Source organism: Electrona antarctica, assembly GCF_951216825.1.
Source record: "Electrona antarctica genome assembly, chromosome: 5".
In the NCBI taxonomy this organism is placed as follows: Eukaryota; Metazoa; Chordata; class Actinopteri; order Myctophiformes; family Myctophidae; genus Electrona; species Electrona antarctica.
Genome location: NC_136810.1, coordinates 14,808,903 through 14,953,081, shown reverse-complemented (window position 1 = coordinate 14,953,081; position 144,179 = coordinate 14,808,903). Strand labels below are relative to the sequence as shown.

The following is a 144,179-nucleotide window of genomic DNA, read 5'->3' as shown; positions in this document are numbered from 1 at the left end:
GAGTTGCGACCCGACAGGCAGAGAATAGAAAATCCTACAATGAACACAGCGGAGAGCTCCATTACCACACCAATGGCCCTCACCCAATAACAAGCTGTGGTGCTCGTTCCAGCCCCTCCCTTTGTGGTGAAAGTCCATCCCTTCGTGGGGCGGAAGACAGGGTCACGTCCATGACAGGCTTCAGTCCAGGTCACGTCCATGACAGGCTTCAGTCCAGGTCACGTCCATGACAGGCTTCAGTCCAGACGTGCCTCCAGACTTGCCGCAGATCTGAATCCATTCGATTTGGCATTGGGAACCCGTTGCCTTGCCTTTGCTGATGTCAACCCCAGGCAGGGTCGGCACCCACAACTTTCCACATGAATGGCTCTAGTCTAACCGCTACACCCACTCACTCTGACACTCTGACTACACTCATATCTATTGAAATGCTCCTGCACCACACCATCTCCCAGGCAGTCCAAATGCTGAAGGCCAGGTGAGCTTTTCTGTAGTATACCAGGTTTCTGGCACTCTTTTCCTAATCCCTGTGCTACTAGTACCTGCTGACTCTCTCTTATTTCTAGAATTTGTGCTACCATTTTTAGCTGCATTTCCCTTTTCTGTATCTGTCCATTACTGCTGTACTGCCATTGCCTGAATTTCTCCTGTGGGATAACTAAATGTTTATCTGTCTATCTTTTAACCAAATTAACCCTATTGCGTCCCTATACTGGGGGCGAATTATGTAGTGTACAAGCTCACAACATGCCAACATGTTGCAAGCTTGTAGATCGGATTTTCGCAAGAATTGTGTATAGGGAGTAGGGACAAAATAAGATGGTGACTAGTACAGATCCCTGGGGGACTCCGGCTGCAATGAGTTTAAAAGTTCAGTACCAGACTCATGTCAACTGTCTGAACACAGTATGAGATCCAGGAAGCCACATGGCGCTTCTATTCTTAGCCAAATTAAATAATCATCACATCTGACAGGCAACGCTGAATAGCGTTCATGGTTTGGACATGAGCTCAGTGGGGATGCTGTTCTGGTGCCGGGGCAGCTTTGACTTCCATTTTACTGGCGACAGAACCAAGCGTAACATTGCTTTTACTCCAGGTCCCCAGAGTGAGGGCAAAGTCTATATTCCAATTCCAGACAGGCCTGAGCATGCATAGGGCCGGAGATAGACTGACCTGACTGTCAGACAGGCCTGAGCATGCATAGGGTCGGAGATAGACTGACCCAGACAGGCCTGAGCATGCATAGGGTCGGTCCAGACAGGCCTGAGCATGCATAGGGTCGGTCCAGACAGGCCTGAGCATGCATAGGGTCGGTCCAGACAGGCCTGAGCATGCATAGGGTCGGTCCAGACAGGCCTGAGCATGCATAGGGTCATAGGGTCATAGGGTCGGAGATAGACTGACCTGACTGTCGTATATCTTCAGTGCAGCTTCATACTCTCCCTGTGGAGATAAATTTAATCAGATCAACATTGAAATTATAGCGACAAGATATGAAGACAATCTTGTGATCAGTGTTTCCCAACATGTGAGGATATTGCAAGTGTCAGTGACAACACACACACACACACACACACACCTCTGAGAAAGCTTACAATCATTACCTTCTCGATGTAGTACAGTGCCCAGTGCCAATAGTTATGACAAGCCAGCATGTCACACCCCTGGATGGAAAAACGACATGTTAATGTTTTATTAAGTTGCTTTTCACACATTTAGTCACCCAGCGCCAAAAAGGAGGGGGATGAGATATTTACCCAGGCTCCACGCCAGCCGAGGCTGATGAACAGAACACTTCAAAAACAGATCAGGCGTGGACACTTTTACCCACCAAAGCAAAACTGCTGCCGTTTTGGCACACCCAGATAAACCCCTATAAATCCAAAACGGAAGAGCCTAGATTTGACAAGCAGATAACGAGTCCCAGCGTTGACTGTACCTCGGGGGGGAAAGAGGAATCGTTGACAGAAGAAGGTGTCGTTTGCCATGAAATGTACTCCGATCTGCCAGTGTAAAGTGTATTGGCTGTAAACATAACTAAGTGTACTTGCTGCTGTACAAGAATTTCCTGTAAATGATGACATAAAATCCGATCAATCATAATAAATCGCACCGTTAAAGATACTGAGGGAGCACAAAACTCATTTGAGGGAGCATCGGCGAGTCTGAATGAATCATCTATGCGCTGCCTCTGATGGTGCGGAGGACGGAGGAAAATGAAAAAGAAAAACAAATTGCCTGCCAATCTTTCTCTGTTCTCTCCATGAACGCCAGGCCCTTGTCTGCTTCCCCTTTCATCTCATGGACGTGAGCCACTGTGTGGACAGACCAGGCGTCATCGGGGGTCATTTCAAGGCCCTGCAGAGGGACAGTGGATTGGAACAAGAGCAGGATAAAGGCAATGGGGTAAAAGTATGTGGGGTAAAAATGTGAGATTTTGCCCCCAAAAAAAGATCAATTTTAACACAGTGGTTCTCAGACCCTTCCATGTCAAGGACCCCGGCCGCGGAATCCCATCTGAAAAGATTTTATGGCAGTTTGTATGTGTTAAAATGCTTCTTTTTGTATATATACGATTTTTCTAAAATAGCCATTATGGTTAAAGTGGTTCAAATTATTGTGATGCTACAGCATATTCAAAATGTCTTCAAAATCCTGACAGTTTTCTGGAAAACCATATGTTTCTGTATCAGTGGTGCTCAATATTTCATGTCAAGGACCCCAAAAATTATATGTAATATGCCTCCGCCCCCCATCTGAAAATATGTTGTTCCAGGGACCTCACCAGAAGCAAAGATTTGAATTAAAATGTTCTCTCTGTAATAATATATATTTAACGATTTGAGGCACATTTTCACGATTTTTCAAAAATAGCAGACCTACAAGTTCATAGCGCGGCACTCGGTGCCGCGCTATGAGCTTGTAGATCTGCTATTTTTCAACAGCTAAAGTATAACATAATGCTTTAATACACCAAAAGGGGTTCCCGCCCAAAATGGGTTAAAGAGATAGTTCACGCCAAAATTACTTTTTTCTCTATCGATTACCCCATGGAGACTTGAATTCTGAGTTTTTTGGTCACATTCCTAAGCCAATAATTTGAGGAGACTCTTTGTGTCTCCATAGGGAACAAAGTAGGCTCTTTGTATGTCCATAGGGAACCACTGCCGGTCATTAAATTATTCGCTTAGGAATGCGACAAACAACAACAAAAGAATCCATGAATTCAGGTCTCCATGGGGTGAACTGTAAGGCAAGGCAAATGCATCTAGAGTACATTTAAACAAGGCAATTAAAATAAAACATTAAGCATTGAGTAAACAAGAGAGAGAGCGTTAAAAAAGTGTAAAAGAAACACATAATGAAAGGACAAATCAAATGATATAGTGCAGGTGAAATAATTAAGAAAACCTCAGTAAAAGGCAGCCGTAAACTGAAAGGTCTTTAAAACCAAAGTTATTTTAAATCATTGATTTAAAAGTACCAAGAGTTGTAGCAGACTTGCAGTTTTCTGTGAGTATTTTATGGTATAAAAACTAAATGTTTAGTTTCTGACTCTGGGTTCAGAAAGCAGGCCTGCCGCCTGGCCCGCCGGCAGGCAATTTTGTTTTTGCCAACGGCTGATTCGGTCTGGCTTATTAGCCAGGCTAGGCCTGGCTGGCTGACTGTCCCAGATGAACTGACAGGTCTGGATGGTTCATGATAATGTACTGCACAGTTTCAGAAATCTATTTTGGCCCAAACCCGCCCAATGCTATTTTTCCCAGCCCAATGAGCTTTAAAATATCCCAATTGGGCGGAAAACTGGCAACACTGAGCACAGGTTCAGACATGTATTTTTGGCCCTAATCTATTCAAGCAACAGCAGTATTTTGAAATGAATTATTTGACAGACGGGGAGCTAGTGTAAACATGTTGGAACTGGAGTGATATGTTCAACTTTTTTGGCATTAGTAAGGAATCGAGCAGCAGCGTTCGGATTCACTGCAGTTGATCCAGGGAATGAATGCATGGACAAGTTTTTCCAAATAACTTTTGCGTCAATATAATATAGTGTTTTTGTATAGTGTATAATATAGTTGGGCCCGAAGATGGCGCCCGTTTATTAACAATTATTTTTCCAGATTTAAATGCAATTCATCATGAGGTCCAGGACCAGCACTGGTCCATACTCTTCTTCAACAAAGATGGCGATAGCAAACATTCTTTGTTCTGTACTACATACAATTGTAGGGTTGTAGGGTCCTTAAAACCGCAAGCACGGGAGCAGCACATGTTCGACCGCATGTCCGCGTGTTTCTAATCGGCGTGTGCATCCCTCTCTCTAGGTTTGCAATGAGGACTCTTCAAGGGTTAAACAGTCAAACTTAAATGTTCACAATAATTAACTTAAATGTTCTTCCTTTTCAGGGCATCGGGTTAAAGGTAAGTAAGCATAGGATCCATCCGGGGACTCACAGGTATAGTTTAATATTACTTTAAAGCCACTTTTCACTCTGTGGGGGATTTAGGGGAAAAGATTTGCTGAATGAAAGAATGTTTGGCGAGGGTGAAAAGGTTTTATACCGCCTCAGAACTCGACTGCTGTAGCAACACTGCAGCTCGCTGAAGCCTTGACCTACCGTAGACGCACTACACTATTGTGTTGGGTTGGAGTACGCTGCAGTATTTAACACGTGACTGCCGTGGTTCCCAATCTTTTGTGGATCAGGGCCTACTTGGAAATCTTGAATTCTGAACCACCTGCAGTCGTCTGATGGATTATTTTAGGGAGAGCGGTAAAGACACTTAGGGCTCCATTTTCGTCACCGCTAAACCCTTTATCCCTAAACTTTACCTTTTTTTACTATTTTGAAAAACATTTTTGAATAGTTCAACTAGCCAATCTACATTGACACATTGTGAGCTTGTAGACTGGCCATTTTAACTATTCAAAAATGTTTTGCAAAATAGTAAAAAAAGGCAAAGAGGTTTAAGGATAAGGGGTTTAGCGGTGACAAAAATGGAGCCCTTACTCTACTGAAGATAAATGCATGGACACGTTTTTTTTCTCCAAATCTTTTAGCATTGATTATTCAAAAACACACTTCTCAATTATTCATGGCAGCCGAATCAAGTCTTGGAATTGCTTGGAATGGCTGCCCTAGACAAAGTTACAGTAACACGCCACTGTGTTACCTGACTTTCTAGTCACTACTTCTTGCACAGTAAACATTTAGCAGGGAACAGTCAGACCACAGAGATCTGAGTGAATGGTTTATGGTTGGACTTTGACCACAAATTGTTTATTGCGCTCTGGCCATCGATTCAGACGGAGACAAATTGCACTATCTAGTCCCAATATGAGAAACAATGTTCAACACAGTGTGATGGAAAAGAGAAAAGCTCACCTCTTTGGCAATCTTTTCAGCCTGGTCATAGAAGTGAGTCTCCATAAGCCCGAAGGAATACAGTCCTTTCAGGTAGCTGACAAGCAAACACAATAAATCTGGTCAAGATATATGGGGCCGTAATTTCGTTATTCGTGATAACATTTGAGATCTCTTGACAATGACAATAAGCAAGCATGCATTGATTTTGTGGGGAGGCACACTCTTCCAGCAATCACAAAGACAGAGACTTCAATTGTGTTTTGTTTCTAAAGTCGATACGAACGTTACACTAAATCATGCTTCATGTTCAATGCCAACACCACTGACCTTTGATCACACTGATCATGAGTCTCCAGAGGTGATTACTGTCAAGGGAAAATCAATGTACTGTACAACATGGGCCTTTGTTTATGCAATGGATAAAGTCACGATGATGACACAGACAGCTGAAGTTATCGAAGTGGAAGATCATAAAATCCTAATGTCCATTCGGTATGACCACATCATCCGTAGGGGCATAACATTTTTTTTTAAATCTATTTTTGGGTGGCACTGTTGAAGAAAAAATAAATGTAGTTGAATATTTTCATTTACAAATGTGCTTCTTGATTATTTGATTAATACAAATCGATAGAATAATTCAGTGTAGTTGCAGCCCTACTCATCAGTCAACTCAATGTATATGGCACCAATTCCTGTACTTCACCAGCAACCCTCACACAACATTGAAAACGTCTTCAACACCGTCCTTCTTAACCATTCACCACGTTCAACCTCCTCAATTTTGGGCATGTCATTTATCATTTTGGGCATGTCATTTATCATTCTGGGCATGACATTTATAGGCGGGTTGCAGAGAGGCAGCAGGGGACCCCCGAGTTCCATTTTCCTGGGCACATCAGCCAGCTCTGACTGGGAGATCCTGACACTTCATGTGGAGATATGACAAAAGGTGACCCTACGATTAATATGAGCCAAATAACCACTTGTAGTGCCATTGAGAACCATCAGTATGTTCACACACCACATTCCTGTTTGATTACTTCTGTTCTTCTCACTTGATTTATTCTCAGAATATCAGAATATTCTCAGTGAGACTTATAAGGATACTGGCTTTAGTTTCCACCATTGTAAACAAAGGAACTGTGCACAAGCTGAACCTCTACAAGCCTGTCAATCATGTGAGCACTGGCATGATTGACAGGCAGGTCCCTCACAGTTCATACCGTAGGTGAGTGGGTTTTTTATTATTTTATATTTCAATTTAAATACAAGTTTGTAGAACTGCTATTTTCACAACTTCTTCTTTGACACATATACGAGGTTTAATCCTGCCTAACAGCAATGATATATTCCATTTCATAACACCTTTTAAAAACATCAAAAGACATGAAACGACTAGCACACAAACTCCAAGGATAACGGGGCAAAATACCCACATCACGCACAAAAACAAACTTAGCTTACATGTTTCAGCAAAAAGCCTTTCTCAGAGTGTTGACGATAATCAACCAGACGATGAGAGGAATTACCTGATGTACCCTTTTCAGATGTTTTCCGAATTATGTTTACTGATTTCTTTTTTTGCACTCCACTGAGAATCCCACCGTTGAAGCGATAACCTCCCTTTTCTAATCATTAAGATCTTCGTTCCTCCTTTTATGTGGAATGGGGCCAGTTAAGGTGGTTCAGGCATCTAGTATGGATGTTTCCTGGACAGTTAAGGTGGTTCAGGCATCTAGTATGGATGTTTCCTGGACAGGGCCAGTTAAGGTGGTTCAGGCATCTAGTATGGATGTTTCCTGGACATGGGTTATATATCCACGCCTGCCTTGGAACGCCTCAGGATCTCCCAGTTAGAACAACATTAGAGCTTATATTATGTGGCACGGAAAAGAGAAGTCTGGGATTCGCTGCTGAAACTGTAACCTCCACGACCCAATTCAGTAGAATCGGTAGAGGATGGATGGATGTTTGGATGGATGGATGGATGGATGGATGGATGGATGGAAGGAAGGCCAGACGGATTGCTCTTGATCACAAAACTCTTATCTCCCGTTTAGAGCGTTGTGTTGGTGTCAGAGATACCGCTTTAGCTTGCTTCTCGTCCTACTTATCGGAGAGATCATGTTTCTCTGTTAAATTCTGAGACTTTGTATCATCCTCCACCCTCCTGTCCTCTGGAGTCCCCCAGGGCTCGATCCTTGGGCCAATACTTTTCTCCTTCCCTTGGCCTAATTTTTGAGAAGCATGGTATTTCTTATCACCTTTATGCAGACGATTTGCAAATCTATATGCCCCTCCCTGACACCTCTGCATGACTGTCTAAGTGGCATCAAGGCGAGGATGGCCCTAAACTTTCTAAGTGTCAATGAAAGCAAAACAGAGGTCATAGTGTTTGGGCCTAGTGGTCCTGGTATCGTCCCAACTGACCTAGGTTCCCTGAATCCTTACGGTCAGTTCAAGCTTTTATCACCTGAGGCTGCTTGCAAAAATCAAGTCTGTGCTATCCTTTAGGGATTTTGAGCGGGTCATCCATGCCTTTATTTTTACGTGGTTGGACTATTGTAATGCACTTTGTTGGTTTAAACCAAAGCTCCCTTACTCGACTCGAGATAGTCCAAAACTCTGCCGTCAAATTGGCTCCCTTTTTTATAATTTTTATCCCACGATTTTGTAACCCATTTTTCACCCCTGTGTCAATTATCTAATGTGATCCTGGGCTCTACACACCCTCCGCCAACCTAGTCCCCATATATGGGGGACATGGGGAGAGCAACGGACTTGAACTCATGCTTCCTTCATGCCTGAGTGTCCAAGTTGCTCCTTTACACCTGACAGGGAGGAGTTTCCCTGGTTGGACATAGCGCGCGGAAGGAATACGTTATTCCAACCAGTTCCTTTCCACTCCATCAGGCGCCCCGGCTGGCCAGGGGGAGGCAGTTTAGAGACCAGAACTGCATGTTTTTTGTGAGGGTACCTACCCTAGGGGACACGGGGAGAACATGCAAACTCCACACAGAGAGGCCCTTTCGCCAACCCCACCTCGGGTATGGGCACTGATGACGCGGAGGAGGAAACACGCAGCCAGCACCCACAGCGTCCCCAGCGGGAATCAAACCCAGGACCTTCTAGCTGTGAGGCGACAGCACTACCAACTGTGCCACCGTGCCCCCAAATTGGCCCCTTCTAGCGAGACTTTTAAATCTCGCCTAAAGACCCACCTTTATACCTTGGCTTTTAACCCCACTTGAGTTCCTTTGGTCCATGTTGTGTTTTGGATCACTGTCTGATGATGCTGCGTCTTGTACTTTTCACTGATGCGTCTCAGTTGTTTCACTGTTTTGTACTTTGTGTTCTTGCTGTTGTTTTTTTCTGTATTTTAGCTATAGTGAAATTTGGTTTCAATAGTGAAGTTTGGTTTTTGAGTGGTGCAACCACTCCATCACTCCAAGGAACAGCAATGTCTGTGACTCCGTGTTCACCTATGTGTTCACCTAACTATAGGAATTGCACCAATTCCTGTACAGCACTTTGTAAACCTTGAGTTTTGAAACGTGCTATATAAATAAAGTGGATTGGAAACCAGCCTCAATGAAGTGCCATGTGTCCTCCTGGCAACAGTTGAAACACAGCAGTGCATGTCAGGATATTCAGTACCTGAACAGAGGCATGTGGGGCTTCCAGTGAGGCAGAACCCGGGCCACAGAGTCCCTCATCTGAGTCTGGGCTCCCATGTAGAAGAACCCGTCGTGAGCCAACTTCAGCGCTAGCAGATCCGTAGGGTGCTCCACCAGTATCTCCTCCCATGTGTCACAGGCTTTGGGGAAACTCCTGCGACAAACAACGCCGTTAAAGCTGTTACTATTTTTGTTGAAAATAGCAGACGATGGATACGTTTTGATCTGCTTTAATCGATCAATAATTAATTTTGATCGATAAAATTCAATTTACATAAGCCCATGTATGCTTCTGTACCATTTCATCGAGTCTTTTTCATAGATCCGATTATATTTTACAAGGTTTAAGGAAATGTAAAGTTTTTTAACTTGGTTAGTTTTAACTGCTACCAAAACCATCTAATGACCATTCACCGCATTTATCCGACACATGGATATTCCCCAAGATACCCATCAGCAGATCTACAAGCTCACAACAATGCAGTGCATTGTGATCTTGTAGATCTGCTATTTTTGCCTTTGTATAATAAAGTAAAGTATAACATATATATTTCTTTGGTTAAAACATGAATTACATTTTTTGTTATAAAGTTAAAGCTCTAAATTCTGATAGTAATTATTGCAACAGAGTGTTTGTTCAGTTAGAGGGGTCTCCCCACCCTCTCCAGCTCTTTAGTAAACGTGTAAATGTGTTTCAGTTCCATTTTTCTCGGGTCACTTCATCATTACTTCCAACTTCGTTTATCCTACAATTTGTAGTAGTTATCTCTCCTGACTGGATGAAATTGGTGAACCAAAAAGAAGAAGAGTACTGCTTAATAGTTTGACTGCTGGATAAAAATATCGCAATCCCCATTTGACTGCCTCGTTTTTCACTAACCTTTGAAGAACCACCGCGCCGACATCATCGTTCCATTTCATGAAAATCCGCCCATGTGTGATCCTTTGTCGTCGTGTTGAAAAATAATCCAAACTGCCGATCAATAACAAAGAGCGTAGGACAGAGCCACTCATAGCGCGCCGCCATTGGAATACATTGGGCTTCAATTTCCCAGAAGCCTCAGCAAGCCAGTGCGACTGAAAATGTTCCGGACGTCACCTATCCCACCCTGTCCGATGGAAACCCCGTAAGTCTTAAAACATATTAAAAATGCGAATTAAACAATGAAAACATAACTCGGGAAACTCGTTAATGGGAGGGAAAGTGTTAACTCCCAAATGTTGTGGACTGCAGACCTGTAAAGAAAATAAATCCAGTCTTTGATGACAAAATAAATTAAGGATTTATTCTGAATTTCTGACCAACGCATATCGACCGGTATCCCGACCTGGAAATACATTGTCTGTGTGAATGAACTGGAGTGACACAGAGACCCTTTTACTGAACAAACACTGTATATCAGAATATATGGCTATTTAACAGAAAAAAACATATATCACGTAGTGCACCTTTAAGTGCTTAACTGCAGAGCAATAACGTCCAACACCAACGTATCAGAATGTTGATCTCTCTAGATGGAGAGATGCGGGAGCTGAAATATTGCCTTTCTTTTCCCATGGACAATACTGTGAAATCAAATGTCTTCTCCATATAATATCAGAGTACTGCTGGGAAATAAAGATGTGGGGAGGTAAAACGCTAATATTACCTGCCAGTCGGTGGCAGGTAATATCTGCCACCGACTCTCTCTCTATTTTTCACCGATCAAAAGCGCAAATACTTCGGCGTATGCTGCAAAGGTAATAAAACAATCTAGGCAGCGTAGAATATTTGATTAAATAGCGGGGAACGCGGGTTAATAATATAGTTAATAATATAGCATCCTATTTTCTGAACATTTTTACAAGTGCAACGCCTCCGCCACCACCAGCTATGGGATCCTTACAACTCCTCTCCATTGACCTCGGTTACAAGCAGGATTTTCAAAGCTCCATAACTTGGAAACTACGAGTGCTGTCCTTGGTGATCGTCATCCATCCAAAGCTCGGATGTCATTTGTGACTTTGTCTTGCATCGCTCCCGAGTCCCGAGTCCCGACATGTAAACGTTTATGGCGAGATTTAAAAGTGTGCACTAATGCTAATGATAGCCAATGGTTACAGTGAGAGTGTGCAGGGGGATACAGTGGGGATGAAAATGATCCTCTTAAAGTGAACGCAGGCGCTGGCACAGCTTAACTACACTAATGCTACCCCCTGGCACCTAGCGGCACAGAAAGAATTAACATGCAGTCTCTCTCTGTGTGTCGTACCTTTTAGAGCAGTGGTTCCCAAACCTTTAAGCCCACGACCCAAGCGGGAAATTAGATGTTTGCCCGGGACGCAAACTAGTGAAAATAGCAGATCTACAAGCTCACAATGCAACCCATTGCTTGGGAACCAGTGCTTTAGAGAAGTGTTCCATGGCTCTAACATGCAGTCTGTCTCTATGTGTCCTTTAACTTGTCTTAGACAGCATTTTATGTAGACTTAGATGGCAGTTTATGTAGACTAGATTTTATGTAAACATAGCACTGATATATATATATATATATATATATATTTTATATATATATATATATTTTATGTAAACATAGCACTAATATATATATATATATATGCATTTCATTTTATAGATACTCCACTCTTACATTCTTAGCTTACGTATGATTCATGATAACTACTTGGTATGTATATGATGTATTGACATGCTTTTTGTTCTTGCTTAATGTAAATCGCTCTGGATTAAGAGTGTCTGCTAAATGCCTAAATTGTAAATTGTCATACCCATTAGAGAAGTGCTCCATGGCTCTAACATGCAGTCTCTCTCGGGGGGTGAGGTGGTCCTGGGCAGAGGCCATCTCCACTGTAGTCTTCACAGCGCTGGCCAGACGCTCGTTGAGACGCACAGAGCTGCCTGTCCCCACAAGCTCCAGTCCGGTGCTGATCACATGTCCCATCACTGCAGGCAGGACAGGAACACACAACACAACGCCTTGCATTTACACTGCAGTAAACATTATGGTACTGTAATAGAACCTCAGTCAAAACAAATAACCCAATTCAAATTCGGAAAACGTTATAAAGGACACCCTGAAGGCCTGCAGTGTCAAAAGTTGTGGTCGAGGTCCAGTGACTTGGGAGGCCGATGACGCCCAACACCGCTCCAACTATCGCTCTGCAGTCAAGTATGGGTGTAGCAGAGTCTGAAAAGTGCCCAAGTCCATGAAGCCAAACTGAAGCGACAGCTCCGCAACACCAGAGCTACCGGTCATTCCGTGCAAGGATCGGCCTCATCAGCCATCTTCACACCCACAAGACATTTTGAAGACACATGGTCATCTTCGCAAGCGAGGGACGAAGATAATTCATCTGTCTGTCCCTTTCTATCCATAATGATAAAATTATACTTAGGCTTCATTTTACAAATAATAAAGAGAAACAATTGTGCACAACAATAATTAATCAGAAAAGATTAATACATGGCAATAGGAAAACATATCTATCTAACTTTCTTTTTACAGTGCATCAGTTATTAGCATTTAGGAGGTGGATGGAAGACAGGTAAGTGTACATTCTATAACAGGAAACAGCAGGTGCAAGTGCTGCACCCCACAGCACATAAAGTAGGTTATGTTAGCTAAATGATGGCACCATTAGCATGAGGTGAGAATGCTCGCCTATGGTATGTATGTCACTGCACAGCAGTACAGCTTACTCACATCCAGTCAGTGGTGGCTCCTTTAGCAATAGGTCTGGTCTAGATACCCTGTTACAAGTAACAGTCCTGCATTCTAAATCGTACTGAAGTCAAAGTGCAAAAGTATTTGCATCATATGTAACAAAAGTTTAAAAAAAAAGAAAGAAAAGAATATATATATATATATATATATATATTTTTTTTTTTTCTTTAAGTGAATTACCATTTCAGAAACATTATATAGGCCATCATGTTATTGGACTATTGATCATTAACCAAGCTATTCTAAAATAGCCGATGTACAAGCTCTGCTATTTTCAATAAAATAAGTAACTTAACAAATAGAGCTGTCAAATAATTGTAGTGGGAGTAAAAAGTACAAGATTTGTCTCTGAGATGTAGTGGAGCAGATGTATAAAGCACTGGAAGACAGACATACTGAAGTCAAATGAAAGTGCCACGAAATTGCATCCTGAGTACAGTAGACTTGAGCGAACATACTTAGTTACTTGACACCACCGCATGCAGTCTATAGTGTTCTCTCCTGTCTTATTGGCATGGACGGAGTCGACACGAGACAGAAATAATAAGGACTTCAGCTCAGACTCCTGTCTGAGCTGAAGTCCTTATTATTTCTGTCTCGTGTCGACTCCGTCATCATGAATAATGTGAAGGTGAGGAGACCGGCAGTCATAATGATCCCACTGCATGAAAAGGGAATTCATTCTCTGGTCCTAGTATAACTGCTGCTGACAAGAATGGTCTTTGTTAGCACAAGCACTTAACCAGCAGTCTTATGCACTGTCTATCACTGCTTATTACCCCGTCAGTTTGTCATTATACTTGTGGTTAGTATAGTGCTGGGAAATATATAGATATTATATTCATATCAGGACATGAGACTAGATATCACCTGGTACTTTGGTTTTCACAATATCGGGATAAGATGACATAAGTTTAGTCTTTGCCTGGTTTTAATCACTTAAATTTGAATTATATATTTGAACATGAAATAACCAAATCTGCACACCAGTGAGCAGAATGCTGCTCCCATCGTGGGTATAATTTATTGGTAATGTCAGACCTTGATATATCATCACAATATATCTATCTTTTGGTAAAAACATATGTTGTCCCCATCAGTCAGGAGAACCTATTTATAGTTCGGTACAGACACTGTAGTCTACTTGATTTGATAGGTTAGGGTTAGTCTAATAATGACCTCCCTCTTACCAAAGTGGGGATCAGCTGCCTTGACTTGTAGAGTATATACTTGATAATGATTTCATAGGAGTCTAATTGCATTCCCTCAGGCTCTTACCAAAGTGTGGATCAGCTGCCTTGACTGTAGAGTATATACTTGATTTGATAGGAGTCTAATGGGATTCCCTCTTACCAAAGTGTGGATCAGCTGCCTTGATTGCAGACATGCATCCTTCAACCCCTCCCATGGTCTCGTCATTACGCCAGGTCACATACTGCATGTGGAACAGAACTCAATCAAAGCCTATTCATTGCCACCTTTATGTAATAGTATTATTATAATACTAATAATAATAATAATAATACATTTTATTTATAAGGCACCTTTCAGGGCACTCAAGGTCGCCGTACAACAAGTTAAAAACAGTTGACATAAAACACAGTTCAAAGCAAAAAGCAGACAGTAATGTATAGCTTGCAACTTGGTTGTTATTGTATTGACTATTGTATTGTTTGTATGAGAGAGATAGAAAGAGCCTGTATACTCGTATTAGTGTATTCTGTGACCCCAATCTACACTGTCAAACAATCATCAGTGTTTATTTAACTATACGTGTACAAATGGAACCATATGGACCCGTTTGTACACTCTTGGAGTTACAGACACATACTGTGTAGGGGTTTCTAACAAGCAACATTAATTTAGCTGATGAGGACCCCCAGGAACCTAATCAAGGAGGACCCCTGGGGGCCCCAGACCCCACGTTGAGGGAGAGAGAGTCAGAGAACACTAGTGTTGTACAGTGTACAGTAGTGTTGTTAGGGGGAATAAACACAGAAGTACCCGGTAGAAAGTGGACTAAGAAAGGGGAGGAACGAAACAGAGTTCCTGTTTTGTTATGGTTTTTTTTTTTTCAGATTGGAGAATGAGAGACAGAGACAGAGACAGACAGACGTGTTAAAGGGTAAGACCACTTTTGTAGAGGTTTGGGTTGTGTAGTTACCTTGCCATGATGTAACTCCAAATGTGGACAACAAATAATAAAGAAAAAACACTCCAGTGATTAGAAATTGATAATTAAAAATATGCTCCTCATTGACTTACGTTGTACACTGAAACAGCTCTCAAAGTCACTCTTTTAGTGCGTAAAAAAACAAAGTTGATTCAGACAATATAGAGCATCACCAAAACTCATGCTGTTTTATTTATTTATTTATATAAAAATGTTAACAACTTCCTGTTGATTTTACCATTTTATTAGGAAGAAACCCCGGACTGGATCCGGATCTTTAAATAATAGTAAAAACAGGAAGTTAACATTTTTATAAAAAATAAATAAAACAGCATGAGTTTTGGTGGTGCTCTATATTGTCTGAATGAACAATGTTTGTGTTTGTTCACATACTAAAAGAGTGACTTTGAGAGCTGTTTCAGCGTACAATGTCAATGAGTAGCATATTTTGAATTATACATTTCTAAACACTGGAGCAATTATTTTTGATTTGTTGTCCACATTTGGAGTTACATCATGGCAAGGTAACTACACAACCCAAACCTCTACAAAAGTGGTCTTACCCTTACCCTTTAAGGTCCTAAACACACAGTACATCAGGCTGCCTGCAGGTGTTTGAGGAGGACCTTTAGTACTCTACCTGGGTGAGAATGGCATCATAGATTTTGCAAGCCTCATTACTGCTGGTGGACAAGGGAAGACCTTCTGACCTCCAAGCCTGTTAGCAGACAACACATTGACTTCACTGTACACCCACCAACAGCAGACAACACATTGACTTCCTATCTACAATCTCACAACATGTGAGTTTGTAGGTCAGGCAATTGAGAGATTTGGTGCAAAGAGGCGGGGCAGAGGTAGCCATGATCATATCATATATATAATTTATTGGAACTGACTTATAAAACATTGTAATGCAGAAGAATGTCACATAAATGCAAAAAGTTGCATATATAAAAAATAGGCCACATTGTATTGATTTTCGTTTTTTTGAAGGTCACAAAATTTGCTATATTTTCCAAAATATTAAACATAGAGACTTGCAATTAGCAATGTTGTGAATAACCACTATTAAACAGAAGAGTTTGAGCGTAGGTAATTATCATCGAAAGACCATGCCACATCCCCATTACATTATTATCTTCCCTTTTTAAATATATCGTATTGATGTTTTTTTTTAATCAAACAAACGAGACGAAGACATACTTTTAAAACCTGACATAACCAATCAGAACAGGAAAACAAAACAATACAATACAATAGGAGCTCATCTTCACCATAGACAATAAACTCACCTTTCAGACCAATGCAGATAACATCTACAAAAAGGCAAGGCAGCGGCTTTATCTTCTCAGGAAACTGAGAAGTTTTAATGCCAGCAAACAAACCCTGACCATGGTCTATAGATCACTCACTGAGAGTGTTCTCACTTTTAACATCGTGTCCTGGTTTGGGAATCTCTCAGTTAGAGATAAAAACAAGCTCACCCAGATAGTCAACCAGGCAAGTAAGATCATTGGAGACAAACAATTGCAACTTCAGGACATATACGTACAACCGCTCCATAACCTAAAAAGCAATTCAGATTTACAATGATTCTACCCATCCTCTTCACTCTGAATTTGACTTGTTGCCATCGGGCAGGAGGCTTAGGGCAAACTTAGCTAAAAAGAAGGGTTACAAAACTTTGTTTGTGCCTACTGCTGTGGACATTTTAAATAAGAAAATGTTGAAATAGTCTAATCGCCACTGCTCATGATCACTGTTGTTGTGTGTGAATGCATTTTTATATAGTATTTTAATGCACCTGTGTATTTTTTGTAATGTTTTATTGTTGTAACTGACTGCCGGTGTGCCAAAGACGAATTTCCATTTTATGTCAATTTAATGGACAATAAAGTTTTCTTTATCTTTATCATCCATAGTTCAATACAAAGTCACATCCAGTCACATAATGAGGCAAATGCCACCATCTAGTTCAAACGACCTGATCCCTAAGCCTAATCACACTTTCAAGGGTATGTCTTCCTGAAAACCAATTTAGTGGATGGTGTCATATTCAGAGATCATTAATCATAGATATAGTAATCATCACTTGCATGGTCTCCTAGACCTAGATCATCAGGGGTATTCTGGTAGTCCTTCAATCGACACATTTGGGTGCACTTCAGTCCATTCACAAATCACAATGCAAGCACAGTTTGGAGCACTGCATGACTTGCGGCAGTCTCAACTGAGCAGATTTAGCACAGATTCTGGAGCAGGTAATCCTGACCTCCTTACTGTCATTGCCAACAGTCCACCCATGTCCAGTTGGTTCAGAGGCTTCCATTTTAATAATAATAATAATAATAATAATAATAATAATAATAATAAAGCAAGCTTTATTTATATAGCACCTTTCAAGAACAAGGTCACAAAGTGCTGAACAACAAGAGCCTAGAACATATCCTACATCCAAAGGCAACAACAAAAACACAGAATAATGGCACATCGGTGAAAAACAAGGTGAAAAAATACATCAGAAAATCACAAGAAATCACAACGATAAAGGATTAAAAGCAGCTTTGTAGAAATGGGTCTTCAGGAGTGAGCTATAAGAGCTATATGGGGGCTTGAAAGCCATATAGCTGCCTGGTAGTTGCCCCCAAGTGTGTGCTTCCATAAGCTGTTACTGCATGGTGGAAACTGTGAGGAATCTGTTTCTCCTTTTTTCCCCCACAGAATATTAGGTATCGACATTCACGTGATGTCTGTGCAATTTGTCTTCTCTGAATGGTAGAGGTGACATGTGAATGCCTCCATCTCTTTGTGTTGCTCCAACTGTTGCTCAGTCATATCAAAGTTCCCCAAACACTGCTGTAAATTTGGCATCTTCTTGTTTAGGATGTTCATGGGTTTCACTTTCCCTTTCCCAACAAAGGAACAGAGTCACAGCCTGTGAATGCCAATGCATAAATCAATCTCATGTTGACTTTCAACTGCCTTGATGTCTATATTGACAGCGTGCTGATACCTGTACCGCTTTGTTGAAAAATGGGGCACTGTAATATGTGACCAAGACTTAATGCCGTGATAAGAATATCTGCAGCTATGATTACTGCCTCATAGCATTTGTCTGCTGCATGCTTGGAATGAAGCAGAACCGATGATCCGATGCCAATTCTGGTACTTTTCAGTGATATTCTTCGTTACGCAAAAACATTTTGAGCCACTGCTCCACCTCGCCCGGCTGATTACAGGCTTCAGAGCAGCTTCAGACCTGCAGACGCAGATAAACACACACCACAGACATGGAGGCCAGTGTGGATCACAGTAAACATGTAGAGAAGGATCTAGCAGAGACTCACAGCCGCTACCCGAGTCTGCTCAGAGAACATCAGGAGCTGCAGGAGGAGATGAACCTCAGCAAGGTGCTCATGGAGCAGTGAGAGAAGCAGGACAAGAAGCTTTACAAACAAATGAATATTTATCACAGGAAAATAGATGAGCTGGAAGTTCGTCCCCAGACGTCCAGCTCGGCCATCAGTTTGGTCAACATCACCCCGAAGGAGAAGGACTTCAAAGCCATGTTGGAGTTCCAAGTGGGAGAGGAGAAACGCCTGGTCAAACATCTTTTCAATAACCTGCGGCATCGTGGCGTGGTGGTCAACGGGATCCCCGGCCTCCCGGTGTACGTTCTGTACATGCGTCTTCGCTACATGGACCACACGGATGATCGACGGTGAGTCAGCGCTCTGCTCAACGCCACCATCAGCAGAATCAAACAAGTCATGAAGAAAAAAAGACTTTGAGACCATGTCGTTCTGGCTGGCCAACACATAGGTTCCTCCAGTGTATACAACAGCACAGCGGAAAAGAGGTCTTCAGCAGGGAGAACACGGCGCAGTAGAATAAGCATACTGTAGCAGAATATCAGGCATGTTGAAGCACACTGCAGTCCAGGGCCTGACGGGATTTAAGCTTCACCTCCACTCTGCTGCCCAGAGAAGAGCAGGAGAGCCTTCTGGGTCAGCTCAACGTGTTCCTCAACACCCTGCAGAACGACAGGCTCCAGGCCGACCTGATCCAACAGCTCACTAGGCATGTAACGGTACACTCAACTCACGATACGATACGTATCACGATATGAGGTTCACGATACGATTTTTCACGATATGTTCAACACAATTTTTTTTTATTTATGATTTATCTTCCCCCCAAGCTTTTCTCACAATTTTTATTTAACTACATTGCAAAAGTAGCATTACTTTTCATGTAAAATTACTTAATTTCTGTGCAACAACTGTAAACATGCTTTCATGTTTAAACCTAGCTCGAGTTAACATTTCTTCTTTTCTTTGATGGCATCTTAGGATAGATGTAGACCTATTTGACAGTGCAGAAACATATTGCCTTCCTTGATGTATTAATGAGCATCAATAACGACCATCACCTGTGTCACAGACAGCTCCCCTCTGCAGGCCTCTACTACTGAAAGTGACTGCATGGAGTCTGTCTCATTTCTCTCCAAAAGCACGTGAATTTGATGGAATATGATTACAGCTCACATTTCATATCACACACTAGCCCCCCCTAAAAAAAAAAAATCAATACATATCGTCGGGATATAATATCGATATATCGTTACATGCCTACAGCTCACCCAACAGATTTTCTACCTCATCGGTCCGTCAGCCTCAACCACCTGCTGCTGAGGAAGGATATGTGCTGCTGGAACGCTGGTTTGCAGATCAAGTACAAGTTGTGACAGTTGGAGAAGTGGCTAGAAGAGAGGCAGCTTTCATACTGCGGAGCCAAGCAAACTGTGTGTGCTTTGTGCTCACCACTGCACAGATCGTGCACATGTCACTCCAGTCATGGAGTTTGAGGAGTTTCTCCTTCATTCATCAGAAACATTCAGGTGATCTTGAAGGACAGAGTAGGATCTCCTAAGTTCCTGATGGATGAGAAGGTGTTTCTTGTCTCCTGGACCTACACCTGGTCTCCTTTGGTCCTGGACTCCATCCACATCTCGACCACCCATGGCGACCCTCCTCAACCAGATCAGACGGAGTATCGAGCTAAAGACGATGCCAGTGTGTTATCCTGCAGTACACCGGCCCATCATCTGACATCCAGAGGAATCTCATGGAGTCAATGCAGAAGAGGACCATGGCCACTCCCCAGACGAAGACGAGGATGATGAGGAAGAATTAATTGTTATATTTCAACATCAGGGAGTCTTATTGTCTCCAAGTGTAATATTGTGGAAAATATAGCCCATTTTGTGTCCAAAGAAAAAAACGAAAATACAAATATGACCTATTTTTGGAATAATTACTCCTGTATGCCTTCATTTTATATTCCCAGTACCATATGTAGCGAGCTACAGAATGAGCGTTCATTCATACAGAATGAGCGCTCATTCTGTAGCGAGCTGCAGAATGAGCGTAGGGAGAGGGCACATATGGGGCTACATATTATGCAGTTTGTCGTTGTACTTTCAAGGAAGCCGTGTGTCGTAGGCTACTATTATTTAATCACGTGCATTCACGTCACGTGTATACTCTCGTGTTGTTGTTTACAGGGAGTATCTAAAGTGGTGTTTGAGCGGTAACTTTGTTTTAGAATGAGCACGAGCTCACATTTGAATAAGTAAGAAGGCTATCATACTGTAGGCTAGCATGTTATTATTATCCTCCTGCATGTTCTTCCCTTCTAGGCTTCTATTATGCTACTGTGCTGCTATAGTGTTTGTTACTGTAACATCAGTAGCCCGCCTTCAGTTGAATACAAAGTTGCAAACTATTTTAAATGCTCTATTATGCACTTACCTCGCAGTCTCTAAAACTGTTGGCAATCATGTTGAAGAGCTGCAGACAGTGTGCAGACTTATGACTATGAGCTTCTGTTCTGATTGTTAACTTTCCAAAGTCCAACCCATATACTGTCAGATTCAAGAGTGAAGTGGAGTGGGGAAAACCTGCTGCCCCATCTGGCGGAGTCAGGTTAGGGAAAACCCGGACAGGGGATCATTTATATATAGGAACTGGATTGTATATTAAATAAGGTTATGAACTTCAACTTATATCAGTTCAGTGGTTCTCAAACTTTTTCGAACTGGGAGCCCCACCCTATTAAACTAGTAATGTTTGACCAGTTTTTAAACGTCTAAAAAGTCCTTAAATTGTCACTACACTAGTACACTGTCACCTGGGGACCCCCGACCTCCCCTGGGGTCCAGCCGACCACAGGTTGAGATGAGAACCACTGACAGTGACTGCATAGGTCGCCATAACTAATCTGAGAACCCATCGTCAAAAAAAAGGAAAAACAGCGCCCTCTTGTCTTAGGCAGGAACGAAGGGTTCGGTCTGAGCGTGTCATTCCCAGTCAACAGTCAAAACTCTGACAGGGTGTACTGGACCCTTATGGGTCCATTTGGTTTCCATGGACTCCAACTATCAATTACTTTGCTGGGGCCCTTCAAGGACCTTAGGTTTCTACAGAAACCTAGGTGTTTGTAAAGACGATTTAAAACTGGTAATGGTAACAACTGATGAGGTACTTAAACTGAGTGCCATTCAACCCAACAAGGCCACTGGCCATGACGATATTCCCTCCAAATTTCTGGCAAATACTGCGGCATGGTCATGCTGGACCTCCAAAAGGCTTTTGACACCGTGAACCAATCCATACTGGTTAACAAGCTAAAAGCAGTCAATTTGTTTTAGAATGAGCAAGCTCACATTTTATTAAGTAAGGCTATCATACTGTAGGCTAGCATGTTATTTAACGATATCCTCCTGCATGTTCTTGTTCCCTTCTAGGCTTCTATTATGCTACTGTACTGCTAGTGTTGTTACTGTAACATCAGTAGCCCGCCTTCAGTTGAATACAAAGTTGCAAACTATTTTAAATGCTCTATTATGCACTTACCTTGCAGTCTCTAAAACTGTTGGCAATCATGTTGAAGAGCTGCAGACAGTGTGCAGACTTTATGAGCTTCTGTTCTGAGAGCTTCTGTTCTTTCCAAAGTCCAGCCCATATACCATATACTTCAAAACCGCTCTCAAAGGGCACCTATGGATGGCTGCAATTCGAAACTGGCCCCCGTGAAATCTGAATCCCCACCCACCCACCCTTTTTCCCCTCACTGTATGTTTTTTTTTTCTCCCCTTTTTACCTCCTCTATGATGATTTCCTGTTTATGGCTATAGAAGTGTTTATTTGTACGTCTCTAAATGTTATGATGAATTGAACATGGTGGACCCTAAAGTGTAATGCTTTATGATGTCGTCCACAGTTAACAGTTTTGTATCGAGTTGTGCTTGAAATGTACTGTGATTCTCCAATCTGTTAATAAATTCTTCAATCAATCAAAACTGGGGTTCCTGGACACCAAGCTACTTTTATAGGTATTAATGATAACTTGGAACTAATCAAAATAACAAAAAAAATAGAAGTGAAATAACAGTTAACCTAACTGAAATAAAAGTAAAATTACGATTAATTTAAAATGACAAATACATTGAACCAGCAAATATGTTTTAAAAACAAATAAAATCTGAACTGAAATTCAAAACGAAAAGCCAAAACTAAAAAGAAAATAATTAAATATGTAAAAGAATAGGCGTCCTGCATAGCCTATATCACCTTGGACAATTTGCATAAGAAACAAATTGCCTTGGTCAAGTCGAGATCCATTTTCAGGAAATGGGAGACAGTGAAAAGAACAACTTTTGTTTATTGCCATTGCAGCATACATCCAACACCCTATGCAGTTTAGCTACATGAAGCATGTACATTACAGGTCATGTGTTTTTTAAAAATTAGGATTCATTTTTCTTTACATATAATACAGTTTTTCACATGTTAATAAATATCAATACAATCTGTCAAACGCACCACACCACCTAAAATCACAAGTCTTGAAGTTGTGTAACATTTTATTCACAGCGCATATCAAGTCATAAATATAATCTTTCTTGCCATAATGCTTCTATGCAGAAAAAGCAGCGACCATACAGAGTTTTTGCCGTTTGTCAGGAAGGCTGTCGGATTCAAACATAGAGAAGCACAACTATTGAGTTTTTATAGATCAAACGCAAGCTGTTCATAGAGCACCTTGCATGTCTTCAATCTCTACACCGTAATCCTGTTTTGAAAAAACTGTTGTATAAAAGTATCCGATTAAAAAAGGACAAATAAAAATCTCAGCGTTCAGCGGGGTGTGAATTCTTCAAGAGTGATACGGTCAGAGATAAAGTATTGAGAGTGAAATGAAAAGGCATCTTGTTCAGAACCCAACACTGCCATAGAGAACCTGTAAAGCTTCATTTGTACTTGCTCGCCGAAACTAGCCCATCTTCGTCATAAAAAACAGATATGTTTTAAACTGTAATTTATTGTAACTAGTTTAAAATCCAGGAGTAAAAAAATTGCACACAGGACCTTTAAGCATCCTAGAACGCTAAGAAAACTGTCAAATGTTTCTCCTTCTTGATTATCCCTTTTGTTGTTGTTTTTCTTGTTGTGTACATGATTACTATTATTATTTCTAATATTGATGCTGCTACAGTACATTGTTGCTAGGAACCACAACAGAATAATTTGTGCTCTTATGTACCAGTACACAAGACATGAAGGTCAATTTATGCTTTGCGCACAGGTGTCCAATGGCACGTCACACAACTTCAAAATGTTGAAAATGACCTCAAAACGTGAAACGATAAATGTGTTGCAGAGGATCTTTGCGATGGGTGACATTTTCAAAGGGTGTTAGTACCATACCTCTGGTTACGGACACAGTCATGAAATGTTTCATACTCTGATTGGTTTGGAAGACGAATTAACCTCTGCAGTGTCAGCACGGATATGCACCATGAGACTACTGTAATTCGCTTCCTTGTTTACATTTTGTGGTGCCGCCGTCGGTGAGTCTAAGACAAACTCAGAAAATCTTGATACAGTGCGACGTGGCCTTGGACACTCGCCACGCAAAGCATACATTGACCATACCAATACAGTACAACTTGAACGTTGATAAGTGTAATGCTTAATTGGGTCGTCCACTCACAGTTAACAGCCTTTGTATTGAGTTTGTGCTTGAAATGTACTGTAATTCTGCAAACTGTTAATCAATATTTCAATCAATCAATGATGTAGATTGGCTATTTTCGGCGAGCGACAATGTTGTACGATATAAAATAAGCATTAAGTCCTTGTGGTTTATTCCTTTGATATTGCAGCATATGTATATCCACCTGCTCCTAAAGTCCGTGGCACTAAATGAGATGTGTTACACAACGGACAAGAGAAACCGGTTTCATTATTGATGACAGACATCACAATGTTAACACAATCACACAGAAACGGTTATCCAAACCTGAAGACACCTCCCACACAGCGTAACCACTTGAACCCTATGCGTGGTTGACTGGAATACCCACAGGGCTCTATACTAGCCCCCCCTTGTGTTTTGGCTCTATACATTTGCTGAAAATAGGAAATCTACAAGCCGCATTACGACACGTTGTGAGTTGTAGATTTGCTATTGTCTGCGATTGTTCACCCCCCAGAATAGGGATAGGGTACAAGTGGCTAATTATCTCAACAGTTTATCTTGCCATCATGTACTAGAAATATTGAAGACGTTACACATCTAATATCTCACATGGACTGATTGTAAACGTAGCAGTCAGTATGTTAAACAGTGACTGGTGTCTCAGGAGGAACCCATCTCCCATACGTGTAAATTGAGATGCTCAAGTCTCCATACGCAATATGTTCATATGCTATTCTATTCTATTCTATTCCCTAGCTGTGCTCCTAAGTAATAATCTTCAGAATTGTAAGACAGCGTAGATGCACTATTTCTTTTTTCTTTTTTACGAGCCTGCAATCTTCATTCTTGACATGCAATGGCTTGTGGGTGATAGAGTATGCAGTCAGAGTGGACACAAGTGCAAATTGATTCTGGGCACTCTCCTGTGAATGCAGAGAATAAAGAAACAACTACAAAAAATATATACAGTGTTGTTTTATCTGTTAAAACGCAAACAAAGCTAATAAATACAAAATGAAAACATGGCCAGATTCAATACAGCCTTTTAGTATTGACTTTGTGAATCTCTTTGAGAAGCAAAAAACAAAACAGAAACAAAACAATAAAAGGTGAATGTCAGTTTTTGTGACTGGACAGAAAGGCAGCTAAAGCGGGGGAGGTCTCCGTCACAGAGGACACTGAGGGCTATTGTTCTATACTGAACAATGTGACCAGTCCAACACATCTATACAGAAATACACCCATCTGAACTATTCCTTTACATCAGCAGGACCTAGAACCGCACTCTTCCCTTTACACGAACCCCATCAAAGTCATGAGAACATTCTCTCCCCGAGGTTCACCGGCTTCAAAGCGGAACAACCTAAAAGTTGCAGTAATACATTTGCGGCTGTGTACCGCTCTCTCTCTCTCTCTCTCCAGTTTCCACTCGACAGCAAGACAAGTGATGTGAGTCAGACTGCAGAGTGACAAGGTGGCCCACCTTTCTGGGGGCGGTGGGCGCGCTAAACGTTACAGACGGCTTCAGAACCTAACCGGCTGTGTCGGGCCTTGTGTGAGAGCGCTGTGTGTGTGCACGTTGACAGCGCGGCCGAGCCCCTGTCGCCCCCCACATCGCGGAGAGCGACAGGGAACCGCTGACCACTCCATTCCTTAAAAGAGGGTTACAATATATACCCAGGTGTCCACCGAGTAAGTTTAGAAGAGTGCCTTTTTCTGCATCCAATTTCCTACTCCTGAAATGCCTTCTAGGAGAGGAAACAAAAATAAATCATTAGTGGCTCTATTTGGGTTCCTCCCAGGAGCCGACAGCGGCCAATTCCCTTCCACCTTTTTCTCCCTTTAGGCCCAATTGAGGTTGAAGCCCTTGGAGAGCATGACGGACTCCAGATCTTTGTCCTCCTCCTTCTCCCGGAGTCTCTGCTCCTCCAGGAGTGCCACCAGGGAGTCCCGTTGCTCCACCACCTCCAGCATCTCATTCAGAATCTGCTTCTCCTGGGCGAGCTCCTTCTCCGTTTTTAGGTGGTCTGAAAGAGAAGAGATGGTGTGTGTGTGTGTGTGTGGGGGGTAAAAAGTGTGTTTGTGAGAGGTTCATACTTCCGATTCATACTTTGTCATACGGCAGTGGCGGATCAACAAGCTTAGGTCGGCTATTTTCAGCATGTGATCGGCATATGACAGAGTATAAATTAGGCAATACTGAGGGGAGCCATGTAGACAAGAAATACAGCTACATATATGGTGGTTTTCAGTGCATACCTTCCACTGCCATGCGCTCCCTGAGGTCCTGCTGGAGTCGGCTCTGACGATCCTCCAGTTCCAGCTCTCTGGCACTTGGGTACAGGAAAACAGCAGATAAACCACAATCCATAGGACTCACTGATAAATTATACATCTCAACATTTACTAGTGCAGTGTGCCATTGGGACCCCAGCATTTGGCATGTTGTCGGACTGCTGTTTGGAAAGCATTGCCGTTCGGAAAGCATGACCGTTCAGAAGACATGCCCGTTCGGAGCAGTCAACACTGCTCTTATTTGTGTAGTCAGCAATACACCCGCTGTGAAGTCAGTCATGTGTGAAGTCAGTCATGTGTGAAGTCAGTCGGATGAACAATTCTCAAAATATGTGAAGGAAGTCATTTTGATAAGATCAGCAATTTATTTCATTATAAATTCAACCTAAGTTAAGATTTACCGCACATAACTGAGATGGTGTGTTTTTTTTGTGCCTATGACATGCCCAAAATAGGGATTACAGGCAGAAAGTGCTTAATTGATACATTTTATATCATGTAAAATCTACATTAAAATAGTTAATATAAAATCGACATTGCTTATCCGGTATTATACTATACTATTATACTTACAATATCATGAGTTCAGACTCATAGCGAACCAGGGCATTCTTCTCCTGCACCAGTTTGAACCACTCCTGCATCAACTTAGGGTCGTCTTTCTTGCCCATGCCTGGGGGGTGTGGGGGGGAGGGGGGGGGGGAGACGTAAGGACAGAGGAGTCAGACACCTCGGGACGATGCGGAGGTGACAACAAGGCATGGGCTGACATGGACGATGCAATGAGAGCCAAGCCAGGATGGTGGGGTGAAAAACACCAACATGGTCAGTTTACCGGAGATGACAACACAGAAGATGGCGTGGAGGTACAGGGATCAACTTTGGTAAAAAAGTATACACACTATTTGTACATGCGCGCACGCAAACGCACACGCACACACACACACACACAGACACACACACACACACACACACACACACACACACACACACACACACACACACACCTCATTGTTGCAAAGTTGAGTTTGTGTTTACCCATCCATTCAGCTGCCATTACCTCCTTTTATCATCGCAATTACCTTTCAGCGTGGCTCGTAGCTAAAAGGGGCAATAGGCAGCCGAGACATACAGAACTATATACCCGAGCAACTATGGAGATGTCTGCATCCTCCCCAGGCTGCATAGTGACCCAGCAGCAGAAATAAATCCAGTCGGATCCTATTTATGCTGAGTGGTTTTGGAGGAGGAGCTCAGACAAAATCCATGAATTATCCTAACGCTCCTCACAGATTACATTAGTAAGGTCGAATGGCCATGGGATGGGTTATCATTGAGACCAATAGTGAAGTTCACACTCGCACTATTAAGGTCTGCCGTCGGGGGAAAAGCATGTTCAGTACCACTGGCATCATGCAGAACAAACAGTACTGCACACAGTCATCACAGTCAGAGCAATTAGTCAGAGGTCAGCACAGCCTTAAAGGATCATTTTTACTTTGTCAAACGGCCGTGTCAGCCGACAAAAATGTATCATCCATTGTTGGCTGGCACGAACATTCAACTAAGTATAAATTAGCCTTTAGACTTAACCCCATAGTATACCACTGTATAGAGAGGAGGCCGGCCCACACGGCATGCTTAAGAAAGGTCTGTGGTGACGTCCTTGTTTTTGCTATAATCTGACTGCAGCGGGTGGGAGCCAAGCTGCTTCGATGGAGACACAGGAGGGGCAGAACCTCAAGATGCTGCATGACATACTTAGCTGCTGGGGTTCGGGATGAGGCGGCTCTGGCAAAACGAAAAGGTAAAACATCGCACACACATAAATCGCATGGTGGCTGGGGTCTCTGGGGCTGGCGCTCGCTAATTTAACAGAAAGAAAGAAAAGAGCAAAGCTTGAGCCCTGAACATGAGGAGAAGAAGAGGTGCAACAAGTGGAGATAGTAGATTTCTGACAAAGGCTGGATTTCTAAGCTATTTCAGCTGTGAGGCTATTTTCTCCCCCTCTCCTTTTATTTTCAATATATTCTATCGTCTTCCCTCAGCCCCAGACTCCCAGCGAGGAGGACACAGGAAGAAGACAGCAACACACACACACACACACACACACAAAAAGCCAGCCTAGATACCAAACTGCAAACAAAATAAATACAAGCATGGTCCTCTGGACAAATCAAATGCTCAATCAGAACTGTCTGAATGACACCTTCTAAAAGACACATGAAAACGCCAGATGAACCATTTAAACTTGAATGCTTGTTTTGTTTTGTTTGGGTTGGCAGAGTCTAGAATATTTGTCGGCTCCTCACGACATGCAAATCTCCTACACTCTTTGAATCACAAACGTGCCCGTTAGCTAGAATCTAGAGCTAGAAAGTGTTCAACGTTACTCACATCAAACATTTTATCCTTAGCAGATCTCCTCAAACTTTTGAGAAACTAGGATGCGACCGGGGGTGTGAATAATACTGAAGCGTTTGTTTGTTTTCCATTCGTTGAACAGCAAACAGAGAGCATGCTGTTGGTTAAACACACAATAGCAAAGTAGTTTCCCCGTTCTATATCAAAGCTACTTCAAACAATGAAGAAAACAGTCTAGGGCTGTCCTCCACAAAATATATTCTTAGTAGACTAATAGTCATAGGAATTTGTCCACAAGATCATTTAATCTACAAATCTGTAAAATTGTATTTGCCACAAAAGGATACAGCTACGAGCAGCCATTTCAGATTGGTGAGGTAGAGAAGTGAGCATTCTATAACGCCGATTTCACAAATGCCTGTCACAATTATTATTATACATTACATACTGTAATAGTCTAATCACACGTCTCCATGTTGAAATATGTTCCTAGGTTCAAAATATAGAGAAAATATAGACACTTTGTGAGGTTGTAGATCGGTTATTTCCACTATTTCGGAAGCATACAATGATTAAATATAGCCTATTTTGGCCATAGTACATTTATTTTGATTATTGGTACCAGTCATTGTCATTCTTTGCATGCCCAATGAGAAAAACACAATTAATCGTTAATCGCAATCATTTTGTAATTTGTATGACAATTAATCATCAAGTAAACTGTCATGATTATGACAGCACTAATTTAAGGACTACTGGCAATAATATCAATTATGTTATAGACTGGCAGAACTAAAGGGTTATATCTAGAGTTTAAAAAGAGATTTATTACGGATTATCCTCTCACCACTTTTGCTGCTCCCACAGCATAATTTAGTGCAGTGCCAGCGTATAAACATTTGAAACTGTTTATTTGGTCTTTCTCAGGTGTATTATGTAATGTACCTGACCAGACCCAACGGGTCAAAAATATTGTACGCTTCAATAAATTACATGTTGGAGTAGCAAAAATGCTGTGCGGATAATACTTACTTTTCTCTTATTTTTTTTACACTATATACCGTATATTTTTATCCTGCACATACATATCCTTGAAATAGTTTTTTTTTCTCCCTATAGAATAGGGACATTAGGACAATCTATCCACAGACAGCACGGTTTAGTGTCTAAGGTTTAAGCTGTAAGATATTGGATAATGTGATTGTGTAATGAGATGTATCACCTCAAAACATGTTCATCTGTTGCGCAAATTGTCGGTCTAAGAATGGCACGTAAATATTAGATTTCTGAATAAAGCTAATAAGACAAAATAACATAAGCACTACTAACTCCAAATCAATGTTTATAACCACTTAAGCCCTCAATCTCTCAATGTGATGCCTGTTGAGCACCTATCTTGATTATTTTTTTAAAGCTTTAAGAATATTCGCCCGCAACGACTCCTTCCTACATCTCGTCAATGAAAGGGTGCCAACTTTAATCTGGGACGTAATTGAACCGAGAGTTCAGCGCACCCATTCCATTCCTAAACACTGCAGTCTGTCAATCGGGTTGATTTCCCCCGATAAAACTGTCTGTCTGGGTCAACTGCAGTGAGACGACTGCCTGGGGAAATCTACTGAGCCTGATCACACACAGACGGTCCAGGACAAGGAAGGAGGAGGCGAGGGAAGGGAGGGAGGAAGGAAAGAAGGAAGGGAAGGAAGTTATCGACGGGAAGGGTGGGGGAAGGAGAGGGAAGGCGGCCCAGTTCTGTTGGTCCTTTGTTTACCACGGTGTAACCCGCCACAACCGTCAGCAGAGGGCATCAGCGAGGCTACGTTACCTTCATGGGCACAGCAGGGGCAGAAGGAGCGAGGTCGTCGGCGATCAGGAGGCGTCCCCACATAGGGCTCAACTTCCACAAGATCACAAAAAACGGGAGGGAAAGACAGAGATTGTGACAGAGGAGGCGGGCGCGGTGGGTTTGAGGAAGAGAGTGAGAAGTTGACAGATAGGAGAAGAGTTTTAGAGGACACGGGGGAGGAAGCGAGAGAGGGAGGGCGGGATGAAGGGAGGAATGGAGGACGGGGGTAAAGAAGAGAAAACATTGAGGAAGAAAATCAAAAAAAGGCCAAAGCGCACCATGACAGGAAGACAAATCACCTGGAGAAGGAAGAGGAGGCGGCGCACTACTGTACGCGAGCCAAAAAAAAAGGGCGAGTGAAAATACAAAAGGGAAGATATCCGGAGGACAGAAAGAGAAAATAATCCTCTTCTTCTTTCATCTATTTTTTCTTTGTATGGTTGTATTCGTACACCGTGCACATCATACCGTGCGAAAAAGAACATGCCCCAATCTCGCCTGTCAGGTCTGTTCACTGAGAGGAGATAACACGGCACAGAGCCAGAGCGGAATGGATGCAACAACTCTGCAACAATCAAAAAAAAATGTTTTCGAGCCAGTAAGCCACTATGAAAATCTATTGTCTCCCACTACACCTCTAAAGATGCGTACCCATAGATCTGCCTCACAAAAGATAATTGCTTCATCTATGAGGATGTTTCTTCTCCTCCAGGTAAACGCATCATCAGCTCCATTTAAGATCAGCCTGCCATGTGTGCGTTGCATTGACGCTGCGGCTACTTTTGAAGTGCAAATTGTGAGGAAGGAGGCTATTGTTTTGTCGTACACGTGCTGAACGCCTGAAACTCAAGAAGCGTTTACAAGCTCAATTGAAATTGAGGTCACGTACAAGGAAGATTGTATACCATCAATTCATAAACAACCCTCCACCTACCGTATAAAGGAAGTCAGGAAAAGACTAAACAATTTAGTTGAGGGCTACCCAGGAGCGGGAGGTCCTTGAGGGGGTTACAGGGGGTCCCCAGCAAAATGTGGAACAGTTTTAAACAATTAAGCCCTATTTTATAGTTTGGGTTCTATGTAGCGAGAAGGCCTTGTGCACACCTACAAGGACAGGTGCGTCGGAGCCAGCAACCAAATGCGAATCATGAGAAGAAAAGGGTCCCGCACACCGTCTTCACTTATAGAGCAGTAGTTCCATTCAGATGACAACGTTTCGGTCTAAACGACCTTCATCAGTAGTGTGCGGGACCCTTTTCTTCTCATAGTTCGGGTTCTAGAAAGATCTTGACAAAATCTTCTCTTATGGGGGTGTCTGGCAGAAAATCCTTTCAAATGGGGGCCTGTATCACGTATCAATTTGTGGGTGCGGGTGAAAATGTTTGAGAAGCACTAAAGGATCGGTACCAGAGATCTGAGCAGTAGTACATACAGCAGGTTACACAAGTAGGCCATACAGAGAGACTTGAGAGCGTGGCAAATCAATGGATGACACAAACGGGGAACGCAACATTCTCAGCAGGAGACGAGATCTATGAGAATTTAAAAGGTTGCCAAACAACTAAAAGGGGCCACGTGAAAAAACCTGGAGTGGAACGGAGTGAAATCGGATTTTAAGGTCGGCTAGAACCTAGAACACCTGCCATTATTTGCCCTTAGAATTTTAAGGCATGTTTATTCCACCAAATGTGTTCACAGTATAGTAAGTGCAGTAATTCAAGTGCAGCACTGAGGTTCACCAAGTTGTGAGAATGTCGCAATTCATTGAATATTATTTATCAAAATAATCAGTCAGCCACTTTGGACAGACAGCCACTACCTTACCTCCTAAAACATACCAAGCCCTGGCTTTAGATGTTGGCGCCCTCTGCATGACTTGCACGGAGAAATACTGAGCATTCATTGAACTCTGAAGGTGTAAAAAACGGACTGGAAAAGTATTTCTTTTTTTCTTTACACTTTTACAGAGTTGTATTTTACCGTGTAGGCGCACACAGCCATGTGGGTCAAACACGCCTTGTTAGGATTCTTTGTCGATGGGGGTTCGGTCAAAAATGCCACCATTCCGTTACCCCTCCATCATACATAATAAAACAAAGACAAGTCACACAGGCACACACAGAATTCCTCCTCTATAATGCAAGTCCTCGAGACAACACTACCGTACATCCAGTTATTATATTCAAAAGCAAGAGATGAGAGATTGCTTCTAGCAGCGTTATACATACATACTTAAGTCGAATTCACACTGGCGGTGCAAGTAAATTGGACATTTGCTCGCCGCTGCCGGTGTGAATTCGCGATTAGCGCTTGCATACGGCATGCAATGCATTGTGGACATGTTTGCAGACTTAAGTCTTTGCTTTGCAAAGTGTTGAGCCAGAGGGAATATGAGCCTCATGCAACGTGTTGAGCCAGAGGGAATATGAGCCTCATGCAGCAATGTCTCAACCAGTCAGCTCAGTGGGCAGACAATTGGCCTAATAATAAATCCCTGTTTTTGTGTCTGCATATTGTAGCACAATTGTGTGTTCCCTGACAAAAACTCCACGCAATCTCCTGTCTTATGAGTGGTGACGACAGACAGACAATCAGAACCACAGAAAAGCAACATGCCTTGGCTGAAAAGCGTAGGAAAAAAATGCACCTTTTTCACGTTTGTCTTATTCGATTAATACATTTTGAAGCTTTCTACTGATGCAGTTTATTTTTTTATTTTTATTTATTTGCTGTGAAGTCTTCATTCGCCTCGGCTGGAGGTTAGACCTGCGACTTCACTGCTGGAAATGGATGCATTTTAGACGTGGCGTTCAAACAAGGCTGCGTTACACCACAGAACCCACCCAACACACCACCATGTTTCACCCACAGCAGACACAACGACACAACACTGGGGTTAACTGCTGGACGCACAATTTAGACAGGAAGGCTAGTGACCGCAATACTGCCGCTCCGGAGCACACACATACACGCACGCACACAGGCACACAGACGTGGACACGTGCGCACACACATATACACACTCGCAAACACTAGGCAGAGTTATGCAAACTGAGCCGGTATGGGAGAGTGAGAGGGGCCACACTGACACAGCTGGGACTATACAGCACACTGCAAAATCCTAGGTGTTGGTTTAACTCTGTGTTAAATGACACTCTCTCAGAGATAAACTTAACACTGAGGATTTTTCTGTGCACGACTGTGCTACTGTACAGCAGCACACAGCGCAGATGAGTGAAGGAGCTATAGTTACTAAGCCACACCAGTAGTTTTAGTACAGGTCAGTTAAAGGGGAAATCTAAATAGCTTGTGTGCGTGTGTGTGTGCTCTCTCATGGGCGGCGGTGGTTCAGGGGTAGAGTGGCCGGATGGTAACCGCAAGGTTCCCAGTTCAAACCCGGGCTTCCCCAGAGTTAGTGTCGAAGTGTCCTTGAGCAAGACACTGAACCCCTAATTGTGCTGGTTGGTGCCTTGCATGGTTTCCTTCGCCATCGGTGTGTGAATGGGTGAATGTAATGCACTATCTATGTAAAGTGTCTTGGATAAAGGCGCTATAAAAGGCACCATTTAAGAACCCTAATGTCCCTATTCTGGGGCAAACATCTGGCAAAAATAGCTGATCAGTTATTTACGGCAAAAGGATTTGGTGTAGAGGGGAAAAAGCAGCAGCCTTAAAGTGCGAGTGTATAGCCCTCAACTACTGTAGGGTTCAAATGTCTAGAAATGTAAGTAATAACTTCATCTGTGCAGTTTGAGTAAATATCACGATTGTGCTCACAATTTTACAGTAACCAATACGCACAGAGTGAAAGATCTCGTCTTGAATGTTATTGACGTGGTCAAAGATAGTCATAATCCGTGTCGTCTAATCTGTGTTTGCACTGGAAAGGAGTGGGGGGCAGGGGAGGGGCTAAAGGCAGCCAGCTAGCCAGCCAATCAGGGTACACGTACAGGGGACAACGGTGACAGTTGACTTACAGTACAAAGGGGAGGGAAGGACAGTAGTGGGTTAGCCATTAGGTTAGTGAGTTTACAAGCGACAGGTTTGAAATACATACCGCCCAGATGCAAGTCCAGGATTTCACTGTAATTAGAATCTCCCCAATAGTCTACAACAACAGGGATATATTAGAGAATGAATGAGTTATTTTCATACACAACCCCCGATATACATATGGGGCAAATGCACAGCATTCTGCACCAACCGCAAAACATGCAGGTCCTTGCAAACACACGTATAATATGCACACATACGCACGCACACGCAAAGACTCCAACATTACTCAGTATAATTTGTGCAGTACAACATGGCATTTCCCAATGCTATGATAATGACTTTAGACTGCTACTGAACATAGATTTGCTGCATTCCGGTTGACCGACTCATTGCATAATATGAAAGGTGACATTTTACATAAAGTCACTCATCACGGATCATGTCAATATATCGTAAATAAAAATGTTTGTTTTATTTTTGGCAGATTGTTAGATTGTGGAACATCTGTGTAGCATTCACTACTCCAGTTGTGTAATATCAAATACCACATGTTCCAGTTGTCTACAGTATGTTGTCTACTGTAGTTGTAGTTTCTGTATTTGAACACAGACATGGACAACTAAATGTAAAATGTGCACCATTGAGTCATACACAGTAGATGAAGTCAGCAACAACTCTCTGAATTGCCTGTTTGTAGTTCAAAAACTACAATTACTACAATATAAAATAAATAAATCAAAAAAAACTTTTTTGCCACAGCAAATGATGGCAGAAAGGGTTTTAATCAGCTTTCAAAAGGGTTGTGACTGCAAACCAATTAAACCGGTTTCTTTCAATACACAGTAAAACCCTCAGTGTCAATGTTTCTCCATCTGTAACTTCGAGGGAGCGTATACAAATGGACTCTCGGGAGCTGGATTGACGCAAATGATTTTACCGTGTACCATCGAGAGATATTATTTTCCCGATGAATGCAACCTCATCCAAGGCTGGATTAGAGAGACAGAAACCCCATGCCACTCGCCACGTTAAGACAACAAACCAACATCCAGGATGAGTACACACAAATCTATGTCGGTGACACACATCATTCCGCTGAGGGCATGCAATTGGGACACACACACCGAGACGGACAACATGTTGGACAGATGGGGGCGCTGTTGCAGTGTGTCACCACAGATGGCACCGAACGGTGTTATAATGGCATTATATAAAACAAGTATAGCTATGGTAAATCTAATACCTGATCTTCTTTTGTGCTGTTTGGGTAATGTATAAGTACCTTTGTACAACAACCCTTAGAGAGAGTAGAGTAAGTAGACAGGTTAAAACAACATCCTTTTCATTGTTGTGAGACATTTTGATAAAGAGAGAAAAAGGAAAATAGTAATTGAATTACAGGTGTGTGTGTGGGGGGGCAGACGGACGGACACTTTCTTTCAGCGATGGTTTTCAAAATCTTTGTGCCCCAAGGCACGAGAGACTGCGAGATCAAACTGCCGTGTCGGTCGGCCGGTAGATCGGTAGGTTGGTCGGTAGGGCAGAGATTTTTTTTTTTTTTACATGCTAGTACAGCAGACTGAAAACAACCAAAACCCCGAACCCCTAACCCCTTAACCCTAATTGCAGTTAAGCCTTTTCCACAATGAAGCTTTCTCCACAAAATTGAGAAATGGTTTTTTTTTTACCCTTCTGCCACCTTCATCTCTCGAGTCTAATGAATGGTTACACACCTATTCCATCGCCCCAGAGTAAGGACTTATTGATTTTCAAACCTTTTCAAACTTTAAGCCTCCCCCACCCCAAAAAAAAACAAAAAGCGTTTGAACACTTATTCTTCATACCGACAGACCTACCGACATAGGGCGGGAACAGACATTGTCGACATGTCGATCGGCAATTGGATCTCGGCCCTCCTGCAAGGCACACCGATGAGCAAGCCAAAGTGTCAAGGCACACCTGCATTCATAGCTATTATAACAGATCTACAACCTGCTACTAAGAAAGTTGTAAGCTTGTAGGTCTGCTATTTTTTAAGTAAATTAAATGAATTAATTATTAATTAATTTACACAACCAAAATAGGGACACAAAGTTTAAAGTGGTTAAAATATGTTTCATAACTTGTGAAACTGAAAATCTTTAATAAAATGCAAAATAAAAATGTTATGGTATAATCAAATGTTTACCTCTGTATTGGAAATATATTACATTAAAATGTACACGTTCTAACTTTACAGTAGTATATGTTGCAGTAATAATGTGCGATTGTCTGGACTTGTCTCACGGCACACCGGCGTGCCTTGGCAGGCACACAGTTTTGGAACCATTGCTCTACAGAACATCCAAACAAAAGTTTTTTTTATGGGCATGCATTTTGCATTGTAAATGTTGTGCTTTCAGAGTGCAGCCAGCCTCACCGCACAACTATATTAGAATGGAATGCGTTGTCAATTCTAAAAACAAGACCAGAGCGCAGCCTGATTACTTTCAATGACAAACGCGTCACACAGCTCAATTGTTATTGCTCCTCTCCACAGCGTGCATGCTCCACGGCCTGGCATAATGTAGGAAATAATGAAGTGTCCTCTCCGGTGAGTCGTTGTTAACGCCGTTGACAGGGCGTCATCGCTCAGCGCTTTGATTCAGTTGTTTTGGAGAAACAAATAAATGGGCCTTTCCATCATCGATACTACACGCCGAAAACCTGGGGTGTTAATTTAACTATGAGAGTGCATAGACGGACCCCGAAAGGGTCCGTTTATGCACTTTCATAGTTGAATCTAACCCTCTGGATTTTACGGTGTACATTACGGGACGTAGTGGTGTATAACCGTAATAGATTGGGTGTCAGCAGCACCCGAAGATTTTAAATGCTTCTTAGAAGAAGTTCTAGACGAGCTAATAAGACAGCAACACTACAATTCCAATCATACTACACCTCGGTGAACAAACGGTTTATCGGTCTAAAATAGCTCTACAGCGGATCGCCGACGTCGGCAGCCTCCAATCGGTGAGGTGGAAATCTCTAGACCTGGTCACATGTTCAGATGAGAGAACCAATCAGTGTTAAGAGGCTAGGGTTACCTGCTTCGCCTCGTAGGGCCTTCTCCACGGCCACACCCCTCTCCTCCAGCTGTCTCTGTTTCTCCTCCACCTGCTCCAGCTGTCTCTGGATAATCTGACAACAGAAAAAAACACACATAAACAAATGAAATTCATTTAACTGTGATTAGTGGCAAAATAACTACCGTACGTGTTCCTGAGCAGGACGCTTAACCCCTAACACCTCATCATAGGCATCTGAGCGAGAAGAAGAACTACTGTCTTATCTGAAAACTTCCTCAGAGAATGAAGGTGAGACTGATGTGATTACCTGACACTTCCTTAATCAATGTCCCCGACTTGGTTCCGCAGTTATCCCTCAATAAACGGTAACGATAACAATAATTGTTTTGTTTTTTATCAAAGTGGCATGGCTGATTGGTATCGTGTTGCTCTCTGCATGAATGCCACAGTTTCTGATCATTACCATCAAAAACATTTTCTCGCAAACATTTCATTTCCTCATTGGTGTTAGGTTACGGGGGAGCACTTGTTTTCTATTAACTCAACCTGACTGGATAGTATTTCTTCCTCAGACTAATGCTGCATATAGAGAGGCTCCGAGCGGTGTTCGTGGATTTCCACAGGTAAGCTTCAAAAATCACACCTGTGTGAAGTGAGTGGTGCAACTCCGTGTGGGGGTCCCCGGACGTTCCAGACCCACAGTAACGCGACCAGGGTGCCGGCCCGGTTCCGGCGGGCCGCCCCACGTCCGAAACGGTCGAGAAATTACAGAGTTACCGTGTGGGGGTCCCCAGGGGGTCCCTCTACTGTACTCTTAAGTGGCTCCCTCACGTTTTGCCTCTACACCAAATCTCTTCACCGAAAATAGATGATCTATGAGGTCCCAAAAATAGCAAATCTACAAGCTCACACAACTAGCAAATCTATATAATCTCACAAAAATCTGCTATTTTTGCTGATCGTTTGCCTATTTCTTTTCAGAATGTCCATGCCCATTATGACATGCCCAGAACAGAGAAGCTATGCTTCATGTAGTGATGTGTTTACCTGTGCTTCATGTAGTGATGTGTTTACCTGTGCTTCATGTAGTGATGTGTTTACCTGTGCTTCATGTAGTGATGTGTTTACCTGTGCTCTATGTAGTCTCTTGAGCTCCTCCTGCTTGGCCTGTCTGCGCGCCGCCTTCTGAACCCTTCTGGTCAACTTGGCGTTCAACTCCTCCTCTGTGTAGGTTTTCTGTTTTTAAAACGACACAAACAGTGGTTAGTAGGGAGTCTAGGGACGCACTGCGCACACGTTCCACAGAGCCGTCCAGGGCCCTTCAAGGAAACCAGCGGAGGAAGCAGGGAACTTCTGAATCACCTTGTTTTACTTTCTACAAGTTGAGGAACAACATGGACTTAAAGGCCTAGTGGAGACTGACATCACAATACATCTTAAGACAAAGGGCCTCAGAGGGAATCTACTTAGGAGTCTAATCTAACCTTGCAAAACAATGAAACTAGCTTTTGTAATACTACAGCTTTCAGCGCCTCTGTCAAACCCCGTTATATATTTTTTTCTGCTCTTAATTTGTGTCGCCAAACACAATAAAGTAAGCAAGGTTATCGCCCCCATTTATTCGTGTCAAAATAAAAAGGAAAGCTGGTGGAAACACAGGAAAAAGAAGTATAGCACTGAAAAGGAGAATGTAGCAGGATTCATTCAGAGTTCATCCAATAGCAGCACTGGAGCTGGAACGGTCAGTCGGAACGGTCAGTTGGAACGGTCAGTCGGAACGGTCAGTCGGAACGGTCAGCGATAGATACAGGAAGATTAACCACTTAAGCCCTATATACATGTCATACTAAATAGAATAGTGAGAATAGCCGATCTACAGTATAACCTCACATCGCAACTCGTTGTGAGCTTGTAGATCTGCCATTTCTGCTATTTTTTAGGAGAGAAGAAATATATTAAAATTAATCTGTTTTTAAATGGTGCTGTAAGTTATATTTTCCTGTTCAAGTAAGTGTTAAATTGTTCTATATTCACATTGCAATCATTGCTATAAGTGTTAGTTCAATAACAGAGGTCTCCCTATATCTCATCCAATCAGGAGTGAGAACTTTAATTGGAATTGATGCTATACATACATTGGCAGACAAAACTGGTATTGAAACTCGTGCTGACCTACGTGAACATTTATTTGCTATTCACTAAAGAGCTGGAGAGACAGGGAGACAGACGCCCCTTACTGGACAAACACTAATAGAGCGGTTTTCTTTTAGCCAAAAAAAAATGTAACTTGCAGCACAATTTAAACAATTTTCAAAAACACATGGAATGTTTGTGAATTTGCCCCACAATAGGGATGCCAGGGTTCTAGTGGTTAGAATGAGACCAGTGTGCACCAGTACAGTACAGTACAGTGCAAAAAGGAAGGACAGCCCCTGCCATCACAGGTGGGGAAGGTAAACAGCATCACATCACAGTGACCAGAACAAAGAGGTGTGCAGCGTTTTTATAGCCGTGGTAGAGCGGATTGGACCTCCAGCAGAGGGGGGGGGGGGGGGGGCGCTGTTATACAGTAACTGGAACCTGACATCATCATGCATTGAAGAAAAACAAAAAAAAAGGGCCAGTTAGTTCAGAACGGTTGAGTGAGTGTGAGCCCAACCAAAACGGACGGAGAGAGGGAGAGAGAGGAGGGGGGTTAAGGGCGGTGCACTGGCACATGCACAGAGGATGACGAGGGGTGTGTGATCAAGAGGATGACGAGGGGTGTGTGATCAAGGGGGACATGATGATGAACACACTACCTTTGTGGCGTACGATCTCTTGAACGCCAGCGCGTGAGGGACATAAACAGACTTGGGGGGAGGGGGGGGAAGACAAAACAAAAACAAGGAGGGGAAACAAACGTGATACAGATGAAATAATCAAAATGGGTTAATGATGATTATGTATTAAAAAAAAAAATCATTCAACTGAATTACTCCTGTGATCAAACAGGCAATGTTAATTAATGCCCCACAGCACCGGCACCTTGACAAGAGTGCAAGTCATACAGCAATTTGTAAACCATAAATTAGCCAAACAACAAACATAATTTAAAGCCACAATCCAGGATTTATTTGATTGAATATAACATTGTTTAAACCAATCAGTATTGCAAGAGTTAGGAGGCCGAGGTGGTCTCTCTACTCTTCCAAATGTATACTCTGGTATCACGTTTGACAGCTACCAATTGACACGGTCAATAAAGTTATCTGAAGCAAATGGCGCACTGGATTTGACACTAGATGTGCCGCCATTTTTGTTGTAGTTTTGTTGCAATTACCTCTCTCAATTGGGAGGAGGAAACAATGTACACACAAACTTACGGATTGTAGCTTTAATGTTAAGGTTGAACACAGATTACATGTATTCACAAAGACGTTCACCAGAGGGACAGTACTGTAGATCTATTGCTAAACTCTACAACAGCCATTCTCAACTGGTGGCCCGTGAGGATATTGCAAGTGGGCCCCCAAATAACTGGCAAAATACTTATTATAATATATTTTTTTTAAAAGCATAAAAAAGTGAGTTTTCATTGTGATACCGATATATAGGGACTTTAAAAACTATTTACACTATTATAAAATGTTTTTTCTAAATAATAAAGCACGCCTAATAAAGCTTACAGTAGGGCCCTTAAAGTATACTGCCACCATAGCCTGAGCTAACGTGTTAGGTTTCTGGTCTAGAGGGGCGGGTCGCGGCTGAGATTTGCGCACACCCCGATTGGTTCACCGATCTGTACGTCAACCTGGAAGGGTTTACTCCCACTTCTAGACCAGAGCGGCCAATGTGTTTCCCCAGGCTTTCATTTTTTGCGCCGACGAAAATGAGAATATGGGTACCGAGGCTACTCCCACCTTAGTTCCATTGATCCAAGCCCTAACACAATCGATTGATCATTACATTAAAATAAACATGCTCTGAAAATGCCATTCGGCTGCCCAGTTAGGTTGTGGTCAGATGGGTGGGCCACAAACACGTGGGCCACAAACACGATCTTCAAGTGGGCCCCCGATTGTGAAAAGATTGAGAACCACTGATCTACAAAGTCCTTCACTAAACTCTACGAAACGAAACGACACGACACGTTTACAGCTACAAACACCACATAGACCACAGAGCACAGCTACAAACACACCATATGGACCACAGAGCACAGCTACAAACACACCATATGGACCACAGAGCACAGCTACAAACACACCATATGGACCACAGCACTACTTGCATCACACAGGACCACACAAAGGCATGCTGCTAGGATAGTGGGATCGCTTCAGGAAATTTCAGAAAGTCCATTTCCTTTGACTGTGGCACCTCCACAAGATTAATGGCTTCAATTCTCAAGTCAGAATTCATAGGCGGCAACAAAACAATGCCTTGATCATTACTTTCATGTACCTTTTGTACGATTCCGTTTGGAATTGGATTTACATTCTACTGTATAATGAGTGCATGCCTCTGGCCCCCACAGCTCTATTAATCTAATCTTCCATAAACACAAGTACAACCAGCAGCTATATGGACAGAATGCTTTTGAATTCCAAACACAAATGAATACAAATGGATTCTCAATAAGTGGGACTCATGCTGCAGAGGATTAAGCCCAAGTTAGACACTAGAATATCAGATATACAAGACGAGCTGTAGAGCTTGTAGATCTGATAGTTTTGGTGCAGCAGCAGCGGTGCGAAACTCTGACGCAAAACCTGGCTTTTAGATGCGTGTGCCTCACTTGGTAATGGTATTGTTCCACAACTTTCTCCTGTATAATTTAAACTACTTGCATAACAATTTCGTCCAGCCTTCCCTTAGAAGATGCCTGAATCCATCCATAATAGAAAGGTCTCCCAGTCCCAAAGTTGCATTGCAGATGCAGTTATGCAAAAAAAAAAGTTAAGATGTACTTCTACTTCATTTTTTGGAACAGTGGTGCATTGGACCTTTATATGTGAATGGTTTGTTGTTGAAAGCCATAAAGGAAAATTACTTATTATATTAATATTCCTGGTTTCGTTCCGTAATCATGCATAGCTTTGGGGGGAAATTGAATCAGCACAGAATGTAATCTACAGAACAATCAAACTATCCATGTTCACAATGAGAGAGAGCACGAATTGAGCAAAACGCATGAGTCGACACTTTTCACCTCTGCACCAGTTGAAATTCAAAAGCATCCATGCCTCTACCTCTACCACATAATACCTCATCCCCTTCTTTATCTTTCTCTCCATCAGCATCTCTTTCTCGTACGCTCTCTTTTTGCCTTTCTGTTGCCCTCTTTCTCTCCTTCAACTGCCTCATTCTCTCCTCCTTTATAGCTTCCTTCTGCATGCCTGACACTAGATCAAAGATGTCCGTGTGGCACTATGAAAAATAAAAAATAAATAAATGCATGGAAAGATGAATTTGAAGCAACAGAAATGGCTGTGGAACATCGTTGGTGTCGGGCAGAAACTTTTGGTAAGACTGTATATATTAAAGTCAGGTTTATAATGGATTATAATAATGCATCGTTACCCACATTTAAATATATCTTTGTAAATGAATGCCCTACTTTATCACACAAAGGTAGTGAGAATAGCAGATCTGCAAGCTCACGACACATTGTGAGTTTGTAGATCTGCTATTTTTGAGCTGTGCCTACGGTTACAGTACGGACAGGTGCAACACCGCCGGGACATGCCGGGTGGCGCTGTTGAGCTGCCTAAAGGACTACAGTGCAGCTGTTGAGCTTTACAGAGTACCCCCCACCCACACACACACACACACACACACACACACACACACACACACACACACACACACACACACACACACACACACACACACACACACACACACACACACACACACACACACACACACACACACACACACACACACACACACACACACACACACACACACACACACACACACACACACACACACACACACACACACACACACACACACACACACACACACACACACACACGATTTTGGAAATACAAGGTTTCCACTCAACCTCAACGATATGATGATAATACATACAATGTATGTAGCGCTTTTCAGTACTCAAAGTTGCTTAATTATAATCATAATATCTGACACATTTATATACAGTAGGCTTTCTAAATACCCAAAGACGCTTTACATGGGGAGGAGAAAACAAAAGAAAATCAACTTTATTAGGGAATAAAATAGAAATGCTGAGTCTGACTTGCCTAATAGTTCCCGTCATCACTCACCTCTGCCTTGTTGGACTTCTCCAACGATCTTTCCAGCACGTCATCACAGGACAGGTCCGAGTCTTCAGAGAAGCTCAGATTCCGCCGCGACTTCAAGTCTGTTAACACGTGTCAAGCCAACCCCAAAGAAAGCAATACAGCATCTCTGTTATTTACTGGTACAATTCAGAGCCTCAAGCACACAAAGTAATGTGAGCATTAAAAAAAAGTCTATCACAAATGTTATCTTAATACCTTAACGTAATTGTATTAACTTAGTCAAGTTCTAGAAATTTCCCTTCTTTTAATGATGGTTTCAAGTGTTTGTCTTGCTTATGGTGTTCATGAAGCAAAAAGTATATATTAATATTTGTTGTCTATTCTTTTGTATTATCATCCTCTGCAATCTCTTTGATGTAAATCAAAAGACCCCAATGGAAACAAGCCTCAGGGCTTTATCGCATTTTATCCTTTTGGATTTTATGTGCGCACACTTTTATGCATTGAACTTTCACACAATTTAAAAATGTATGGACTGTCTCACCTGACGATTTCCCAGGAGGTGATGATACCTTCTTCCCAGAATCCTGAGTGGTGGAGCTGGACGACGGTGTGCTGGGGCACGACTTGTCGTCCTTCTTCTTCTTGTCCTTCTTGTACCCAGAGAACACGGCCTTCCACAGAGACTTGTGCTTGGGCGGTGTCTCGTCCGTGCTCGAGAGCCGGCCGCTCTCGTTCTTGGCTTTCTTCTCCTTCTTGTTCTTCCGCGGCGAGAAGAGAGAGCTGCGCTTCTTGCTCTTACCCCCGGAGGAGGCTTCGGACGAACAGACCGAGCTGTCCAGACTCTTGTTGCTGCTGAAGAACCGTTCGGGCAGAGTGTCCGCTCTCTTGGACTCCAGGGCTTTCACGGCCGACCTCTTCGGAGAGCCCATCGACTTCTTGCTCTTCGCCGAGGCGTCGGAGGAAGGGCTCAAGTTCCACGCCACTTTAGGCGAGGCGCCCTTGGCCACGTCGGACTCTTTCATTTTGTTCAGCTGCTTGGCCATGGCGTCTTTCAGAGCCTGGCTTTTGATGGACTTCTCCCGGGCTCTCATCCGCTCTTCCGCGATCTCCTTCGCCTCCGGGGAGAACTGCGTCATCCTCTGGGGCGGAGAGGTGGGGCTGGCGGGGATGTTGGGTTTGCCGTTCTCCATGGCCAGGGCCAGGTGGAGGGGAGGTCTGTCCTTGCTTGGCGTGCTTCTGGGTGGGGTGCGGAACGGGTCTGCCCTGGTCTCTGGCATCCGCTCGTTAGGTCTGTCACCACCATGAAGTGTTAGTTGACGGTTAGTTATCATGCAAATAATAGCGATTATTACAAATAAAAATTACATTACATACAGAAGCAGATATGTCAAATAACATATCGTACAAAACCCATTACTGAAATACACAAATAAATGACAATGTTCAATAATCAAAATAAGTTATATGTACTATGGCCAAAACTACATTTTAGACTTTCAAACATTTTCACAGCTAGCAAAAATAGTTGATCTACAAGCTTATGGCCTATTCTCTCTCATATTAATACATTATATTTATTCATTTTAGGGCATTTCTGAAAGGTTTCGCCTGAACTGCCCAAAATAGGGACACGATTATGCCAAAACAGATGTGATCACCTCAAAATCTCAAATAAATAATTGTGATCAGGTGAACTGTGCAATAACTGTTGACAAGGCCTACCGCTCGTCGTAGGTGTCTTCCACGTCGTCGGCGAACGGGATCTCCGCCACCGTCTCCACGAACGACTTCCTGGCCTCTTCCCGCCGGGGCCTCCTCTTCTCCCTCATGACGACGACGACAGCCGCCGCCGGAGGAGGTGGTGGTGATCCCGGATCGGCGCGCGTCTTCGGCGAGGTCGGCGTCAGCACCCGAGGGGCCGGCTTGGGCTTGGGCGCAGCAGGGCTCAAGGGACTCAGCTGGGTTCTGGGTGCGGGGACAGGCGTCTTCACTTTTACAGGCGCCAACGCTGCCACAGTCACCGGCGACTTGGCCTTGGTGGGGGAGGCAGCGGTGGACGAGGGCTTCTCCATCCCGTTGCTCCAGGACACCTGGTGCCGCGGCGGTCGGAGCACGGCCGGAGACTGGTTCGCAGGCACGGGCGGCGGGGGACTGGAGGGCGGGGTGAGCATGGTGGAGTCGGAGGTGTTGTAGATGTCGCTGTTGACAGTCTTGCTTGTGGACGTCGTCGACGTGCCGTTGAGCCCCAGGACAGAGCTGTTGCTCAGGGCCCTCCGATCGGAGCCGTTGGTTTTGGGCTGCGCCGACAGAGCGACGGGAGTGATCACCTGACCCTCCAGGGTGATGTTGAGCCTGCGGATGACCGAGCGTCCGGTAAAGTGAGGCTTCAGCTCCTCGGCCAGGTTTTTGGGGCAGGGCTTAGGGGAGGAGTCCGGGGTAGGATCCCCTCTGTTCTCCAGGATCTTACTGCCGCGGTCCAGAGGCGTTAGACCCAGACTCTTACGGATTTCGGCACTCTTCTGCCAAAACTCCTCTATAATGTCAGACTTTTTAGACAGGGATTCACAGGACGAATCCAGGGACTGTGAGGACTCGAGCGGGGCTTTACTCGTCGATTTGGCCTTGGGGGTGGAAGTGCCAGCGGGGACGGGCTGAATCCTGACAGGCGAGTCCGTGCTGAGGGGCGAGGAAGGCTCGTGGCAGGGCAAGGGTTGTGCGCAGATGGGGGCGAGGGGGTTGCCAGTGAGCGGGCAAACGGAACGCTGAGGGTAGACGGGAGATATGGGGGTGTAGGTCTCTGGTAAACGGAGAGGCTGAGAGCGGATCGGAGACTCGACTGGCGTTCCGACCGGTGAGCTGACGGGGGTCGTTCGGACCGGGGAGCTGACGGGGGTCGTTCGGACCGGGGAGCTGACGGGGGTCGTTCGGACTGGGGAGCCGATGGGGGTCTTAGAGGGCGACTTTGGAGGCGTGCAGGCAGCGTCCGGGATGGGAGAATGGACCGGGAAGAGGATAGTGGGAGGAGCAGGGGAGACACTCTGTGGAGTATTGGCATTTAGAGACAGATCCAGATTTGTCTTCTCAGGATGTAGTTCCTCCACTACAAAAGGTTCAGTGAAAAAGCCCTGACGAGGAGATTTTGCCAAGGCAGGAGAAGTTGTTTGAGTCACCTGGAAGATAAACAGCATGAATCAAATAAATAAGACTCCAAACAAAACAAAAATCAACGATATACCTGCTGCTGAATAAACGGGGTTGCCATCTTACCGGCGTCTCAGGCTGGGGAGCCGGTTTGACCAGGGAGAGGAGAACATCATCTTCCTTCTGCAAAGGGCTGACGGCTCTTGGTACTGAAGAAAACGAGAAAGATATTGAACAAGCTTTCACTCGATCAGTAAACCTTATACATTCACAAGCTTGTTCTGGAAATGTGGCTGGATTTTGAAACGGTTTATCGTCTCTTACTAAGAACGGAAGCCATTCCCAGACTTTTGAAGTGCTCGTCTTCAGGGAGTGCTTCAATGTGTTCTGACGGGTGCAACAGAGCCTCAGCTTCTGCATCTGAAGGAATGTCATCTGGAATAAACAAGAATGTTGTTATTATTGTGTAAATGCCGGTGTGGATATCTGTATAATACAGCATATTGGCGGTGGCTCAGGGGTAGAGTGGCTGGATGGTAACCGCAAGGTTGCCTGTTCGAACCGGGCTCCCCCAAACACACACACACACCACACACACACACACACTCCACTAGAGCCTACACTGATTCAGAGAGCGAGAGACAGGCAGAGAGAGAGCTGCCTCTGTGGTGATGAAAGTCGCATGCAATAGATTATGGATAATTATTAATTACAGCGAGATTATGAGGTTACCCGAGGTAATGCCAGCTCTACTGTAGCCTACCAGCTAGCTTTTGCTATTCATAATCATCTGTTAATATTAATAATCTATCACTGGATTCAGGGGGTGAGTGAGTAACACAAAATGATGGGGGTCCTTGACATGAAAATGTTTGAGAAAGACTGATATAGAAACATGGGTTTTTCTGAAAACTGTCAAAAAGACATTTGTAGAATGGTCCTCAGGTCTAAATGGGTTGTTAACTGATGCAGTTGTTCCTGAAGTGACCTACCCTGATCCATCTCTGTACCAGGCTCCACATCCGGTCCATCTGCCTCTGCCTCCAGGTGGTTCTCCTCACAGGGTACTGGTGTCACACAGGAACAGCAACAAGTCAATCATTGTATGATCCCTGAACAGTAGCTCTCAATAAATAACATAGCAAAATAAAAGCTTTCCTAACTAATTGACAGCAATGGCCTTTATCTGAACGTCCCATGTGAGGTTTCTCACTTCAGGGTTAATCAATGAGGAGAGGAGAGGAGAGGAGAGGAGAGGAGGCAAGACTAAACTAAACAAAAAACAAACTATCTTGATAATCACTTTGTAATGCGAGGCACATAATATTATGCTCGATGATGAAAGGACATGGAAAAGTCCTTTAAAATATTTTCTACCAATTCATCTAATTTCCATGAAGAAAGCTCAAAGGGAAAACCTCTAGCAAAGAAATATGGCAGAAATAAATTAATAATGCAGTTGTAAACAAGTATTTTCCGTCAAAGGATATGAACAATGGAAGGAGTATAAAACAGCATTAGTGGTGGTTAGACGCAACATGCACTTAGCCATGACGGTAGCAGCAAACAGGTGGCATTTGCGTCAGGAGACCGCCCAGTCAAGGAGTTAAAGACATTTACCAGACAGACAAGGGGACGGCATCCCCTCTGTGAGAACAGACGAGTAAAAACGTGAAAGAAGTATCCATGCAATCACTGCCATGATTTATATTTAACTATTACGTCAATAATTACGCATCTGTCCTTGCATGATACATTGCAGCACATTATAATGTTTCTGATCAACAGAAGACATTTTCAAGTTGTTGTTGGTTTTTTACCCACAAACCATGCTGCAATGCTCAAGGGTTGAAACACAAGGATTTGATTTGATTATATTTTATTTTGACCTTAATGTAGCTGGAGCTTTTAAAACACTTCAATACTGACACTGCTGAGTGCACTGTAATTACAATAGACATTTTAATGTAGGACTAATGGTTACGGTTTTCACAAACTTACGGGTTGAGTTGTTATTGTACTAAATCACTCAGATTAGCAAATAACCAAAAATATATCTAAAAAAAACTACATTTAGAAGTTGCCAATAACAATAACAGATATAATCTTGGTCATGTAGATGGTGGTAGGAGTGTGTGTGTGTGTGTGTGTGTGTGTGTGTGTGTGTGTGTGCGCATATGCGTGTAATTCATATAAATAGATGTATAAAATCTCTCCCCTTGTATAGCGAATCAACCCACAAAAAAGGTCTAATAGTTTTGTTTAATTGAATAAATCGATTAGTCTGTTTAATCAGACTAGTATTATAGTTTGTTGTACAAAGGTGTCGTTGGAAAAAGGTCGACCTTTGGCCGTTGTAATATGTGCTTTATATATAAAGTTTGAGTTGAGTTGAGTGATATTGATTTGAAGTCATATCACCCAGCTCTAGTTGGAGTCAGGAAAAGGTGAAACGCAGATGTATATCTGCTCCCCCGTGGCCTAGTGGTGTTACAGAGTGCATGCTTGTGAGTCTACTCGTCTCGCGTGGGTTTTTTGGGGGGGGTTTTTGTCTGCATGCTCCAGGAAAAAGGCCAGCGGATAGAGAAGAGATATCTGGGCTCTGAGATGGTGATCTCACGGTGGTCTGTGCTACCTCCAGAGGACATGGACTCCAACCAGACCCTCACGGCCTCGTGTCGGGCGGTGGCTACGTTCGAAACCAGGAAGATACGGGTACGATTGTGGGAGAGAATCGGCGAGGGAATGAAAAAGTCAAGACAAAGGAATTAATTAAGACACAAACGTAGCATAACACAAAAGAGGAACAAAGCTGAAAAAATAAATAAAATAAAAAATAAACATTAACAAAGAGTTAACGATGCACCGGGAGAGCAACTGGCTGGGATTCCTGTTCCACACCCACAAGGAGCCAGCAGCAACACTGAACTGACACAACTTCAAAAAGGCAAAGAAAACAAAAATTAGACATTCCAGGGGAAAAGAAGCCACATAACAAAAAAAAGGAAGCCACATAACAAAATGTTCACACACACAAAAAATACGGATGATTATGACATAAAACAGATGATTATGACATAAAACAGGTGGGTTAGTGAGTGGAGGAGGGGCAGGCTGGTCCTTCTGTGTTCAAAACAATCATACAGCAGCAGCCACATTGGTAAAAACACAAAAGTCTCTCCTGGTCTTTTAACCCACTGGGGCCACAGCACTGGGGGGACCAGCACCATGCAGCGACACCTTGCCCCTGGGCCGGGCTCTTCTCACTGGGTTACCTGTGGAGGAGGGCTGGGTGAGCTGCTGGGAGATGGACGCCGTCTGGCCGTCCTGGGTGGCCGTGCGGCCATCACACGCCGGTGTGATTGCTGTGATCACCAGCGACGGGAGGCTCTGGGGGTCCACGGGCTGCAGGATTTGTTGGATCTGAAGGTTCCTGGCTATGCCGGGTGGTGTTATGATTTGTTGTTTGGACAATACGTGGCAGGTGGGGGGCGTCGATAATAATGTTATGAGATGAAGACAGTGGCATGGGGATGGGAATGAGCACAGGGTGAGAATAAGAGACAGAAGGCAGAGAGACAATTAGAACATGACAGAGATGGTACAGATCAGAGGAGAGCTGCTCGAGGCTGCATGCACTAGAACTGCAACAAAAGTCAAATCATTAAAACCAAAACAAATCACCAAGCCACACAATTCTCATCAGCCTGTGAACTCTTTAACCTCAAAACACAAAACCATACAGCAAAACGCCTGCCAATAACACTGCATTCAATAGATTAGTGGTTAAGAGCAAAGTATTGGACAAAAACACAAAATGTTAAGCGTTAAAATCAGCAGGGTATTAAAACATAATTAAAATATATAACCTTTGAAAGGCCAAACACGCACACAAAAAACCACACACAACAAAACACAAGATTGTTTTCCTCTCAAAGCCCTTACAGTAAATAAATGAAATACAAATTGCCCAAAAACAAACAAAAGACTCTTGGGGGGGAAGGCCTACAGAACAAGAAAACCAGGCATTATTAATAACGAGAAGTCTCCACATCATCATGTTACTGCAAACGCATCCACAGTCAGAGCCGCTACCTTTAAATGTACCCACGGCCTCTTCGTCATGTGTGAGGTGCTTCTCCAGCCAAAGGCCAGACTGGAGCTCCCTCTCCCAAGGGCAGTACTCCCCCTCTGCCAGAGGGGGGAGACAAAGCCCCAATAATAACCCAAGCACACACACAGACAGACAAACGACAGGCAAGACATGGAGGAGGAACAGAGAGGTTTTGGTGAGGAGGAGGAGAAAGGTAAGACGATGAGCAGTACAATGTGTGAAAACAAACGGCACCACAGATTAAACCGATTTTAATAATAAATAAATAAATAAAAAAAGATGGGGATGTGGAGTTCTAGCTGATACATCCAATGATGTCATTGCGGGAATGTAAACGCACCACTGATGATTCATGAATACTACAATGAACACTGGAAGGAGAACACAATGAGAGAATTATCAATGGGCTCAGTCCCGAGTTTAACCAAAAGGTGGCATACAGGCTTCCTGTTCCAGTTCAGTTTCTCACAGCTTCATTTGAATGGCTTTATAGTAGATATGAACCAAACGGGTGAAGAAAACAGATTGGTTTTATGAAATATCCCAGGCTTCTGGACATATTGCTAGTTTGCTTCAACTCTAATAATACCTGAACATAGCAGAATGATAGCATATCTAAGACGCATTGGGAGCTATTTTCCTGTGCAACATACTTCCATAAAAGACCATCCAAATGACTGAAATTAGTCGTGGCGACTGAGAACTTTAATCCACACATTGCCGTATGTTAAACATAACAAGCAACCGATATGCCACCTTCTGGAAACCCGGGACTACAGGCGGCCATATTGATATGCTCTAAAGTTTAGTGATTTAGTCTGTAGGGCTTTCAGACTGAAATTAGATGCACAGTATATTTGAGAGACCATATTAACCAGTTAAGCCCTAAAAACATACTTCCATAGTAAGACAAATATCGCACATGTCTTGTGGCACTTCTATTTTAACTGTTCATTCATGTTTTTATCTTTGCAACAATTTTTGCCTAAAAGAAAAAAGACTAATATAATTACTGTAGTGTCCTAAAGTAGTTAAGAGAAGGACTTCATAAAACACTACACACATAACGGTGTTAGAAGACATGTGGAAGTTATTAACACGAGTGAGTTGGTATGGCATTCGGGTGCCGGGGATTTCTGGCCATTCCACTGTGATGCGCTTCCGTTTTAGGCTTCCATCTTGAATGCTAAAGTAGTAGCGTTAATGCTACCGAGCTAAAATGAGGGCCATACTAGCTCTAGAAAACGGCAATGTTCCCATAGCGCTCAACGGATAATCAGAAAAGACCTCTGAACATCGCCGATCTGTTCAACACCACGGACAGCGATTTAGTTTCCGAGAAAAAAGCCTGCAAAGACGCGGCCTAAAACAGGAGCCAGTGTGGGACAAAGAACGCCAACACTGTGTCATTTATGTACTAATGACGGAAAAAACTAATTTACCATCGCTTGACTCCTCCTCCTCCTCTTCTTCCTCCTCCTCCTCTTCCTCCTCCTCATCCACATCCCCGTCTCTGCTGGCGGTCTCGGCCCGAGCCTCCTCGCCTTCCCGCTCGTTGTGCCCGTGCTCCTCCTTGGTGTGGAGCTCCACCGCCTCCTTCCAGGTGAGGTTGGCCAACTCCGACGGACTCAGGGGCGGCACCACCTCCTCCACCTCCTCTTGGTCCTGCTCGTCGTCGTCGGCCTCGCCCAGCTCGTATCCCTGCTCCTCATCCTCCTCCTCCATGTCGGAATCAGAGCTACAGTGGAGGAGTATTGGGAAGGAAGCATTAAAGGATATATACAGTAGATCAGGATTTTTATGAAAATAAATAATAAAAAAAGGCAATAATGTGGAATAAAAGTATTGCTTTTCACTCCCCCGAAATAATGGTGACAATCATAATAATTAGGTCAGGATGTCAATTGATCCAATCCAACACTTGATGCTGAGTGCCAAGGAGGGAGTCCCATTTTACAGTCTTTGGTATGACCCGGTCGGGGATCGAACCCCGACCTCCCAGACTTTTTTTATCCATCTGTTTTAATTAGGTACGGTATTTGTTTCCCTAAATATATGTGACCACAGCTGGCCAAGGCAGAGTCTTTTCAGGGTCTTTCCATTTACAGGTTGTAGATCGGCTATATTGGTTTGATTATTATTTCCACAACTTTTGGAGTTTGTAGATCAAATAATATTCTTGCAAGGCAGCCATCGTGTCAGTGTTGCCGACGGTGAAATAGTGAACCTTATGCGGCAGAGATGGTGTAAAGACTGCGACATCTAGCGGGCTGTAATGTTGTCTAGTGCAGCTTTAAGCATCACAGTGTTTTACTTGTTTGTGTGTGTTGGTCTCACCTGGAGCCCAGCAGGTCATCACAGTGTCATCACAGTGTTTGTGTGTGTTGGTCTCACCTGGAGCCCAGCAGGTCAGGGTCAGCGGCCTTGTCCAGCACGCTGCTCAAATTGTGCTCCGCCAGCGTCTCCTCAGGCACCTCCTCCAGCTCCTCCTCCTTCTGGAGGGAGAGGCGGTAGTTCTCCAGCTCGATGCGCTCCGGCGTGGTGCCGCGCAGACGTTTGGGCAGGCTGGGCTCCTGCAGCCCGTTGACTTCGGGGACTTGTTTGGGAGAGAGACCGTAACAAAGCCGAGGTCGGACGGGGCGAGGAGAAAATAAATGGCGCCAGGACGATGGAGGTTTGGAGAAGTGAGGTGGTGGGTGGGCGGGTGTTGTGGGGCCCGAAGGAGGTGGTCCCAGTGTGGAGGGAAGAGAATATATAGTAGTGACAAAGTTAGAAAAGAGAAGAGTATACACAGATACAACTGGAATACAGGGCTCTGAGGGGCACGAGCCATGCACTGGAATAGACTTATATCTCTATTTAGCAATTCAAACGCTTTAATTCAGATAGGACAGTGTAGCGACTATAGAGATTAGAGAGTCAGGAATTCAAGGTCATAGAGGGATAAGAGACATGCGAGAAAAGACAGCGGGGACAGTTTCAAACCTGTGTATGGTCTGTGCACTGACTGACCGACCCAAAATACCTGTCATGCTGAAGTGAACATAAGCAGCATCAAATCAGTCACACCGCATGATCGTTGCCGTCTATCAGTGAAGGTAGGAGCAAATGAGCAGCACCTCAACTCTTTCAACTGAGATCATAATTTCCGAAAGTAATTTGCTTTCCGAAGAACAAAATTGACAAAAGCACACCAATTATGATCTAATAAGTAATTTATTATTGCATTAGAGCATAATTCAACAAAAAAAATATTTCAAATAGGATAGACATTTAAGTCTAGAATCATGACATTTTCATTAACAAGGTTGGTGCCTTGCCTTTTTCCCACCCTAAGAAGCAAACTATTAAACTGCAAATTGTATCCCCCCTAAAAGGATTTGCTTAATACTTTAGTGTGGAATGGGTCAGACAATTTACAAATTCTGCCCATGTTTCCATGTTGCCTCTCTGCAATAAGCAGTCAGAGCTGGACTTCCACCTCCATGTAAGACTAAATGACAGAGAGCTGGAAGCGATGACCCCATGCAACAACAAAAAAACACCAGAGCAACGCATGATTCTTAGCCAGTGAATATGTGAGATTTGATGCTGTGGCTTATGTCATCTTATGTAGATGAGAATGTGTTTGACTAACTGCTGCAGAAAACCACAGTAGAGGGTAGCACGGAACCGAAAACCTGTGACCGGGCCTAAGACCCGGCCTTGCCCCTTGGGTACAGGTCAGAACTATTGAAATTGCCACGGGTCTCGAGTAAGTGCATCTGAAATAGATCGACCTTTGGACCTGTATGGACCCGTGAAGAAACTATCACCTATTCTTCTCATAATGAACTATTCAACCTTTGAGACCGTGTTGAAATTGCATTCTAAAATCCATATTGTATGTTAACGTAGTACAAAGAGCAGTGTGCACCGCCTGCTGAACACCATGGAGGTTTTCTTCAGGTCAGACCAGGTCTAATCAAATTCATGTCATCCTCAGGTCTGTTTCAGCCCATATCCAATTATTTTGGACTGTGCTACCCTCTACACACAATAGCAATGTAAACTATGTGAAATGACTGCGAATGTGAAAAGCTAGGCCTGTTTGTAATCTATACTGCTGTCAGTGGGAGTGGGACACACATTCACTCTAAATACTACAAATGTGTGTAGATAGCAATGATGAATTGGCCTCGAGCTCTTACTAAATCAATGCCATTTTCAACTAAACAACTCTTATCCTTACAACGATCTTCTGGTATACTGCACTACTGCAGCAGCTGCATGATGCCGCACACCAAAAACTACAACATTACTGACACTCTTAACCTTAAGTCTACCTGCCTATTCAAAGAATCCAATAGAAATCTATTGCTACCATTATTACCCATTCAAGTTTAATATATGCAACAATAATGTAGTAGTTAGCATTGAGCAAACAAAGGTTAGCGTTAGCAGCGGTGTGACTAGGGACGGCGGCGGGTGAGGGTGGGAGGTTGAGGGATGCAAGCAGAGGAGGAGGAGTCAACGTTACAAGAGGACCAATCACGGGTGCTAATTCAGGCATTAAGGCTGGAGCTTAAATTTAAGATGCTCTGATAGGAGGGATGAAAGGTAAAGCTCACAGAGGCATCAATCACAAGCACTACCACAAGCACGTCATCGTTACAGTGTTAGCAAACAGCTGACAGAAGGGTTACAAGAAGAATAAAGCTCAGTTTCTTTTGCTAAATAAATTACAGGCATTTAAGAAAAAGAAGAAAAAAAACTGCCAATTTGGTTGCTTCACCGGGGTACACAAATGACCTCAGTTTACATTTGTTATTTTGTTACCGTATGTAAAATGTTTGACATTTTGCATCAGGAAAGTTGGTGCAGTGCCGACATTAAAATCAGTTTAAAGGGGCATGGAACCCATTATGCTGATTTTATAGTTTGTTTCTGTGATGCTTACTAGGCTTGCATGCCCTTTTACGTAGCTGCAAGGGAGATCTACAAGTATTATTGCAGCAGCAGAAGCAGCCAAACTCCAAATTTTAACCCGGTGGGGGTGGGGGGGGGGGGTAAGAAAGATTTTAAGATGCACCATTTAAGTTCTACAAGCGTGCTGGCAGAAAGCTACAGATTACAGAACCGCTCAAAGCCAATAATGTGAGCCTTGTGTTCCCCGCCAACCGTCTTCAATAAATACTGTTTAACACATTGGATTACAAAGAAACACAAGATTTCATAACAACACAGAGAGCTGCTGTGTACTCGTAAGGAGCCGTTTCCTCAGACAGCGTTTAGTGAGCGGAGGAGTGCTTTGGATAGCGTCGCTGTCGGCAACCTATTATCCCCAATATTCTAACCTTTTGTGGGGTTTTTTTTTCGTCCTACATGACACCCTACATGATCAAAAAGCATCAAAAGTAGCAGATTTGTGGATCTGCTAGTTTTGTATTTGAATCCTGAAAAGTGACAGCTTTGGACAGACTATAATGAGGTCTCCACCAGACGGTGACAAATATCACGCTCAGAGCGCTGGTATGCCGCGTTTTATGGATGCCCGCATTGTTCAAGCCTTTGCTGTGTTCAAACGTCGTGTCATCATCAGACACAGTCTGATGATTTTTTTTATAAAGCGCATTAAGCACCAAAAACCGTGCCTTTTACCACAGAAATGCATTACATGGCAGACAGGCACTGGCAGCTGAAAATGAACACTAAAATGAAACGCTTTCTGTGGACACGGTTCCTGTGAGAGAGAGAGAGAGAGAGAGAGACGTCATGCTAGAAGAGGTTGATCAGGACATTGAGGGTGACACAGCAGAAGAGATAGATGCAGTAGGTAGACACAAAGGGAGCGTTTAGGGCATAGTCTGCCATCTGGTGGCAGGTCCAGGAGAGCGTGCGGCGGAGGGGACGCAGCGCGGGGAGTCTGACATGGCGCGGTATAGCCGCCACCGCGACAAGAGAGGAAAGGGTACCTGAGGGCCGGCGCTCAGCGGAGGGGGGCGCAGCCGCCAGTGCCCGTCCGGGGGTGTCCACCGTCACCAATGATGACGACGGCTGGGCTTCCTGGTTCACCTGCAGTGCCAATAACACATGACCCAACGTTAACACGCTATGGCCAACTTCCTTAACACGCTATGGTTATAGGCCTCTTAACCCATTAAGACCTGAGACTGATTGCACTTGTTGTCTTCTAAATCTGAAAAACAAACCAAAAAAAAGTATGTTGCTACAGTCAATGGTTTGCCAAACTGTCATGTCAAGGACCCCCAAAATGACTGTTGACTAAATTCAAAGGAAAGGAGGGCGCTGTTTTTCCGATGGGTACTCAGATTTGTTATGTATTGTTCCTGCTGTTCTTCATACTACCAACCAGGTGAAGAAATCACAGATTTAGGCTTTAACCTTTGCTTTTATATATAATATCGAAGACTATTAAGATTTTATGGAAGATGCTTCTGAACATATTGCTAGAATGACATCTTCAAATGCTCTAATATTAAAATTATAACCAAAAATAGATGATCTACAAGCTCTCAGTGTGTCTATTTTCAGTGCGCAAGGTGCTTCCATAGAAGCCAAATGACTGAAATCAGTCGTGGCTGTGGCAACTGAGAACTTTGATCCATGAGTGTAAGCTCAGTGAGCTTGTACAGTAGATGTACTATTTTCAGTGTATATCAGGCTAATTCAGGCTTGATACCTTAGTGCTGCTGAGAGGAGTGGAGTCTGGAGCCGGCCTCTTCCTCAGTGCCTGGTTGGACACACGATAACAGTAGTGGGGTTTACAGTAAAACTTCCCTGCAGAGAAAAAAAGAAAAAAAGGGGAGACAAAATGAATGCAAGAACAGCTCAAGTATGTACAGTACACAGCCTGCTGTTATCACCTCACGGTCCAATTTGCATAGGATGTGTGTTGTGTAAATGCAGCGAGTTCATTGTCCGTTCCCCTTCTTCTACCCTGCCTGCAGGTCACTGCTGGCCTCCATGGGCACTCCGCTACGAGCCAAGCTCTGCCCCCCAGTGGGCTTTAGACCCACGGCCTTCCTGAGAGGTCTATGAGAAACAGCTACTCTGACTGTCCCTGTGAACAATCTGCTGCCTGTCCGCCCGGACAATAGACACTTCCCAGAGAAATGATTCAATCATGAGACTTCACTGGACTCCGGAGACAGTTTGCCAAAGCATAATGATGCCACATCAGATAATCTTATTACTTGTACTGTTCTGCATACTTAAGATCTTTTTTTTTTTTTTTTTAACACAATCATGAGTGCATGTACTATTGTTACAAGCTTCACAGACGCACACAATCTTCATGAAAAATGTAACTCCTTTTTTTCTATGTAAAGATCTCAATGCTCAATGCAGCCCACTGGAATAGCAGAGGTTTGCATTATTACAACACACCAACTACATTGTAAATATCACCACATTTTTTCCTCGTCTAATAATTATTTACAAAAGCTTTTAAATCCTGTAATGCTTAAAGCAAACATTTTGCTCAGAGCAGCTTAAAGTTTAAGCTACAGTACTCAACAACAAATGCGGCATTTGCAATGCATGCAGGTTGGATTGGTACGAAATAAGATAAATTCTGCTCGTACCGTCCTCCACGTCGAAGGCGTAGGAAGACAGCCGTAGTGTTGTGTTACAGTAGTCGCACTTGAAGCAGCTTCGGTGGAAGAACTTGCCCTCTGCGCTCAGGCGCTCCATGACGTACACGCGCTTCCGGCAGAAGAAGCACACGTCACTGCCGCCGATGTTGACGGGGAACTCCTTCCTCAGAGAGCCCTGCGGAGGAAAACATTCCCACTCAGAACGACACATACACCGCAGTAGTACTACTGTACGTAGGGCTGTCACCATTACAACGTTTAAGTTGTCGATACGTTTTCACACAAATAATTGCGCTTAACGATTTCAGTGGCATCGAATTGGAACATTATTAATAGAATTAAAAATGTAGGCCTCGTAATCAAATTACACACAGGGCAGATATAACCAAATGACTTGAATATGCAAAGAAATTACTAACAAATGTAATAATTTCATACTTGTGTAACATTTTTAAAATAGTTGATCTACAAGCTTACAACACAGCACGACGTGATGTGTTGTAAGCTTGCTGATCCACTATTCCCGCTGTTTTTGGAAAACATGGAAACGATTGACGATTATGCAAAAATAATTGTGATCATCTCAAATAAATGTGATTAGACGATTATGTAATAATTGTGACAGGCCTAGTACTATGTGATTATGTAATCATTGTGACAGCAGGCCTAGTACTATGTGATTATGTAATAATTGTGACAGGCCTAGTACTATGTGATTATGTAATAATTGTGACAGGCCTAGTACTATGTGATGATGTCATAATTGTGACAGGCCTAGTACTATGTGATGATGTAATAATTGTGACAGGCCTAGTACTATGTGATTATGTAATAATTGTGACAGGCCTAGTACTATGTGATGATGTAATAACTGTGACAGGCCTAGTACTATGTGATGATGTAATAATTGTGACAGGCCTAGTACTATGTGATGATGTAATAATTGTGACAGGCCTAGTACTATGTGATGATGTAATAATTGTGACAGGCCTAGTACTATGTGATGATGTAATAATTGTGACAGGCCTAGTACTATGTGATGATGTAATAATTGTGACAGGCCTAGTACTATGTGATGATGTAATAATTGTGACAGGCCTAGTACTATGTGATGATGTAATAATTGTGACAGCAGGCCTAGTACTATGTGATTATGTAATAATTGTGACAGCAGGCCTAGTACTATGTGATTATGTAATAATTGTGACAGGCCTAGTACTATGTGATTATGTAATAACTGACAGGCCTAGTACTATGTGATTATGTAATAATTGTGACAGGCCTAGTACTATGTGATGATGTAATAATTGTGACAGGCCTAGTACTATGTGATTATGTAATAATAGTGACAGGCCTAGTACTATGTGATTATGTAATAATAGTGACAGGCCTAGTACTATGTGATTATGTAATAATTGTGACAGCAGGCCTAGTACTATGTGATTATGTAATAATTGTGACAGGCCTAGTACTATGTGATTATGTAATAATTGTGACAGGCCTAGTACTATGTGATTATGTAATAATTGTGACAGGCCTAGTACTATGTGATTATGTAATAATTGTGACAGCAGGCCTAGTACTATGTGATTATGTAATAATTGTGACAGGCCTAGTACTATGTGATTATGTAATAATTGTGACAGGCCTAGTACTATGTGATTATGTAATAATTGTGACAGGCCTAGTACTATGTGATTATGTAATAATTGTGACAGGCCTAGTACTATGTGATTATGTAATAATTGTGACAGGCCTAGTACTATGTGATTATGTAATAATTGTGACAGGCCTAGTACTATGTGATTATGTAATAATTGTGACAGGCCTAGTACTATGTGATTATGTAATAATAGTGACAGGCCTAGTACCATGTGATTATGTAATAATTGTGACAGCAGGCCTAGTACTATGTGATTATGTAATAATTGTGACAGGCCTAGTACTATGTGATTATGTAATAATTGTGACAGGCCTAGTACTATGTGATTATGTAATAATAGTGACAGGCCTAGTACCATGTGATTATGTAATAATTGTGACAGCAGGCCTAGTACTATGTGATTATGTAATAATTGTGACAGCAGGCCTAGTACTATGTGATTATGTAATAATTGTGACAGGCCTATTATTATATGTGATGATGTAATAATTGTGACAGGCCTAGTACTATGTGATGATGTAATAATTGTGACAGGCCTAGTACTATGTGATGATGTAATAATTGTGACAGGCCTAGTACTATGTGATGATGTAATAATGGTGACAGGCCTAGTACTATGTGATTATGTAATAATTGTGACAGGCCTAGTACTATGTGATGATGTAATAATGGTGACAGGCCTAGTACTATGTGATTATGTAATAATTGTGACAGGCCTAGTACTATGTGATTATGTAATAATTGTGACATGCTTAGTACTATGTGATTATGTAATAATTGTGACAGGCCTAGTACTATGTGATTATGTAATAATAGTGACAGGCCTAGTACTATGTGATTATGTAATAATTGTGACAGCAGGCCTAGTACTATGTGATTATGTAATAATTGTGACAGGCCTAGTACTATGTGATTATGTAATAATAGTGACAGGCCTAGTACTATGTGATTATGTAATAATTGTGACAGCAGGCCTAGTACTATGTGATTATGTAATAATTGTGACATGTGCCACTTGCCGACAAGCTCGCAATCATCAAGCTCGCGAGCTGGTTAATCCATTCCTAAAGGCAAGTGACACTGTGCGATAGATACAACTTGGACAGGAGAGGAAGTGGAATAAGAGATGGGGAAAAAAAATGTGAGGAAAAGATAACCTCCATCTGCAGCAACACCATCAGGAAATAGTAATATCTCATTAATTATTTTGCTCATAGTCATAGCAGAGAAACTTGCGAAAACCACGGCATCAATAAATCATACATAGGTCTTTTAGAAGTGAATTGATGCTGGAAGACTATAATGGTCGATTGAGGTCACACATCCTCTGACATGATCTATCTTCACACAGTGAACTAAATGAGTTAGTCCTGGAGGGAATACACACAGTTCTCTACGTCTACAGGGAGATGTTATTATTACTTGGAATAGCATCACATTCTGCCCGACTATGGGCTGCTGCGACAAAACAAGTCTCTCTAGTAAGAATCACGCCATGATTTGCAACCACATGCCATCGATTGAAGCGCAGAACACAACCAGCTTTGGCTCTTACCAATTCCTTTTTGTCAAGCAGTGGCTTGGGTTCTTCCCGAGACTGAAGCTGACTGGCTATCTGCTCAGCCATCAAGCTAACTCCGCCTGTGTACATCTTTACATAGCGCTATAGCATCAGCATGTAGAGATACGAGACAGGAGGTTGATGGACAAAGAACAAAGACATTTGGACAGAGAAAGGAAATACAATGAGTAATAAAAAATACATTAAAAGAAATGTTGTTGGGGGTTTTTTTGGGGGGGGGGGGGTGAACAGAGAAATGTCACGCGACAGAGGAGGACTGAGGAAAGACATGGTGTGTGGTTGTGGTATGCTAGCTGGCTAGGCATTCACGTGGTACAGAATGTGAATGAAATTGTGAAGACATGAGAGGAAGAGGAAACTAAACTAAATTGTTTGCATGTTTGGTTGCTCAAGTGCTAGTACTAGTTAATACTAGTCAGAAGTTCTCCCACGGGATGGCTGTTGAGAGCATTAGAAATGTTTGCAAACCAGATTGCTGGCTCATTAAAAATAACCCCAAAGCTCATGAAATTACTCTTCGGAAATAAATCTACACCCACACATTTAGTAGACTACACAAAAAAAAAACAGTGAAGGCTAGAGGGATTTAAGGACATTTAAAGAGGATCACAAGCCTTGATGTCACTGCTTTCACCGAGAGACAACAGCTGTGTGTATGCACGTGTTGTGCACACTCATGCGCTGCATTCATGCACACACTGATATGTCACACATTTACAGATGCACGCACAGTGACACTAATATTCCTAACATGACCTGCTGCTGCTGCTCACATTCACTCCAAATGAACCAGTCCAGGCCAAGATTAGATATTTCAATCTTTTGAACTATTTGCAGAGAGTCTTTGCAAAGAAAATGTATTCGCACATCCACTTCGCACAAATGCAGGTGCGTTGGGACGCTGACAAATGAAACAATCATGAAGAAAAACTCATGAAGAAAAATCCTGCACTGCTCTTGCTCATAAGCAGCATCGGTTTTATTCAAGCATTGACATGACATTTCAGTCAAGAGAGAAGACACTATTGATGAAGTTCCAGAGTCAATGCTTGGATAAGATTGAGCAGGAAACAAGAGCAGTATGGTGTACAGAATTGAGGTTACATAAACCACAAAGAGGGCATAAGCTGCCATAAAAAAACTATTATAAGATGAGTTTGTTTAGTTTATTTATTATTTTTTTCAGACGGACTACCGTTAAAAGGAAAAACTGCCACAGATTCACTAGTTAAATGGTGATAACTGATAAGGCATATAACGCTAACAATAAGGAGCTACTGTACTAACTGTTAGTACACTCTCCCACTTTTTCATGCAAGTTCAACAAAAATACAAATAAAGGCGAAGAGAGAGCAATGAGGCGAGGGCCCGGGGAGGGTATTTAAGTCACATTTACGTCACAGCAGGTTTAACTTCACAACCCAAACCTCTACCAAAATGTAATTATGCATTAAGTGGCTACAACAATCACAATGGTCAAAAAAAAAACTATCCCTGTACAAAAGGTCCTGTCGGCAAACATGCAGGTCGTGAGCCGTTAGTTGCAACATTCTCCATTCCTTTGCAGAAAACGTCTACCTGTCTGAAAGTGTCTGGGGACGAGAGGGGGGACTCGGGGGGACTGTGTGCGCGGGCCACGTGCCACTGCTCCACAACGAAGCGTGAGGGTTTTTTCTTAGGCTTCAGGGGTGAAGGAGGAACAGACAAGATCAAGAGAACGTTACTGTAGAGTCAGAGTTACACTGTGGAAATGAATCTTTGGCAGCAGATAAGAAGGTTGGTTTGGTGGTGGTAGCAAATATAAAATGACGTAGTATTACTAGTATTCCGTTGCGGTCGGGTGGAAACCTTGTATGTCCAAAAACTGTCCCTTTTTTATTATTTAAAAAAAGAAAATAGTAAAAAACTGCCAATCTACAGGCTCACAACTCATCGCAACGCAGCACGTTGAAACCTTGTAGAATGGCTACTTTCACTACTAGTATGTATGACCCTCTAATATAAAGAAGCAGAGCATTCATTTACAAAAACAAAAACTTAAAAAGTTGAAATATGGAGATGCTAGGTTTCTGCCCCGACAGTGGGATGGATTCTGGGATGGTTCACCTGCGGTCGGACTGGCTTGCCTTCGAAATGAGACGCAAGCTGCTCAGCCCTTTCCTGAATGCTAAGCACATGGCAGGCTGATTGATCAGCAGACCGTAGCGGCCTCTCAGGCTCCTGCAGAGAAACGCATCATGGTGAGATAGATAGATCACAGAGGACTTGAGTCAAAGGCAAGACAAAGACATGCTCTGTAGTCTTCTTAATAGTTCCCTACGAAACCGTGCTGCGGCACAAACCACTCTGGAAGAGGTTAGACAGTGGTGCAGTGGGCGTACGATTGGTGCAATTAGTGGTTTCAGCTGTTAGAATGCATGTAATGATGCTACCCTGATTAACCACTTTCAACCTGGCGTCCATATTGTAAAGGGGCAACATTTTTAAAAACTATTCACACAACACAATATCTATGTAAATTATTCAAGCTGGGTAATTTGGTCATTCGTTATTTTTTAGGGTGGATGCATATTGTACAGAGCTGTAACACCCTGTCAGTTAGTGTAAGTTAATGGTTAAAATAAATGAATAATTAAAAACACTTCTCGACTATATCACACTTGCAGCCCTACAAAAATGCCAAGCAAGATCAGACTGCAACTTGATTAAATAAATACTTCAGAGCTCTGACAGAGTCAAAAATCAAAGGACGATGATATGTTAATAAAAAAACGAATTAGTTCCACAGCACCAACCAACCACCCTAACCTTTCTGGGAGAGTCTGGGGATGAGAGAGGTGAAGAGCCTCGGGACAAATACCACTGATCTATAAAGAGCCGCGAGGGCTTTCTCTTAGTCTCCAGAGTGATGGGGGGGGGGAAGAGAGAGAGAGAGAGAGAGAGAGAGAGAGAGAGAGAGAGAGAAAAAGAAAAAGAGGGAGGAAAATAATTAAACCTGAGATGTTTTTCATATAGGCCAACAGCATGCAAGCATTCAGCCTATGAGCCAATTTCTTACACTTTCAGAGTTAAAAGTCATACTGTGTAATTTTAATTTTAGAAGTCTTTTTGGCGGCACATCCAATAGCTACGTGGTCATTTCCACATCTGCTTGAACTGCGATCCCAAGAAGTCTAGTGTTGCCCCAAAACAAATCTGGCCTGGAGAGATAGAGAGAGTGAGAGAATATTTTGGAAAGCAACAACAACGTCATAATAAACGGTTTGCAATTACTCAAGTAACGCCAACTTAAAGGATTTCCGGTTCCAAAGCACTTTTTGGAGTCATCTTGGGGTGAGAGTTGGAGACAGACCGGAGAAATTTGGAGAAATTCCATCAAAATTATTTTTTTGTATAATTTAATGATTTATACAGTATGACTTTAACATTCTGGAATGTAATGTGTAGGTCTAAGTACATCAATACTTTACAGTGCATAAATCCACTGCGAAATGCATTCCATTGGACAAATCTATCACTCCAGGAAACCGTGTCTCCACAACGAGACCATGCATGGTGGTGGTGTTCACCTTTGGTGGCTTGTCAGGCTTGCCTTTAAACCTAGAGATTAAGCGATCGGCCCTCTCCTGTATGCTAGGGATGTGAATGGACCCCGGGTCCTCGAGGTACAGGGGCCGCCACTCCTGCAGAGGACACTGTTTTAATGTATAGCTGAGAAAGCAGTACAGAGCTAGGGGTGCAACAGTGAAAAAAAACACTACAAAACACAAAACAAATCATAAATAAATCATCAGAAGAAAAGTTGCTTCAGGATTATTGGGTTAATAATAGAATAATGGCTGAGAAAATAATCGATCATTGCAAACGGGAAAAGCCTCGAGCCCTTCGTTCCGCACAAGACTGTTCAAAGAAAGCTGCTCGGATCACACATCAAAGTGGGAGTTAGGAGTATTGAGTTGAAAACAGATCCATGCGTCTATCTTTACTCTACCCTGTCCGTCTGAGGTAGACGACTGCTTTCTGGGTGCCCTTCCTCTGGACTGTTATCAGACTGCTTGAAGGCAGAAAAAGTACACACACACGTCATATACGTACCATATTAATTTGCCACTATACTGCATAAACTGACAGTAGCCGAGAGATCCCCTGAGCCTAGCCTACACCTCATTGCTGTCGGGAAGAAACCTCTTAAAAATACCCGGTCTACAAGGTCAGCTTTTTTTTTTTTTTTTTTTTTCCTGAAAAGTAACAGTTTTTTTTTTTTACATTTGAGGTTTCCAACTGACAGCAACAACATGCTGCTTCTACACAACACACCTACACACGAGACACCCCACCCTGAACCTAACCTACACCTTCTAAGAGACACGAAACACCCACCCACACACACACATACAGTCACACACACACACAGTAGTCAGCAAGTAAACATGCAACCCCTCTCGTTGACATTCGCCCACTGGAAACTATGCATCTACACAGAGTATATTTTCACTGCTCTGCATTGACATGTGGCTGTAGGGGAGGGGTGGGTGGAGGTTTGGCATCGTTCAGTTCACTACAGGTTAGCCTGTACTATTTCAACCAAAACAAAACAGGGGGCACTCAGAGAGGTATGCTATGGGAAGGTGGCAGAGACAGGAGGGACAGACAGACAGACTGTGTGTCACCTGCGAGTGAAGAGAGAGTGAGGAAGTGGAACAAGAAGAAGGAAGCAGAATGGTTTTCTTTGGACAGCTCCGAGACACTGGGGTGGGCAGTTGGTCTGCACCGCTCCTGGCCTTGAGGAATATGAAGAAACAATAGCATGAGAAAGATGACAATCACAGCGATGATGATTATAAAGATTTTGATAAAGATGATGATCATTATGATAAAGATGATGATGAACCAACTCGGTAGGGTGCAACAGTTAAACTAATTGATTGATAAAAGATAATCGATAGAAGATAATGTGCGTTAAGGAATACCAGACGAGTCGCCCCTTTACCAACTCGCCCCAGGCGTACAGCCGGTGGAACTGCGCAGCCTGGTATTCCTAAAGTAACCTAAATAAATTATCCCTAAACGGTTAAACCTAACCTTATTCCTTATACCTTAACCTCAGTAAAACTATGCCTAAACCTAACCCTATACCTAAACTTAACCAAAGTAAAACTATGCCTAAACCTAACCCTATACCTAAACTTAACCCAAGTAAAACTATGCCTAACCCTAAACTTATTTCTAACCTTATTCTCAGTAAAACAAAATAAAAGGTGAGATGGTTTAGGGGCGACCGTAACTGATACCACACTAAGCATTAGTGAGGACCAATTATATGATTTTGTTGATAGGCGAAAAGTAAAAAGAAATTTTAGATTCACAAAAATAGCTGATCTACAAGCTTGTAGCTATTTTCATTATTGTTGCACGACACTGTTGACGGTTTGATTTGTGTAAAAAAATCCAATACATTTTTAATGTGTTCTCGTTCATTCTATTATTCAATAGCTGCAGCTCTACAACTCAGTAGAGGAAGGATTCTACATTATATTCATATTGGAAAGTCAACTACCAAAACATACAGTAAACTAGAAAAAGTGCCCTTCTGGGCACAGGTCTCCACCAGGAGGATGTTTTGTGTGTGTGTGTGTGTGTGTGTGTGTGTGTGTGTGTGTGTGTGTGTGTGTGTGTGTGTGACGCGGCTTGGCCTGTTGTAGCGCCACCATGAGGCTGATTTGAAAACTGTCAAGTGGCATTTCTTCCTCAGCCTAGTGGGAATATGCATGCACAGTTTCACCGCAATCGGATGCTGCGTTGAGTAATTGTGGCAATTTGTACAAAACGGGTACAAAGCGGGCTACTCCTGAAAGGTTTAGAAGTCAATCGTAGTCAATGAAGGTGGATTATGAGAAATCAAACAAACGCGTCTTGATCACATGACTATGGAGAGCATGTGTACCGATTTGCGTGAAATTTGGATAAAATCTGAAGGAGTAATATTAGAAAATGTGTTTTACATATGTCGGCCTCCTGGTGGCGCTATAAAGAGCAGATGTGAAAAATTCCAGGCAAAGGTTTTTCCTTGGCCTGTAGGGAGTTGGCATACAAAGTTATCCACAGATCTGTGCAGTTAGAGGTAAAAACACTTTTCGGCGAGTTATAGCGCCACCATGAGGCTGAGTTGAAAATGTTCACGTGGCATTTCTTCCTCGGCCTAGTGGGAATGTGCGTGCACAATTTCACAAAGCGGCCTCCTGGTGGCGCTATAACAGGCCGTTCTGGAAATTCTGGGGCATCGTTGGCATCCAGGGAGTGTGTGTGCAAAATTTGACATCGACCGGGTTAACGGTGCCGGAGATTAGCTGTTCACAGACGGACAGACACACACACACACGGACGGACGGACGGACACACGGACGGACGGAGTGCAAAACATACTCTCTCCCCATGCCTTCGGCCTGGTGGAGACAATTAACACAAAATCTAAGTCTCACAAGCTTGGATACTTGAGGAAACGTGACTTCCCTAAAATGGTCACTTAGATTGACCACAAACAAACAGAAGTAATTTCTATCAATAAACGCATTGAATGGGTTCACCAACCACATGAACCCCAGCTTCCCTATTCTGGAAAATAAATAGTCGATCTGCAAGCTCTTGAAGTTCGCAAAACTAGACTGATGTACAAGCTCACAAAGCATCGTGTTGCAACACATAGTGAGCTTGTAGAGTGGGTATTTTTTGCGAAGATATTTGTGTCGAACAAAAACAGGAGGGGAATATTATAGAGCTCTGGGGGAATTCGGTCAAATAGACTTGGGTCTAGGTGGTTAATGTAGAAATATATAATCAGTATTTGTAAAGGCACACCAACCTGGATTAGGTTTACTTAGTATGTTACTGGGACCACTCAGGGTAACAATGCCCCCCACCCCCCCACACACACAAATAAACCAGCAGTTTAGAAGACAGGTTCCAGAGGTCAAAAAGAAAAAGAATCCACTAGTATAGTAAGAACAATGGCATAACATTTATGACACGGTCACAGTAGGAAGTTAGGAACTACAGGAAGTATGAGAAATCTCTCATTTTACTATAAGAACATCGTACAGCTATGAAGCAGTTACGACAGGTCAACATACAACACAATATGACTTACTGTATGGATGGGAAAACTGGTCTAAAGCAGTGTTGATTATGACAGCAAATCAATCTTTTGAATGAAATGTCATGTAGTTTTAGTCACATTTTAGTCATCTCATAATGTTTTAGTCTAGTTAACTAAACATAACATTTTAGTTTAGTTGACTATCTACAATTGTGAATTTTTGGCGACAAGATTTTGTGAAGACTGAACATAAGTGGTCAAACTTGTAACTCAAGTCCAGTTCTCTAAGACTACAAGGGTTTAAGTGGTTAATAGGAAGTGCAGGGCCTGGTCCTATAATGAGCTAGAAGCACATGCGGGAGGACTAACGACCTATTCATTCTCCAGTTCCAGGTGATAAGGTGACCACCGAAATGGTGATTAGTAAAAACAGAGAGTGCTGGGTTGAGCGGTGAATCTAAAACCACCTAAAACTGGAGTATGAATAGGATTTTAACCTGGCTCTTAAACCAGAGGGAAGACAACCTACTGTACACAGTGTGCTATGCCAGTGGTTTTCAAACTTTTACATTTCAAGGTCCCGCCTTAACTCTGACAGTGTACAAATGGAACCAAATGGACCCAAACAGTTCCATTTGTAAACTGTCAGAGTTGGAGACTTGTAAGGGTCAATTTAGAACCCCCGGCCTAAAGAAACCCAGAGAGTCCCTGGAATCCACTTTGAGAACCACTGCACGGCTAACCGTACCTGCTCCCCTCTGCTGGGCAGCGTCTGACACTTGAGCTTCTCTTTATAGCGAATACTGAGCTGTTCCTGCTGCTGGGTGCGGCGCTGAGACAGGACGGGATAGGACGGGAGGAGAGGACAACCAATCACCAGAGACCAGACAGGACGGGAGAGGACAACGAATCAGGAGAGACCAAAGTGTCGTTACACTCATTTAAAAAAAAACACGACGGCTTGGCAGCCAGATGCGCACGCACGCACACACACACGCACGCACACACCTGGTCAAGAGGTTAGGAAATGGTGCAGCATTGAGTTACTTTCACAGGACTACAAGGCATATTTAACCCATATATAAACCACAACAGACAAATACTGGCAATGATTCTCAAAACTAGGGTCCGTGGAGCAACAAATATTATTTAGGTTTTCTTTTCTTTTCATATTTAGCAGTTAGCACTGCTTTACTAGCTGAATTATTGCACCTGATATAACAGCTAACCCTACTACACACATGTACTACTACTACTACTGCATGTAGTGTGTGTAAGCGTGCACGCACACACACACACACACACACCTAACACATGCATACAGACTTATTCTGGTACAACAGGTGTTCAGTGGGTTTATCATGCTCCTGGCCCTTGTGCTAAAATTCCATCCCAATTATTAAAAACATAATAATAATAAAATAAAACAGACACCCTTCTGACGGCAGCCAATGAATCAGGTTTACAGCCATATTTCCCCCCCATATCGTACACATCTGAGTATTTAATGCAATGGGGAAATGGGCATACACAAAAACATTAAGGGTTGAGTTACTTTTTCCAAAGTTGAAAAAATGGACTCCAAAGCATTTGAGAAACACTGCTCTACGGGGAAACCATTATTTGTTCAGGGGACAGTCTAGCCCTAGGGGTTAGTAACAGTCGACCCTAAGGGGAGAAGGAGACGTTGTCCACTCTTTTACCTTTCTCCAGGCTGGGACAGGGGCCAGGGACAGACGAACGGACTCTTTCAAGGGGGCTGGGGGCGGGGAGTGAGACAGGAGGCGGTCCAGGTTGGGAAGGGACTCTCCCTTTGTGGTCAAACAGGAAGACGTGCGAGACCGCGACAGGTGGCCAATAAGAGGCGAGCGTAGCAGTGTGCATGCAATCCACAGACGTGAGTCACAGATGTGACCCACGATGGAAGAGAGAGACACATGGAAACAGAGAGAGGGAAGTGAATCACGAGTGAATAGTCATGCTGGTTGGAAAAAAAAAACCTCAAATCCCAAAAGGAGTGGATGATGAGCAGGGTCATGCATGTGGTTGTCATATTTGTCCTTGACAAATATGACAACCACATGCATTTATAATAAGTATGAATGGACAGGAAAAAATTATCATGACAGGCAGAGCACAATATCTCGCTCAGATATCATCGCTGACGGGTGGAAACCTTGTATGGTTTTTTTTAAGTCAAGCCCAGAGCCTAAAATAGGGCATAATTTAAAACTTGAAATGATGTTAGCAACCTGGGCTTTATGAAACAGGCATAGCTGCCCATTGTTGGGCTAAAGAAGGCCACTGCTGTCTTACTGTATCTCCATATTGTTTTGGACATACACGGTTTCCAAATGAAATATTGCAGATTTTCTCCGTTAAGTCTGTCCCTCCATAAAATATATAAAATAAAGGCAAAAGCCACAAAAAAACAACAACATTTAAGTTGCACACCATCGCCGGGCCATCTCGTAACCTCTTGTAATTCATCCATCACTTCTAGACCAAGTATTCTTTTATATACACCCCAAACAGAGTCTTTTGTATAGTCTGAGATCTTATCAGACGCCGTGTGGTTCCAACGCACAGTTAGAGGAGTTATTCTCCAAAAGGACAACAGTTGAGATTTGTCTTCCCCCACGTGTGTCAACAATACTCTCCAGTGTTCCCCGGAGCCCACACGCCTCCCCTCCCACTGGCGTGAGCTCAGCTGGTACCCGGTCTGTACACCCCGCTGCTCACCCCTCGCTCCACCACGTCCACTCAGCACTATCACACGCCTACTGTACCCAAGAACAATACCACCCAAACAGGGCCAGCATTGACCGATATTACTGTAGCATTCTGGGATCTCTGCTCATTAATTATACGGCATAGCCCACAGACTCCGGTCTGTCATGAGGTTTGAGGTCCCCGTCATCAAGAGACGCCATGAAATCTACAACGATATGTGGAATATAGTGACTGGTCTATGCCACCCTGGGATGTCCGGAAACCATGCGATCACCACCTTTGTTTATATTGGGGACAACAGGAAAGTAATTTCTCCCGAAATATATGAGACCCTTGTTGAAATTCCACAAAGTGACAAACTTCTCCATACCTGTCTTTTAAGCCCCGTCGACTGAGGAGCGTTCTCCTCGAACTTGGCGAGCAGCTGGGTGGCCATGACCTTGACCTTGTTGTTGTTGCACGTGGCGGAGGCAGAGTCCATCTTCCTCTCCGACAGGGCGGTGGAGACAGACGGCCGGTCGTTGCGGCACGTCCTGGACACTTCGTCCTGTGGAGAGAGGCGCAATATACCCGTTTGTTAACTCGAGTTGTACTTCAAGTTGCGTGCCGGTGTCGGGGGCATTAGCCCATCGCCATCAGTATAGTTTGACGTTGGCAAGCAAAAGCAATGTACTACGACACTCGCAGTACAAACACAGAGGAACTGAAACACACTCCTGGACAGCACTACTCACGTCTTCACAATGACCAGGCTGGCTGGTTTTTCTCCTCTTCCCCAAGCCGTCGACGTCCTTCTCCTTTTTGTCCTGTTGGTGACGAGGAGTAGTTATTTTTAAAACGACACCCAGACTGACCTCGACCACACACATGTAGCAATAACGGGTGTTTTTTTTAATTATTAATATCTGACCTTGGGGTTGCGTTTGCGAGAGATAGCGATGCTGTGGCCCAGCTTGCTGAAGAAGGAGATGGGAGATTTGCTGCTGGCGATCAGTGCCGCCTTCTCCTCAGGACTCAAGCTGTGGTTTTCTAAATGACAGAAAACATATTAATTAAACCATTACCATGAATACAAAATAGGCACACTATGAAGTATAATAATAATAATGAATTACATTTTGATAGCGCTTTACAATTCATTCATTCATTCATACATTGGGAGGTGAAGCGGCAAACAGTCGACGCCAGCTCACTTCCCACATTCTCACACTAATGGTGGCAAGCTCACACCAACCAACTCATTGGAGGCAATGGCCAGGAGGAGCTGGGATTCGAACCGCCGACCCAGGGATCATTGGACGACCACAGCCACAGCCGCCCGTATAAGGAAGCGCTAGGGAGTCTAGTGGCATTATATTGTTTTTAATATGTATTACTCAGATGGGTGCGCTTACGAGATTTTCAAAGTGGGCCCTGATCCAGAAAAAGCTTGAGAACCACTGGCTTAGCTAGGATAATAAATCCAATGTATTGTGTAGCGCCCTCCCTCACCTCCAGGGGGCACCGTGTCCTTGAACATCTCGTAGAACTGGCTGAGGTACATCACCATGGACAGTTTGTCCGGCTCCACCACGGAGGACATCTCCTTGCCGGTCATACAAGGAGAGATTCCAAACTCCTTCTCCGCGACGTCGAAGCCCAGCTGGTTGTTCCGCTCCATGTTCCTCTCATCCAACGAGTCAAAGTCACTGAGGAGGAGGGGGAGGAAGAACAGAGGAAGAGACAAGCAGAGGTCAGGATTAGGAATGGCAGACATGTATGATTTTTTTAAAACTAGAAATATACACTACACTTTAATCTCACACTGAACAACATGGAATAGAGCGGTGCTTCTCAAAGTTTGTTTTAATTTCAAGCACCTCCATAACTCTGAGAGTGTACACATGGACATGGAACAGGTCAATTTGGTTCCATTCCATATGTACAGACCTGTAAGGGTCCATTTAGAACCCCCTCCTCAAGGAACCCTGAGGGTCCCTGGACCCCACTTTGAGAACCACTGGACTAGAGAAACAAAAACCAACAGTGTTCTCTGTTTTTCAACTGTATTACAATTACATGTATGACTGTTTAGTTTGCTTATTATGATAAGATGCTGAAACTACTCATACTTAACACTTTAACCACTAAAACACAATATTCTTCGTTGACCAGGGTCCCCTGGGGTTCTCAACCCGTGGGTCGCGACCCCTCGGGGGGGGGGGGGGGGGTCGCCAAATTATTTTAGGGGGTCCCCAAATTATTTTAAAAAAAAATATATATTTTCACGATTTTTCAAAAATAGCAGACATACAAGCTCGTAGCGCGCCACTCGGTGGCGCGCTATGAGCTTGTAGATCTGCTATTTTTCAATAGCTAAATTATAACAATGCTTAAAACACCAAAAGGGGTTCCCGCCCAAAATGGTTTAAGGTTATTGTAGCAGTCAATTTATATTGGGGGTCGGGAGGGGGCGGGGCGGGGGTCCCGAGACATTGCCAAAGCATTTCCGGGGGTCCCCGGCCAAAAACGTTGAGAACCCCTGCGCTAGGGGACCCTGGAGAGGGACAAAAGGAACGGGCCTAGCACTCTAGACTTGGTCCTCACTTTCGTCCCTCTTCACCAAATCTGCAAGCTCACAATGTCTCGCATTTCAGACTCAAAGTATTTCATCAATCAAAAGAGGTAAACATTCGTGTCAGATGCTGTGTCTGTCACGGTGGCAAAAAGTATTGAACCCAAGTGCAGAGTCACGACTAGCAAGACAGAGTGTAATCAAAGCATTTATTGAATAATGCAGAAAAAAGGCAAAACATAAACAACTAGTAAATGGCAAAAACTAAGCAGTCCAAAAATGCAAAAACAAAGAGGTACAAGCAAATTACCAGAAGCTTCAAAGCATAGTCCAATAACAATGAACGAGATCACAAATCCCAGGATCAACAACATGACATGAAAGTATGATCCGACAAGGTGTGTGTGCAATGAGTCCAGTCTTATAGGTGGTGGGTTGATTGCAGTAGTGTTCACAGGTTTGTAATGGGCTGGGCTGATGAGAGTGGAACCAGGTGTGTAACTGGGACTGAAGTGTGGAATGGGATGAGGGAGTGGCCGAAGTGGAAATACAGACAGGGGGAGACTCAAATCATGACAGTGTCTAGGTGACACATGACCTTGGATCTAAATGACTCAATAGAGGAGCAGGGAAACAAAATACAACCAACCCAATTATATTAGCATACTCTACCATACAGTACATAACTACATACATACTCTACCATACAGATTGGACCAAATTGCAATAGGGGTGAAAGGTAACGTTACTGTAAATGCCATTATGGCTGTAAATGCCAGTGGATAATACTCATCAATACAACGTAACCTCAAATGTAAACCCATTTAAAAAGCATCAGCATTCAAAGACCGCTGCAGTAAAAAGTAATGGACCCCTCCACTCACTAAATGCATTAGTAATAGTGGAAAGCCTTCAGCCTTGGAGGTGTGTGTGTGTGTGTGTGTGTGTGTGTGTGTGTGTGTGTGTGTGTGTGTGTGTGTGTGTGTGTGTGTGTGTGCGCACGCTAAAAGGGCATTGTTTTTCTTGCTAAAAGGTCAGGCATATATAAATGATAATGGTAATTGCAGCTAAATGCCTGCAGAGGGCCCCCATCGACATTAGAGATGTAAGCAATGTGCCATGTCTGCTTATTATAACCGACTTTGGACTTGTCATTCTGTAAAGTCGCTTGTGTAGTTGGTACCAGCTCAGTGGCCTTGTGGTTTGAGTGTCCGCCCTGAGACTGGGAGGTTGGGGTTGCCGGGGGCATACCAAAGATTCTGAAAAATGGAACCTAACGCCTCCCTGCTTGGCACTCAGCATCAAGGGTTGGATTGGGGGTAAGTCGTGTCCAGGGGGTGTACTTGTACATCAAGCTGCCTCACGCTACAGAAACAGGAGATAGGCTCCTGCACTATGGACCTCATGGCTCGGCAAGGCTTACAGTAGTTTGTTTGTTTTCTTTTTTGGGGGGAGGGGGGGGGGCTGTTTTTAAAGTGTAGTTGTTTATTTGGGCTTACTTCCAAATGTCTTCATTATTGTTTAAACCAGTGGCTCTCAAACATTTGCACGTCAATGACCCCCAAATTAATGTATTTGTCTGCGCCAGATCCCGCAATCTGAAAAGATTGTGCCAGGCAATTGTGTATACTCCAGATATCTTTTTTATTATTTGAAAATAGCAGATCTACAAGCTCAAGTGAGCTATTTTCAAATAGCCGACAAGTATACGTTTAAAGTCCCCATGTGGCTTATTGTTGGTATCAGCCAAGAACATGGGTGTCTATCCTTGATACAATGCGCTAGACGCCTGGGAGATAGAATTCTGAGGTGGAACGCCACACCTACCATGAGCTGCCAGTAGTAACCGCACGACTTGCCGCACTCAAGCCGTGCTACTCATACACTGAGATGGCGGAGCCCATGACATTGAAGTCCAAAGAGATGGCAGCACCCATGACGTTGTAGTCCAAAGAGCTACCCGGACACAAACCTATAGTCTCTTCTTTGGGGTTTTCATAGGCCTGGATGCTTGTTTCTCTCACCTAAACTTGCCAACAACACTGCATGGAAGCTGTGCTGTGTTGCTGTGTTGCTGTGTTGGGACTGGAGGGCGTGTCATCATGGTCACTGTACTGTTAAAGCTGTGCTTGCGGGACCATTCCAAACTGGGAGCCGCTAGCTCGTTGACACAGTGATGTATGTGTCCCCTGGACCAAGGCCCCGGCAAGACAATAAACGAGCAGTAAGCAACAAACGAGCAATAAAACAGCAGGAGAGCCGTCCCACGCTCCACCACACTCTCCTAACCCTTTCACCAAACAGCAGGAGAGCCGTCCCACGCTCCACCACACTCTCCTAACCCTTTCACCAAACAGCAGGAGAGCCGTCCCACGCTCCACCACACTCTCCTAACCCTTTCACCAAACAGCAGGAGAGCCGCCCCACGCTCCACCACACTCTCCTAACCCTTTCACCAAACAGCAGGAGAGCCGCCCCACGCTCCACCACACTCTCCTAACCCTTTCACCAAACAGCAGGAGAGCCGTCCCACGCTCCACCACACTCTCCTAACCCTTTCACCAAACAGCAGGAGAGCCGTCCCACGCTCCACCACACTCTCCTAACCCTTTCACCAGTAGCATGATAGCATCAGTTGGTGGAAGAGGAACTACTCAGATTTATTGTTTAAAGGGGCATTCCACTCATTTTCAACATTTTACTGTCATTAATATACCTTAGAGCTGTTAATAAAAATAATAAATACGTCCCCCCCATTCTGTGTTTGCTAGAACTAGAGGTCTGAAAAAAATCATTAACATGGTGAAACACATCTTGATGATGTCATCAAGATGTGTTTCACCATGTTAATGATTTTTTCCATAATTACAGTTCTAGGAAACACAGAATGGGGGGACTTTTTTATTATTTCCACACAACAGCTCTAAGGTATATTAATGACATAGTAAAATGTTGAAAATGGGTGGTTTTCCCCTTTAAGTAAAAGCAGCAATACAATATTATTTTTGATGCATTTTTTTTTTTTATCTATCGTCGCTGTAACAGTCTTGGACATACAAAGTTTCCACCTGAGTGACAGTGACAATGTATATTTGCAAACATTTTCACCCAAGGACCACCTGTACTCATGGTATGGACCACCGCACTCATGCTATAAGGACTAGCGTAATAGTGTAGCGCTCGGTTGGCGCATTGGTAAAGTCCCTGCCAACCACCACAGAGGTTGTGGGTTTGAATCCACCGTGGCGCATCCGGCTTTGTCAAGCGTCTGTCTATGCAAACATTGCAAACACAATTGGCTCGTATACCCGGGAGGGAAGCCGGGCGTGGAGGGTGATATTGGGCATTGCATCATGTACTCCTAGATCTGTCAGCGGGGAGTGTTGGGCGGGTGAGTCAGTAGGATAGGGAACATCAGTGACAACACACTGAACACAGAAATGTGTGTGGAGGAATTCATTGGCACGACGACTACAAAATTGTGGAGAAAAAAAAAAAGGGGTACAAAATAATTGTCTGCTCTAAATTTTGAAAAAAGAAACCGCAGTGTGCACAATTTCAATGTCTATTCGAAATACTCACATGAGATCGGGTCTGTATCTGTGAATGAGTGCACAGAGGGCCAGGCCGCTCTTCCAGGACATGGTCAGGTCCGTCACGTTGACGTTCCTGAAGCCTTCCGTCTGCCTCTGACACCAGTTGAGCAGCTTACTGGAGCGAGCGATGGACTCTGAACATGGAGTCAGATGGAGACGCAGTCAGTGACGGTAACATGGAGCCAGATGGAGACGCAGTCAGTGACGGTCCAATTCACTAGTTTTTAAAATATCGTTGGCGTCGGGCAGAAACCTCCTACCTCCATATTCTAACTTTTTGTGTTTTTTTCTTTTCGTAAATGAATGCCCTACTTTATCATTCTACAGCGGCACACTAAAGCATCAAAAGTAGCAGACCCGCAAGCTCAAAGTGCGTCTAGAAACGTGGTTGTGAAGCGACGTGTTTTGAGCTTGTAGATCTGCTATATTTGATGCTTTTTATCCTGAAAAGTAACAGTTTTGGACATACAAGGTTTCCACCCGACGGAGACGATATGCCCAGTAAAGTCCAGAGTGTTCATTTGACCTGATAATGCAAATAAATGTACCTCGTACATTACAAGCTCATAGCGCGCCACCGAGTGGCGCGCTACGAGCTTGTAGGTCTGCTATTTTTGAAAAATCGTTAAAATGTGCCTCAAATCTTTGAATATACCGGTATATTCTTTCAGAGCCAACGTTTTTAACTCAAATCTTTGCTTCTGGCTTCCCTGAAACAACATATTTTCAGATGAACGACTGACATAGAAACATAGCTTTTTCAAGAAAACTGTAATTTTCAAACAGACATTTTTAGAATCTGATCTCAGGTCAAAATGGGTTGTGGTTAACTATAAAAGTAGAGATAATTAGGTCAATTCTTACACACTCTGATTTGACTGTGTAGCCTTGTTGCCAGACCACTATACTGCAGCATGAGATGCTTATGTTGTCTGCAGTGAGGTATGTGTGTTATGTATGATATCCCCATGGCAAAAAACCCACAAAGAAACACGCCCCGCCCCATCACTGCAATTTACACAGAGGGAGCGCTTGTTTTGGTTCATATGTGTGTTATGTATGATATCCCCATGGCAAAAAACCCACAAAGAAACACGCCCCATCACTGCAATTTACACAGAGGGAGCGCTTGTTTTGGTTCATGTGATAAACTATACCGGCAGTGCATCCAACTGGGGTGTTGCCTTAGAGTATATATGAATAGAGACGGCACCCGGAGGAAACCCTGAGGCGAAATGGACATAGTGGCTGAATTTGGTATTGCAGCGTGGGCCCAAACACATGAACACGCTGGTCCGTTGACTATCATTGTGCACGTTCACGATGACACGTGAACGCTGTTTCATACGCGAACGCACGTGACCGCGTGCAATGATAGTCAACGGCAGCGCGTTCATGTGTTTGGGCCCAATCCATCTCAGAATGCACTCTGTTCCTAACCGGAAGGAGGAGTGAAATCGCCTCATGCGCTTTAGAGCAACTTAATGCAAGTGGATGGGAGGAGAACTCGGGTGCCGCCTCTATTCATATATACTCTAAGGGTGTTGCGCCCGTCAGCGTGCGAGGCCATCGGCTGCTTAGCATCTGCACTAACGAGCAGCGTTGCCAAGTCTGCTTATCATGCTTGTAAATACTGGCAGTTGCGGGTTGCGGTCTACAATGTTCACAACGTGTCACATTGTTACACGCTGATGGTTTAACAGGGGTAGAGGGTTTAAGTGGTTAAAAAGTCAGGGATTTGTTGTAAAACTTGCACATTATGCAGGACGTTGAGTGAACCAAAACAAGCACTCCCCAAAAAGTTTTCCCTTGGGATTTTGTTTACACACAACAATCAGTTACATTGATTAAAGGACCACTTCACCACTTTTCAACTTCTCTTCCTATAATTGGTCCTAACTAATGTTCATGATAAAACACCACCATTTTTTCCTACTCAGTCTGTGTCTCATAGGAAGGCTGTGGGCAGTTCAGAAACCCGTCCACCAGTGACATCATCGATGGTGAATCCAAGCTAATAAAAACGGCAGGCTTTCTTTTCCTGAAAAGTTGCAATGCAAAGGTTGAAGCCATCGTTCTCACGGTAATACAAATCTAAACATATTTTAAAACAAATCTTGTTTAAAAAAAATCTGCCTAATGATGATGTCACTGGTGGACGGGTGTCCGAACTGCCCAAAGCCCTCCTATGAGACACAGACTGAGTAGGAAAAAATGGTGGTGTTTTATCATGAACATTAGTGAGGACCAATTATATGAAGAGATGTTGAAAAGTGGTGAAGTGGTCCTTTAAGCTACAGTATATGTTTTGTCCATGTTAGTCCCATTTTGAACAACCCTATGAAGATAAAAACAATGAACTGTGAAGAGTAAGACTTTCTCATAAATGTCAGTTAAAGAGAAAGCCAATGAGAGGTTAGCTAAGGGAGGATGCAGAGCTCTTAGGAAGTGTTTTGAAACTGTTAGAAGACACGTCGTCTTATTTGTTTTTTGCTTCCAATATAACCAGCGAGACTGAACGCAACATAAAAGAGTTAGTGCACGCAAAACAAACTTCAGAGGCTGCAATCCATCCGCATACAGTGCTATTATTATTATTCCTTGTATATAGAGTATAATTATTAATTCATGAGTACATACACTTTGTAACTGTTAAAAATACATTAGGAGGAACCCTTGAAAAGCAACACCATGCATGTGGGCTTCAGGTTACCTTGCATCTGCTTGTCAAGCAGGTAATTTTCTAGAGTAAAAATAGTCCATTATTACATTTAAGAATAGAAATGACCGCAACAGAATCTTACACATTTCATCAAGTTATGGCACTAGATATACACAATAAAAATAATTTAATCTTCATTTATCCAACTCTAAGAGTGTAACCAAATCCGTTTGGGTAATTTTCATGTTTACTCTGAACATGTGCTCACAAGATAGTTTTTGGATTCAATATTTTGAAATTTGATATTATTTTGATCATTCATTTAATAAGAACATTTAACATAAAACTCCACGTAGGACTCATTGAAAACACACATCCCTGGTATTGGTGACTGATATTGTCCTAATGAATGGGATGAAACTTTCATTCTTACATTAGTGATTTAATTATGTGAATATCTATAATTGAATGTTGCATCAAGTAGTCCAGGCATGAAATCCATGAAGCCCATGCAAGACAATATCAGTCATCATTAGAAGCAGGGACTTGTTTTCATTGAGTTTGGAGTTGTAGTAGAATGGGCTCATTTAGGTCAGAGTTATGAGTTATTCAATTCTGCCCGAACCAGACTCGGGTATCAGGCCTCTGGCTTAAGATTATGGTTTGGTTCAGGTTTTGAACTCTAGTCAGAGTAGACATGAAAATGTTCCCAGGTGTGTTTTACAGTAAAATTCCCCTTTAAATTAACACTGAGGATTTCTTTCTTTTTTTTTTCATTTGGAATGTTGTGGAATAACGTGAATCTTACGAACCATTCCTGGCCAGCTTGGATGTGGACACGTTGATCACATTCTCCATTTCAATGAGCATTTCCTTGTTCTGCCCGGTGTCAAAGAGGTGGCGTACCTGCAAGAACACAACAAAACAGACTTATGCCCGATTCTTATTTCGTCGAAAATAGCTGACCTATAACAAGCTCACAATGTGTCCCTCCCCGGATGCGACCCGTTGTGGATGGCTGGATGCGACCCTAGCTAAAATTAGAGTAGACTTTACATTCTCCCCAATGATTTGTCATCCTCAGGTCCAATTTATCACTTAAAAGCGACATTTTACATTTAAACAAATACATCTGCAGACCTTTCAAAAACGGTCTGGCTTTTCCCTAGAACAGGGTTCCCCAATTATTATTATTTTTTAAATTCTTCCGCGGGCCGCAAGGGGGCGCTCCGCGGGCCGCAAATGGCCCGTGGGCCGCCTATTGGGGAACCCTGCCCTAGAAGATTATGATCGTGAAATAGTTTTAATAACTTTGTTTGTGTGATCCAACATTGCTGTTTGGTTTACTTCTGCAAGCTGATGGTCTCCATTAACCATGTTGCTTCTGTTTTCATTGGAAAAGCTTTTGTCCCTAAAGAGACACTCGGAGGTATGTGCCATGCTACAACAGAGTTGTAAAGGAGTGCTTCCTTATAGGGCATAGCAGTGGCGGCCATTTTCTGGTTCCACCGATGCAGACCCCATTCATTTTTCCCCATTGAGATTTCCAAAAAAATTGATATCAATTATTTTAAGCCTAGAATCAAGCCATCCAGGCTCCTGGTGAATCATGAGTTTTGACCACATTTGATTCTGTGAAAAAGGAAGCTTATGCAGACAGAGGGGTTGTGAGCGCCATGTACAGTAGTTGACGAATGTTGCCTGTAGCACCTTTAACACTTAAATCAACACCAAGTCGGTGTTGTCAAGGTTTTCGGAATAGGCCTATCTCACAGCATTTCCCCGCCCCCTTTTGGAGCTAGTGGTGTTATTTTTTTTGCGGTCCATATGCTTCCATGTTAAAAGAGGTATTTTCACAAGCCACAAACTACCGTTTTGTAAAGGTAAGGTTTATTCTACTTATTTGAGTTGTTATACCATTGTGTTTTCTTCATATTATTATCGGTCTTTGACATTTTAACATTAGGAAATGTACTTAGATTCTCCAGAGAAAAAAAGTGTAAATGCCTAATGTTAAATGACACCACTATCTACCGGAAGTGGGCGTGGAAAGGGGGCTGCGAGATAGGCCTATAGGTTATCATTTAGAACTCTCAATACTGTATCAGTGTGACCAGTTTGCAGTTTAACCAGTTTTGTAGTCGTCAGAACAGAGATAGTTTAGGTACACTAAAGGAATGAAGCCATACGGAGAAAGAAGGTGTTGTCACACGTGGTGTCAGCTGTAGTACTGTATATACAGTAGATGCTGAGCCTAAGACGAGCAGAAATCATTTGAGGGTCGGTTTGTACCAAATGATGTCCGTCTTCATTGTTGCTTGCAACAGTTTAACCCATGTTGGGCAGGAACCCCTTTTGGTGTTAGCATCATGTTATGCTTTAGCTATTGAAAAATAGCAGATCTACAAGCTCATAGCGCGCCACCGAGTGGCGCGCTACGAGCTTGTAGGTCTGCTATTTTTGAAAAATCGAAGAACGACTGACATAGAAACATAGCTTTTCCAGAAAACTGTCAGGATGTAGAAGACATTTTTAGAATCTGATCTCAGGTAAAAATGGGTTAAAACAAATCATTCATGTTTTAAGATTCAGAGTTTCTTGTGCCTCTGAGTCTTTGTTCCCGAGGTTGCGCTGGTGGATTTCCCACGACAGTGTATTAACTGGCCACACACCTGGTTGGGCCTGAGGAAGTTAAGGCTGATGTTGGGGTACCGCGTGGTCGGGTCCACGCTGTAGTGACTGAAGTTCTTACCTGGTTGGGCCTGAGGAAGTTAAGGCTGATGTTGGGGTACCGCGTGGTCGGGTCCACGCTGTAGTGACTGAAGTTCTTACCTGGTTGGGCCTGAGGAAGTTAAGGCTGATGTTGGGGTACCGCGTGGTCGGGTCCACGCTGTAGTGACTGAAGTTCTTACACACCTGATTGGGCCTGAGGAAGTTTAGGCTGATGTTGGGGTACCGCGTGGTCGGGTCCACGCTGTAGTGACTGAAGTTCTTACTGACGTTCTCCGGCGTGGTCTGAGGCAGCAGGCGGTAGATGCTCTCTCTAAATTACAGAGGAGAAGAGGAGATCTAAACAACAATCTATTGTCTTCACATAATGACAATAACAATGTTTTATTCCGACTGGGGGAAAAGTATGGAGTAGAGAGAATAGTAAATTAAGGTTGCAACAGTTAAAAAAAAAAGAAAAAAGAAAATAAAAAGTAATCGATTTAAAATAAAATAAAATAAATAATTGATTTTAATAAAAGTATTGATAAAACAAGAAAAAAGGAAAAGGAAATAGCAATCTCACAACACGTCACATCGCAAAGTTGTGCGGTTGTAGTATGGCTATTTTTACCGCAACACAGTATAAAATAGGGCATAAGTGGTTAACCCATTCTGGACGGGAACCCCTTTTGGTGTTATAACCCTTCTGAACGGGAACCCCTCTTGGGGTTTTGTACAGTATGTACAGTATTCAAAATGTACAAATATTTGATGCTGATATATAAAAAAAAATTTGGGGTTAATCAGACTAATTTATTAGATTATTAAAAAAAAATGAAATGGTTTGCGTTGATTCGTTGATATATAAAACAATATATACAGTACATATAAAAAGAGACGCGTCTTGTTCTTCTTAGAAGACTTAGAAGATCCTCATAGAGACAGCCCTATTGGTAATAAAGTAATGAAGTCATGCCATCGATGATGTAACACATGAGAGCTACCAGTAGAACAGTCACATTCCAACCAGCTCATTATCCCATTAGTACCAGCAGCTGCAGCAGCACGGCCACTGACTGACATCCATGATCCAATGCAGGCTCGCATTTTCTATAGTCAAGCACTCAACAGATAACAGGGTGTGTTGAATGGAGAGGAGGTGGCGTGTGCACGCGTGACTGAGTGTGTTATGCATGCATAAGTGTACACACGTGTGTGTGTGTGTGTGTGTGTGTATGTGTGTTGGATTACATGTACATACGCGTGTGAGTGTGATGCACACGTGTGTTTGTCTGAGAGGAACACAGAGAAAGAACCCTGTGTCTGTATGTGTGTGTATATGTATGTATGTATGTATGTGTGTATGTGTATGTGTATGTGTATGTGTATGTGTATGTGTGTGTGTGTGTGTGTGTGTGTGTGTGTGTGTGTGTGTGTGTGCATGCGCGTGCCGTGCGTGTGTTGTGTCTCAGCATTTTCCACTGTCTCACCTCTCTGCTAGGACCTCCAGAGGGCTGTTTCCCTGAGCCCAGCTCCGTACCATCCAGGCAGAGTCTATGGCTGCTAGGAAACCTCGGGCGATGCCGGTGCCCATGGGCCAGAACGGCTGGAAAGACACATTAGACCACATTAAACCCTGGTGTCGCTATTTTGGCCATGGCATTACAGGGGAAGATTTTTTTTCTTTTAATCTTCAACGATTAAAACAAAACATGTCTCCACCAGGCCATGCAGGTCAGGTTGTGCCCTCCTGGTGGTGCTATAATATGTGAAAAGGGTGCCATTTCTCCTCGTGGCAGCGGTGGCCGAACGGATAGCGGCGCGGTCTTGATACCGGAAGGTTCCTAGTTCGAATCAGCCGTCCGACACGTTCAAATTACCACCGCTGAAGTGCCCTTGAACAAGGCATTGAACCACTACGATGAAATGTGTTCTATGAGCAGGGCCTGGCTGGAAACAAGTTCTTGAGCTTAGCCCAGATACCCTGGGTAAATATAGATTTCATTTCATTTCATTTCATTTCATGCCTTTGATGGCAATGGGATGATTTGAGGCATTTTGTTCCAAAAATGTGTTGGTGGCGCTATGTGAAAAGGGTGGGTTATATTTTTCAGCCTAGTAGGAAAGTGCGTGAAAGATTTCAAGTAATTGCACACTGCGTTCATGATTTGAGGCTTTTTGTTCAAAACGGGCCAATCCTGCAAACTTTGAAAGCCAATGAAAGCAATTAGTATAAAATATAAAATATCCGACAGATCTGTCTTCTGCACATGACTATAGAGATACTGTGTAACGATTTGCCGGATTTTGAGACAGAATCTGGAGGATTAATATCATTTTTTTTTTTACAAAAGTCGGCCTCCTGGTGACGCTATAAAAGGCAGATGTGAAAAATGCAGGTCAAAGGTTTGTCCTTGGCCTTTAGGGAGTGTGCATGCAACGTTTCACACAGAACGGTGCAGTTATAGGTAAAAAAAGGTTTGCATCCGTGTGTGTGTGTGGCATCGACCAGGTTAACGGTGCCAGAGATTAGCTGTACGCAGACGGACGGACACACGGACGGAGTGCAAAACATACTTCGGCTGGTGGAGACAATAAGTGTCACCATCACAATGCAGTGCATAAACTTGTGGCTCACACTTCTTTCCTTGTTGTATCCCTTCTTGTCACTTTTTTTCCAATGCTCACTTAGTACTATGCAGATAATACTGTATGCTGAATGTTTATCCTCATGTTTGTTCATTTGATTTGTGTTTTCTTGACCAATAATGTGAAGAATGCTATTTAGATCGATGCTTGGTTCATTGTTTACCTGGTATCCTAGTTACTTTGAGGCACTACAATGTTCTCTCTGCACTCTACTTATGTGGCCATTTACCTGTTTGTTGACTTGACTACTGCTTACTCTGACTACTCCAATGTTGCCACTTGAAAGACGGTCTGGACAAGAGCCTCAGCTAAATGCCTAAATTGTTATTGTAAATTGTATGTGGTTAAAACAACCACGTACAGTCATAGATGAGTCCTGTTAAATGCAAAACAGAATGGAGTGGTAAAGTTAAATGAGTTTCAAAGCTTCCTTCAAAACAGGCCTGAAAATCCAGCTTTCAGGAGACCAAATGTGATGGCATTCACTGCCAACACTTTTTTCTACTTTTTGTTGATGTTGTTTTTGGTGCTATTTTTTATGCTATGTTAATGAATTGGATACATAGGCCCACAATGGAGCCTCTAGTCTAGAATCTTGACTCTACCTCCAGTAGACTGTCCCCCACCAGCGCCACCAGCAGCTTATGGTCGTTGCGTTGGCGCACCAGCGCGGCATTCTCAGAGGCATACATGCAGGTGAAATCGAACATGGCGACGTCGGGCTGGCCGTAGTGGTTGATGGCGAAGTCCATCTTGGGCAGCTGGTAGTTGGTGGAGAAGCCGGCCGCCTCGCGGGCATACTGGAGCAGGGCCGCCTGGTCCACGTTGGCCCTGGAGAGTAGCATCTCTGTGTCAGAGTAGTCCTGCATGGGGGAAGAACACACACATATTTAGTACACAGGACTGAAAAGCTTTGTTAGGCCAAAACCCAAACTGCGATTTGTTGAACTATTTGTACACTTTGTTGCGAGACACACAAACATATAGTTGTTGTTCTACAACCACGTTGCGATGCAATGTGTTGTGACCTTGCAGATCAGCTATTTTCAAAGATTGTTTTCAAAACGCCCATAGCAGCATGGATAATCTGGATGCATTTAATTCGTGAGAGCAACACAAGAGAATGAAAAGTGGCCACGGGTAAATGTTATTATAAGAATCTCATCTAAATATACTGCCCTGAAGGAACAACTGAGGTTTACCAAGCTAGCCACCACGAAAAGCAACACGGCAATATATCTGAACATGACAGGTCTTTTCTTCTGTTGTCACTGTATTACATGGGGGGCCCGTAGTTTACACTGTACTGTTAAATGCGCTGCGCAAGAGCCTCTTGAACATGTAGCGTCACATCACAGCATGCCTTAGAAGTGACATCTTTTTAAAGAGGGCCACGAGGGGAACATTCTTTCTTTCTTTAATCTCCCAGGTTTCCCTCTGCTGTGCTGGCCGTTAGCTGCTGGTTGGAGGGCGTTGGGAGGATCTGAATGGGTGTTGTTGGTGATTCATGGCATGGCACTGCCCCGGTGGAACTGTGCAAACTCACAACATCATGTCTGCCAACCACCCCCTCCTTCGCCCTCTCTTCCACCCTATCCCAGGAGCGAGTGAGAGTAGTTTCCATTGCTATAAAAGGACCTGTCTCAGAGCACCATATTAAAATGAACCTTTTGGGATGTCTAACTCTTCATAGCCTGGTTAACCACTCCCCCTTGAATATATTTCATTCGGGAGTGGACCAGGCTAATGTCTTCACGTACAAAATATCGTCGTCCATTGAAACTTGTGAATCGACTGACTTTTGTACCACACCTCCACCTCACTCTGCCAACACATACACCTAGGTCTGGCAAAATAATTATATAATCGCAATTAATTAATTGAGATAATCGCAATTATTTTCTCTCTCTCTCTCCCCCTCTCTCCCTCTCATATATATTACATTTTATATACACATTAATGAAAATGGCACTGATGCACAAACACAGGTGCCAACTTTGAAACCGCAAGTGCCGTGAGGTGCAGTAACTCACCACTAAACAACATTAATTGTAGGACGAGTGTTTTTGGGCTGCAGATCAAGGTCCTGTCATCCAAAACCAAACCACCCCCCAAAGTAATTAAGAGTACCACCCAGGAATTCATCAGCTGCTTTTGCAATAACCGCGATTAGCCTCGCAAAACGATGAATCACATCCCGTCATAAATCAACTACAATAGGTTCACGAAAGGCCGTCCCACACGAACGCAGCAAACTTTCGGTAACCTCTTGAACCGTCACAGAGCCAGAAACCTAAAAGCAATGAGAGAAGAGTTCCTAAAAGCTTCCCTTCGCGTCCAGTTTCCTGTGGAACGCTGCCCAGGCCCAAGGAAACTACCATTTATTATGGAGGACAGAAAGTGTAATTAAGCATGGGTGAGTTGGCAGTTTGTTTCTGCGGGCTGTTGGCTTGGTCAGACCATTAGTCTGATCAGCTGGACTTGGTCAGACCATTAAGCCGGGTTTTATACTTTGGCGTGCGCCAGTGTCGCACAGCGTGCTGACAATAGTAGATCTACAGGCTCATGTGTCGTGTCGCAGCACATTATGAGCTTGTAGATCTGCTTTGTTTTGCAGTACGACACCGCACACTAGGAACTCTAAATCAAGCCTTAGTCTGATGCTAGGCCAAGAGACTGAACAAGCAGGATATAGAGAGAGCCAAAAGATGTGTTTATACACAGTAATACCAGGACCAGAATTTGTGAAAAATGTACCCATAAGGGTGAATTTCTTTGAGTAAAATTAACACACTTTGCTGTTCATGTGTGTCAGCATTTGTACAAACCTGCATGCACAGGCACATATCAAGGGAGACAAAGCTCAGAGTCTACAATGCCTCTGTAATTTCTGTGCTCGGAAACATGGCCACTGAATAACACTCTGGCAGCCAGGCTCGATGGCTTTGATTCTAGAGCCCTCAGGAGGATCGAAGGCATCTCGTGGACGTGGAGCCAGCATGCGTCACTAACCAGATTTTAAGAGAGCTAACCCAACAGCTCCCAGCTTCACGTCTCGCAGCAATGCGGCGAGTGTGTTGGTATGCCCACGCCATCCGCCTGCCAGAGGAACATCCAACACGCATCCTGGTCTTTAATCCCCAGCAAGCCGGCTGGAGACGACCTAGAGGCGGCCCCCCGCACCCGCTGGTTGGATGTAAGATCCCAGGACCTTAAAGCATGTAACGTGACTTTGGCACAAGCTCAACACCTTGCCCACGACAGACCCAGATGGAGAGACCTGGTGGCTATGGTTGGCTCTACGCGCAAGAGGACTAAGTAAGTAAGTATGCACAGGCGATTTGCCTCTTTATTCCAAGGGAAAGCACAGAGAGCAAATGTGACATCCCTCATATTTCTTATCACACTTACATGCAGAATGACTCCTTTCTCCAGCAGGCTCTGCTTTTTGGCCGTCATCACAAAGTAGTGTGTGTCGTCCTTGTAGTAGACAATGTTTTCCAGGTCGATTCCTTAAAGAGACCAAAGGGGGGACAGGGACGGTCACGTACTGTACAATAAATAAACACACAAAAACCTTCCCTCTAGCCTCCACGGTCGACTGTCCCTCAACAGTACACTGTAAATTACATCGTTATAGAGGACAACAGTGGTGATTACACGACCCACAGCACAAACCCAAAGGCCCCGGGGACACTGCCACATCAGCGTTATAAACCCTGATGGCACGCCTGGCATAATGACACTCAATGTCCAGCGATTTAATTGGGGGCCTCTCTGAATTAACGTTTGATCTCGCGCCGAAGAAAAGATGATCATTCATTTTATATGCTGACGCGTCAAAAAAAAAAACACACATTCAAAAACACAGCACATCCGCTGGAAAAGGCTGCCAGTTGACCGACCTGTTGCTTCTCGCAGGTCCTGGAAGAACTTTTGGTTGAAGATGAAGGCCACGCCGCTGATCTCCTCCACTTTGGCCTCGGCGGAGGTGTGCCGGTTGATGAAGTTAGCCGTGATGGCGATGGCCAGCTTGCCGCGGAACTCTTTGCGGCGGAACCCTGAGGAGAGCAAAAAGGTCAAAGAGGGAAGGAGTACGGTCCTCAAGATTAGGAGTATGAAGGACGGATGTTAACCACTTACACCCTCTGGTCTTAGTGAAACGGACTTGAATTACAACTGTACCAATCTGACCACTTTTTTATATCTACACACCAAATCTCTTCAATAGAAATAGCGGATCTACAAACTGCTCAAAACACTTTTTTTGTTGATCGGCTTATTCTTTCCGAATGTTCCTCCCAGAAAAGGAATGCTGGAATTCAATTGATCAGAGCAAAGTTCAACTTAAGTACACTACAGTACAGTAAGGAACAGTAGCCTATACTGTAGCTACCTGGACATGTTTTCATTTGCCCTCTGTTGCTGTGCTCTGTGACCGAGACCGAGTATCTGCATGTAGTGATTACATTATCTCATCGTGTGGTGAATGAATGATATGCCTGTGAAATATCTACCGGTATGTCTATAATACTGTACATTACCCTTGAAAAAGGTTCCTCAGTGCCACAGAAATCTATAGGTATCCAATACCGGTGTAACGTGGGAGGGGTTTGTATGTGTGCTAAAAGTGTTTATTTTGAAAACTGGATTAGCTACTTCCAGAACCAAAAGATGATTATTCACCGAAGACTTCAACAACCACAGATTGTGCCAAGGTTCAACATCACTTTAAGTCAAAAGACTGGAGTGGAGGAAGCAAACATAATGTCCCAAGTCATTTTGTATAGTTCCTCTTTTCTTTTCTTTTTAAATACACCGTGAATGCAACCAGATGTGTCAAGGCAACATAAAACACGTTCTAGTATTTTGAGCTATGTGAGTATTATAAGTTCACGCTAATCCCAGTGGGAACCTGCTTCCCTTCATTGATGCAACAGACAGAGGACAGAGAGAGACAGATCACAGCTAGCTACAGGATGGACTACTTCACTCATACAGGAAGAAGCCAATTCACCAGTTCTAAGGGATGGAGCAAGTAGGGACACACTGGTGGTGCATGGGAAGGTCAATTTCTAGCACGCACGCACGCACGCACGCACGCACGCACGCACGCACGCACGCACGCACGCACGCACGCACGCACGCACGCACGCACGCAGATATTCCCCACATAATTGTAGTACACATTCCAAAGTACGAGACCAAGTAAAGAATGGAATGAAGATCGTAACCTCTGTGTGGATGGACTATGCAACAATCATGATAAGTCACACAATTTTCACACAGAAATAAAAAGCTGATCTACAAGCTCACACCACATTGCATCGCATCACAGCCCCTGATGCTACAACTGTGTCAAAAAACAGCAGTTACTTCAATCAATTCACAAGTTACCTCCAGTCATTAAAGGATGTCGGGGGGGAACCTCCCATCTCCATATTCTAACGTGTTTTTTTTATATTTTTCATATATTTTTTAACTAGTAGCAGATCCCCAAGCGCTCTCCTGATTGAGCTTGATTGAGACTGATTGAGACTGATGCTTCTGGAATTTGAATCGTGAAACGTTAACAGTTTTGGACATTATAATGTTTCCAATCCGACAGAGGCGATTATATTCAAGACAAGTGAACTTGCCTGCTAATGTGTTCCTCCTGCCATCCGCCCCGATGATGACATCAAACTCCAGCTCGTTGACAGGGTGTGTCCTGGGGAGTACTTCAGCCCTCCAGCCGATCCCTGAGAAAAACACATGGCCACATGGAATCAGCCCACAACTGACAACACACACAGCCAACAGCCACTCTGTCTGCAGCTGCACTGCTGACACCATATGCTCTCCTTTAGGCCTGCAACTATGGATCCTTTTCTTAGGGATTATTCTATCGATTACTTTTTTTTAATAATCAAGAAGCGTTATTTTTGTTATATTATTAACCCATTTAGGCCCGACGTCGAAATTTAAAAAATGTCTTCTAAATCCCGAGGTGGTGCTCAATATTTCATGTCAAGGACCCCAAAAATTACATGTAATTGGCCACCATCCCCCATCTGAAAATATGTTGTTCCAGGGACCTCCCAGAGCAAAGATTTGAGTTAAAATGGTTCGCTCTGAAAGAATATCAAAGATGTGTGCCACATTTTCATGATTTTTCAAAAAATAGCAGATCTACAAGCTCGTAGCGCGGCACTCAGTGCCATGCTATGAGCTTGTACATCTGCTATTTTTCAATAGCTAAAGTGTAACATAATGCTTAAAACACCAAAAGGGGTTCTCGCCCTGAATGGGTTAAAATCATTTGAATGCATCAACGTAGGCTTGGGCAATATACCGATATTACCGTTTATCGTGATATTATATATCGATACCGGTAATATCGCGGAGTATATAAATAATACCGAATACCGGTAATATCGCGGAGTATATAAAACACCACTCAATAATACCGAATACCGTCATAATACCGAATACCGTCATAATACCGGGGAATTTTGACTGGGGAGGGGAGGGGAGGGGAAGTTTTGACTGGAGAGGAGAGGAGAGTGGAGGGGAGGGGACATTTTGACTGGAGAGGAGAGGAGAGGAGAGGAGAGGGGAAATTCAGCCCGTCAGTGTGATATATTAATGTTTTATTAATAAAACCGATAATACCGATTATCGCGATATTATTCACGTTATCAATATCGATATCAAAAATCAATATCGCCCAAGCCTACATCAACGACTGTATTAACCACATGTCATGCAATAATAGTGAAAATAGCAGATCAAACGTGTTGTTGTGAGCTTGTGTTGTAAATCAGCTATTTTCACTAGCATTACATGCCGAAAATAGGGATTGATTTTTAATAGATTATCTTGTAAAATTATTGATTATTTTCTCAATTGATGAGTTAGATCAGGGGTGCCCACACCTTTTAGACTTGAGAGCTACTTTCAAAATGACCAGCTCAACCAGATCTACCCACCAAAAATATATATTATCATCACATTGCTGAAAGTATTTACATAGACAAATGCACTTTTTTTTCCTTTTTTGTACTACTGTTGTTTGTGCAAAACATTATTGCAACTATTGCATTGTGGGTTTGAGCTGTCCTTTTTTATGTCAATCCAATGAAGTCACCTGAATTCAAGTGACAGATGCCAAATATTGTTTATTCATTTAATTTAAATTGTATATTTTAAGGGCATCATGTCATGTGGTCTACCTGCACAGCCTGTGTGATCTACTGGTTAATCTAACTGTTAGATTAAGTGCAGCAGACAGTTACACTGGCCATCAGGTGTCACTTACGCTCCGTTTCCTGGTCTTCAGGTGGCTCGATCAAACCCTTGAACTCCACGTTGACGTGGATCTCGATACCGACGAGGAGAGCCACCTTGAGCAGCATGATCTGGAGCTGTCGAATACCTGCAGCAAGAGGAAGTACGGTCAAACCCTGACGCCATGAACTGCATGAGGGACAGTCAAACAGTCAACATCCAACAGATGTTGGACATTGCACAAGTCCATTGCAGAATGAGTCTTCCACAAGATGAGAGCATTTCAGATTTCATGTTTATCCACTCACTGATATGATCGATGGAACCCGCGCAGAACTTCCCGTAGAACTTCTTGCCCCCGAGGCCCCTGAGGTCTTGAATGGTGAAGGGCCAAAGATGAAGGACATTGTTCCTGGAGAAGGCGTCTCTCTTCTCCAGGAGCACCACTTTGGCTCCCAGGAGCCCCAGCTCAATGGCTGTCCGGAGGCCGCATGGCCCTGCACCGATGATCAGACACTGGAGAGGAAGAGAAAACAAATGTTTGGCTACCGTCATATAGCACAGACAGCCATTGGTCATGGGCTATGGTGGGCTTGTAACAAATTTATGAAAGAGAATTGTCAATTTGTTTGCGTTTGTAGGAGGAAAAGCTACAGTAGATGCATAATTTAACCTATTTAGGACGGGAACCCTTTCTGGGGTTTTTACCCTTCAAGACCAGAACCCATTTTTGGGTTCTTGCTGCCATGTACCGTATATATAAGCAGCATAACATTATTGTAACTTTTGAATAAATATGTTTTTAGGCGTTTTTAGAATCAGCCTTAATGGGTTAATGTTTACTTCTTTCCAGCAGCTAGGAATGTATCACTTCATATGTGTGCCTTTGTTATTAAAAAATAAATAAATAAATGTGAGTCTTGAAAATAACGATTCATAAAATAACTTTTTTTTGAAAATAACTTTTTCCAACAAAAATATAATAATGAAATTATAATGTACACTACAGATTAATCATTTACCAAAACAGTTGTTACCATTCAAGGTACAGAGACAGGCACAGTTCAGAGAATCCAGAAACGAGGTTACAATTGAGAAATGTTATGTAACATTTGCAACTTTTCAATAACTGAGATCAGGACAATGTCTACATTGTCCTGAAAACAGGTATGCCAGGCTCAAAAAAAGTCTCACCTTTGAGTTGGCACACGCACGTCCCTTCTTGTACTCCTTTTGGCCGGCCCTCTTGTCCAGTTTGGCCCAAAGGGCCTTGGCCTTCCAGTAGTTGAGCTTGGACTTGAGCTTGTGATAGAAGACCCTGGACTCGCAGGGCTTGAGCTCCAGGTGGTCGCACAGCTCCTGGAAGGCCTTCAGCGTGCCCTTACAGGTGCTGGCATGGACAAAGTTGTCAAACAGGACGTGCGAGCGCTTCGGGCCATCTCCCCCAGCCGCACCGGTGACGCCTCCGTCCCCCATGGTCCAGCCCGACACCGGCGGGCTCCTGAGGGCCCCGTCACCACCAGGCAGGGGTCTGTGGGTGCAGCACCCAGCCCTGGAACTGTCCGTATGCTCTGGACGGGAGGGGGAGCGCTCTTAACTACCAGCTCCTAACATCCTCAGCCTGGCAAGGAGACAAGAAGAACATGGATTGGTTCATCATCCTTTTTTATCCTTATTTCACCTTTCCACAGATACTGTACATAGTCAAATAGTCAATCTACACAATTGTTATTTTCAAAATGTTTGCCTCTTTATAATGTAGAACAATTTAAGAAACATGGGGAGAACATGCAAAGAATTTGCAAACTCCACACAGAAAGACCCATGGCTTATGCCAACCCCGCCTAGGGTATTTATTGGCGCTGATGACGCGGAGGAGAGAACACACCCACAGCATCCCCTTCTAGTTGTGAGGTGACAGCACTACCGACTGCGCCACAGTGAACGCCTTTATCCAAGGCGCTTTACATAGATTGTGCATTACATTCACCCATTCACACACATTCATACACCGATTGCGGCGGAAGCCATGCAAGGTACCAACCAGCACATCGGGAGCGATTTGGGGTTTAGTGTCTTGCCCAAGGACACTTCGACATGTAGACAGGAGGAGCCGGGATTCGAACCGCCGACCCAGGGAACATTGGACGACCTGCTCTACCTCCTGAGCCACACACTAGTGGACCCCTAGTTGAATAGCGTGGCTAATACATGCAGATCATTGACATGAAAAGGTTAGATCTAACCAACCAACATAATAGAGTTACCGGCGAGCACAGAAAGAGATCTGGTCTACCGGCACCAAACAAGAAGCACGCAGCAACAAATAAACATCACAAATCTCTGTGTATAAATAAGCATCACCCCAGACACAGGAACTCACAGCTCCTCATCTCAGAAACACTATGAATGAAAAAGGCAATTGTGTATTCAATCTCACCGGAATCGTTACTGTACTGCAAGCAATTATACGACAGCAAGCAACACAAGGGAGATACAGTGTACAGGGAAGGCCCTGAGCTTGTTTCTTTTTACTTCCCGTCTCATCGATGAATATTTAAGAATTGTTATTTTCCTTTCTATGACCTGCAGCAGCAGTGTAGTGCTGTTCTGCCTTTAATACCCAGGGGGAAATTAAGACATCACTCGTGTAGCACTCGTGTTCTTTGACGTCTATATGTCAGCCCGACCAACAAAACAAATCAGTCTGGCCGTTACATCCATCATTGACTTTTCCGGCTTTATTATAAAAAAGTAAGTATTTTTTACTTTGTGCATACAGTAGTTGTTATTTCCACAGAAAAATGAAAGGAAAGAAGAGAGGGAAGAGAGATCAAAGAAAATATAGATAAGAGATAAGAAGCCTGACGTTGAAATAAATAAAAAGTCTTCTGAAAGAATATATATTCAAAGATTTGTGACACATTTTCACGATTTTTCAAAAATAGTAGACCTACAAGCTCGTAGCACGCCACTCGGTGGCGCGCTATGAGCTTGTAGATCTGCTATTTTTCAATAGCTAAATAATGCTTAGTTAAAACACCAAAACGGGTTCCCGTCCAGAATGTGTTAAAAAAAAAAGGTATGTACTGTACATATTGAATATTTTGAATAGAGCTTAAGTGGTTAAATTACAATAAAATTACTTTTCTTTTTCTCAGACCCAAACATATGGCATCGGTCAGACTCTAGTCAGCTGTCTGCTAAAATTCACTGTGAGAGAAGGTCCTTATAGGCATTCCATCCAGTGCAGAGTGGACAACCTTTAAATGTCAGCCCTGACAACATCATCAATACGAACTGATTGAGTGGATATACAGTAAGGAGATAAAGGTGTAAAGCCTGCCTTATCACTAGTGGTGATGACTGTACAAGCCTTGTTTGAACAGATCATCTTGCTGAATAGCGAGTATCAACAATCATTGCCAAGCTAATTGTCTGCTTCAGAATTCCCCGAGGTGACGAGGCGGAAACTGGCCTTGCCTGTTAGACTTTCACTAACTGTGGCTCAGCAGAATAGCAGAATTATTTGCCTTAAGAAGATTTGAATCTTCCCAGAAGCCAGAACACGACTATGCAAATTAAAGAGAACCTTTCAAGTTTACCTCACAACAAGTGAAAGATGGCTGGCTATTGTATATATTTTAATCAGAAAGTCTGTTTAAGATCTAGTCCTAAAAGTCAAGACAAAGCCTTTAACCAGCCGATTCAGTTCAGTTCATTTTTCACGTGTTAATTATTAATCAGATAAAACATCATTTTGTTTTACAAAAAGGGATCGGGCATTATATTATGTTTTGGGGAGTACTGTAGGTGGTGGGCCTGTGCTCTGTCTCTCAAGGCCCATAATGCATAACAATATGTGATGTGATTTTTATTGGTAAAGCACAGCAATCGATATGATTTTATACCAATCTACAGCCTCTTGTCGGACAGCAATTTCAGAGTTGGTCGTGTTAAGAAAGCATAGAGAAGCATGTGTTTGCTTTAAGTTCTTGTCATGGGATTTGAAATGCAAAAATCATCAGGCAAGCAGTTCCGCATCCACAAGACCAACAGTAGGTTCAGAAAATGATAAATGGTTTATGAAAGATTAACACTAAGGTCTGTCAGCCAACTACTACTAACACACACACACACACACACACACACACACACACACACACACACACACACACACACACACACACACACACACACACACACACACACACACACACACACACACACACACACACACACACACACACACACACACACACACACACACACACAACTTTGGTGTTGACCTCAAAGTGTGCTATGATTAACATACATACCGTATATATTTCTTACCTTACTTTGTTAATTAATTCTTAATTACTTATTTTATTACTGCTGTTGCTACAATGTTGAGGAACCCTCCGAAACCAAATAATTGTACTCTTGTGTACTACTCGTACTGTAGAGATGTAACAAATACAAATATTGACTCTATGAATGCTGACATTGGGAACCATGAAAGGTGTGTCAAACTCCCTCAGCTATGCGTGCATAGCTGCATGGCACGCATGGTGCAGTATGAGTCATTATTACTTAGTTCCTGCCAACTGGTCAAACATAACGTTGGAACAACCTGCCAGTTATTGTCATAAATCAAAAGTGAAGTTTGCTGCTTGGCTAACCTTTGAGACCATGGCCGGCCTCTTTTCATTCTTCTCATTATGGAGCTGTCACGATCAGGAGTATGACATTAGACGAAAATGAATTGTCTTACAAATAATTGTGATTGTGCATTGAACATTCCAGAACATAATAACAGATAAGAAAATACAGTTCTGTTTGGCTTTCAGGCTTTGTCTGACTAATGTAGTGTATGACAAATTACGAAGTGAAACACTGTGAGCTTGGACATCTGCAAGTGTTTGAAATTATTGTGATGCTGATGCTGTATGAACACATGTTGCTCAGTGAGGACCCCCTGGAATACCAATTTGAGAACCACAGTACTAGATAGAGTTCTGTCTCCTGTATTAGCAAAAACAAAAATAGCTTGCACTAGCAAACAATTAAGTGCATCTGTCCTCTCATTATTATTGCTCTAAGTTCACAGCTTAAGTTATCCAACTCACTCTCAACTCAAAAAAAAGATTGTCCTGGCATTCTGCTTTTACACGTATGCCTTACTGTATCAGTAAGTTGCTTTTTCCCCTCATATCCATTTATCCTTTCACAATTGATAATGATGTATTAGTCATATTGCGGAAGTCCATATATCATCATCATCATCCAACATACGAGAGGAACAGAATTTCTGCACAGTAGTCAGAGACATCTTCAATTGTAATGTCATGGCGAATCACATGTCCCATTAAGCCATTTTGTCCTGACGTCGGAATTTTTTTTTTTTTCTGAAATACCTATGTTTCTGTATCAGTGGTGCTCAATATTTCATGTCAAGGGCCCCAAAAATTATCTGTGTTTGGCCACCGACCCCCATCTGAAAATATGTTGTTCCAGGAACCCCTAAGAAGCAAAGATTTGAGTTAAAAACTCACTCTGTAACAATATATATATTCAAAGATTTGCGCCACATTTTCACGACTTTTCAAAAATAGCAGACCTACAAGCTCGTAGCGCGCCACTCGGTGGCGCGCTATGAGCTTGTAGATCTGCTATTTTTCAATAGCTAAAGCATAACATAATGCTTAAAACACCAAAAAGGGGTTCCCGCCCAAAATGTGTTAATGTATTATTTATTATGAAATGATGCTTCTTGAAGGGGAAAAGACTAAGAGGGTGATTAGTTTGAATGCCTGGCAGTCTGCCTCACACGGACAGCAACAACAGAAAAAGCAAAGAACGAAGAAAAGGGAAATGAGAACAATTGCCTGTTGGCCTCAGTATCTGCCAGGTCGTCTCCATGGAACGGGGTCCAGGAAGGCCTGGCTCAGTATCTGCCAGGTCGTCTCCATGGAACGGGGTCCAGGAAGGCCTGGCTCGCTCCGTGGAAAGCAACACAGTCCCCACTAGTCCCAGCGGTCAGTACACCATGAAAGCCACGCAGGTACAGGGGTCAGCGGGCCTCTCTTTCACACCCTGCCAAACTCCTCAGTGCAGTGGAAACAGCCTTCTGTTCTGGGGAGCAGGCCGCACTCTGAAAGTGCAATGGTGTAGCTGTGTGTGTGTGTGTGTGTGTGTGTGTGTGTGTGTGTGTGTGTGTGTGTGTGTGTGTGTGTGTGTGTGTGTGTGTGTCTTTGTTTTTACATCATCAGTATCAGCAATTAATTATGTAGCCAATGTGTCCTATTCCCTCCCACACACACACACATCAGATCTACAAGCCCACAACATGTCACATTGTGAGCTTGTAGAGTCTTTAAAAACTTTTGAATAAGGGTTAGTGGTTAAAGTTTAGTTTTATATGCGTCTAAGGAGCAAAATGTGTGTTTTTTCGTATTTATTTGTTTGCTTATCGTTTACATGTTCTCAAATAGGAACTAAAATAATTAGAACCAGGGGTCATCGCCATGCTAGCTTGTGGTGGAAATATTTTGTCAAAATGTTTTTTTTGCCACGGACATACAAAATGAGTGGACAAAATTATCAGAAACTGATAAAGAGGTAGCTCTGAATGACCATAACAGGTCTGTAACTCTTAGTGTTCAAATGGAACCAAATGGACCCTTATGGGTCGTCATTGCCATAGTGTCTGAAGAAAACCTAGAGACTTGACATTTAGAAATTGGGTCTTATGATCAAAATACGAACATTATAATGGTGTGTAAAAAAAAAAAGAAACAATTGCCACAGACAAGACCAAGTATTTTTGCCACGGACACATTGATGACCCCTAATTAGAACAGATCTTGTATTTTTTGACAAAATATCGGTTGAACTCCAAAATCTGAGCTTGTGTCAGACTCAGACACCAAATGTTGGGCTCGTGTGCGTGCGTGCGTGCGTGCGTGCGTGCGTGCGTGCGTGCGTGCGTGCGTGCGTGCGTGCGTGCCCCACCACAGTAACTTCCATTGCAGACAACACCCTGCCTTTCCCCCCTCTCCCTCCAACCCACAGTCTGTTAGACTCAGGGTTGAAGTGTGTACTGCTCGACTCTCACCTTCCCACTTAAATCAACATACAGTAAAGTCAACGTGCACTGGCTGGATGGCAGCAGCTGTATAAAGCATGTGGGTTCACCTGCTACAGAACACACACACTTCAATAACAACCTGGAAGCCAGGCCGACCAACTTCTGACACTTCAATGGAACGTTTATTTTCACCATGTGGTGACTGGGGAGCTGTGTAGAAAAGGGTCTGTCTGTTGATCTGTCTGTGACCGGACACTGCCAGCATAGGCCACAGACACAGTACCTCCACAATCCACTTAATGTGGTGTGTGTGTGTGTGTGTGTGTGTGTGTGTGTGTATACACCGATGGCGGAATAAACCATGCAAGGCACCAACCTACTCATCAGGAGGCAGGAGCAATTAGGGGTTCAGAGTCTTGCTCAACTTACAAGTCACTTCGACACCAACTCTGGGGGAGCCCGGGATCGAACTGGTTGCAAGGAGTTGCATGGTGAATCATTGCTGTGCTTTGCTGCCACAAATATATTTTATACTTTAATTTGGTAATGAAAGTCAATGGGTCTCTCATTTGGAGTCATACAGTTATAATAGACAACATCTCTGTCTGGTGGAAAGCTCATTATATGTCCAAAACTGTTAATTTTCAGGATTCAAATTCAAAAATAGTGGATCTGCTACTTTTGAGTGATGCTGTAGGACGTTAATTTATGGAAAACAAACACAAAAAGGTTTGAATATGGAAATGCTGTAGGCGGTTTCTGCCCGACAGCAATCTCCATAGATCAGGGGTTCTCAACGTTTTTGGCCGGGGACCCCCGGAAATGCTTTGGCAATGTCTCGGGACCCCCGCCCCGCCCCCCAATATAAATTGACTGCTACAATAACCTTAAACCATTTTGGGCGGGAACCCCTTTTGGTGTTTTAAGCATTGTTATAATTTAGCTATTGAAAAATAGCAGATCTACAAGCTCATAGCGCGCCACTCGCGCTACGAGCTTGTAGGTCTGCTATTTTTGAAAAATCGTGAAAATTTTAAATTAATTTTTTTTTTTTTTTTTGAAAATAATTTGGGGACCCCCTAAAATAATTTGGCGACCCCCCGAGGGGTCGCGACCCACGGGTTGAGAACCCCTGCCATAGATGACTGACATGACAGGAATCAGGATGGCTCAGATCCACATGATTCCATCTCTTTTAGACAAAAAGGCCCCAGTGTAACCACCAGTGAAGGCTACAAGGAATTATACATTTCTTTTCTTACCAGCTCACATTCAATGTCTCATAAAAATGAACGGGGCTGAAGAAAAAGAGTAATGCTTGCTGACTTGCGAGTTCTGTCATGGTTAAATCAATCCATCAAATAAATCAACCGTGCTGCATTAAAGGCCCAGTTACGTTACAGTTCTGCTGTGATAACACCCAGCAAAAGGGAGACATCTCTCTGCCGACCAGAGGAGAGAACAGAGCACATGACCTAGTATAATTAGACCTCTTCTAGTCTACTGCAGAGTGCAGACACTCGCAATGTCCACTGACTGAACAGGAGAGAAACTGCACCACATAGTTCCGTTACGCAGAGCACGGTGGGCTAAAAGTCCTATAATAGGCTAATGATAATAGTCTGAAACGTTGCGATGATTGCAATCCTGAAACATGTTGTGAACTCGTTGTTTCATCATACAACAAAGTACTGTAAAGGCTTAAGTGGTTGAAATGGAAAACAAAATAAAAACAGGTTTGCTTCAGCACAGGCAAACAATCTCATTACGTGTGGACAAGCTGTAGCTTTTTATAGTAGAAGTAGATCTTTCTTAGTAGTACATACCCTCCCTGAATGTTGAATATGTTGATGTCTAGACCACTAAGGTTACTGCTTAGGTGCCGTGATCCCCCCCCCCCCCCCCCCTACCTAAAACATGATTATCAGGTACTAGGAGAACGTTATTCTTTGTTCTGTGTACTGAAGTGTACAGAAAGTGTTAAAATTATGTTTGTATGTGGCCACATCAGTTAATCATGTATGCCTGCACTTTTTTTCCCCCCTCTCTCTGTATAAAATCTGTGTGCCGATAATAGCCGATCTACAAGCTCACATCCAATAGATTTTCGCCTAATGTTCATGCCATAAAGGGACACTGGGGTACTTCATGTGGTTAAATTCAGCTAGCAGAGCACTTCTGGAATTCCTCTTTTTCTGGGGACACTGAGGGAAGCCTCTCTGGTTTCACACAAGCACATGTGTTTATTTTGTCTGGGTGTATTTTCATCTAAGTACAATGGTTTGCTTTTTTATTGCCGGAGTAAAAGTCAAGAGCCCGAAAAAGGAAAAGGGAATGACATGGTTCCCAAAAGACGGTGTCCCGACCCACTCCCTTCCCCTGTCACAATAGGAGAGAAGAGATTACAGAAGGTATGTTGGAGTCAGTCCCAAAATGCAGGGTGGATCTGGTCAGTCAAAACAAACAACTTGAAAGTATGATCTACTACAGTTTAGAAGCACTATATATAAACTATACTTTCCAACCCTAGTAATGGTAAACAATATTACAAACTAGTAGAGGACAGCCGATATCTCTACCATTATTTTACTTTGATGATATCACTTATCAGTATTGGTAAATCAAATTGAGACACTCTTCAAGCTCACAAGGCCTCACAAAAACTGTTCCTCAGGCAAAGTCGTTGTTGTGACTCAAAACGTTGCCTAGTAGTCTGCATGTTTCCAGCCTTCTGTGTTTCTAATAAATGCTGTAAAGGATGCGTATTAAAGGTAGTTAAAGGTTTTTTGCATAAGGCCTATATACAGTGGTCTCCCACCTGATCTTTTTTACTTTGGACCTTTAGTATTTTGGGAACCCTAGGATGCTCCACCTTCTTATGTGGCAAGCTGCGTGCGTGCGTGCGTGCGTGCGTGCGTGCGTGCGTGCGTGCGTGCGTGCGTGCGTGCGTGCGTGCGTGCGTGCGTGCGTCCTTAAATAGCATCTTGTGGGTTCTTGACAGCAGGTCTGGCCTGAGTGATGTTTGAAGAGGACAGGACAGTGAGGTCACCCCCTAGATGAGTGATGTTTGAAGAGGACAGACAGTGAGGACACCCCCTAGATGAATGATGTTTGAAGAGGACAGACAGTGAGGACACCCCCTAGATGAGTGATGTTTGAAGAGGACAGGAGGACAGTGAGGACACCCCCTAGATGAGTGATGTTTGAAGAGGACAGGACAGTGAGGACACCCCCTAGATGAGGGATGTTTGAAGAGGACAGACAGTGAGGACACCCCCTAGATGAGTGATGTTTGAAGAGGACAGACAGTGAGGACACCTCCTAGATGAGTGATGTTTGAAGAGGACAGGACAGTGAGACACCCCTAGATGAGTGATGTTTGAAGAGGACAGGACAGTGAGACACCCCTAGATGAGTGATGTTTGAAGAGGACAGGACAGTGAGGACACCCCCTAGATGAGGGATGTTTGAAGAGGACAGACAGTGAGGACACCCCCTAGATGAGTGATGTTTGCAGAGGACAGGCAGTGAGGACACCTCCTAGATGAGTGATGTTTGAAGAGGACATGACAGTGAGGACACCCCCTAGATGAGTGATGTTTGCAGAGGACAGACAGTGAGGACACCCCTAGATGAGTGATGTTTGAGGAGGACAGGGCAGTGAGGACACCCCCTAGATGAGTGATGTTTTAAGAGGACAGGACAGTGAGGACACCCCCTAGATGAGTGATGTTTTAAGAGGACAGGACAGTGAGGACACCCCCTAGATGAGTGATGTTTTAAGAGGACAGGACAGTGAGGACACCCCCTAGATGAGTGATGTTTGAAGAGGACAGACAGTGAGGACACCCCTAGATGAGTGATGTTTGAGGAGGACAGGGCAGTGAGGTCACCTCCTAGATGAGTGATGTTTGAAGAGGACAGACAGTGAGGAGGACACCTCCTAGATGAGTGATGTTTGAAGAGGACAGGACAGTGAGGACACCCCCTAGATGAGTGATGTTTGAAGAGGACAGACAGTGAGGACACCTCCTAGATGAGTGATGTTTGAAGAGGACAGACAGTGAGGTCACCTCCTAGATGAGTGATGTTTGAAGAGGACAGACAGTGAGGAGGACACCCCCTAAATGAGTGATGTTTGAAGAGGACAGACAGTGAGGACACCCCCTAGATGAGTGATGTTTGAAGAGGACAGACAGTGAGGACACCCCCTAGATGAGTGATGTTTGAAGAGGACAGGACAGTGAGGACACCTCCTAGATGAGTGATGTGTGAAGAGGACAGGACAGTGAGGACACCCCCTAGTAAGTGATGTTTGAAGAGGACAGACAGTGAGGAGGACACCCCCTAGATGAGTGATGTTTGAAGAGGACAGACAGTGAGGACACCTCCTAGATGAGTGATGTTTGAAGAGGACAGGACAGTGAGGACACCCCCTAGATGAGTGATGTTTGAAGAGGACAGACAGTGAGGACACCTCCTAGATGAGTGATGTTTGAAGAGGACAGGACAGTGAGGACACCCCCTAGATGAGTGATGTTTGAAGAGGACAGGACAGTGAGGACACCCCCTAGATGAGTGATGTTTGAAGAGGACAGACAGTGAGGACACCCCCTAGATGAGTGATGTTTGAAGAGGACAGACAGTGAGGACACCCCCTAGATGAGTGATGTTTGAAGAGGACAGGACAGTGAGGACACCCCCTAGATGAGTGATGTTTGAAGAGGACAGGACTAGATCAGGGGTTCTCAACCCGTGGGTCGCAACCCCTCGGGGGGGGTCGCCAAATTATTTTGGGGGGTCCCCAAATTATTTATTTTTTTAAAAGGGGGGGGGGGGGTTATTTTTCTTTTGCAACTGAATGGCTGGAAAAAGGAAATGAAGAGTTTACATATAGTACACATAGTACATGCATACACCTTCCCTAATGTATATCTGGTTTCAGTATTTATTAATGGTGTATTAACACAGTGGATGCGGGAGAGTGATTTCTACGTGGTTCAAATCTCAAACGTCACGTGCGGGAAGCGGATTTCTACATTTACCGCATGTTTTTATTGATTACTTTCAATCGTCTTTCTACACACCCGGGCACTTTATCAACTAGCATCGGATGATAGCACAACACTCCGATCACGTGATCGCAAGGCATTGCCAATCCCGAGGCATTGCCAAAGCATTTCCGGGGGTCCCCGGCCAAAAACGTTGAGAACCCCTGCCCTAGATGAGTGATGTTTGAAGAGGACAGGACAGTGAGGACACCCCCTAGAGATGAAACAAGTAGCCAATATCCCGATCCAATAGCCTCATCTGATCCGTGTCAGTGTGTCAGGGACTTGGCAGAGAGGAGAGGACAGGATGGGATCACTCTCTCTCCACTGTAGGGTGGATTACCTTAAAGTTTACTTTAACCAGAGGTCCAGAACCTCTCATTCATCTAGCTCTTAACACTGCATCAATCTAACGCAGTGGTTCTCAAACATTGTCATGTCAATTGTCATGGACCCCCCAAATTGACATTTGGCCATGGGCGGAAGGAACCCGCCTCCGAAATATGTTGTGCCAGGTTCCAGGGACCCTCAGAAGAGACGAGTTGAGTTAAAACACTTTCCATTTAGACGAAATGGACGATCCACAAGCTCATATAACGGGGTCGTCCCTCGGGACCCCTTCAAGGACCCCTGGGGGGGTTCCCCGAGCCCAAACCCCACTTTGAGAACCACCGATTACATAGCCGTAGTAGTCGACCGGTGGCTTGAATTCTTGGCTCTTTCCTGTTCCCGTGAGTCTTTTATTCTTGACAGTTATTGATCATGTTAAACCTCCCGTTATGCTTTGTGATAGATAATCACTGCAGAGGGCCACGTTACAGTAAGACAGCAAGGGCAGCTGTAGGACAAGGCAGGTGCTGTCTATTCAGGGTATGTCTGTCAGCCGCAAACGGAATTTAACGGATCATAATTGAGACAGATGCCCCATGTTATTATCTTGTTCCCTCTCGCTCTAAAACTTTTCCACCGATGCTTCTTACAGTATGTAAACACCATTTAGGGTTGCCTGGGAGAGTAAAGTTCACTGTTATTATGTTACCGGAGAAGACCTAGACAGTTTCATGTGACAAAACTAGACAACACTATTAACAATTTAACAAAACTACCAAAGTCTGTCATCAGTGTCAGTGACTACAGTGTTACTGTAGTCAAAAATATTTCTTACATCTCGTGTTCTATGATAACATCAGAAAGGAATCTGCTGCATAATCAAATCTAATTTTCCCCTTTCCTAATCCTCTATGTTCCTTTGTTTTTCTTCAGATGGAAGTACTGTTGGCAGAGTGAAGCCTGCAGTCGCCCAGAAACCTCCAGAGAATGGAGCGGAAACAACACGCCCCACAGTCATCATTAACACACCCATCTTCAATGTTATGATGTCACACTGGTGGTCCTCCATGGTGGTGGGAGGCTAGGCTAGCTTGTCTCTCTCTCTATATACCTCTCCATCTCCCCCCCTCTCTCTCTCTCCATCCTCGCCTCTTTGTCTCTCCATGTCTCTCTCTCTCTATATACCTCTATATCTCCCCCTCTCTCCCTCTCCCCTCCTCTCTCTCCATCCTCGCCTCTTTGTCTCTCCAATCTCCATGTCTCTCTCTCTATATACACCTTTCCATCTCCCCCTCTCTCTCTCCTCCTCTCTTTCCATCCTCGCCTCTTTGTCTCTCTATGTCTCTCTCAGGATGGAATATGGAAGATTTAACAAACACTGCCTACCCTGCACTGCACTAACTGCATCTCGTTGATCACCGTCCTTGATTGTGAGTGACATTGAGATTTGACTTTTTCCAAGACCAAAAAAATTAACCATCTGTTCGGGGCAGCGTAGTGATAATTCCCAGTTCCTACAAACACTATTTCGGAACATCCAAGAACAGTTCCATTCTGAGGTTGTGTTAACAAACAAAGTAACACATACAAAACAGACAGGACCAATACAGGCTGGAGCTGGAAAGGTAATAGTAGACATAAATTGGGTGGGGTGGCTGGTTATGGGACAAGTTAGTTTGAACAACATCACTACGAATCACTTCAGTCAGCAAAGACCAAAGGAGAGATCGGCTCCATATTATAGGGCGCCGCGAAACGCATCATGAGAATCAGAATACTATGAACTCTGTGCCACTGCCCTCCTGGCAATCTAGCAATGAGATACAGAAGGGATTACCCTGAGAGTTCCTCTTTCACCACCACCACCACGTCACTGGTTATTATCAATCAAATCGTATCTGTGCAACGGGCGTCTTGGCTAATTACCCTGGAATTCCTTACTGATATGGATGTGGAGCAGCGGGTCAAACTCTGACCTCACAACCACACATCTGGCACAAGTCAGCATTATGATGACAGGCCGTTATGTAGATTAGTTCTCCAGCATCTAGTTGGAACTGCACTTAAGCCAGTACAGTCAGGTACATGAACAAACTGTCAAGAACGAGAAAGAACCAAAGCAAAACACTATTTTTGAATAGACAAAGTATAAAATATGTTTAGTGGTTACACAGATGCTTTCCCGGTTTTAATGGGTTAATCTGGTGATTATATTTAGGATTATTCGATTTAGTTGCAATTAATTTACACCCTAAAACAATGTTTAACAGAGTAAACGGACATCTTGAACATGTCTTTAACGTTACCATTCCCACTCCATAGGAATGGAGACAGTCGTCTGCCTGTTCAAAGGGATAACGGATAATAGCACTCAAAACATTTTGTTGACTGAACGTGGAACTGGCTTCTGGCAAAGACTGTCTGTCTCCTCCTGACCATCTGGCTTTTGCATCTTTCACATTTCTGACAAATGAGCTCTAGTGTTGTAGCGGAGCCGTGTTGAGACCTACGTTTCACTTCCCACGACTCTCATTCTGACAAAGTTCAGTGAATCAGCAGTGCCAGTGTTCGCATTGCAAAACTTTACCGGCGGTGGTGGCTGCCATCACCTCGCCTTCAGCATCACAGGAAAAAACATTCCCTGACCAATTGATAATCAGAAGAACCGTACGAAACAGCATCATGTATACTCTACTACTCAGTCAAATCCACCAGACACTCGCAGCACTGTGATTCACAGGCATATCACATGTACATGTAACATCCTGAGTGGTTCCATGGCTAATCAATCTGGGAACCCTTTTTTCCCCCTTTGTTTTTGCCTCTGGGAGGCATCAACTCCTTTGTTGTGTAGTAACAGGAACTCGGTTTCAAAGTAAAGAAAATTCAAAGTCGTACGATTTGTCACACACGTTACCGCAGTGAAATTTGTTCTCCGCATTTGACCCATCTCTTTGAGCGGTGAGACGCAGCCAAGGACCGGTGAGCTGCAGCTGTGCTGCCCTCGGGAATCATTTGATTAGTTGGTTTGCCTCCTCCGGGTCCTCCCCTTTCTTAGTCCACTTCCTCCAGAGTGCTTCTGTGCTTAGACCTACTAACAACAACACTACGTCTTTCTTGAGAGATTAATGGCTAATAATTAGCTTCAATGTCCTGTCAATCTCCCCTGCTGTCCAGAATAGCAAGGGATGGATGAGTTAATCAAAAATATATATATATTTAAAATATATTATACCTCCTACATCACAAACAGATTATTAAATGACTGACTACAACTTCATTTGATACATTTTCTGTCAATTCACCAGTCAATTTAAATGGTATATTTTATTTGCTGTGTTGTACACTACAGTATACTGTAGCTTAGCAGGTTTTACAAGTGCAACTAGACCTTTCCCTCTCATATAATCTGTAAATTACTATAATGTAAAATACTAAACCGACTATGGATCAGCAGCCGTTCCACTCCAAGAGGCTTGACAAATGCCAACTCTGCTCAGATGTTCTGCCAAGGCTCCCCTCCATTCTGCCTGTAGTAAGCGCATAAGCTTAAGCTAACTGAATCTGACCACTATTAAATTCCTGAATTGACTGGCCTATATCAAACTCATTCCAACCATGACTAAGGATTTCAAACGGATTGGTTACAGGGGGCAGAAACGGCACTGCCAATGAAAAAATAAGCCTAGAGTGTAACTCAAAAGACTTGCGAGTCCACTCTGGGGAATGCTTGGCGACAACAAAGGGTCAACATTATCAGGTTTCTGGTAGCAAATAGCAATACGCAGCTAGCTGGTGTTGGTGACTTGGCGTCCAGCGTGGTCAATTACAGCCACAAGCCCCTACTTGCTAAAATATCGGGATTATCAAAAGCTTTTGAAATCTCGCCTCCAAAACCACCGCTATTACCTGAGACTTTACAGGCCAAGTCTAGACCAGTTATGCAGCCACAGTTATGCAACCATAATAAACACAGGGAAATCTACTGTATAGAATGCAAACTGGCAGTCAGGCTTCCGTTATCAAATATCAACATTATATTTGTATGCAAAATCCATTATTTGATTTACAAGACTTCAAGGATTCTCAATATTTGCCTATCATTCTCATTCATTTGCATGTTTCACACAATGGTAGGCAGTGAGATGCCAGGGCTTCGGTAGAATGTATCTGGTTACGCACACATACTCACATATAACCTTGTCTGGCAACTAGGAAGTGCAATCTGAGAGCAGTGAGTTTACAGAGCCAACAGCTTCCAAAGCTTAGACATGACCGGTGTGGAATGAAGGCATGGAGAGAAGAGGAGAGGAGAGGAGAGGAGAGGAGAGGAGAGTCATATGAAAGAAAAGATGCAACATGTGGCATGATGGTACTACTTCTTTTGTAACTCATCATCTGTTGTGCAACTGTCCCTTCTGAAGTGAGATGGGGAGAGGATAAGACAGGGTTATAGCAAAATGGCATCATGTGCAATTATCCTTGAGTGAAACATTTAATCCCAAACATATTTGACTCTCCACAAGGTCATATTATGCGACTTCATCTAATAATGCTTGAAACATGTTGGTGGTGGTTTTAGGTATTACGTATTGGACGTATTATGGGCTTTTACGAAATCTATTCCCCTCTTGAGTGCCTCAGGTGTTTTTCAATAACTTTAAACTCTCCTTTGACTCCAGGAATGCCCATCATGTCAGGCTCAGTGGATTCCTTTCCCCCCCATGTCAACATATCCTACTATAAATGTGCCACATATCTCTGTGTGTGTGTGTGTGTGTGTGTGTGTGTGTGTGTGTGTGTGTGTCTGTGTGATAGTAATGCACGTAACTCGAGAACTGTTCGCCCCACCGACTTCAAATTCGACACACGCGTTCCACACCACCACAAAAGGCTCTGGTCAGGCTCTGCCAGTGGGCCTAATAAGCCAAAGTCCCCTCACCTGTGCAATTTCCAGCCTCTGCCTCAGCCAATTGATTGCCATGGCATGATGGCAACCCAACACCTGCAAATTGATTACTTAACCACTCCACTTTTGTCAGTTTGCACTCTTCAGACACAGGCAGACTGGCAGATACTGAGATGAGATCTCCATGTGGGACACAGACAGATGCAATGGTGCAATGACAAGTTGACAACGGTTATTATTAGGTTCCCAAGTTGCATCGTTCTCAAGTAGGCCGGTGGCCGACGAGCATGTACAGGTCTAGTTCAAATTTAATCCAAAAATTATGGACAAGAATATTGGCCAAGACATATGTATCATGTACAGTACACAGCACATTAATAAGTCGGTATAGGACCTCAGACCAAGATAAGGGGTCCACAGCAAAATGAACCATTATTATTAGCCATTATTTTAGATAAACGCAATTATTTTGACATAATCATATCCATGTTGAAAGAATTTCATACTTTAAAAAAAAGCTGAAATAGCCGATCTACAAGCTTACAACGCCTCACAAAGTGTAAGCTTGTATGTCAGCTATTTCTGCTATTTTTGTAACCTTTAAGTATAAAAATAGCGATTGATTGATTACCAGGCAAACAGAAATGTATACTTTATTCATAATGTTCCCATGTTCAATGTCAAACACAATAAAAACGTTAAATCGCTATTATTTGTGTGGCAATTAATAGTCAACTTAAATTTGTAATCGTGACAGCCCTATCCAGTCCGTGGTTTAATACGTATCAAATTGTGGGTCTGTGACATGACAATGTATCACAACCACTGCACAAACAAGACTCAGTAGTACCCCTCTCCACATTAATTATAAAGCCAATGTTTAAACTTCGAAGGGTCACAGCAAATAGCTAAAACATTCCAGACCTCCTCTTTGCATGGCTGTTGAAGAATCAAGATAACAGGCCGAAAATGAACTTTGTATACTGGTGACTGACTTTTCCCCCTCCCTTTAGCCCTTGAATTTAACTGAATGCCAAAACCCAGTGAAAATGTTGGTGAAATTCCTTCTTGCAGCATTCTAAACAATGATTTATATACTTAGCTGCGCGCCAGTGTTGCGTTCCGAAAATAGCAGATCTAATTTCGACCCGTTGTGACCTTATAGAGACATTAAGTATGACATTTTCACAAGTCTTGAATCAGGCTTTACAATCATCTTTTTTCTGGACAGGGTTTATATGGCAGGGATGTTAGATGGTGGGATATTTTTAATCAAAACAAGGAACAACAATAACATTCCAATACACATACGTAGAACAATTACCGGTGTTGTCAGGGACAATAAAACCGGAATGATGAAATGACTAGGTTTGCAAAAGAATGATTATTGCCCTAGTAGAGTGGAGCTGTGCTTTAACACCGTTATTTTTATTCATTCATTTAAATGCCTCTCACGGAGAAGATTGCTCTTTTGAAGAAGAATCTAAAATAATGGTAATTATCAAAAGGCCTTTTTTGACAGGTTGGAGCTGAGAGCCTAGTGAGGAATGCCTAGCCACAGCCGGCATATGCAACAGCTAGACACAGCCGGGACAAACCATAATCACACACACACACACACACACACACACACACACACACACACACACGTATGCTTGTGAGGACAATGGGCATCAACATTTTAGCACAGCAATTTTCTAAATGCCATTTTACACTTGCCTTTGTTATTTTTAACCCTAAAGTGTCAGACACCGAAATAACTGCTCTATAAGCTCACGATGTGAAGCTCACAGTCACCTTGTGACTGTGAGCTTGTAGATCGGCTATTTTTTCGGTATGGAGGACACCACCAGCACATCTGTACACTACACAAATCACATAAACCTAACTTGAGTGTGAGGAAAATTCTCCTCACACTCAAATTATAACGCACGCACGCACGCGCGCGCGCACGCACGCACGCACGCACGCACGCACGCACGCGGCTATAACCAGATGGTAAACAAGTAGTGGACACTATAGGAGAAGTTGCAGAATATGAGCCGAGCAGTGTGTTGCCAAGTCTGCTTATTAAGTGCAAACTCTGGCTTGTTTCTTTCCAAATTTGCAGGGGACAAAATGCACATTTGTGGGTTGTGGTTTTTAGGGCTTGCTAATTTGGCAATTCTAACAAGCCAACATTTCTTTGATGTATATACACTATATTGGTTTAAGGAGTGTGAATCACATTGACAGAATCGGTCTGGTGTCTACTTCCGAGTATGTGTGTAATCAGTATATTACAACCAAGAACTGGTGTTAGCGGTGTTACGGAAGTGCCATCCAAGTGTTACGCACCTACTACGCACCTAGGCTCTTTGCGCAGTGAAATTCTTACAAACAAAAACACCGCAACTTGCTTACAATACGCGGACCTGGCAACCCTGCTTCTCGTCTTTCTATTGGCTCCCCGACGCCACCATGTGACCGCGACCACCACACCACTACGACATTGTCTAACTAGTGCTGTAGTTGCCTTGATCTCTAGTCAGGGCTCAAAGAACTCCGCACAGACTGACTCTAGTCTCACATGGACGTCAGCAAACCACGTCGCTGCAAAGCAACTACATGAATCCAACCAGGCCAGCCAGGGTAACCTGGCTCTGCCGGTAGAAAAATGTAGTATGCAAGCCAACAAGTATGCACTAATACAGTACTAATACTGATTAGAATAGATACTTATTATTTTATCTCCGAGACCCCAGTCTATACCATAAAATCGTCAATGTTAACTCTAAAAGTGTGCAAAGGACCCATTTACTGTAGTACACTCTCAGACTTACTGACCCGCAAGGGTCCATTTGGAGGTGGTCCCCGGACCCCATGTTGAGAAACAGTGGACTATACAGTACAATATTCATTGTAACACTACAATTAGCAAACTAATTGAGAAAACAGACTTTCATGGGAGCCTAGTAACCACACACAAAAAAACAAAGCTTCAATTGCAGTACAATGTCCTTGTTTATTGGAATCATTGGTTTTGTTTATTTTTGGTGGTGTGAAAACTCTGTTCACACAAGACTTTATTGCCATTAGTGGGGGTTTGTTTTATTGCTTTTACATGTGTATGTTTTTAGTGCTTGAACACTGGAGTGAAATACATTGTGTTTAAAATGAGTCATGATGAGTTGAGTTCCAAAAATGTTATTTGCACACTATTCCTATGTTACTCAAAATATAATATTATGCCCAACCTACATTGTAAATGCAAAGATGCTCAGATACTGTGGATACTGAATAGTAGCATGGGCATACCAGCATAATATCGATATTGAAATGATAATACCAATTTCCTTTTAAATGTTTGCACTGCAGTATGGTTAAAACCAGGAATAGACAACACTTATTATTCCAAATATCCCACATCCCAAACATGGACCTTCCCAACATCAATATTCAGTATACACCATCGAATTGATCGAATTCCACATTGTAAGACAGTGCAAACCGGGTCAGAAACTGTGAAAGAGAGAAAGTGTGGATGTTCTCCAATCTTCTATTTCTAAATCTTTTCCTCTCTCCCTCTCTGCCAACAGCTCTGCATCCCCAGAGCTAAATACAGGTCTATACTCCTTCCTGTGTGAATGGTGCCGTGCTGTGCTGTGCTGTGCCAGTCCAACAGCAAGGTAACCAAACACCTACACATGAAGCACGCTTGATAGCTTTAACCGAGACGGCTTAAGAACAAATTCCTCCTGAATTACACTTAAATCCCTCTCACGTTTTACAAGCTCCGGGCAGCACTATTCAGATGGGTTGTGTTGGCCAGCAGGTAGAGCATGGACCACGGTATATTTAAACAGTAGAATGGAACGTAAATGTTTGGCTGCTACTGGTCTTACTTTCCATACACAGTTCTAGCTAAAAACGGCTACAATATAAAACTAAACAGCATTGGGTAGCACTTTGTCTGATCCATGCAAATCCTCTGTAATTATGCTGGAATAACCTGTCAATCAGTCCCAAGATAAAAATGCACACTGTGCAAAAATACTGAGGGAAAAAAAAAAAACATTATTTGTTTTTATAATCAAATAAATAGATTTAGTTCAAATAACTACTAAATAACCAAGACTAGTTAATTTAAATGAACACACCAGTGATATGGAAGTATGGATCAATTGGAACTGAAAGATGGAGAGTGGCGTAGAGTGCATGCATGCTCTCTCTCTAATGCATGTCAGAGACTGAGAGACAGGCACACAGACACCATTGCAACAGAACAGCATCACTAATGGAAAAACATATTAGGTTGAGCAGGCAGACCGACAGGCTTGACAGACAGACAGACGAGCGCTTTCATTCAGGCCCCCTGTCTCAGAATAACTACATAAGACCCGGGGGCTCCTTTAAACATGACCAGAGCAAATAGCCTCACTATGCCCAGAGATCCCTGCTGAACACGAACCGCACGGGAGCAAAACGTGAAATTTACTAGAGCGAAGGGCTATTTATAACATTGAAGCAAGAAATATACGCCATAACTTAGAGGCTAACTGAAGCTAACTGAAAAACAAAACTCATTTTAAGGAAAATAAAGTGTGACAAAATGAGACGTGTGAGATACAACAGCAACGACATAAATCCATCAAGCTGCATCATATCCTAGTTGTTTTTTCTTGCAAAACACCTCTGGGTGTCATTGCTCAAGTCTCTCACAGTAGAGACACACATTGTTTATTTATTTTTTTACATACTTTGATTTTTTTGGGTCAAATACAAGACAACACAACAATACGAGACATCAAATGCCAGAAAAGTAAGCTTAACACCACAAACACTCACACACACACACAAAAATGGTTGTCAGTGAAGCTACATTAAATAGGAGAAAGGGCATGCTTCCTGGTTGCCAGTGAGTGACAGTGGTGATTCCAATCCAGAGGTCCTTTTATGTGCCTGTTGTTCATCCTGATTCCTGTACTGCCAAGAATTAACACTGCTACAGTATAACTTTATATTGCATGACATAATCCGCTGCATTCCACTAGAGAGATTTCCATTTCACAAGGTCACTGGCCTGGGGTCACAGGAGGACTGTGTAGGGGAGATGGATTGGGGTAAGACTAGTCACTTTTTACTTAAGTTGTCCTGGAAGCAAGGCAAAATGAGATACTGTAAGCAATAAAATCTAAACATCTACCCTCATTTCAGGGTGTCTTCTATCAATTACAGATGTGAGATATTACAGATCTCATACACGCCACGGCCATGTAAGTCATGAATCGCAATAACCATGCACTTTCAACCGGACGTCCCCATTTTGGCCATGCCATCATTATAGGCATTGTAGCTATACTGTACTATGGACGTTAGGGTGCTAGAAAACACACCAAAAAAACCTAGTGTGTTGTACATGGAACACCACAACAATGCTGTGCATGGATTATGAAACCATTCAAAAGCTAATTTTACAATTACTGTGTGGAAAATGTTGAGGAACTTGAGGCAAGTTAGAGGAAACTGCTCTGGCCTACAACCTCACTGTAGTCCTGTGCGCCGCTCTACAGCTTATGCTCTGTGTTACAACTAAGCATTTCTATTCCCATACAGTCAGTAAGTGGCAACAAATCAACCAATCAAACAGCCAGCGTTAGCTGAAGGTACAGTGTTCTGTTCAAGGGTCAGTTGACTGACTTTAAATGTAAACACTGTGGTTTGACTGGCCTGTGGAATGCAGTTGTCACACTGACCTACTTCTGACCTGCAATGCTCAACATGCAGCCTGCAGCCATGGGCTGTCACCATTACACATTTAAGTTGACGATTAGTTGTTGTCATACACAATGATTGCGATTAACGATTTACGGTCATTGTGTTTTTGGCATCGAATATTGAATAACTTTGTTTTTTGGGCTTCGTAAGACTGGGAATTGCGTAATTTTCTGCAAAATCATTTTCTCAATAAGTCACAGTAGAGAGATGACTAAATTCTCTTCTAAACATTACATTCTCAGAGACAAGGGAACATTTGAGAAGGAAATATAACGGTTATGGTTGGCTCACTAAATTAAATTCTTCCTTACAGTAAATGGACTGTTTGGAAGAAAAGAAGTTCACACAGTTAATGGCAAGTAACACGCATCCAATTACTGACATATTTCCATTTAAAGTCACACAACACAGTACACACAAGATAATATGCTCCCCTGCCGGAGTCAGGACCATTCTTGTGCCCGACAGTACAAGGGGTCAACTTGTTCCTGTTGAGCCCCTGGCACAGTCAGCAACAGACCACTTCTGAACTAAATCTGACAGTCGGGGGACATCCAGCTGTTTAGGACACAGCAGGAGCTGACTTCAGAGGACTTCCTTCCTTCCTTTCATCTCTCACCGTTTCCAAAACTGAGCCACAATATGGGTCCACACAGGGTGTCAGAGGTGGATCATCATGGTGTCAGAGAACTGGAACTCACTGCTTCCCTCGTAAAGAGTGATGCACCGACTCCCTGCACACATCCACACAAACAGGCAAACCGTGCTATGACATGCATCCCAGCAGGAGCGTTTATGTCTTAATTGTTCCTATCTTTGGCCATGTCATAATAGGCAATATTTTTAAGTGGTGCAACCACTTCCTTACACAGCTTTTGTGCGTCTGTGGCTGGCTGGCTGGCTGTGTCCGTTCCTGGCTGGGTCTGAGCACGAAAATAGCGTTTGGTTGGTTTTCACAACCAAGTGTCACTGTTGCGCAGCCTAACACACACACACACACACATATTAACTGTATATATATATGATGATTTCGGGTGTGACAGGACAGTACAGTACAGTAGAGGGACCCTCACACGGTAACTGTCATTTCTCGACCGTTTCGGACGTGGATGGCGGCTTGCCGGAACCGAGCCAGCACCCTGGGCGCGTTCCTGGGGGTCCGGATGTTCAGGGGACCCCCCGGCGTCCACCGAGGACCCCCACACGGTAAGTCTGTCCGGAGTTGCACCACTTACTTCACCCGGGTGTGATTTTTCTAAAACAACAGTTTTCTAAAAAATAATAAAAAAATAGCAAATCTACCAGCTCACAACACGCTGCATTGCGACTCGTTGTGAGCTCTTAGATCGTCTGTTTTCTCTATTTGATGTACGGCAAGGTATATAGATCTTAAGTGGTTAATAATATTATAGGCCACTATGTCCGTCCATAACGTGCAGTAACTGCAGTTTGAGATATGTGTACAAATTAATTAGTATTGTTCAACCCTGCATTAGTCCTTCCACACATAGACCCCTGTGCTCACAGAATACTGCAACATAGAGGAGATCAGATTTATTTTACTGCTACTTTACAGCTAAATAAAGCCGTTGTAAAATGGCCATGTTCTCCTTCTCCAGTCGCTCCGAAGTCATTAAACCAAAGACACGCATCAGATTTGTTGTAGGAGCTACAGTGTTCTTGCACTATTTAGTCCATATAGGATAGTGAGCATGTATGGTACTGTATGCTATGCTCACTGCCCTACAGTAGTACAGATCTTAACAGGACCCACTAAAGAAAGTCATTGTCACCCGACTTTATTGCAACATGCTGATATGCTTATCTGGCCATTGTATTTTAATTTATCAAATAGTCGATCAATGAAGCTTCCAAACAGACCCTCAGACTTCTTCTGTTTTATTTTCTTGTAATCTACAGTATGCACTTCTGCTGAGTCAAGCTTCCTGAGTTGTAATAAACACTGGACCGGGGGTGTCTGTCACCAACCGTCTGTGACCTCAACAGAAGTACACAAAACAACGTGGAGCAAACACAGTTAAAAACTAAAAAGGAGCCTGATGAGGTGCAATCAATCAAGCTTAGCTAACCAATATTACAAATGTGCAAGCAGGCTGGCAGGTCATTCCACAAAGACAGCTGGGTAAGTGTGTCTTTTAGTCCAGGGAGGGACGTGGCTGTCAGGTCAAGCCCTCGTGTCCCAATTTCCTTTGTAGTCTGACTGTTGTTGCTCTGTTGGTATTGTGGCTAAATCTGGGTTATATGGCCACTGTTGATGGTCAATTGACGCAGTGACTCTCAACCTTTTGAATTTCAAGGACCCACAGGACGCCTGGGACCCCAATTCTACACAGCAAATCCTCAGTGTTAATTAGCTCGAAGACCAAGAGTTTATAAATGGAACCAAATAATGAACCATTTGGTACCATTTGTACGCTCTCAAGAGTTACAGACCCGTAAGGGTCCATTTGGACCGGTTGTCGGTCCCCAGACCCAACGTTGAGAGCCAGTGGGTTAACACTGAGAACAAAAGCAGATGTTTCTATAAACGGAGGCCCCACGACAACGGGTCCATTTTGACAGACACGTGAGGAACAAAAGACACAGAAGTTAATAACTACATAGACATTCTACACTTGTGAAACATAACGAGGGGTTCTAATTCTGTTGCCCCACAGAAGCTCTGTAGAGACAGCTGCATGGGGTCCTACTCATTGGGTCTCACACTTTGTCGTGTCATGGCCCTCCATCTGAAAAGGTTTTGTTCCAGGGATGGGCCAATACTAGAGTGATATATAAATAAAATAGAGATGACGGTCACCGGATTTCTCCTCCATCATATAACGTGGTTAAAAAGGTGGTTAATTTTTCATTTTCTTTACCAGTAATAGCATCATTGAGATTAAAAATCTATTTTGCAAGGGAAATGATTGTGATGAGAATGCTATATTAACTACTTTTACTGGGCGGCGGTGGATCAGGGGTAGAGTGGCTGGATGGTAACCGCAAGGTTGCCAGTTCGAACCCAGGCTCCCCCAGAGTTAGTGTTGAAGTGTCCTTGAGCAAGACTCTGAACCCCTAATTGCTCCTGATGTGCTGGTTGGTGCCTTGCATGGTTTCTGCCGCCATCGGTGTATGAATGTGTGTGTGAATGTAATGCACAATCTATGTAAAGCGCTTTGGATAAAGGTGCTATATAAATGCACCATTGTGTTTACCATTTACTGGAGATCCCCTGGAACCCACCCAAGGACCTCTGGGGGTTCCTGGACCTCACTTTGAGAACCAATGCTGTAGACAGCTGCATGTGGCACAAGTGTTCTACTCCAGGGGTTCTCAACCCGTGGGTCGCGACCCCTCGGGGGGTCGCCAAATTATTTTAGGGGGTCCCCAAATTATTTTCCAAAAAAAATATATATATATATATTTTTTTTATTTTTTTTTCACGGTTTTTCAAAAATAGCAGACCGGCGCGCTATGAGCTTGTAGATCTGCTATTTTTCAATAGCTAAATTATAACAATGCTTAAAACACCAAAAGGGGTTCCCGCCCAAAATGGTTTAAGGTTATTGTAGCAGTCAATTTATATTGGGGGTCGGGAGGGGGCGGGGCGGGGCGGGGGTCCCGAGACATTGCCAAAGCATTTCCGGGGGTCCCCGGCCAAAAACGTTGAGAACCCCTGTTCTACTCAATCTACTGCACAGTACACACAGAATTGACTGAGGTACAAGTACTGAGGTGAGCTACATGAATAGACTAAATTAAAATATCACAATATGTTTTACCAATGACGACACATCACAGCCTATAAAATATGATAATTAAAACCAGGAAAAGAAAACACTTGGTCATATGACAATATATTATGATATCCAAAATGACCCCACACATTATTTAGTGTCTGATATCACGTTACTTGTGTGAAGTGAGGGGCGCTCTTATCATGGTACATCATCATACATCACATTCCGTGCTCAGCCAATCAAATCATCTCAAATTTGGTACACACAAAGATGGGCATAGGAGGGGCTAGTGCCCCTCAAAAACCATGTCAATTGAGTAGGCTGCTTTTCAATAGGCCTCACAATATATTGTATCTCACAAAGTACAACAACAAACGACCTCTCCATTCCTCCTCTCCATGCGAGACCAAAGTAACCAAGTGAGTTTTAATCTATCTAGTGACAATGAATAAATTAAATAACATGTTGGTAGGCCGCCAGCAAGATAATCTACAGTAGTATTGGGTAAGCTACTGTATTGAAGTACTGCAAAATGAGCTTCAACTCAACTGTCAACCTGCTGCGTGTAATAAGGCAACAACATATTCTGGATAGGTTTACAGACAGTAGCTCTGGTCCATAGCGTTAAGTCCCCATGGCTACAGTAAAGCAGTGGTTCTCAAAGTGGGGTCAGGGTTCATTGAGGGGGTTCTAAATTGACCCTTACAAGTCTGTAACTCTGACATTATACAAAATACAAATGGAGCCAAATGGACCCTAGTGGGTTTAATTGGTTCCATTTAAATACTGTCAGAGTTAAGGAGTGTCCTTGAGATGTAAAAGTTAGAGAACCACTGCAGTAAAGGATGTGACTTGTCCTACTTGACAGTTGACACAGTGTACAGCAGCCGATTCGTTTGACGTTTAGGTGAAAATAAATATGTATTTCTCTCTTCTTTCACGCAGCAGCAGCAGCCCATCAACCACCAGCAGTTTATTCAAGATGACAGATAACAGCAAGGAAAGACTTGAGCACTGGGAACAGCAGCCAGGCTTTTACCAGGCATGCACACACAAGACACACAACGAGCATTCCGAAGGCTGTCCCCACAGATCTATGGACTGAATACATTGGCAGCTCGGGGACCGCTGACATAACGAGCACGAGCACTGATTTTAACACCAAAAGCAAGTGCAACGCGAGTCACGTTATCAATCTATAAATTACGCAATATACAATAACAGATTATGATTGTATCGGTCATTTGCGTTGCCTGATAAATAAAAAGCACCAAAGCGTGACATTCCAAACGTGCAGAGTTAAGTAACCGACCGTCGATCCATTCCACCAAGGCAAGTGTTGGACCGCGGTTCGGTTGTGTTCTGCAAAGCGACCCGCAACAGCAAAGACAATCGATCCTTCTTACCTTTGATTCGTGCGTTAATATTATCCATCGATATAATTCCACAATTAATCCATGTCAACCCTTGAACCCATAATGCCAAGTTTGTCCATAAATAAATAAACTCCACGGTGTGTTGTTCTGTTCAGGGCAGGCCCTGCCAGTATTCACTGTGTGTGTGTGAGAAAAGAAGGCGCAACTTGAAACTGACAGAGGCGGCGGGGGCGAGCGCACATTATGCACTAGAGGAGGGGCGCTCAACACCGCACATAAACTCAAAGCACGTCGCCTAAACGTTTACATCTCATCGTTCGTGTCACTGCAATGCCGGATAAACACTTCGATGGACGAGAAGTTTCATGTGGGAGAAAACGGTGTCGCATTTGCAAAACGGCGCGATTAAAGTGGACTGTCCCACACACAGACACCCCTCCGCCCGTGCTTCGCTGTGAGCCGGCGTGTTTACAGAGTTTAATCCTATTGGTCTGCTGAGAGGTGACGCTGTAGCTGCAGGAGGATTCCAGGGAAAAAAACATCAGAGAGAGGAGGGCAGGGTAAAAGGTTTGTGGACAATCATTCATAAACCTATAGGAGTAAATAAATACACTATAGGAGGGAAGGGAATTCCCCGGTATCTGTGATTTGTCATAGTAGGGGAATTTCATTCCATTTTTAAATGTATTTTATGTTTTCCTTTTTTATTATAACAAACTATGTCTAGACATATTATGTTAATTGAGGGTTTTAGAGTGGTTGAAAACTTTGTGGAAATATGTGGAAGATACAACAGGGGTTAATATAGGACATAATCATTGTTGTCGCAGGAGAAGCATGAGCATACGGAAACAGTGAGATTTGATTTAGGCCATATTTTGGGCATTTCTCTTTTATCCCCCTTATTTTTCCCTCCCAAAAATTCAATTTTTTTTTACAATAACAAAACAAAAAAGCAGATCTACAAGCCGGCAACGTGTCACGATGCTACACATTGTGAGCTTGTAGATCGTCAATTTCTGTCCCACGGTACAAGGGGCTTACTTGCTGCACACGCTCTTACTGAATCAGGCCCCAATCTGTCCCACACTGTGCCAGAACAATAATATTAAAATAGGCCTTAGCATATTCATTATTGAGACAGTCACCATCACACAGGAGACTGCAATTAATACTCACAACAAACCATAAATCCACATAACTCACAGCAGGCCTAAAGCTTATCCTCGGTATCATGGGCTTGTTAAGAGGGAAAGGTCAATGACATGCAGACCTTTAATAATAATCCACTCAGCTATCAAAGTCGTCGGCGTGTCAAATGTGCTATTGCTTTAACGACTGCACCGCAAGCTCGCCATGCACACACACACAGCAGCAGCGACTTCAAAATGTGTCTACTTGAGATAGTGGCGGATATTTTTGTCAGAAATAGTCTATTATCTGTTCAGGAGTGAGTGTTCATGGGCAAGGCGACTAGGCGAGCTTGTTAGGTGAGTCCCCTCCACCACTATCAGTATGTTGCAGTGTGTCTCTCCCTTGCCATGGTGGTTGCGAGGCAGTAGTGGAAAGTAACTAAGTACATTTACTCAAGTACTGTACATAAGTACAATTTTGAGGTACATTTACTTTACTGGAGTATTTCCAATTCGCTGTACTTCTACACCACTACATGTCAGAGCCAGAGGCAAATATATTTACTTTTTACTACACTCAAATTATTCAAAATTATTTACTTTGTATATACGTGTATATATTTTGTTTTACAAAATACAATAACCACTTCAGCGGCCCTATTTAAACTTATAGCAGATAGCAGATACAGTATCTGTAAATAGCAGATCTACAACCTCAAGACGCGTCCCCGTTGTAAGCTTGTAGAGTGGCTATTTTAAAAAGATTTGAATGTGTACTTTTACACCAAGTACATTTTGATTACCAGACTTTTACTTGTAACAGAGTGTTTCTACATTGCAGTATTGATACGTTTACTTAAATAAAAAGATTGAGTAGTTTTTCCACCCACTGGCTGCGAGGCAGACACTGTCTTGGCTGTCACCCCCTGCCACAGGACAGATACTCTAGGCTCGGCCCACGTGGCTGTTTTCAACAACACCCAGATAGGAGCTCATCTCATGATGACACTACCTCAACTTCGGGCTGGCCGATATGGAGAAAATCAAATATCACAATGATTTATTTGACCAAATAGCTCAATATCGAAATTCTGACAATTAAAATATTAAAATATTGGAAATAGCTAAACTAGCTGATATACAGGATCAAATTTCTGAGCTTTTCAGACTCTGAGTTTAAACATTTTACATACATTTTTTGAAAGTATAAAATAGGACATGGGTTAGGGTTAGGGTTAGGGCTGATTAAAACCAGAAAACACTATATTATACTATCCAAAATCCCTTTCCATATGGTCTGTCAAATGAACCTGGGTCCATTCAATATTAATCCAAGGGTTTACTTTTTGTGACTTTGACTTTTACTATTGTGATATGCTTTTGCCGTTTCTTTTCTTTGTTATATTCATAGTCCATATTGTTTTTGTCATCTGTATGCCATGTCTAGACCCTATGAATGTACAAATATTCCCGGTGAATGCCACCTGCATTCCCTGGAGGGTTATTAGGCATTCTCCTTCGCATTTTTACTGACTTTGTACCAAAAGTGAAAACAAACAAACTTGTATTAAGGGCTGCAGTTTGTTTGTGTTGTTTTTTGTAGAGCTTTATCAATCTCATGTAGTCTCAATGGGGGAAATTCAGTTTCAGCTTCACTCAGCTGATGACTGCTTAGAGTGTGGGGGTTGTGAAGGGTTAAGTGCCTTGCTCAGGGACACTTTGACACATAGACATGGGTGGGCTGCACTGCGCAAAAAACAAGGATTACGGGCAGATATACTACATGTAGAGGCCATGTAAATCCAGTAAATTTACGGGTGATTACGGTTGTTTACCAGCCTGTAATCAGCAAATCTACCGGTATGTAGAGGTCCGAATTGTACCAACTTAAATATGCCAGCTGGGAGGCAAACCAGTGACCTTCTGATTACCAGACAGCTTCTCTGCCCACTAAGTTACAGCCGCCCCAATGATGTGATCAGCTGGTAGCAGTGCCCACAATGCAGCTGTGCTGCAATCGTTTTTGTCTGCTGCCAGTGTTTCATGAAAGCCTGGGCTTTGTTCAACAAGCTATACATCACTCGGGTCGACATCTAAAAAGGTAACCTGGCCGCCATGGCCCACAAAATACCTGACTTCAAAGACCACTGCTTCATCGTTGCATCGCATTTGCAAGCCAACACCCAGTTTATCATGAATAGGCGATATAACATGGGGTTGACAGGCAATGTTATTCTCCTTTGTGTAGCTTTTATTTCCAACAAACCACAGGAAATGATGGGTAAGCATTTTGAATATGCATCTAATAAAGGGAATAGTTGTGCAGTTGATTAAATGAATACAGTGCTTTCCAAAGCAATTCCAAAAACCAGTTGGCACAATGGCGTTGATCACCGTACCATTATCTCCAGTATTCCAACGTTAATAACGTCCAACATAAAGTGGCACAACAAGAAGTGTACTAACCACAAATTGTGTCAATTAGATTTTCATTTATTTAAGCATTTGATTGGAGCCATATATACTTCATCGTACGACAAAGCAAAAATAGCTTCACATCACATGCTTCACAGCATTTTGTGAACTTGTAGCTCAGCAATTTTACATATTATTGAGAATTTTCCCAAAATAGGAACACCCGGGTTAACGTTGTTGTGCAAAAAAGAAAAAAATTGTGGCTCCAACAGCCTCGAAGTGCTGTGCACCTTACAGTATGTAAAGGACAGTGCTGTGTAGGAAATAATAATAATTTGCCTACATCCAAATGACTATTTCCTCTTAATGCTTATTATGAGGATTATGAGGATTGAGCATGCCGTGAAGAGGTGATGAAAATAGCTTTGTTATGTAACTGAACATGAAAGCGGTGTTGTGTCACATAATATCAATACAACACAGCATGATGTTTCAATATCAATAGGCTCAAACCAACGCGTAACTCTCCGTCATGACTTAACCACATACTGGGAGAACATTTGGCATAAAAAAGCTAACATTCGGCGAAAATAGGCAACCATTCAGCTATAAAACAGGCCAACATTTTTGGTGGAGATAGTCCGATCTATAAGCTCACATCGCATTACAACGTTGTGAGCTTGTAGATCGTCGGCAAAGAGACTTGGCGTGTAGAGAAAAAGGGAGGGGACCAAGTACAGACCCCTTGGGAGCCCCGGTCAGCGAACTATTAAGGGTTTAAGTGGCTAATGACATTCTACATATGGGGCCTCCAATGAAAACCAATTGACCTAGTAGGAATTAACTAATTAAACAAACCGCAAAGGGAATAACTAAGCACGTTTGGTGACTTCAATTCAGAGCATTAGGCTGAAACCCACACCTGAGAGAGGAGATTAAGAGTTAGGGACAAGACTGCCCGCAGTGCACTCGACACAGTGTTGATCACACAACCACCAGTCAGTCAGGTTGTTTCCAGTCCACCCTATTGTGTTATGAACCTGCCGCTAATTGAACACATTCAGAGGAAAAGCTTGTGTCCACCTCCACCTACAAAGACGAGGACGGACCGGCACACACACATTCCACACATAACAAAGGAAATCATCATCATGCATGCATGATGTCATCCCTGAACATTTCACAGACATCATCTGTCACATCACGTTATGGAAGACAGGCGTGTCAAATGTCTGGCATCAAATCTCCATTCTATTTGCTGTTGACAAAAGCAGATGAGGTAATAACAAGGTATAAGGTACTTACTATGCTGCTGTTAGAGCCAAGGTGTTTCTCCGGCTTTGGCTTTTGCTCTCTTTCTCTCTCTCTCTCTCCTTCCTTCCTTCCTTCGTTCGTCACTCCCTCCCTTTCCCCCCGCCGCCTCCTCCTCCTCCTCCTCCTTCTCCTCCTCGCGTGCTTCTCTCCCTTTTCTCCGCTACAGCAAGATGCTGCCTGGACTGATGCACGTTGTCATGGTAACCGGGGGGATTCTCACATGACGGGTCTCTCCGGGTGCTGATTGGTCAGGCACAGGGAAGGCGGGGGGGAGGGGGGGGTGGGGGCATCCTCCCAGGGATGATGTCACACACAGGCCCACAAAGGGAGGGGTTTCTTTCTCACTCAGGCTGCCTGTGAACACACCACCAACAGACACACACACACACAGACACAATGGATGTCTTTTTAGGAGGGCTTGAATTGGCCCCTGTAAAGTCCGACTGAAGGAATTAACCACTTAAGTTGACCAGAGTCCCCCCAGTGGTCAGGCTATTTTTTGCAGAATGTTTGTCCCAGAATATAGACGCTATGGAAGATAGTCGACTGACTGACTGACTGACTGACTGACTGGCTTAGAGACGGGCAGATTTACTGATGTACAGACAGGCTGGGACTGACTGGATGTCTGCCTTGTTGACGTGAGATTCTGGGCTCAGATCCGGCTTTAATGCTTGTGTGCTCTGTGATGCTGCGGCCCATGCAGCTACACGCTGGAAAAATGTGATCCGGCACTAAGCTTCCAGAGGGGCAGCGGGATACAGAAATAACACAGCAGTTATAAGACACACTATAGCCCCCCCCCCCCCCCCCCTCGCATGTGGCAGCTTGACCTGCTGGCCTATACCACACAGCCTACAGGGCAGGCAGGGGATATTTATAGCACCATAGAAGCCCGACAGATGATGCATAGCAGTTGCTATTTACTCTCAGCTATGTGTGATATTCTACACTGCATGTCAAGGAAAAGCACCGTTACACAATCCTTGCGTAACGCAGCTATAAAGTAAATAGTAAATAGCGTGCCACAGGAGGAAATGCAGATCAAGTTATGACATGGAGGTGTGTGCAGGCCAGGGCGTAGGTCCACTCACCAGGGGGCCACACTACGCACACACACACACACACACACACTACCTCAAAAAACTCCATCAGCAAAACACAGTTTCGAATAGGAATAGCTCACAACGGGCCACAATCCGGCATGTCTAATGACGTGCCCAAAATAGGTACATCAGGGTTAACATGGTTAACTACCACCACCACAGCAGCACACAGTAGAAGCTCTGTTTGCAATAGGTTAGAACAACATTAATTGTGCCTCTCGTCCGCACTGATAAGATAATTTTCAACAGCTACACAGCAAAACCAGAGGCATGCTACTGAACAACATAATGTGCCATAATTGCATAATGATAAGCACCCTGCTGTTATACTACCTATTCTACAGGCCCACGGCCACAGGAACAACATGGGAGCAGTTTAGTCTGTTCGACTGGGAAGAGAGAAACATGCGCTCTCTGTTGAAGCAACAAAAGAATTTGGAAAGTGCCCGAGTAGTTCATTGCAGCATGGGTCCTCAAAGTGCAGTCCGAGGACCCGAAGGGATCCTCGACAGGGTTCCAGAGAGTCCCCAGCAAAATGAGTTACTATAGCAGCATCCACATCGGTTTAACCATTTTTACACTATTTTATACTTTTTTTATACAATTTGAAAATAGCTTATCTACAAGGTACGTTGTAGCTGTATCTTTTTTGAAAGAAATAACAATTATTATTAGTCCCTGGCAGAAAATCTTTTCAGATCCCTGGCACAAAGTGTTTTCTGAAGTGGTCCGCGGCCAAATACATATCAATACGGGGGTCCTTGACATAATCATGTTTGAGAACCACTTCATTAGAATACGCCCCATGTGGGACAAAGTGGCTCTCTGTCAACTTGTCTCCTGTGATGCAGCCATGATGATTTACATGTTGATATGGTGGCCAGGCCAATCTGTGGTTGGACTCCAGGTTTGGAAACATTGATGTGGGATTTGATGCAGTCCAATCTGTCACGCTTTGTGTTTCTGGTAAATATCACATGCTGTGGGTTTTTTTATGGTGATGTCATGTGCTCTCTTCATTCCAGACAATGAGAAACTTCACAAAACCAGTAAACACTGCATGTCAGAGTTTCTATGTGAGTAATGAATATAGTCTCACACGAAGCGAGAGCTAAAAGGAGTCAACTTTCTGTGTTGGGGATTTTTCTTTGGAAAACACAGTGTAAAATACACAGTTTTTAAGAACTAAATAAGTTGCCATTTGGTCATGTTGTATTGTAATACCAGTTATCATACCAATACCATACCTGTAAATGCCATGAACTACTTTTAAAACAGGGGTCAAGGACCCGTTCGCTGAGAGAAAAGAAGCAGGAACCCCTCCACTAAATATTGTATTATGTATTATGTTGCAGAATTCTTCATAGATTTTATGAACTTGTTCATAAACCATTATTTTTTTAAGCAAATGTAAAAAATAGCTGTTACAAGCTCAGTGCATAGAAATGTTGTGTGAGCTTGTAGATCTGCTATTTCCGCTGCTATTCGCTATTCGCTGCTATTAGGCTACTTCAGAATAGTATGCTGAAGTAATAGGCCAAGAAGGGGGTTAAAAATTACAAAAGATAAGAGATACAAGGTTTCTGCCCCACAGTGATGATTTGTAATTGCACACTAACCAGTCTCACTTATAGAAGCCCAGCAAAATTTCCTGGGTATTTGTATGTTTGTATGTGCATGGTTTAATGAGCATCGCGCCTGTCACAGACATGCGCAGAGCAAGTTCAGTCAGGAAACTCAGTGCAGTTGCTGCATTCACTTCATCCAATCACACACTCATTCCATCTTCATACCGGCTATTTAAACTGGAAGTTTGCACTGCTCAATCTGCTTTCTTGTTTGCTGCTGCACACACTGATACTGCTGCGCAGCTGTCTGCTTAAACTTTTGCTGCTCACCCTCCTCCACCCCGGCTACCACCTGTCGTTTTGGATCTGCTGTTTAGGTACCGGGGGATTCCCTATGGTCGGGACTGATGCGCTTGATCTGAGTACCTAAAAAGCAGATCCAATTCATCGCCAAACCATAATAAATATATTGCTCATTTTATATTCAATAAATATATATTCCATCCGAGATACCTGAAATACTATTTTGGAAATTATCACACAATTGAATTAATTGAATATACTTTGTTAGAAATGCAACACTTATTATTAGAAAATTTGAAATGCAGTGCTTTTGTACACATGCAAATGTGCAGTCACAGTCACACTTGGTCTCGTGCCACATGTCAGTGTCATACTGAAGAGCGGAAATACTAATTCAATTTGATATATATTTACAAAACTAGTGAAAATAGTTATTTATATTGTAGCCTTGTACCCTAACAATTCTCTCATTATTATCATTATCATTATCATAAAGTAGTAGTAGTAGTAGTAGTAGTAGTAATGCAGCAATAGCATTCTTCTAATGCTATTAACTAGGTACTGGGAATGTGAGGTCTATTAACTACATATTTAATTCAACATTATTCCACGCATTGCAACGTGGCGTGTTTTAGATCTGCTATTAATTTGCCGCGAAAATAGGGATTAAGTGGTTCATAAAACATATGCTCCTGTCACAAAAGGTTTGTGGGTTGAAGGATCCTCAGGGTTGCTTGAGGGTGGTCCAAATGTAACTCTGATAGTCCATTTGCACACTCTCCAGTACAGCACCACTGTACTGGTGGACTAATGTGACATAGTGTCAGTAATTCAATGTCATACATACGGTATTCTGAGGAAAACATTCAATAATTGGGTCTATATAATAAGAACATTATAATGTTATGTAAGAAGTTAAGAACAAAATCAAAAATTTGCCACGGCCAAGGGCAAGTCTTGCCACGGGACACATTTGTCCGTGGACATTGATGACCCCTGGGCGCGTAGCACAGACCACCAAAACACAATGTGTGTGTGTATAGCGTGTGAAAATGTGTACATCACCAAGAGGGGGGCGGTGTCTGAAAAGCTAGGGACGGCCCTCTCGTGGGCTTTAAATTCTAGCCCACATCACTCAGAATGGAGTGACGGTGGTATGTTTTTGTAAATATTGAGCTTGTTCTTGGCGACAACATAGTGAACTAGAAAAAGTGCCCTTCTGGGCACAGGTCTCCACCAGGAGGATAAGAGTGTGTGGGATGTTTGGCAAAATGTTTAGGAGTAGTGTGTGTGTGTGTGTGTGTGTGTGTGTGTGTGTGTGTGTGTGTGTGTGTGTGTGTGTGTGTGTGTGTGTGTGTGTGTGTGTGTGTGTGTGTGTGTGTGTGTCGCGGCTTGTTGTAGTGCCACCATGAGGCTGATTAGAAAACTGTCAAGTGGCATTTCTTCCTCAGCCTAGTGGGAATATGCATGCACAGTTTCACCACAATCGGACGCTGCGTTGAGTAGTTATGGCGATTTGTACAAAACAGGTACAAAGCGGGCTACTCCTGAAAAGTTTAGAAGCCAATCGTAGCCAATGAGGGTGGATTATGAGAAATCAAACAAACCCGTCTTGATCACATGACTATGGAGAGCATGTGTACCGATTTGCGTGAAATTTGGATAAAATATGAAGGAGTAATATTAGAAAATGTGTTTTACATATGTCGGCCTCCTGGTGGCGCTATAAAGAGCAGATGTGAACAATTCCAGGCAAAGGTTTTTCCTTGGCCTCTAGGGAGTGTGCATACAACGTTTTACACAGATCCGTGCAGTTAGTGGTAAAAACACTAATCGGCCAGTTATAGCGCCACCATGAGGCTGAGTTGAAAATGTTCACGTGGCATTTCTTCCTCGGCCTAGTGGGAATGTGCGTGCACAATTTCACGGAAATCACACGATGTGTTCATGATTTGCAGCATTTTGTTTGAAACTGAGCACTCCTGTGAACTTTGGAAGCCAATCTTAGCCAATCAGGATGGAGTCTGAGAAATCTGAAAGACCTGTTTCGTTGAATGGCTCTACAGAGACTGTGTACCAATTTGCGTGATGTTTGGACAAAATCTGTAGGTGTACTGTCCAAAAACTTGTTTTGCACAAAGCGCCCTCCTGGTGGCGCTATAACAGGCCGTTCTGGAAATTTTGGGGCAGAGGTTCATCATTGGCATCCAGGGAGGGTGTGTGCAAAATTTGGCATCGACCGAGTTAACGGTGCCGGAGATTAGCTGTTCACAGACGGACGGACGGACGGACACACGGACACACGGACACACGGACGGACGGACGGAGTGCAAAACATACTCTCTCCCCATGCCTTCGCTGGTGGAGACAACAACACCAGGATGGATAGAAAGAACGTCGGGCCCAAATACATTACAAGGACAAGGAAAATGTTGTGAACAAACACGGCTGTGCTTAGATACTTTGTTGAACGTTATGTCTCTGCGCCCGTGCACCGTACAGCCGAGATCCAAGCCATTCTACGTCTTTTTGTAAACTCGTCAATCTGGGTTCCTTGATGCTGTCTCCATGCTGGAAAGCTGAAAATCTAATTCCGTTTTCTGGCTCATTCCCTCGACGTGACCTGCTGTGGCACTTATTTACTGAGCAAGTCTGCACCATTGTGAGGTCAGTTTAAAAAAAGAACGTATACAAGCACACCGGATAGTCGCTCAATGTAAACAAACCAGACAAGCCAACAAGTATGGCGGCCGCTACCACGTGACACATTATGTTGACGCCCCCTCCAGGAGATTTTGGTACACACTATTGCAATAAGGCACTCGACAAATTCAAACTTGTGTTGCAAGTTTGTCCGTTCTAAATTCTCCATTGAGGCTTTATGTGCTTTCACACCTGGACTGTTTGGTCCGGTGCATGCAGACCAAACGTTTAGGTCTGCCAGAACAACAGTGGCCATAAACCGTTGGTTTAGCCCATGCATGAAGGCTATACTTACATGTGTGTGAATTATTAATTCATTATTATACGGTATGTGTATCTGTGTATTCAGATTAAACCCACTAGACTTGTACGTGCCCGTCGGCCACCGGCCTACTTGAGAACGATGCAACTTGGGAACCTAATAATACCCGTTGTCAACTTATCATAGCACCCGTTTGTGTCTGTCTGTGTCCCACATGGAGATCTCTGTATCTGCCAGTCTGCCTGTGTCTGAAAGAGTGCAAACTGACTGTGAAAAGTGGGGTGGTTAAGTAATCAATTTGCAGGTGTGGGGACTTTGGCTCATTAGGCCCACTGGCAGAGCCTGACCAGAGCCTTTTGTGATGGTTCTGGAGAACCGTGGATCCAACTGACTCGATACCGTGCAATGCACTGACTCGATACCGTGCAATGCACTCCCTGCGGGGGGTGGAACGCATGTGTCGAATTTGAAGTCGGTGGGGCAAACGGTTCTCGAGTTCCGTGCATTACAACCGTACACACACACGCACGCAGTGAATCTACAAGCTCACAAGATTGGCTGCTTTCCATGTCTGTCAAGCCTCATTTACATAGAATCTCCTGTTCCCCTTTTTCCTCTGAGCATAAAAGGGGCGGTGGGGATGATTAGAGCAGTGATGCTAATAAGGGGACCTTAGGGACGGGCAGGAGACCACCACGGTCCAGTGAGCACAGACATATAGCAGCACTCAACTGCAGAGGGAGAGAGATGTATATAGAGAGAGAGAGAGTGAGCACTATTACACTATTGCAGAGGAAGGGAAGTACTTCACGTGGCACTTAGTGGAACGGATATAGTATTCATGTACCTACAGTATGTGACTATAGATACGCAGAGACAGCATACACATTGTTGCTGCCGGGCGGAAACAAGGTAGGCCTACTCAGCCCTACTGTACTGTATGTCCAAAACAGTTTATTTTTACCAATAATAAAAATATTAGTAAGTAGTGAAAATAGCCGACCTACAAGCTCGCAATGCGTTGTGAGCTTGTAGATCTGCTATTTTCACTACTTTTGTGTGACAACAAAAATGTAAACAAAATGTAAAATGTACGAGGTTTCTGCCTGACAGTATGGTATGTGACCAGAGTGACTGACAACATTTCTCACCCCACAGACAGGTAGTACCAAAAATAATAAAAGTTCAACTAAAATGGTCAGTCACACATTGTGGTCGAGTGGAATTAGCATGTACAACCACATACTCCGAGTGTATCTGCTACTGTACATCAATCAGCATGTAAAGCAGATCTCCACATATCTGCCCTTGTAGATTCCTGAATCCTGTGAGTCTCCATAAATTAAAAATAAATATAAATAAAAATACAAATGACCTCATGTTCTTTATATGAAATAGCTGGAATTTGTGGTCACCCTGAACTAAATGATCACACACACAGGTGTGTGTTCTGTGTAGTGTAGTAGGCAAAGCCATTTTTGGCTTTAGGTTAACAATGGACACAATGAGAGACACATACACATGTGCACGTAGGCGAGCATGCACGTTGCACGCACACGTGCGCACACACACCCACACACACACGCACACACACGCACACGCACACGCACACGCACACGCACACGTCACAATGTGGGCCAACAGGTTGGATTAGTTGTACACAAGACAGAATCACTGCGGGGGGTATGATGGTTTACACAACCCAGAAAACAACCGGACTGGAAGATCCATGCCCTTCAGGCTGCTGTGTGAGAACATAGTGTTTCTGTCGTGCAGAAACCTCTTATCTACATATTCTTGTGTTTTTGAGTGGTGTAAACCACTCCTACGACTGGCTTTGTTAGTTTACGTGTCTGTCTGTCTGTCTGTCTGTTCTCAAAAAATGAGCACGGTTGCTAAGGTCACCCAGTTCACACGGGTGTGATTTCATTACGTCAGACAATACGTCAGACCACAGCTGATCAGTCTATATAAGACCTTACACCACTCAGTTCACACGGGTGTGATTTTTTCATAAATTAACGGGTTAACGCCCACTTGATCATACTACAGAGTCACACAAAGGGATCAAAAGTAGCACATCCGGAAGCTCGAAACGCAGCGCAAATCGACATGTTTTGAGCGGTTCGATCTGCTAGCTACTTTTTCTTATTTAAAGGGGTCGAAACGTTGTCATCCTTTATTAAATAAAAGTCCTGTGGGAGCTACGAAACAGTGTGCGGACTACTTCTCATGAACGTCTCATATTTTCCATTGGCAATGAAAGGAGAAATTAGGTCATATGTGCCTCAAATATGACATGAAATTTGTGGCAACACACATTAAATGCCATCGACAATGAAGAGAAAATGTACGTCATACTGTGTGTAGACGAGCAAATCGGCTAACCAATCAATCACATAAATTCAGTTGTTCATGAGATGATGTATGATGACGTATAATGATAAGAGCACCCCTCACTTCACACGTTTGTGATTCTTTTTCCTTATTACTGTGGGAGAGTGCAATCATCCAATCTACTATGCAACTCAAAGCAAGGGTTGAATACCAGCCATTTACCATTTTGGCAATCCACACGTTTAGTAGTGTTACTCAGTCCAGGAATGTCCAATCCCTACATGCTATACCTCGTTGTAAAGGTGACTAATCAACGATTAAAATGATATAAGATACAATACCAATTGGTATTATTAAAGTGGAGAAATAATGGACCAAAGTTAAGTTTCCGAACTTTGTGTGCTGAGTTTACTTTACAGGAGAACTGTAACTTGACATTTAAGAGAAAAGAGTCTCCCAGAGAATCACATCATCAGTATTTTAAGCATGGTGAATCCAGGCAGTGCTGTAACTTGAACATTTAATTTCCTCCACAATGATGCAGACAAACCCCTATGAAAACAGCCAGTTAAGATGCACTCCAGTCTGGTCCCAGAGCTGCCCCATGGGAGCTCACTGACACAGCAGGGTGGATAGAAGCACACAAGCTCCAAACGCTGTCCATTTCACAATTTCTTTAGAATTATTTTCAGAATGTGTATAAAACAGGGCTCAATCGGGTAATATACTTGAGAGTAAATGTACTTATAGTTACTTTCCACCTTTCCAGTAGTTTGCAGACAGCAGAGACAGTGAACTCAGGCTGAGTCTGTGGCGGCATGGTCTAAATATATAAGTGTGTGTTTAGGTGACCTCAAAGCAGGGCTGTGTTTGGGCCTGAAACAGTAACACTGGGTCAGGGTGCGGCGAGCCGTCGACAGGCCGGCTCGGTTCTCACATGGAACCAGCCCTTTGTCCGAGAGCTGCCTGCCAGTATGGTAACCCTATAACTCGTCCCCTTTCCTAGAAATGGAGGGTCAAGTGCCAAGCAAGGCTGTCTGATCCTGCCGTCCCTGACCTTTCTTTCTCTCTCTCTCCCTGATCTTAAATCACTTGGACAGTCCGTGGCCTAATTTGGTACAGCTTCAAGGTGCGATGGGTGTTTAGGGGTAAAGGTCAGAATATGAAGGCTACAGAGGGTAGCTCAAAAATAGTCAATCTACAAGTTCACAACACGTCACATGGCATTGGTGCCAAGCTTGTGTTGGGCTGACTCTCTCTCACTCTCTCAATAATTCCCATGGCGTGGAGGGTCGCAAGAACACACGCACGCATCATCATTCACACTTTTTTACGACTGTTGTTAGGGCATTCCACATTTTGGTGGACTCTGGGTTGAACGTGATTTGTGGTGCTCCCTCTGGTATTGAGTTTGTGGACGTCTTTAAGGTTTTTGAAGTAGTTTGACAGATGCATGCGTGTGATGTATAGTGTAGCGTATCTTGTAGGGTTACCAGGCCCATTTCAAGTTGCTGTGTAGCCTACTCTGTCCTCTACCTATAGCACATAGCAGTGGGCGTTTCTGGGCCCACTGAAAAATCTGCCATTCATTTTTTCCCATAGAGATTTACAAAAATATTGTTAAATTATTTTAAGCCTAGAATCCAGTCATCTAGGATCCTGGTGAATCATGACCATAACACCTTTGATTATGTGGGGAAAAAAATGAATAATTAATTATATGATATATTACATTTAATAAATACCCTTTGATTAGCGGTTTTCATCTTTCTTTCTTTCTTCACAGAATCAAAGGTGTTATGGTCATGATTCACCAGGATCCTGGATGGCTTGATTCTAGGCCTAATTTTTTTGTAAATCTCTATAAAAAATGAATGGCAGATTTTTCAGTGGGTCCAAAAAACCATGCCCACTAACCAAGAGAGACAGCAGGATTGGTTGTAAAAATGTATGACACCCACAGGCAGACGTTTTTTTGTTTTTTTTGTGAAAATAGCAGATCTACAAGCTTGTGGATTCCTGATAACCTTCCATCTAAACCTTCTCAGTATCAGTTGTGACAGCGACGCATATCCATTACCATGTATTGATCACAAGGAGGCTTGGGCCCTGGACTCAAGCAGCGAACTGACACTAATGAAATCAAGTCACGTCCATAAGTGCTCTTTGTAGGATGTACAGGAACTATTATATCTGTCTCTCTCTAATTGGACAAGCAGACAGATCATAGAATACTAATGACGCGTTCATCAGCAGTGTAATATCCTGAAATATTTGGTTCCATCTGTACACTCTCATTGAGTCTCATAGTTACAGACCCGTAAGACCCGTAAGGGTCCACTTGGTTGGTTCCTCATATTCTGTCTGGAATATTATGTGAATTTGTTATGAAATCTTTGTCTTAGTTACGCGCTGCCAGCCAAATTCCCTGTTTGGCTTACCGGCGCACCGCACTTCCCCATGTGCTTTAAACACGACCAGTCACCATGGCAACTAGATCTTCTTCCCAGAGCCCTGTGTGCGTGTGTGCGTGCGTGCGTGCGTGCGTGCGTGCGTGCGTGCGTGCGTGCGTGCGTGCGTGCGTGCGATCATTGTCAGTGACGTCACATCTCTGAGGCTGGGACAGGAGAACAGCATTGGTGGAGACCACAGCAGACATACTGTATACATGCATAGAAATAGACCCAGTCATTGGCATAGTGTTACTGGGCAACATGTACTGTGTAGTCCCAGACAGTCACTTGACAAAAACATGCAGTAAACACTGAAATAAAAGCCTCATTTTATCTCAAGCAGTAATCTTAATTTGCTAGACTGGTCGGTAACGATGGGAGTTGGAGATCCATGCCCGTCCAATACCCGTTCCACCCATCGGTCTGTGTCCCTTTTATGCCCATATATGGAGATTTCTGTATCTGTCTGTCAGGCATGCCCAAATATGGAGTGTTGTGATCAGGCGAGAACAGGCCAGCTTCGCTCTGGACAAACGTGGGTCCGACCAAATTTAAAGTCAGTGGGGCGAACGGTTCTCGAGTTACGTGGATTACAGACGTACACAACTGTATGAAGTTCTGTGTCAGGCATGCCTAAATATGGTGTGTTGTGATGTCAGAATGGCAGGAGCCCTGTCCAGAGCCCAGGCAGAGGCCTTTTGTGGCGGTTCTGGACAACCGTGGGTCCGACCGACTCGACATCGGGCACTGCACCCTGTGCGGAACATACAGACGTACGTTACAGACGTACAGAGATGTGGTGCATTTATAGTTAGATGTCTTCAACCTACAAACCACATTACGCAACATTTCAAAAGCTTAAAGCTGTTTTTTTTTTTAGATTAAAATTTTATTTTGTCCAATCTGTATGGTATGTTAAATAATACAATATATAACTTATATTTGGTCTTCCTGCTGTTCAATTGAGACATTTAGATTCTGTGTTTGGTTTGACATGACTGCTGCTATGCCTGCAGGGTCAAAATTCAATTCCTCCCCTGAGCGAGCAGGCAGGCTCTATTAGCTCAGTGGTTAAACTCTCAGCACTTGTGCAGGAGACAAGAATATGAAGGCTACAATGGGTAGTTTTGCATTTAAAAAGAAATAGCCAATGTACAAGCTCACAACACGTGAGCACAGTATGGCATTGGTGACGAGCTTGTAGATTGGCAATGTTTTGCTATTTCTTGTATGACAAAGTATGTAGGGCTGTGGTTGATATCTTGATAAAACTATGTCATAAGGACAGAGAATGGACAATTTCACTTATTTACAGATAATAAGATGGCTTAAAAGAGGCATTTACATACGGTATGCGGTTAATTGATTTTGACTTGATGGCGTTACATGGGTCATGCAAGCAATATATCGTTGCTGTCGGGCAGAAAGCTCCTATCTCCATTTTAATCTTCTTTTTCACAAATTAACGTCCTATACTTGATCATGATACTATACAGCATCAAAGAAAAAGTATACAGCAGATCCACAAGCTGGAGTTTTGAGCCTGTGGATCTGCTACTTTAGAATTTGAATCCTGACAACTAAAGAAACCGTTTTGGACGTATACCAGTATGAGGTTTTCCACCCCGTCAGAGACGATATATTATATAATACAAATAAAAGCATGTGTACATGCAGTACTATCTTATATGACAGGAGGACTCTCATTTATCTGTACATGATCTATGGGCTCTTAACCCATGTTGACCTGAGATCAGATTCTAAAAATGTCTTCTACATCCTGACAGTTTTCTGAAAAAGCTATGTTTCTATGTCATTCTTCGGTTTTTAAAAAATAGCAGACATACAAGCTCGTAGCGCGCCACTCGGTGGCGCGCTATGAGCTTGTAGATCTGCTATTTTTCAATAGCTAAAGCATAACATAATGCTAACACCAAAAAGTGTTCCCGCACAAAATGGGTTAAACCTCACATTAGTACACATTAGTGTACATTAGTGTTAGCTTTAATGGATCGTTATACAGTAGGCTGCATGTGTTATCATGTGTTAGGGTTATGAAACTCAGTCTCAGCTGCATCATGTTGCTGAAGGACATTTCTTTCATTTCTGAATCATATATTTGTGTATGGATGAATTTGTAATGTATGATATTGTTGATGAATTATATTGTTCAGAAAGCAGCTTTTTCATTGGTGTATTTCATTGTATAGTACAGTGTCCAGGAATCGAACCCGGGTCTCCCACATGGAAAGCCAACATCTTAATCCCCCCCTAAAGCCTCTTAAACACTAGCGCGTCGGAGCGGTCAGGCTGACCGATTTTGAAATTTTGAAGTGGATTTTCTTTGCCCATGAAGTCCTGAGAAAGTTCCCCTTGCATGACTTTTTCTAAATGTTCGATTCAAACCATCTCTGTTTTTTTTTTCATCTGAAACGTTTTGGAAATATGATTTTAGACATAATTCTACTAAAATGTCTGCTCTTTTTCGGTCCGTGGGACCGCTCTTAGAGCCCTCACCCTTTCTCCCCCACAAGCAGTGCTTTTCACACCTCCCTCCCGGCTGGAGACGGGCATTGTTCAAGCTAATGTGTCATTTGCATTCCAACTAGCCTTCCACATGTAGGCAAACTTACATTACAAACTTACATAAACTAAATGTTGTTTTAGATGTTATATTTGTTATATGCGGTTTGCAGAAATAACGATGTCTGCCTTTATTTCTCGAAACGGAAAAAGAAATATGGTGTGTGGTATTGTTTCCACCAAGCGCATAGCTCAATAGATATAAATACATGTTGACTATACACGCCATCTTTAGCATAATTATGTTGGAATAATAAAGTTTATAGCATTGTGACTATGTCGCGCATATTCATTTCATATATCAGCGCATCAAAAATATGGTGAAATATGGTGTATTGACTGACTGGCGTATTGTTTCAACCAAACGCATAGCTCAATAGATATAAATCCATGTTGACTATACACGCCATCTTTATAGCATAATTATGTAAGGTGGCGATGATCAAAATGAATCAATTATCCTGGAATAATAAAGTTTATAGCATGGTCTGTTTGACCCGACCGACATTTCCTTGGAGCGAGAATGTTCGCCGATGCGCGAATCAGCGCGATGCCAAATAAAAATGACAGTGTTTGAAATCAGTCCAACCCGATAGACGTCCCGAACTTCTAAATGTTTTGTCAGTAAGAAGAACAGTTCTGTGCGTCCTTCGTCTGTAAACTTTTCTGCACGCGACCAGTGGAACTGATTTCCACGCATCACGGCTCTCTTTTTTTCTCTCTCCCTCTCTCTCTCCCTCTCTCGTGGAGAGGGAGAAAATATCCAAGTAACTGACGGTGAGGTATGCGGAAGTGCATTTTAGATAACGCTGTAGCACTATTTGTGGCGGTGATGCGTCACATGACTTGATCTATCCTATGGTGTATATATAAACCGTGCTGCTGCTACGGACCTTTCTGCTGGCACAATAAATCAAATATATATAAATGACATCGATCATAGGCGGCGGGTATGTAAGGCTAGGCCAGGCTTAGCCTTCCCAAAAATTATGCTGGGTATTTTTTAAATATATATAGGCTAATATGTGCGCAGCATTATATAGAAGGCTAGCCGATCCCAAACTCCCAACTCCTTTGTCTGTAGCCTAAACTTTTCTGATTTGCACGCACGCACAGCTCTTTCCTTTTTTTGGCACAATCAATCAAATATATATTAATTACATCGATGTTTCCCCCTCTATATAAAATGACAATATATAACTAATGTCGTATTTCGTCTGAGCAATGAATTCGTTGGAATGTAACATTTAGAAGACAATGGCAAGCCGTCAACGGGTGCAGAGAGAGGTGTGAAGATCATTAGACAGTGGGGGAGACAATGGCCAATCAAATAGCACGAAAAACACCGGTCAGCCTGACCGTTAGCCGTCATATTAGTAGTGCATTTTTTTCAGACATCCTAGTGTTAAATCATTCATTTATTTGATGGCCTTGCTGCCCTTGCATTTGACCTTTCTGCCCCTCACAAAATTGACAGCAGCAAAGGGCCTTGCCCCTTTACAATAATACAATCCTGGGCCCCTTGTATCTATATCTATCTTATTACCTCCCACCTTTCCACCCACAGTCATGGGTGGAACGCCACCCTTTTTCGGTGTGATTTCAGTATAAATTATATTAGCCTGCAACTAAACAGTGGAGCTGTTCAGTCCCCCACACACATCCAGGTACAATTCTACAACATGTTGTGTTGACATAGTGATTGGGCCAGTGATTGAGGTCATGGTTTGAACTGGATACGTGGTTTCCATGACAGTCACGTTCAGCATGCGCTCACAAAGTGTGCATGGCCTGAACAACCACTCAAGGACAGAAACCAAACACCTCTCTCTGCTAACAGTAGCCATTTGCGGCTCACATTATGCACATGCACACACACACACACACACACACACACACAAACACACACACACACACACACACACACACACACACACACACACACGCACGCACGCACGCACGCACACACACACACACACACACACACACACACACACACACACACACACACACACACACACACACACACACACACACTCGCTCATACCTGCTGTACACACAAAGTCAAAGGCCCAATTACGAACACGCATGCATGCACACTCAAAAGAAAAAAACAACAATGGTAGTCTCTAGGGGGACCCTTATTGATCTGTACAAAAATGTACAAATGGAATTTGTACACTCTCAGGGTTCAATTAACATTGAGGATTTTACAGTGCAGATTTGAGTACCGGAGATACTTTTTGCATGATCGTTTCTGTCGGGTGGAATTATGTCCAAAACTGTTACTTTTCAGGATTCAAATGTGAAAATAGCAGATCTGCTACTTTTGATACGTTAGTGTGACACTGTAGTATGATCAAGTAGGGCATTGATTTAGCAACAAATAATAATAATGGATATAAGAGGTGTCTGCCCGACAGCAAATAGGGCTTGCAAACTTCAACTCGGGTGGTCTCAAGATTTGGGGTTAGGTTTAGCGAACTCCCGCACTAGCGAGTGAAGGGGATACTACGAGCATTCAACATTCAAGGTAGGTGTACTGGTTCTCCCCTATTGCTGTCCTTGAAACCTTGAAAGGTTGAGAATCACAGAAGTACAGGATTCTCCACTATCTGTTGTCCCACAAATGTGTCATTTTGCGGGCTCTAGCGTTCATTCAGCCTGCTCTCTGCAGTGCACAGCAGGTCCAATCGTGGGAGCTCCCAAGCGCTCAGCCTCAAACAGTGAATCGATGTCTGGAGGTCAATAGTTCAACACAACATGTCTGCAAGATGGAGCTGTCTGATGTGGAGGACAGAGAGAGAGGACAGGGCTGGTCTGCTTATAACAACCTGCCCTTCGTCCCTCATGTTTTGGATATTATGTCATTATAGGCAGAATTTGATCAAATCTTTTTATTCTTCGTTAATTGGGGCGCAGCAGGAGTCCAGCTGTAGGGACAGTCTGTCTGTCTGTCTGTCTGTCTGTCTGTCTGTCAGACAGTAGGGCACAGAAAACATGTTTTATACCTTTTTCAAGTATTTTTAGTACTTACATTTTTGCTCTGGACGGACTCAAACCTTTCCAAAATGTGGAGGTATGTCATAGATAAATCAATGGCTCCCTTTTCACGGCAAGGACCCCCAAATTAATACGTAATTGGCTGCGGATGCCTATACAACGTTTGTGTTGTTAAAATGTTTCAAAGTGTTTCTAAAAACATATTCAATAGTAATTCCTCAAGGACCCCTAGTGGTCCCCGGACCCCACCTTGAGAATGTACAGTAAATGACAGTCATAGTTGACTGATGTCACATTGGAGTGACACCGTTCCCATGTCGATCCCAAGATGAGTCTAACGTTTTTCCTTCCTCATAAAAAGCAGATCTACAAGCTCACCAACGCTTCACAATGAACTATAAATCAAGCTGAAGTGGTTAAAGCAATTACCAGGCACCTCACAGATGAAAACTTACATGTGGAGGTTATAGTTAAGAGCAGAAAGGTATTCTTTGCACAACATTCAGCAACCAGTACCACCAACATTGACAAGTTAAGATCAGTGGAGTTAGAATGAAGTGGCAGAGCTGTAAAGTTTCTAAACACTGGTGTCAAATAGCAGTGATCTGCTTGCTCGAATCTAACAATGAGCTACTGGCCATGAAGCCTGTGTACTGCAATACTGTAAGGGTGCAGTACACCTCCCACGGGGCAGCACACCTAAACCTAACCTTAACCCATGTCTAACAAATGACTAGTCTAAACTAAGTATGCACCCCATACTGTAACTGTATACTTACAGAAACCAACCAATTCTTTACAGGAAATGAAGGAAAACCATGTTTTTAAAACAACACAATACGGCCTCATCATCATAAATGTTGATATGGTGACGAAATACGTTGAAAAACCGGATATAGGAGTTTTGCGACAGACAGCGACAACATACCGCTGTGTGTCGCAGTGCAGTACTGTAATTATGTACTGTGTTGGGATCATGAAATGTACAGATTATGTAAGTACCGCAATGTTTACATGCTGGTGAGTGAAGAGAAGTCAGACATACACTGCAGTGTATGCTCTCGTGTCATCACTCATCGTCTCTCTCTCTCTCTCTCTCTCTCTCTCACACACCCACATGTTTGTAATACTGTATTACTCGTGAGGACATCCACATTTTAGGAAGGCGATTTTATGAATGGCATTTTTAACCCATAATCCTAAAGTCGAAAAGAGCCTCTCTACAAGCTCACAGATCCTCTCTTTTCGGCGCGCGACCGACCGAGTATAAATCAATCAGGCATTTAGAGTTATGCCTGATTCATACTCAAACTCCTAAACCTTTAACTCTAACCCCAAACATTTTAACCGCAAAACAAAGACGGAATGTCAATTTCTCAAATTCTACTATACTTGTGGCTTGTGGGGACATTTGGCCCTCACAAGTATATGGTAATACACACACACGCACGCACACGTGCACACGCGCACACGCACACACGCACACACACACACGCACACACACACACACACACACACACACACACACACACAGAATATCAGGGGGACCCACCGACCACCTCTCCAAA

General features: G+C 43.2%; 2 protein-coding genes across 4 annotated transcripts in view; both read right to left on the bottom strand.

Annotated features, from left to right (window-relative positions):
* Nucleotides 1–21,942, bottom strand: part of ttc38 (tetratricopeptide repeat domain 38) — a 30,379-nt gene extending 8,437 nt beyond the window's left edge. The window contains exons 1-9 of one of the 2 annotated variants that reach the window (XM_079502068.1): nucleotides 21,871–21,942; nucleotides 15,591–15,668; nucleotides 14,131–14,212; nucleotides 11,822–11,996; nucleotides 9,036–9,209; nucleotides 5,394–5,469; nucleotides 2,242–2,361; nucleotides 1,608–1,667; nucleotides 1,408–1,446 (exon numbers count right to left, since the gene is read on the bottom strand). In XM_079502068.1, the coding sequence (XP_079358194.1) occupies nucleotides 1,408–1,446; nucleotides 1,608–1,667; nucleotides 2,242–2,361; nucleotides 5,394–5,469; nucleotides 9,036–9,209; nucleotides 11,822–11,996; nucleotides 14,131–14,212; nucleotides 15,591–15,668; nucleotides 21,871–21,900 (834 nt within the window). In that variant the 5' untranslated portion in view covers nucleotides 21,901–21,942. Of the gene's footprint in view, nucleotides 1–1,407; nucleotides 1,447–1,607; nucleotides 1,668–2,241; nucleotides 2,362–5,393; nucleotides 5,470–9,035; nucleotides 9,210–11,821; nucleotides 11,997–14,130; nucleotides 14,213–15,590; nucleotides 15,669–20,766; nucleotides 20,955–21,870 lie in introns of those variants that run through there. The other variant, XM_079502067.1, reaches the window with a different exon arrangement.
* Nucleotides 21,943–25,840: 3,898 nt separating this feature from the next.
* mical3a (microtubule associated monooxygenase, calponin and LIM domain containing 3a) lies at nucleotides 25,841–121,788 on the bottom strand (the record flags this gene model as incomplete). 2 transcript variants are annotated; one of them, XM_079501430.1, is made up of 49 exons in its annotated part: nucleotides 121,462–121,788; nucleotides 94,388–94,814; nucleotides 93,502–93,709; nucleotides 93,225–93,341; nucleotides 91,564–91,665; nucleotides 89,830–89,985; nucleotides 89,336–89,436; nucleotides 86,530–86,787; nucleotides 84,766–84,881; nucleotides 83,560–83,606; nucleotides 83,316–83,395; nucleotides 81,376–81,469; nucleotides 80,615–80,644; nucleotides 77,888–78,035; nucleotides 73,243–73,439; nucleotides 72,662–72,780; nucleotides 72,486–72,557; nucleotides 72,122–72,298; nucleotides 70,722–70,829; nucleotides 69,767–69,850; nucleotides 66,596–66,706; nucleotides 65,917–65,979; nucleotides 65,495–65,608; nucleotides 64,734–64,823; nucleotides 64,032–64,145; nucleotides 63,504–63,605; nucleotides 61,899–62,006; nucleotides 58,669–58,855; nucleotides 57,765–57,862; nucleotides 57,037–57,136; nucleotides 53,477–53,678; nucleotides 52,525–52,820; nucleotides 51,064–51,159; nucleotides 50,244–50,405; nucleotides 49,604–49,657; nucleotides 47,961–48,035; nucleotides 47,293–47,403; nucleotides 47,095–47,177; nucleotides 45,550–46,997; nucleotides 44,369–45,117; nucleotides 43,846–43,943; nucleotides 40,369–40,419; nucleotides 38,696–38,803; nucleotides 37,586–37,679; nucleotides 34,561–34,611; nucleotides 30,483–30,554; nucleotides 26,867–26,966; nucleotides 26,258–26,331; nucleotides 25,841–26,025 (listed from the first exon to the last, which is right to left on the bottom strand). In XM_079501430.1, exons 2-49 carry the CDS (start codon nucleotides 94,667–94,669, stop codon nucleotides 25,841–25,843), a joined length of 7,692 nt encoding a protein of 2,563 aa, XP_079357556.1. In that variant the 5' UTR covers nucleotides 94,670–94,814; nucleotides 121,462–121,788. The 2 variants fall into 2 exon arrangements, with proteins under 2 accessions (XP_079357556.1, XP_079357557.1); XM_079501431.1 differs by lacking the exons at nucleotides 49,604–49,657; nucleotides 83,316–83,395 and having other exon boundaries at nucleotides 83,480–83,606; nucleotides 121,462–121,787.
* Between the last annotated feature and the right edge of the window lie 22,391 nt (nucleotides 121,789–144,179).